The sequence below is a fragment of the Brachionichthys hirsutus genome, chromosome 8, assembly GCF_040956055.1.
Source record: "Brachionichthys hirsutus isolate HB-005 chromosome 8, CSIRO-AGI_Bhir_v1, whole genome shotgun sequence".
NCBI classification, from domain to species: Eukaryota; Metazoa; Chordata; class Actinopteri; order Lophiiformes; family Brachionichthyidae; genus Brachionichthys; species Brachionichthys hirsutus.
The window spans coordinates 3,393,979-3,515,033 of NC_090904.1; the positions used below are offsets into that span (position 1 = coordinate 3,393,979).

The 121,055-nt window shown below is 42.5% G+C and overlaps 10 protein-coding genes across 10 annotated transcripts in view; 4 read left to right on the forward strand and 6 right to left on the reverse strand.

The window, feature by feature from the left end:
• LOC137898445 (proto-oncogene tyrosine-protein kinase Src) overlaps positions 1–1,045 on the forward strand; it is an 11,683-nt gene extending 10,638 nt beyond the window's left edge. Inside the window, exons 9-12 of the mRNA XM_068742481.1 lie at positions 1–18; positions 103–256; positions 358–489; positions 837–1,045. The exon at positions 1–18 is cut by the window's left edge and continues 59 nt beyond it. Of these exons, the coding sequence (XP_068598582.1) occupies positions 1–18; positions 103–256; positions 358–489; positions 837–1,045 (513 nt within the window). The remainder of the gene's footprint in view (positions 19–102; positions 257–357; positions 490–836) is intronic.
• A 26,202-nt stretch (positions 1,046–27,247) lies between these two features.
• apcdd1l (adenomatosis polyposis coli down-regulated 1-like) lies at positions 27,248–36,638 on the forward strand. Its single transcript, XM_068742884.1, has 4 exons — positions 27,248–27,332; positions 33,854–34,028; positions 35,010–35,529; positions 35,865–36,638. Exons 1-4 carry the CDS (start codon positions 27,248–27,250, stop codon positions 36,636–36,638), a joined length of 1,554 nt encoding a protein of 517 aa, XP_068598985.1.
• Positions 36,639–44,530: 7,892 nt separating this feature from the next.
• vapb (VAMP (vesicle-associated membrane protein)-associated protein B and C) lies at positions 44,531–55,713 on the reverse strand. Its single transcript, XM_068742450.1, has 6 exons — positions 55,656–55,713; positions 51,431–51,583; positions 48,384–48,487; positions 47,298–47,378; positions 46,026–46,202; positions 44,531–45,146 (listed from the first exon to the last, which is right to left on the reverse strand). The coding sequence occupies exons 1-6, from the start codon at positions 55,711–55,713 to the stop codon at positions 44,991–44,993; spliced, it is 729 nt and encodes a 242-aa protein (XP_068598551.1). The 3' UTR covers positions 44,531–44,990.
• A 3,437-nt stretch (positions 55,714–59,150) lies between these two features.
• rab22a (RAB22A, member RAS oncogene family) lies at positions 59,151–65,405 on the reverse strand. The gene is made up of 7 exons (XM_068742211.1): positions 65,332–65,405; positions 64,621–64,700; positions 63,788–63,869; positions 60,899–60,970; positions 60,399–60,505; positions 59,793–59,902; positions 59,151–59,248 (listed from the first exon to the last, which is right to left on the reverse strand). The coding sequence occupies exons 1-7, from the start codon at positions 65,365–65,367 to the stop codon at positions 59,151–59,153; spliced, it is 585 nt and encodes a 194-aa protein (XP_068598312.1). The 5' UTR covers positions 65,368–65,405.
• Positions 65,209–80,049, forward strand: ppp4r1l (protein phosphatase 4, regulatory subunit 1-like). Its single transcript, XM_068742210.1, has 21 exons — positions 65,209–65,219; positions 65,779–65,900; positions 67,477–67,521; positions 67,960–68,089; positions 70,715–70,821; positions 71,029–71,171; positions 71,363–71,509; positions 71,628–71,735; positions 72,471–72,536; positions 72,889–73,047; positions 73,152–73,276; positions 73,841–74,319; positions 74,402–74,667; positions 74,782–74,868; positions 74,993–75,178; positions 76,619–76,780; positions 76,880–76,980; positions 77,142–77,262; positions 78,067–78,201; positions 78,740–78,881; positions 79,488–80,049. Exons 2-21 carry the CDS (start codon positions 65,894–65,896, stop codon positions 79,631–79,633), a joined length of 2,862 nt encoding a protein of 953 aa, XP_068598311.1. The 5' UTR covers positions 65,209–65,219; positions 65,779–65,893; the 3' UTR covers positions 79,634–80,049.
• A 2,324-nt stretch (positions 80,050–82,373) lies between these two features.
• On the reverse strand, positions 82,374–83,488 carry bcdin3d (BCDIN3 domain containing). The gene is made up of 2 exons (XM_068742928.1): positions 83,285–83,488; positions 82,374–83,071 (listed from the first exon to the last, which is right to left on the reverse strand). The coding sequence occupies exons 1-2, from the start codon at positions 83,483–83,485 to the stop codon at positions 82,445–82,447; spliced, it is 828 nt and encodes a 275-aa protein (XP_068599029.1). The 5' UTR covers positions 83,486–83,488; the 3' UTR covers positions 82,374–82,444.
• Positions 83,489–83,750: 262 nt separating this feature from the next.
• Positions 83,751–84,839, forward strand: cox14 (cytochrome c oxidase assembly factor COX14). The gene is made up of 2 exons (XM_068742350.1): positions 83,751–83,882; positions 84,460–84,839. Exon 2 carries the CDS (start codon positions 84,470–84,472, stop codon positions 84,644–84,646), a length of 177 nt encoding a protein of 58 aa, XP_068598451.1. The 5' UTR covers positions 83,751–83,882; positions 84,460–84,469; the 3' UTR covers positions 84,647–84,839.
• A 572-nt stretch (positions 84,840–85,411) lies between these two features.
• Positions 85,412–99,119, reverse strand: cers5 (ceramide synthase 5). The gene is made up of 10 exons (XM_068742351.1): positions 98,947–99,119; positions 92,259–92,364; positions 91,558–91,688; positions 91,232–91,289; positions 91,082–91,132; positions 90,581–90,673; positions 88,853–88,981; positions 88,593–88,699; positions 87,187–87,343; positions 85,412–85,555 (listed from the first exon to the last, which is right to left on the reverse strand). The coding sequence occupies exons 1-10, from the start codon at positions 99,117–99,119 to the stop codon at positions 85,412–85,414; spliced, it is 1,149 nt and encodes a 382-aa protein (XP_068598452.1).
• Positions 99,120–101,197: 2,078 nt separating this feature from the next.
• On the reverse strand, positions 101,198–104,842 carry LOC137898190 (glycerol-3-phosphate dehydrogenase [NAD(+)], cytoplasmic-like). The gene is made up of 8 exons (XM_068742198.1): positions 104,690–104,842; positions 103,656–103,833; positions 103,426–103,566; positions 103,061–103,199; positions 102,723–102,835; positions 102,405–102,641; positions 102,216–102,322; positions 101,198–101,608 (listed from the first exon to the last, which is right to left on the reverse strand). Exons 1-8 carry the CDS (start codon positions 104,731–104,733, stop codon positions 101,512–101,514), a joined length of 1,056 nt encoding a protein of 351 aa, XP_068598299.1. The 5' UTR covers positions 104,734–104,842; the 3' UTR covers positions 101,198–101,511.
• Positions 104,843–105,893: 1,051 nt separating this feature from the next.
• On the reverse strand, positions 105,894–117,489 carry smarcd1 (SWI/SNF related, matrix associated, actin dependent regulator of chromatin, subfamily d, member 1). Its single transcript, XM_068742333.1, has 13 exons — positions 117,304–117,489; positions 113,857–114,032; positions 113,081–113,123; positions 112,556–112,678; positions 111,294–111,416; positions 111,054–111,170; positions 110,291–110,392; positions 109,975–110,136; positions 109,442–109,539; positions 109,232–109,367; positions 108,778–108,900; positions 107,738–107,839; positions 105,894–107,203 (listed from the first exon to the last, which is right to left on the reverse strand). Exons 1-13 carry the CDS (start codon positions 117,487–117,489, stop codon positions 107,150–107,152), a joined length of 1,545 nt encoding a protein of 514 aa, XP_068598434.1. The 3' UTR covers positions 105,894–107,149.
• Positions 117,490–121,055: the final 3,566 nt, after the last annotated feature.

The following is a 121,055-nucleotide window of genomic DNA, read 5'->3' on the forward strand; positions in this document are numbered from 1 at the left end:
GTAGACATGGCTGCTCAGGTAGAGTTAGTTAAAGCTCATCCATTTAAAACAAATTATTTGTATTCATTTTACAATCTGCCATCTTTGCCTCGCAACATCTAGATTGCAGCTGGCATGGCCTACGTGGAGAGGATGAACTACGTCCACAGAGACCTGCGCGCTGCCAACATCCTGGTGGGAGACAACCTGGTGTGTAAGGTGGCCGACTTCGGTTTGGCCAGACTCATCGAAGACAATGAGTACACAGCGAGACAGGGTATGAAAGCATTCGGGTTCATGTGAAACTGGACAGACGTGATGTTCAAAAGAGCTTTCTATTTTAAAACGCATCTTTAATTTCTTGTTTTTATTTTTTAGGAGCAAAGTTCCCGATCAAATGGACGGCGCCGGAGGCAGCTCTGTATGGCCGGTTCACCATCAAGTCTGACGTCTGGTCCTTTGGTGTGTTGCTCACAGAGCTGGCAACCAAAGGCAGAGTTCCCTATCCAGGTGAATAGCAACCGAGCCGTGACTCAGAATTACAGCGCATTGTGTTGTTATTGTTAATTATTGCTATTTTCAAAAATGCCAGAAATGTCAATTTGGTGCCGTCCATTTTCCTATCCAAGACTCGGCAGAACGTTTTATTGTGATTCAGGAAATATTCAGGAGTATTTTGCCATTTAATGTTTTTTTTTCTTTTTTAATGTAACAAATAATCAGAAAAATCTGTTCTGTAGATAATAGTCAGTGGTTGTTGTCGTACAGTTTGATTAAATGGAAGGCACTGATTGGCAGAACTTTTCTTTCAGTATTCCGTCTGATTTTCTGTGTGTAACTTCCTGTTTGTGCTGCAGGTATGGTTAACCGCGAGGTGCTCGACCAGGTGGAGCGTGGCTACAGGATGCCCTGCCCGGCAGAGTGCCCCAGCTCCTTGCACGACCTCATGCTCTCCTGCTGGAGGAAGGACCCAGAAGAGAGGCCTACGTTTGAGTACCTGCAGGGCTTCCTAGAGGACTACTTTACCTCCACTGAACCCCAGTATCAGCCCGGGGAGAACCTATAGAACCATGCACTAAACCGAACCTAGAACGCAAAACCATCTGCACTAACCAATCTCAGAGGGCGCGCCTGTGGGAGGAACGTTATTCTTCTGTGAAAGAACGACTGGAACAGAAACCTGCAGGAACTTGGAGAACAATCTTTCACTGCTAACAGAAGGTTCTCCTGTGGACGTGGAAGTTCAATTCTGTGAAGACGAACTCTGGCTCTGATTAAATCAAGGAATTACACGTGTGTCGATATTTTTATTTAGAGTTATGTTGGGAGGAACCGAATCGGGAGCTGCATGTGTAGTACGAGAGATAGTCATGGGAGGATACTTGATCGGATGCAAGCCTCCCTCTGTATCTCTTTGTCTGTTTGGCCTCCTCTTCTTCTCCCTCTGCCCACAGGAGAACCCGGCCGCTGAGGCTCAGCTGCCAAAGGAAAGCTCGTTTTCCTGACTTTTCAGGTTGTCTTTCTCCAGTTCTCTCAAGTGCTGCTTCTTCAGAGTGTGTCCAAATAACTGGGCTCTGGAACTCGCATCTTTATTTCTATTTACTCAGACAGTATATACGTCCTGTGGTTTAAGGTTCTGTTGATTTGTTCCTGATTGATTCTTTTTTTTTCCTCCTATTATTTATAGACGAAGTTGTTAACACATTAATTTTGTGGCAGTTGCAAATCTACTCAAAAGGCCGATGATGGAAGGTGAAATGGGTTTCTCTGTTTAACCGTTCTCTTTTCTAGCTGTATTTCTTCCCGTGGTTTAAAAATCATTTTGATGCAGGTTATATTTATTTGCTTGTCGTTTGATTCATTTAGTCACGATTTTAACTGGACAATAGCATTTAAACAGTTAATCCTAGTTGCACTAAAGAGCAGTTTAGCACCTTTCATTTCCTCCGCGCCTTGAACGGGGTAGGGGGGGTGGGGGCCGATACGGCTGCAAACCAATCATATGTAAACTCTGATATTTGATTGTTTGGCAATCTGTTAATGAGCATGTAACATTATACGGTACTACAAAGTGGCTTACATCGCGTACTTAGTTCTTACACAGGAAACTTGTCCAATTAAGTCCCAATAAACCCTGTAAATCGACGGTATAGATAATCCTGTTGCTGTTTGTTTGAAATTATTTTATTTGCTTATATTCTGCCATAAAAATATGCAACCAGGCGACCCCAACGAAAGTGATCAGGTAACCTTAATAAAACTGTGTTCACGACTTTGCTATGAGTTGATTTGAAACCTGTCGGCATGCTTTTGTGCTTTTAAACATTGGCTGCATTTGTATGTATCCTGTACTGTACATTGATACTTAAGGTTTGAGTGGGGGGGGGGGGGGGCTTCTGAACATTTGTGCCATTAACCTGTAATTAAGTTTCTAATCGTGCCAACTCCTGGCAGTCCTCGCTGTCTTACTGTACATACTGTCGCTGGCTGTTGCCGGTTCTAGTGTCACGCAAGCCACTCTCTATTGGCAGGTAGTCATTTCACTGTGGTTCGGTTGATGATGTAGCTGATGCAGCAACTGTAGATAGATGGCTATAAATTGTTGCCCACATGTCCTATGAAACTCAGCTCTTATGTCTGAGCGGCTGATAAGATGATATTACGATCCACTCCCACTAACGCCACAGCATCCAGTGATGGTGGGTGAGCCCAAAACTACAAAGAAAGACTGGGAGATCAAGTTGAGCTACTGTCTGGGAAAATAAGGTCAAAGATGTAAATATCTGAAACGAATGACTGACTATCATTGTACTTTGTTTTGGGTTCATTATATTTTTACTTGGGGTTGAAGAAAGGTTTTTCTTTTGGATGCTGGACTTAATGGATCATACTGAGAAGTGACTCTTTTTTTCTGAGAACATCTCAGTGATTTCCTGTTTTACGCTGGGAAACCCCCCAGTTTGTTCTGACGCACTGACTTACTTGTACGGCGCGATGACAATGTGGAAGTCAGCGGGCTCATGACAAATATGAGTAATCTTCTGTTCCATTTCAAAGGCCCGTCTCATTTTATGTTTTATGAATCTATGCAGTTTTGGTCTGACATTCCTGCATCTTAATGGACATTTTATTTAGTCTAACACGATTAAAAAAAAACAGGATCTGAGCATTTTTTAAGGACTTCTTTTGTCCTTTTTTTTTCTTTGTTTCCACCAGGATTAAAATGGGTATTGTGCCACTTTGTTGATCTTTAAATGTGCAATAAATTATATTTGAAATGTGTTTTTAATGAAGAGTGTATGCTTCCCTTCCACCTGGAAGCCAAGCCAGGTTTCATTCATCCAAAGTTAGTGGTGATGTGAAGATCACCAGTCTTGAATCTGTGGGACATGAAATGAGGTATATTGAGTATTGTATTGACTAAAGGAAAGGAAAGGTGATCAATTCACCTTGAGGTGTAAGCCAAGAAATCATTCAGAGCTAATGAATTGTAACGTCAACAGAGGAAGCATTCGGACTAGATTGAGTGGAATCTCCAGGACATTTGGGTAGATTGAAGATTATTGTATCAATTAATATAACCACAAAGTCTTTCTCTTTTTTTCATAATTTAATGTCAAAGAACTCAACGTTTTTAATTCTGTTTGGCCAAAACTTTCAAAGAGCTTTAATTTTTACAAACTTGATATGAATATATCACATTGTGGCGTAATCACATGTGACTTTGACATTCTCTCCCTCCTCTCGAACAGTTTTGACTGAGGATTGTCCCATATTGGCAAAGATAATATTTTTCTGTCCTATGATATTACAATTGTAATTCCTCAGGAAAATGTGATTGTAAAATTTTAGCGGCATTGGAAACCCCATTTATGAATTCAGAAATCAGTTAACAATACACATCAAGTCTGATTCACTTTTACTTTTCATGGTTGGTGCTTTTCTAGTTCAGCAATGTTTCCCACATAAAGTTCAGAATAGTCTTTAAATATATATTTTTATTAATCTATGAAGTTGGTGAGGTACAACTGTTCATATTGTCTGATTTTGTAATTGCAAACAATTGATAAATGGTGTATTTACAGTGTGTGTGTGTGTGTGTGCGTGCTGTTTTTAACTGAAATGAAAGTCAGAATGATTAGGACTTCACATCCTGTTTTATTTATGTCTTACAGAAGCATCACCAAACCTTTTTGCATTCAGAGTTGCTTTTTTTCCAGCCTGCAATCAGATGAGCCTTGTCAGTAAGCATAGCTCCTATAAAACAAGAGCAAATATACAGTATAGTGTCCGTATTTATCTCGATGCATATTCTAAACCTGCTGACCTTGGCCTCGCTGCTGCAGCTGACACGGTTTGTCCACACGGAGGCAGTAGTATCGAGGGCAGTCAGACCAGAAACAGCACACAGAGTATCCTCCCACCCTTCTGCAGATAAGCAGCACTAAGCTGTGGTCGTTGCTTATAGATAGTGTGGCGGATGGCTGCTTGGGATACATTCCCTTGTGCCACCATGCTGTAGTTTATGCCTTACATATGGACTGACTGCGTAAAATTCCTTGGAAATGGAAATGTGCCTGTCTTACAACTAATTCAGGGATGGCATCGAACCAATAGCCAGCTGGGTATTCCCCGCTAATTATCAGCTATGATTTACTGTGGTTTTCAGCTCTACTGTGATTAAGAGCAAAAATGCATTAGTAGGTCTAGTGCTTTATTTCTGACACAGCGTGCAGCTGGAAGCAAATTGCAGTCACTCCTTTGTACATTAAATTGAATGTCAAACCGTGCTATTTTTTTTATATTTTTTTATTCTGGTTTATTTGAATATGGACAAATACAAAACATAGACACATGTAGCATAGGTATCCGATGTTTGCATTATAGCGCTTATAGCTAAAGCTAATTCGCAGCACTTGTCCATAGATGGGCTTTCAACACAGACATTCATATAAAAACATGGAAAGGAAGGAAAATTTTTAAAAAGCAGTCTATGCATGTTCTTATCACATTTACCGGCAGCTTGCAACCAACTCATCACACAAGACCAGATGAAACAGCTTAGTGCAATAAATGTTAAGATTTTCCTTTCCACATTCAATACAGAATGCTACATTTACAGACCACTGCAGTCTCAAGATTATTCAACGTCCTAAGGAAGATCCCTCTTCAGAGAACAAAATTGTTTTTAATTTTGTTAAAGCTTTTTCTGTAAGGTTAGCACAAAGATCCTTATGTATGTTTTGAGATGTAAAACGTCCAGGTCTACAGATCAGCATCGTGTCTGCAGGAAACATCGGCTTGGGGATTCTCTGGAGTCCTGCAGCATGTAGAGGGTAAGGGATTCTATTACCGGTAAGTGTTGGGAAATCCTTGGAGGAAACATCTCACTATCTCTGAGGAAACGTGTAGCTTGGTCATCACTGGACATTTCAAAAAGGGACAAAGATGTCTGCCAAGGCTTGGCTTCATTAAGTCTTGTATCATCCATCGGTCCCCTCACTAGAATCTCTGATGGGATTTTAAGAAGGTGGCTGCAATGCATAAATACGGAATATCATAGAGGCCTTTCCTCATGAGAATGGTTCTCAGGAACAATGCCATGAGCCTCACATTTGCAGCAGGTCACAGCCAATGTCCTCCTCCAGCTACTGCAGAGGCTCGAGTCCTTTTTAGATTACAGCAAAAGTAACATTTAATGTTATGTTTGGGAATATAAGGGTAAAATATGCTGTACTGAGCCGTTAAACTGTTCATCTTGTCTGATTTTGTAATTGCAAGCAGTTGATAAATGGTGCATTTAGAAAGCGCGCGTGTGTGTGTGTGTTCTTCCTTAAGCCCCAGTGTGAGTCATGTATCTCAGCTATCCAGACAGTGTCAGAGCTCCATCTGTGAAAACAGCAAACACACTGATGTACACTCTGAGTGACTGCTATTGATACCAGACGAGAGAAGACCGCAGACACACACACACACACACACACACACAAAGGCTACAGTTCCTGTTTATTTTCATCTCCTCACACTGACATATGGATGGCAACCCTTAAGACAAGTGTTTTTTCTTTTCTCCTCTAATGGTCCAGGGTTGCTCTGTTTTAAATGATCCTCTTTGAACATCATCTATAGCAGTAAAAGCCAATCGGATGCCTCATGGACACCCCCCTGGGCAGGTGTTCTGGGCATGTCCCGCCGGGAGGAGGCCTCGGGGAAGACCTAGGACACGATGGAGAGTCTATGTCTCTCGGCTGGCCTTGAAACTCCTCTGGATCCCCTCTCCGGAAGCGCTGGAGGAGGTGGCTGGGGACAGGGAAGTCTGGAAATCCCTGCTGAGACTGTTACCGTGATCCAGCCCCGGATAAGTGGCGGAATATGGATGGATGGATGGATGGATATTAGCTAATTTTACCTTTGGAATATTTTGATTTATAAGATGATCAGATAATTGTAATTGAGTATTTGTACTGAAACCTGACTCTAACCCAGGAGAAAGACATCTCACTGACTTTGAGATGGATGCAGCGGAATGTTTGGATTCGTGAGTATTTAACTGTTGCATCCATTTTCCTTTCATTTGTCTTTCTACTCCTGTTCCATCCTCCTCCTCCTCCTCCTTCTAAATTCATCACCTTTACCTCGGCTTCCTACTTGTCATTCTCTTCCCTCTTGTCCGTCTTATCTCTGCAGACTAAAATCATCTGTTTGAAGGTTACTCTGGGGAGGCGGAAGCTAACCCCCATGTTCTCCCTCCGCTCAGTTCAAAGAAAAGATCACTCAGCAATGCGTAGACAAGTAATCCATTCAGTTTCCTCTGCGCTCCACTGCTCACTGATGCCTCTGGCAGACCGAGGGACACGCCACGTTCAGCTGGAGAATAGAAGCAAGCCATGCTTTTTGATATTAGAGGACGCACAGGTGTGCAGACGCTGCTGATCTTTAATCAGTCTCCCTTTGTTGTCGACGGTTGTGTAGTGTTGACAGAGCTGTTTGGAGCCTATACCTGCATAAATGCCTTGCAAATTGCCTGCCAAGTTGCTACGGGTTACTGACCCCCCCCCCCCCCCCCCCCCCCCCCCTGTGGCATGAGGTTGCTTGGGGCTGTTACTGCTGTGTTGTCAGCCTCCCCAGCAGGAGAAGCTCCATCCGAGGCTCAGTTGTGACTTGCCGGTGAGTTGGACAGTTTTGAAACGCATGAAAACTTCTGCACACATCTCCAAGAGACCTGAAAATATGCGCCGTGATGTGATGCGGCAGAGATGATCTAATCTCTCCGTGTGGATTCAAAGGCGTTTTTCAGAGTTTTTGAATCCTAGATTAACAAAAAAAAATCTAATGTCATAATCTCTTCTCAGGGTTGCCAAGCAAATTTGCCTGTTTATTTCATGTCGTGATTGTGATATCACGGTATGCTGGATTTGAAGAACAAGAACACGATGCATCATCCTCTGATCTATGGCAAAGTTGGTCAGCTGACCCTTCTGTAAGAATACCGTAAGATTTGTCGCCAGAGAATGAATCCAGTTTACTTTGGCAAAGGTTCCATTCACTTTACTGCGAAGTTGACGTCTGTGCTGTCGACCGACTACGAGATGGATGACTCTGAAATTTGGAACAGATTTTTGCAGCCGTTCCATGATAAATTGTAATCATGAATCATCGCTTCCGACCTTTTCCTTCAAACATCAGTCAGTTACAAAGATTTCATTTGTGTCATACTTTGATTTATGACAAAACAACTGCAAAACCATCAGCATTCCATCAGTCTGAACAATTTGCATGCTAAACATGCTAAAATAGCACATGGTAAACATTACATGTGTTAGACATCATTATGGGGGGGGCATGATATGATGTCAATGTGAGCCATTAGTTGATGCATCAAGAGGAGACCAGTGTGGCTGCTGAATCGTTGTCTCTTTATTTAAACACTAATTCATCACATTAATGAAAACGGTTAAAATAACTTGAACAAAAGGCAAATTAGCACCTTACAAATAAAGCTAGCATGCAGCACTATGTATTAAGGCATATTTGAATATTTTAAATATTTGTGTTTTGATAGAAAAGCAGAATTCTATCTAGAAAAAGTTACGGCGCTAACGTGCAAAGTGAACTCAGCAGACAATCATTGTTAAGCATGTGCCTGACTGGGTAATTGATGATTCCATGTTAACATGTTGATGCCTCCAGCTGAAGGCATCTCTGAATCTACATCCAGCCTCATCGTTTGCACATTTTTAATCTTGTGTCCAGATTTATTTCTTTCCACTCTGTCTGCAGTCTTTCCCATAAATTCTCCCTCCTTTTGTTACCTCTTGCTAGCCGTTATTAATATTGGTCATTCCTTTTCTCACTCCTTTCCCCCTTCATTTATAACTGTGCACACACACACACACACACACACACACTCCACTTCTGCTTGTCTCCTCTATCTTTTTTACCATGTCCTCCCTCTTTTTCCCTTGATTCTAACATCTCGCTGCTACATTCATGTTTTGAGCGTCTCTGAGACCGTCCACTGCTCGAACGCTCCTTCCACTGTTATCCATCAAACTCTATTGGCCCATTCATCACGTATTGGTTCATTCATCAACCGGCCAGCAGCTCCACAGCTGCAGCCCAGGAATGCACAGGCTCACAGTTTGGGCCCTAATGTTGCATGGCAGTTGAGGTTATGCAGTAAGTTTCTTGAGACATTTTCCCAGAGGCAAGACTCCTTTGATGGCCTCTATTAAAAAGTACTCAATATTTGGTAGTGGGGTCAATTTTTTTACATGGTAAAGTTAATCCAGAACATGCCTCCTGTTTAAGTGGCATAAAGAGACTGGTGAGGTAGGACAGTATGACCAATAATAATAATATATATATCTGTTTTATTCAAGTTGTGATTCCAGCTTCTAACCTGGAGACAGGAAAATATGGATACATCCATTCATGAAATATTACTGTGTTATTCATTTATTCATTCATTGGCTGGAGCCAATCCCGGTTTTTCAATTTACAAGCGTAATGCACCTCGCCTCTCACCCGTTGACTGCTGGGCTAGGCTTCAGCACAACCCGTGAAATGGACAAAGCGGTTCAGAAGATGAATGAATGAATGAATAAATGAATGAATGAGTCGTGTTCTGTTGTTGGACTTCCACAGGGGTGACTGGGCACCCCCTTAGAGACAGGGTGAAGAGCTCAGTCACCAGGGAAGAACTCGGAGTAGAGCCGCTGCTCCTCCACACCAAGAGGGGCCAGCTAAGTGGCTGGGGCATCTATTTTGGATGCCTCCTGGACGCCTCCCATGGGGAGGTGTTCCGGACATGTCCCGCCGGAAAGAGGACTCAGGAAAGACCCAGGACACGCTGGAGAGACGATGTCTCTCGGCTGGCCTGAGAAAGCCTCGGGATCCCCCCCGGAAGAGCTGGAGGAGGTGGCTGGGGAGAAATCCCTGCTGAGATGATTGCCTCCGCGACCCGGCCCCGGATAATGGAAGATGGATGGATGGATCTTCACTGTCCCTTACTTTTGTGGTTGGGCTCCAGAGCCCAAGCTGTGGGAGGAGGTGAAGCCGACAATATCTAGACGGTACCTCTCAACCTCCCTCACAAGCTCCAACCTGAAGGCAGCTTCATGTGCTGTATGGATAGGATGTAAATGCTCCCTGTATATCTCCAGCAGGAAATGATGAAGGTGTGAACATTTATACAGATCTATTAACACTGCTGCTCTCAGAGGAGGTCACTGACAAACTTGTTCATTTGCCAGTCGCTGTCCTTTCCTCAGTTTATCCTGTTTAACCCTCCGCTCCACTGAGACTGTGAATGAAAGATGAATGGAGAAACACACACACAAACACATAAAGTGAATATACAGTATATTAAGGCAGCTGAAAACTATCGAACCCCTCCGTGGCCTCATTCTGATGACTTTTTGTTTTTAGCCTCCATTTAAACTGGTGGCTGATTGTTCTTTCTGAAGTTTGCCAAAATTCTTCAACTCCCGAGGTTTTTAAAACCTTTCATTACCAATGAAATCTTCGTAAAATATTTGGATGTGAAGCAGAAAACATTAAAATTCTTTCTCGGTTTTTCATTACATGATGGATTTGCTATTTCCAAATGAGCCCGCAGGCGTCAGATCTATGTGTTTGATCTTAGAGGAGCAGAAACGAGGAGGCTATTTTCTGTTACGCTGAAAAGTAGAAGTAGCGTCTATATACTGTATGCTGTCATACGCATTGATTTTCTTGCTGTTGTGCCAAAAGGTGTAATACTAAATAAGAATTCCTATAATTCATGATTATATTAAGAATATAAGAGGAACACTTGTTAATAGAAACTGATCCTGAAGGGTTTGAGAGCTCAACAGATTTCATGAACAGTTTTTTCTAAAAACCCGTACCTCTTTGCCGTCAAAGTCGCGACAAGCAACAATGTTGAATTGATTAAGCCATATCTGCAAAATTGGTGCCTCGTGTAGTTAGACCAGAAAGTAGTGCTTGGAGTAAGATAGCAAGAGACCAAATCCCTTACCCTGACACCACGGGCACGTTGATCGATAACTTCATGCTTCATATCACGTGTCTTTTCTTGTCACTGACATCCTTACCACTCGCAGATGCAGCCAAAATCACGTCAACGATGGAAACACAACAGGGGAGACGTGCAGGAGACGAGGCGGAATGGGGTGAAAACCTGAAATGAACGACCAAAGCGTGCTCGGCCATTTAGCGCCAGCATCTGGAAGTTGCTCTTATTTCAAATTTATGCTTGTGTCTCAAAGCAAAAATATTTCTCGCAGGTTTGCTCGTGTCTCGGAACACTCGTATGTCGAGGTATTACTGTATTCCACAAGGCTCGGAGATCAAGCTATCAGGGAGACTGTCAGAGAGAGAGAGAGCAGCCAGAACGACTTAGCATTAGCATGCAGGCAATGACAGTACCAACAATTCTCATGTTCATCGTTGCCATCATGACCTCTGCCATGACAACGCTTTCTGTTTCCTTTCCCCCCCCCCCGCTTGTTTGTCTATTTGTCAGCAGAATTACGGAACGGATCTTGATCGGGGAAACAAAATCTGAAGATGGGTCTTCCTCTGATCATCTTCATATCTGTGGGCGATGAGACAGTTTGATTTGGTTGAATGTTCACAATAAGGTGACATATCAGTGTCAAGACTTCCGTTTGACCATTTTGACAGAAAACAGAGTGTGTCTGTGCTCGCTGCTGCTCGTGTTACTTTGTAATGGCTGGATTTGCCGGCGTGTCTCTTCCCATACGTCATCGGCTCCCGTGACCACACAGCCTCCAGTGGTACGGACGGGGCAACACCGAGAGTCTGGTGCCAATGGTAACAAGGGCCTCCTTCAGTGCCATGTGCTCGTCTGCAGCTCTGCACCTGTTGCTATGTGTGTATGTGTCTGCGTTGAAAGCATGAAACCAAAAAAGGCATGTGGTGCTTGAACGCATTCCTTCTGACCCCACTCATGAATCACTCTGCCCCAACTCTGCAGCCACCGGCACCCCTCCAGGACAGGGCGGGCAAACAAGGAAAAGTGTAGGAGGCTGGAGTGTAGTAGCACCGTATTTGTACATTCTATGTATATCTGTATGTATTCTATCTGCTTATGTGGGTGAAATGTTGCTGTTTTCAAGCATGCATGTATGCCGGCTGCAGATGCTGCACCACAGGCTGATAAAAGCAGCTAGTATGTGATATTATATACCGGTACATTATACTGTATGTATAAAACTATTAATAGCTGCTTTCTTTTTTAAATATTTTAACAAAATCCTCTAGGGGGGTGTCTGTGATATACTTTCTTCCATATTCAGCATCAGGATAACACATAATCCATTATTATTTTTGTTTGGGGTTGACACTGAAGGCTTGGCACTACCGGCAGGGGGTCAGAAACTAATCGCCTTCTCTACATTGTTGGCACGACGTTTAATTCTTTGTGGAAGGATGCAGCTCCACCCACTGTGTCACAGTGGGTTAAAGATGTATTATTTCATCTCAAACTAGAGAAGATCAGATTTGTTTTGAGGGGTTCTGAAAAATAATTTTATAAAGTATGGAAGCCAATTCTAATATTTTTTGACCAACCTTCTACACAGGTCCAGGAGTGACCGTTTGTTTGATCCAGCATATTTGTGCTGACTGAAGTACAATAGGTCTTATTTTGTATTGAAATTTACTATGTTGTTTGATTGACAGTGAACAGGGGTGGGTTTGGGTGGGATTTATTTATTTATTTACTTTAATTTTTATTTATTTATTTGTTTTCTTTATTTTTATTTTTTGTATTATGTTTGTATTTCTGTTTGTTATTCTCTGTGTGAAATTAATAATAAATATATTAAACACGAACAAAATCCTCTCATAACATATTTTGTGTTGGTTTGCTCCACTTCTAATCTAAATTTAATATTACATTTGGAAACTTTGGGACCAAGTGTCTGAGTGCACAGCATGACTTAATTATAACTGGTTAAGATACAGACTGCCTGGAAAATAACAGCATCACACTTTCAGGGTGACGTTTATTTTATTGATGGATGAGATTTATAAATCGAAGGCTTATTAATTCATCCAAGTCTGCGGGTCAGAGCGGAAACCTTGACACTAGCTGTCTTCCATTCGCTCGCACTCTCCCACCGGAGGCCCAGCCTGCCCTGGGAAACAATGTCAAATTCCACAGGCTGAGCTACCTGGCAGGCTATTATTGGACCACATGCCTGATGGAGTCGCAGGAGCAAGGGGTCGAGAGGAGACAAATATCAGCTGTGAAGCTGATATGTAATGTGCTGGGGACAGGGGGGGTACATGAAGCTCCAGTGTGGCCATTTTCCCCCTGTGATGCTGTGCAGACCTGTCAGTTGTTGTCCAACCGCTGTTAACTGGTTAACGTTGGCTAAGACCTATAGCTCATAGGCTAGGTTCTTAATACAGTGTTGCTACAGTACGGAAATATATGCAGTAGTAAATAACAAATAATGAGAATATTGTCCATCTTAATTTTATATGGTTGTTAGCTTCAATTATAGGTAGATTGTTGAAAAGACTGGCGCTAAAATTCTTTCATCTCAGCGCTTAAAGTAAAGCTCGCTTGGAACGCATGATTGAAATGTAAAACATTTAAGGTCGTAAAGATGATTAACTTGGGCTTTAGGCTTATTTATTTTATTCACTTTTATTAACTGTCAGTCTAAATGGAAATAGAACAGTAAAGAACATTTGTGTGATTTTACTGATTCACAGGCTGGGCCTGTTTATGTAGAGAAAAATAGTTGCTTTATGCCTTAAATTGCACTTTTTTCTCTCTCTTTTTGTTAAAATGATTGATAATAATTCAGCATACAGATTTTAAAGCCGCAATGTATAATAGAAGAGGTTTCTTTTTGTTGGTCTGACATGTTCTTTTTGTTGGTCTGATAAGCAATTTCAGCAATATTTTCGCTGGCCATTTTTTAAAATTTTCTGTGCTTCACATGTCAAGAAAAACAAGAATCTGAGATGCTGTTTAGGACAGCGAGAAGACATTCTGCTGCCAGAAGAGCGTGAGATCACCACTGAATCAGCAGAGTTATCAGCCATAAATAATCACACACTTCAGACAGTCACTGTTGTGTTTGGAGACGAATGTAAAGATCCGATGTTCTCACTTCCACAGGGCAGCAGCTTCTCACAGATAATCTCCTTGATTTGTTCCCACCTCTGGTCTTTCATGCCCCCCAGAAGAGTCAAATGGTTTGTTGGGAGCGGTGGAAAAGCTGCGACTGCCAAATCCAGCAGATGCTCGACTGATGCAGGCACTTTGTTTCAGCTGAGTCGGGGTGTTAAACAGAGGGATCTGTGATTTATTCTCCTCCTCCTCCTCGTCTACTCCTCTCATTTTATTACCTCACATTCTCTTTAACGTCCTTTTTTTCACCCCCCCCCACCCACCATCATACTCTCCTCTCCAGTCTTTCATTAAGCAGCATGCATACTTCCTCATATTATGTGTGGTGTGAAATCCATTAATCAAACAGCTGCCTGTCATTATATTTGTGGGATGAGATATGCCGTGTGTGTGAGTGTAGAGGAGTTATCAGTGAATTGAGAACTTGTGTTATTTTGGGTTCGGTCTCGGGGGGGGGGGAATTTTTGTTGAGGTAGACAAAAAGTTTTGCCGTGCCTGGAGCGAGGAAATGGAAATCATTATCTGTGATTGGAGGGTTTGGCCGGCAGAGAAAAGCCTTGCCTGTCTCTGCGGCTGGACTACCCACTGGCGCTCATTTGGTTCGCAGCGCTGGCCTTGGTTTCATCGGCTGTCGGTGGCTGTTGCTCTGGAGCCCTGGTCTGGTTCTTCTGCGGGTGGTGTTGGTGGGGCCCCCCTGCGGGGATGGAGGGGGGGGGTGTCATTCTCGGGGTGCTGTTGCAGGTGGGGGTGATCGGGGGGGGGGGGGGGGGGCTCGTGGTGGACCGGTACCCCGAACGACTGGAAGCAAAGAATCTTGCTCCAGGAAACCAAATGACAGTCGTCTAGACGTCTCATTGATAAGAAGCTATGTGCAGTGGTGGCGGAAGTGTTCCACGCTTTGCCGAGGGAACCAAATGAGTATGGACATGTCCGTATGGAGAGATATTATCACTTCACCTGGCCCAAGGGATAGGACATGGTTGAGGGACAATATCTCTCAATACATCCCCAGAAGAGCTATTGGAAGTGGATGTGGTTTTCATCCCGGGCGTGGATCCGTGGACCAGCTCTTTACTCTGGTGCTGGTTGGGGAATGGGAGTTTGTCCATCCAGTCCCACATGTGTTTTGTGGACTTGGGGAATGCTTGTCATTGTCTGTTTGATAGGATTTCTGCACCCGACCGGCTTTCTGGGTAGGGTTTTCTTTGGAGGTTTTTGTAACAAGTATTCTGCTGGCAACTCATCGTCTAGGTGCAGCGGACCTGACCTGAAGTACACTCTCCTTACACAACAATTTGCGTTTATTTGAATACGCAATGTCTCCTTATATTCAGTCTCATACATCTGCTTCGTCAAATCTGCCATGTTGAAATGTAATAAATTCCATCCCTCATTTAACTCCAAGGGCATTTCGGCCATTAAAGGGTTCACTTTTGCGCAGTTACGAAATGTACTCATTTTAAATGTCCGGCAAATTTTTTTCTCATCGAGCACCTGGACTTTAATGGAGAAATCCTTATTCAGATTCTTAATAATCAGCGTAAGAATCGGAAGATGGATGTTCATTTTTTCTGTTGGTTTTGCTGGAAACATTATAAAAGTTCTGGCAGTGATCCCCTCAATGCTCAACACCCTTACTTTTAGTTTGTCATCCCAATTATCGCTGTTAATGCAGCCATCATACTCAGTCTTGCCCCATTTGGCAAGCATGTTGCTGCCAACACCATAGAAAATTGACTGAACAACTGGTTTGTGTGTCGACATGGTTACCAACTTGCATGTACGTTTCATATTTATCTATTTTCATTCCTTTGATCTTTTTGTTCTTTCATCTTCTCGATGGGCGATGGTGGCACAGTGGTTGAGAGGGTTGTCCTATGATTGAGAGGTTGGTGGTTCAATCCCCAGCTCAGGCACATGTGTGCACTGTCGTTGTGTCCTTAGGCAAGACACTTCACCCACATCGCCCGGGCGCATGTGCAACGCTGCGACCAGCAGCAGACTACGGTTGAAGTGTAACTGCTGTAAACCAATTCCACCCCTGGGTGCAAATAAAGTCACCTTACCTTTCTCTTTGAACTTATTTGTCCTTAAATTCAATTTCCCTGTCTGTGTGAGAAATGGAGTGACTTTGAAGTTTTTTGGTTTGCCTCACCCAGGCAATGTACCATGTCGACTCTTTCCATAGGCACAGACACCCCAACAACCAATGTTTATGAAATATGACACAGTCATCTCACCACCAAATTTTATCCGGATCGGATCCAGAATGGAGTCAGTAACAAATATTTCATTTTAACATTGAAAACCGCATTTATGGATTAAAAAATCAGTTAAAAATAAACATCATCTCTGATTCACTTTTGCTTTTACTGGTTAGTGTATAAAAATACCAAGAACAATGCATAACCTTTTGATGATGATACATATCACCATATGGGACAGTCCAATTAGGAGGGGAATGAGTTGCTCTCTAGTTATTTATTTCTACAGCAATAGGCCATTTGGTTGTAAATCAAGCAGGAATACATTAGACAGAAAGACAAAAAAAAGTCTCAATCAATAAGCTCTCACCTCTGCACAAACTGGCAAAAGATTACAGCAACTATCATGATGTTGCAGCTGCCTGAACAGGAGCTGTGTTTGTGTAATTATGTGTGGAAAGAGTAAGAAGTGGTGTGATTGAGGGACAGTGTTAGAACCTAAGCCACCTGTATATTATCGAGGGCAATCAAGCTCTTTGCCCTGTATCTGCCCTCTTTGCCTCACATAGCTATTTCTCCTCCTGGTTCATCCGGTGTAAAACTCTGCTAGAGTCTTACGCCGGATGCCATTCCTGCCGCAAACCCTCTGCATTTATCCGTACTTGAGACCACTACCCAATGCAATCAACATAGCTGGAGTTTCAAAAAACCAACCTGTTTTTGTCATTTACTCCTCTAGACACTTCCAAGGGGGGGACTCAGTACATTTGGATGCAATTCAATTCGTGCATGGGACTGAAAATGTAAATAATGGCTGGGGCGGGCTCCACCTCTACTTTCCAGGATGGTATTCTTTTACAGAGAAATCATAAAGGGTTGCTGAAATCATAAATCTGCATCATTCACCAGCTCTATAAAGACTCCACAGATGGGAATTGTGGTCGTTCAAAGGCATCATCACAAAACCATAAAGTCTTGATATTGATGTAGGACATGAACTGGCAGAATGACTGGAACACTTAAGTGCAAGACAGGATTTCTGGATAAAGACTCTATCTTATTAACTTGCAGGGGAATTGCGGTACAAGCTTTTGGGAGATGATGGGATAAGCCAATAATTGATTATCCTGCTCAATACTAAACATATAGCTATTATAATGTCATTTTAGTTTCAATAAAAAAAAGCATAATCTGATTTATATGATCAAAAATCATGATTTTTCTTTGTGTCTTAAATCACTTTAAAATGACAATCACTAATTCAGATTTGGATTTTTTTGGTATTAGTGGCAGGACATTTTCATCTGACAGCATGGACAGTGATTAAAACTCCACCCACAGGGGTCCTTTGAATTAACAGCGTTAAAATGTGAATCTTTACGTATTAATTGTTTGTTCATCTTTACAGTTAGGGCTAACATTTTCTTACAAGAGTGTACCTTTGTCATGGAAAAAGATTTTCCAGAGCTTTTTTTTTTTTTTTTCCATGACTGGAACACAGTTTTAGAAATAAGGACTAAACTCCAGCCTTTTCACTCCTGCTTTACAAACACGACTTTATCAGTGTTCCCATCCAAACAGGTCCTTTCTATTCCAAGTTCCTCGTGACATCTTCAGGCCCCGCCTCATAATCTGACACTACTTCCTCTTTTCAAGACCTAAAGCAGGAAGGAAATCTATCGTTTCCAGATCACTGGAGGAAGGAGAGCGATGGGGGGGGGCAGGAATAGCGAGACCTTCTTTGATCCCCTGTGAAGATCCCCCCCTCCTCCCTCTGCCCGCTTTCTTCTGGGATGTTCTGCCCTACCAAGCACCTGTCTGCTTGTATCTTCAGGAAAACTCCTCCTGCAAGCTGCTTATCACCTGCCTTGTCTGAAGGAAATGCTTTGCTGACTCAAACACCAAATAACTTGCTGGTGGGAGTCAAAGCAGATAAAAAATCTGCAAAGTCAATTAAACAAGAAATATCAGTGGGATGTGGATCGAAGAGTCTGAAGCAGATAGTGATACGTCTCCCGGCATATCGCAGGTAATTTACTTTTGACTTTATTGATTCCGAGACTAATAAAATAAGCATTTTGTTTCTCTCACTGACTTTTGGGATAAGTGCAAATACACACTTCACTTGGTGGAATTTTTCAGAATGTAGATTATGCACTAACGTGTGAGGTGACAGGGCATCATATTCTCCCATAAAAAGAGTGTCAAAATTAAGTGAATACCACCAAAAAAAAATTAAATAAAACATTTATACTGCTACTAATGATGTATTTAAAATGCAACCTTCAATAAAAATAAGACACAGCTCCATATCAGAACAGCTCTTCTTCAGGTTCTACACATTTTTACACTTTCAAAGCAAAGGATTGCAAAGAATTATTTTATTTAAAACATGTACTTATCACCCGAAACACTGGCTGAGAATGAAACAAAACAGTCCAGTTGGAAAAAAGCAAATGTATGATCTACCAGATGATGAAACCCACATAGCGCTGCTGAGAGATAAACCTCTCTGGGTCCGTTCCTTCGAGTGATATCTTTTTTTATAATAATAATAATATCCTTGGATGCGCTGGCAATGAAAATTATTCCTACGTGCAGTAGATGCTGCTACTTACTTCACTAGTTCCAATTCCTCATCCATTTTTTGATTTAAAAAAATCTTTTCACTGAACACTGATGGTTCTGAGGACAGAAATGGCCACCTGAAGCGTCCAATCAGACCACCGTCGTAGGCAGTAAAACTGCTGCCGGACTATCTGTGGTTGGGATCAGCTCTCGCCTCGGCCTCTTCACTTCTTTCTCGCTCTCATACTGGGAGCAGAAGCCCCGGCAGAGACCTTCAGTGGAATGCAATGAGTCACGAGACCTGCTGCTGCTGCTGCGTCCCTCCCTCCTCCTCTGTCTCCTTTCTTACTTTCATGCACAGACTCTGGAAAGCAGCTATAAACTGGAGGATATGAGACACAATGGCGGCTGACCCAGGTCACTAGAAATACCCGAGGTGTTTTTTGATTTATTGCACATGGTATAATGGTATTGCTGTAAAACTGAAAAATCTGCCAGGCAGGATAAATCAAGAAAGCCTCACTTAGAATAAATCAAAACACATGTTCCACACAGGAACGGGACCATTTTTACGATTTCAAATGCGATGCTCAATATTACATAATGACCCAATGGTGCACCTTTGCAGGATGTTGACGTTAAGGGAATGTGATGATAACGTGATACGTCGCTCATGAATCAGGAGCGACGGCACGGGGTGGTGCCAGGGTCTCAAGTTAGGCTGCGAGAGGGCTCGCTTTGCCTGTGGATTTAATCCAACATAATTTTTGCATGTCAGGATCCTTTTTGCAGCCCTGGATGGAATCTCTTTTGTCGGCTGAGGTTTGGGTAAAACAATACGTGAGCAGATTTGGTAAGGCAACTGATACAGATCCAAATGGCAGATGACAGGGGCAAAAGAACTTTACACTAATGTGTGTGCAAGGGTGTGTGTCAAAAGAGAGTGTGTTTGTTCAAGGTAGGTGTGTGCGTGTGTGAATGCAGAGATCCATCATCTGGCTCATATTACAAAGCAGTGAGGATCCTCGGTCAATTCCGGCTGACGGATGGAGAGAAGACCGAAGCTGGCAGCGATGGCGATAACAGGGATGGCCTCTGCTGACATCTGCCAGCCTCAGATACTCACCCTCTCACCCCATTAGCTCCGTTTGGTTTGCCAAGCCAACCAGATGTGACTTCTGACCACATCTGCTACAGCTGTCACCGCTCACCCTCAGCTGGGGTGTGGCGCAACCAAAATCTAAATGCACTTTATTTCAATGAGCTTGTTTTAAAATAAGGCTGCTAAGCTACCAATAGATGGGGATGATAATTATCCCTCGCCAAAGTGATAACCGTCTCTTACACGCGTACACGTTTTTTCACTTTCCCTGTCACACTAGCTCTAACATAGCGGCAGCGAACCATATGGTATATCGCCATAAATTGTTGTAATTTAATTACTTTTGCCGAAATGGTTTCTATAAATTGTATCTTGGACACCCTTCGTCAAAGTGTTTGCTCATAATTTTGCTTGATTTTTCCAGTCTGGGGGGACGATAACATCACAAAGTGTGTGTGTGTGTGTGTGTGTGTGCACAGCAGCATAAATCAAGAAAACCTCACATAGCATAAATTGAAACACATGTTCGATGTGAAAAGGGACTCATTTAAATATTAGACTAACAGGAAACACTTTGCATAAGTGACAGAAGGCTGCATACGTGTGAATGTATCTAAGCTCGCGAGCTATAATGACTCACAATGAAGAGTAACTTTAGAATCTATTGTGTCACACCCAGCTGTGAAGAAAAACTGCGTAAAACATGACGTTAAGTCATATTATTCATCTCTGAAGAAGTGAAGAGGGCAGCGGAGCAAGAGCAGAGTAAAGCCACTAGATTTTGATGATGATCATCATCATCTGGATCCAAACTTTTTAAAGAACTGTTTCCCATCAGAGGATGGGGGCAGTTAGAAGATCTTTTTTTTACTCCTAAATTCTCAGATAATGTCTAAAATTCTTGGGTTGGACTGGATTTCTGTAATATTCTAAATCCATAATATTTAGACGCGTGAGTCCCACAGAAAATTCACTACTGTGAGATAACAGTAATAATTACAATACTTGTTTTAAATAAAAAAATGAAATTGTAGCTGAGTGCTATTTATTCACGTAGATCCTGAAGAAAACTACATTACTACAATATTGGTTGTAATATTAACATGACAGCGATGCGGTTCTAAATTCAAGGAGCAGATTTTAATGGCATCGCACTGTAAGGGGACAGTTTCTGTTATGTGTAGTGACATCATGGATGAAATGAGCTGCTTGATGGAGGTTTGCCTGTCTGCGCTGGAGATCATAAAGCAGCACCCTCCAGAACGCGTTATATTATATATACAGAGGATTGCTTTTCATAGATCTTCAAACGCACCATGCTGGCATGTGAACACATCTAAAGCTCGACGTGGCCCGTCCATGCGGCTCTGATGCTAATTGAGGAGGGATTTTACATTTTCAAATTAGGGCAAAATGAACAACTCATTCTGTTGCATGCATTTTCAAAAGTAGCATTTTGTCCACGTGTGAAACCATTTCGAGACTCTTTCATACTCATTTCACATATCGAAATGGAAACCTTGCCGCACTGACCTTGGAAGTGAAGCCGTTTGTGCCAACCTGCAAGCCTATGAATAAATAGCTTGTGGTCTTTTATTATCTGTTAGCGATCAGTGCTGAATTTCCCTAACAGTAAATATCTGCCAGAGACACGCCCGACACAGTCCGTGTCATACCCTCCCCATCACAGCAGCCAGCGTTCTGTTCCGAATCGGACTTTGCTTCACGTGTGTCGCATTGTGTGAATGCCAATGTTAGGAAACGGCCCTTGTTTGTTACTGAAGTGTGATTTAAGGGCAGCTGGAAATATTGTAGCCAATTCTGTAAAGAATCAGCGGATCAGCGAGGTTGGCTTTGATCTCAATGTCTATGTCATGACAGGTGAGAGAGTGAAACGCACGGTTCTGCTTCATATGTCCACCTCAAAGGCATCAGTAGGAAACATAGATTTAGGAACAGAACATTCCTATTGACCCCAAGTGTCAGAAATACTGTCACTGGGTGAGCATTTGTGGCTAAGCACTTGAAATTCACATTGATAGGGCTATTTGTTTTGTGTCTTTGATATAAACGACTCGTAACCAAAGCAACATCCAACTTTAAAAACAATATGATGATATGTCAAAGAAAGCCAAGTCCAGAGGTTGATGTGATTAGTTCCCCTAAAACATAATACACGTTCAGCTGGAAGGAGAATCGGATTCTGATTCATCTAATTTCATTTCATTCTAGACGGCACCAGTGATCCCTTGAAGGTTTGGCGTTGTCAGCCAAACTAAAAAGCATACAAATGCTGGCAATAGTGTCTCGAGAGGAAAATTGATACATGCTGTAAAAGGAACATGGATCTGTGAATCAATTGAATCTCTAAATCAAAACAGACAGCTAACAACACTGGCAAGCCGTGAAGTGGAAACCAGCTTTCACGTAACCTGGATCTTCTCGGCACATTTTAAGCCATCACTAATTGGTCAGATATGGGGAGGCGCTGACTCTGCAAAAGATGTCAGATGGAGCCAGGGACAAGTGTACACGGCTTATCAAGCTTCTGGAAGCGGAGCTAGGCTCAGAGGCGCTCCAGAGGGAGGAACTGGTTTGGTAAAGCAAACGACTTCTGGAGGGCCGTAGCCGTTCCAAATGGAGATCGAAGGCATCGAAGAAGGGACAGAGCGTATAAAGGCGCACGCTGTAGGACGATGATGCCGGGGCGACGGTGGCGCAGGTGGTTGAGCAGGTTGTCCCGTGACTGAGCAGTCGGCGGTTCAAATCCCCACTTCACCCATATTACATATTACGTGTGAATGTGGTGAGCGAGTGAATGTCAGTGGTCAGGAGGGCCGATGGTGCAAATTGGCAGCCTGTCAGTCTGCAGTAGCTTCACCATCACTGTGTATGGAGTGAATGAATGATGTGTAAAGTGTCTTACATAAAACCAATGCATTATTATTAGTAACTTAAAGGGTCTGATAGTGCTTTACAACACAAGCCGGCCTTCCCACATTCACACAAACCCAGAACCCTGATAGTCAGCAGATACAGTCATTTACGCTCGTGCACGCTAAAGAACGAATGACAGTGGTGTGTGTGTGTGTGTGTGTGTGTGTGTGTGTGTGGTCTCCCAACTTGCAGCGGCTCTGCCAGAAATGATGCAATTTTTTCCTTTTGCTTGCACTGCAGGGGGCTACAACTTCAGAATCAACCCATCTGTTCGTCGAGGAAACATTGAAGCATCACAATTCCTTCCATTCGTTTTAGGTGACAAATGGAGCAAACCCCAGCACCACTGCGCTCGGGCTGCCTTTCTTCAGCAGAGTCTGGACTTACGCTTGTCGCAGATAAGCGGTCCCAGGATGTGAATGTGTGAAGATTAATGTGCAGAGTCTGTGGCCGAGAGTTAGGTGTACTAAGCATCTCCTATTTCTTAAATCAAGAAAGAGGAAGAACAGAACAGAATATAAAATATAGCAAAATGAAATAAGAGGGTAAAACGGAGCAGAACCTAATTTATGGAACCGGAAGAGCGCTGCAGACTCCGGTTCTCTCTGTTTTCAGGGTATTTCACAGACGTATTTGAGACTCTGGTATTTTGGTCCAGTGCAAATTTGGTAGCTTCAGAAAACAGACAACAGACTTATTATAAGCATAAAATGTTAGCCACCCTACCCTGGGGCTAACGCAGGGCTAACAGCAAGTCCGAGGAGCGGCCCGGGATCGTGGCACCGAGGCCACACTGTGGATTTCAGATGCTCATCTGCAGAGGAGCGGAGTCATGTGATTTATCATCACATAGACTTTATTGCATCAATCTCCACATAGAGAGGATTCGAACCCGGTACCTGCTTGCTGTGAGGCATCCACGCTACCCACCACGCCACCGTGCCTCCCTCCAGGTTGCTTTGAATCATCAGATTTACATTTGGTCCTAAATCGGAGACATATCCACCTCACGGCCAACTGTCCTGCCTGCGGTTCTGAACGCCACCGTATTAAGAAGCGGCAACGCGTCAGCCCTGCTGCAGGGCTGTTCTGTCGTCTTATTTATGCTGCTGGGGGGGGGGATCTTTCTACGTTATCAGTTACATTTATCTGATGCCTTCCAGAGGGCAAAGATTTTCCGATAGTTGCCTGGAGAGTTTGAAAATAAACCCTTTGTTTACCCCAAATTCTTTGCAAATTTGTTCTTACCTCCTCTTCTATTTCGCTCTTGTTGGTGGCGCAACAACTTTCAGCCCTGCCGGGGGCGCTGTTAGCCCACCGAGAGACCAGAATCTGCCTCGATCCAACTAGCCAGAACACAAATGGAACTCTGGTTGTACAGTCCATGCATATATGTGATTATTGAGGTGTGTAACTGCGAGTCGGTGTGTGTGTGTGTGTGTGTGTGATGATTTGTAGGATGTGCGCCCAAGCAAACACACGCTGTGCACATCGCCCACCGTAGTCGATGCAGGTCATGTTCAGTGGAGGAGTATTAGTTACAGGATTGAGAAATTATTTGATTATAAAATAACGTTGACTGTGTGTTCTTAGGCAACTTGTGTGTGTGTAGGTGTGTGTATGTGTGTGTTTGCATTCCTGGGAGGACCCCGAGTGGTTCAAAGCTGCTCACACCCCAGGCAGTGTCATCTGAGGAGGAGTCAGTTGTTGGATCAGCGGAGCCTGTCCTCCCTCCTCGGGGCTCTCTGTGGGGTCTGTCACAGCAAGTTAACACAGATCAGCAATCAGATTAGGCTATCCTGGAATAATATCTGAGAACGATCAGGGTGAAGACTGGACCATTCCGAGAGCGAGACAATGGAAGCGTGTTGTTTTTTTTCTTTCTTCTGATTTTCAGCACTAAACAACTACAAAGTGAGAATCACAAAGATGCAGACAATCAGACTGCGAATGATGTTATCTAACCAGTGGTTTGAAAAAGGCTCCCTTAAAAAACATTTTAAACTAAACATAATGCCATATTTATGATCATGGTGAGTATTAGTATGTGTACTGTAAAGAGGAATCTGTTTACTCTATTGACATGTAATTAAGTTGATTATCGTTTGGAGCGCTGCATGTTCACAACTGCAGGTCACGTTAAACTGACCTTCAAGGAAGACATCGGTCTGGAAACTGATTTTGTATTCATTTACTATTAATATACTTCTTTTTTTTCCACATCAATAAAACATAAGGTCCCTTTTTGCTCCATCTCCACACTTAAAGGGATCCATCCACCCGGACATGTTCGAACCGCCGATGCCGACACCTGCATGTGCGTTACAGCAACGTTGATGCAACCACAAGGGGGCAGTGACAGGAACTATGAAGAATGGAAGGAGCTGTGATTAAAAAGTAGAAGAGGAGGTGACAATTGACTTGAGGATGGAAAGTCTTTTTACCCATTTTTATGTCAACCCATTTTGTTGTGCCGCGTTTGAATCGTAGGACTGTCCTCGGTCATTCCCAGTGGAATCGCTTCATCCCATCCAACTCATCCATGCAAAACTGTTTATAAGTATGAATGCAGTGCATGTATAGAATACCCAATTTATCTCCAACGTGGAGCACAAATGGGCTTTTATTGTTAGTTGAATTCATTCTCACATCATCTGACTGCACGCTTCTTTGACCGCTCAGACGTCCTTTCAAACATCTTGCAGTGCTTCCCACCAATTATCCTGGAGGGTGCAGCGTGTTATCACAGATGGGAAACGACATCAATAAATTGCTGCAGAGGCAGTTCTTCTTTCGCGCCCTCCATTTAGCGCTTGAAGACCTTGAGAACGTGGCACGAAGACTGTGCGAAACCGAAGGGGTGTTTTGAGTCCGCGCAGGTTTTGTTTGAGCTGACAATTGGCAAAGAGGTATTAATGTAAGCAAGACGACGCATCCCAGATCTGCCACGTAAAACACAGCAGCGCTGGTAAAAGAAAATTACTCCAGCCCAATTTCACTGGCCACTGGGTTGCATGCGTAATGGTCGGGAGTGTAGGCAGGCCTGATGGCGTGCCAGGGCTCTGGGCAGCCCACCCACCGGAGATGTGCTGCCAAGTCTTGCTTGGCAGGCACTTTGAAAGCCGTTTTTACCTCAGCAGCGGTCAACAGCGTCAACGGCTCCGTCCGACCACATATGTACGCATGCAGAGCCTATGAATCAGAGCGACTGGAGCAGTTCTGTGTTTGTGTCTAATGGGGTGTGATGTGTGTTTGCACAAAGACTGTATGTGCAGCTGCTACAGGTTTGACTTCAGATGTTTGGTTTCATTTTTTTTTTTTTGGGGGGGGGGGGGGGTTACAGCTGACATTCTCTTAATTTAATGGGATGGTTCACCCAAATGACCCAAAATGAAACACAGCTTCCCCACTCGCCTCTGCTTGTCAAATGTGCAAACTATGCAAGATGTCTGCCCATGAGATCGCTGCTTCTGCACCAATAAAACTGAGGTGAACCGAATTTTATTTCGTTAATGACGGCATTCGAAAAAATTAAAAGAAAAAACTCAACACCAGCATCTCCTCCCAACACAGTGTTCCTCTTCCTCTCAATAAGTCGCAGACCTCGGCGTTAACATTATTCAGTGGGTCTGTTTCTCAGGTGGAACATAGGCCCATTGAAAACTCCCCACAGCAAGGTTTACCAAGAGAAACAGACACATTTAGATATTTATTACGGTTAAAGCGGAGGATCCCAAAATGCCCAAAGAATAAATATGCTTTAGACTGCATTTTGGAGGAAATGTGTGGACTTGGTAAAACACACGACTCCTGGTTTTGAATATGTTCCCCTGGAGAAATGGAACCAGATGCTCATTTTCCCAACCTTTACACAATTTAAAGGTTAAATTAAAGTTTAATAAACTGTACTGGACAGGTGAGAGTTCACATGATGGATAATAGAGGTACCAAACTGGCAACAGAGCTCCCAGTGGGACAGCAAAGTGTCCTCCTAACGGGTGAAGTAGTACAAAGCTGTTAAAACAACGTATTCGCTGAATTTAATCGCTTACTTAAATTTCCTTTGTGGTTGGAGGTGGAACGGAAAACATAGTTTGCTGTAATTTGAGTTGTTGTCTGACGTTCTATCAGACAGAACATTCAGAATCTGACAGGATTAGCGCTGATTCACCACTGCCCTTTTGCACCTTGCTCTAAAAGCTCTCCGGAGCCTTCACTATAGGAAGTTTGAAGCGCAAACCCCCTCCACACACGCACACACACACACTCTCTCTATCTCTGCCCTCCCTCCATCTCTCTCTCTCTCTTACTCCCTCCTCTCAACTCAAAAACTACAAGAGCCTGACAGAAGTGCGCGAACACAAAACCCACATGCTTGAACACACTCGCTGCACATGCATCGAGTGGAACAGATCCACCGAGCTGCACAGTAGTGAGGTGTGTGTGATTCAGAGAGAGAAAGAGAGAGAGTATTTACTGTTCCTCTGGCCAACTGAAAGAGAGCACTCGTGTAGAGAGGTTTCTTGAAGTGTGGCTCCAACTGAGGATTTTTTTTTTTTTAGCAGACCATGGAAGCCAAGAGGTGGAGGTGAAAGAAGAAGAAAAAATCCCCTGTTGGCCGAATCGGACAACAGAGTTTCATGTGGAGGATTACTGGACTCTTCATATATGCGCTCGGGTCATGGTGATATCCTGCATGATCTTCTGTTGTTGACAGGAGCCTCGCTGTGTCTCGGATTTCCCGGGGATCAAACTTTGTTGTCGGAGCAGAGTGCGTGAATGAAGTGTGAGGAAGCAGGGAACATGTCATACAGACATTGCAGTCACCTGTTGAGGGGAGTCAAGCTGCTGTGGCTGTGGCAAGGTGAGTCCACGACTCCACGCTCTGTGTCCAGGATGTTGCTGTGTTTCTCTAAAGCTGTCCACTCAGGTTTAAAAAAAAAAATCAAGTATAGAGCTGGATTTGCAACGCTCCCATGGCAGTCTTTTGCACGCTTTAAACTAATAGGCACTTCTTTTTCCTAATTCTGTTCAAAATTTTTGATCAATTGTGATAATTGTTTAAAGCATGAAGAGAGTGGAACAGATGTTTTTGTAATCAGATATGTCACTAAATCCAAAGTCAAAGTTGCATTTTACTAACAAGATCTTAAAACGTGGTAATCAATGTATTCGGGTTCAAGTTTTTCCTTTCCAACTTTTGAATGTTGAAAGATCGCAGCGGCGTTCCTCTTGCAATGCAAAGACGAAAGCTGCCTCACGTGAGACATCAGCTGAACAATGGATTTAGCTTAAAGGACAAATGGCAGGACACGAAAAAAAAGACGAGAATCAGGCCATCCCATAAATAACAAGGAAGCTATGACGACATTTTTTTTCACATTCAATGTTCAAAATGTGGCTTAAAAACAAAATCTCATGAATAGCTGGTCTGTGTTCCCGTTCATCTCCTGCGTGTCTCCGGAGCCTTGGCCGGTGGAGGAGTCTAGCCGGTGCCCCCAAACAATGGTTCCCTAGGAGCAGGGATTTGTGGCCCTGGAACTAATGTCACCATTATGTTAATGCTTGGAATAACAGGAGGCAGACATTACTGACCTCACCTCAGGCTGCGTGGAGCCGATCGTCCTGCAGCCGCGGCCTCAATCGGGGGAAGAAAACAGCATTTTGGATATCAGTCCTCATTAGGGAAAGAAAAAGAGACATCTACCCCCCCAACTGAAAGTTTAAATTTATTGATCATGCTTTGAAACTAAAATTCAAAGTTACAAACACACTCTGGAGCGTTTCCTCATTTTGACGTGACCCTGCATTTCCAGTATTTCCTAAGTGGAACTGAATTGTACTGAGCTGGATGGAAATGTTTTTACCTCCTAAATTCTATCCCATATGTAAAAAAGAAAAAGAAAAACATAATCATATTTGTTTACCTCAAAGTTTGGATGCAAATCATTCACAGTCCCGTTCCAAATTGAAAGCGCGTGAAACTATCCAGAGTTTTTGGATTAAGGTGAAGCTGATGCAATATCCGCTTGAAAACATCAATGGACCATCAACTCCCCCCTTTCCTATATATCTATATCTCTAGTGCTTGTCTGTCTCCCAAAAACAGATGGCACAATGGACATTGGGCGCTATTTACAATCAAAAACCCCATTTCACTGGCTAACAGCAGAAAACCCAACGTTGGACTCTGTGCATCCGCTGCTATCTTCCAATGCAGGAGGTGTTTGCTGGACAGCTGGAGTGAGACGATGAGCACTAGCCGTAGCTGGAGCTGGTAGCTATACGTCCGCTGGGCAAGCCCCATAGATCCCCTGTCTAAATAAACATGGCCGCTGGATCAGCTAGATTAAACAGTGATGAAAAAACAACAGTAGCCGTCCATGCGCCGCCCGGAGGGGACAGAGTTCTACTCTCAATCAGGGGAAGACCGTTGTGAGATACGAGAATCAAAGCACCAAAAAATGTGAAGGGGGGAATCGAGGTTAGAATAACACAACACACCTCAAGTTCTCTGAAAATCTCCTAAACCAACGTGACCTTGTCCTGACTTTGGTATTAAGAGTGGCTGGATGGGGAAGAGACAGAAAGTCTGTCAGTCTCTGAGAACGTCAGGCAGCACACGCTTCAAACGGCGTCCGCTGGGGGCGGGGGGATTATTATTCGTATTTAGTTTTTTTATTATTTGTTTTTGCAACGACCAATTCAATAACTGCGTTTCAGCCACAGAACCTGCATAACTTTCAGATGTTTTAAGAAGATAAGGTTTGACCTGTTTGCTGTCCTGAGGCTTCTCGACACAACAGCGACCGGCTGGAATGCAAGGTCCACCCATCGCCTGATCCGAGACTCTGACCTCGGGCTCAGAGGGAATCAGCCTGCGATGAGCGATTCTTATCAATATGTTGTAAACAATATAAACCTCATTCAGGTCGATTCATCTCAAACGCTGATGTCACGTCGTTCAAATGCAGCTTTACCCACAAAACGCTTTCCGTGTCGCCTGCATTACTTTGGCTTCTTTCCAAAGTATACATTCTAATGCCAGACAGCATGCTGTGCATTAATTACTATTCATTGATTGATCAGTTTGATTGGGGCATCCGCTGTCACTGTCACAATATGAAAGGGCTTTTATGAAGAGAAAATTACTGAAAATGACTATTTCACAACCTGAAAACTGCACATTTGCATTAAGAATCCTGAAATATTTAGCCTTAATGTAAATAATAAAAAAAATATTGTATCTGCGAGAAATCTAAACCAAACAACATATACAAAAGGTTTTCTTCATCGGTTTCAGGCAACAATGCAAACTTTATTATTGAAAATTACACAATCAAACATTTAAAAAAATACACTCTATGGTGCACAATGGTGACAATTCAGATGTGCAAATTGTGATGAGGGATTACAATCAGTTAGTTATTTAACATTTTAATGGCTCACAAGCCAAAAAAGAAGCCGGGAATCCCTGTCTCGTAATGTCTCTGTGGGACCTGGAGGACAACTCAGCAGCTCAGCGGACGCGAGGAAGCAGCTGCAGTAAATAACAAGCAGCAGGCAACACAGCATGCATGAGGAATAAGAAGGAAGTCTGAGCTACTGTCACGTTACAGACCGAGCAACGCACACACATCACTCATCTTGTCATTCCGACCCATGAAGACACCCGACTTTAACTTCCACCCAACCCCCTGATCCACGTCTTTCACCTCATCAACCATGGGCAGAAAGAACGGGGGGGAATTACAGAGAGAAAGAATAAATGTAGAATATATCCAGGGAGAAATCGGCCATGCAGATCAGGGGAGTAGGGAGGCAATAACCAGTGCAGGGGGAGGTGGGCCTGGAGGACACTGGGACTTCAGGGACAGTTTCATGACTTTGTCCTTCAGAGAATGTGGAATTACGGCGCTTTAGGGAAATTTGAAATGACAGAGGATGCGATGAAAAAGTAGAAAAACACCAGAGAAAGTCGTTAAAATAATGAAACGGGGACATTTCAGCAGCAACAGAGTCTCTGCTGGGACATAATAGTTTCATAGTTTAATGATTCTCCGTTAAAAGCCCCAGTAGAGGGCTACGAAGCAGACTGCCCCCTCTAATGAATGAGACACAGGTCTGACTTAAACGATTCCCCCTGCAAGCCCTGAATCAAAAGAGCCTGGATCTTGCTCTTGTTTTTTTTAGGATGGCTCCAAATAAAGAAGCACATAAAACTATATTTTGACTTTGGGTCTGTGAATAAGACATGAGAGCAGAGAGGCGGTCGACCGCTGCCAAACCGTAATCACAAATGCAAATAAACAAACAGAGTGCAGCCTGGAGGTCTTCTTCTTTTTTATAAATGGCATCCCTTCTGCAGTCCACTGTAAATCAATGTGTGCAGTGTGTTTCTGTGAATATGTGTGCACACGCGCGCATGTGTGTGTGTGTGTGTGTGTGTGTAAACAGGATCGCAGCTCAAAGCCAGGTAGATACTTTGGTCAGTCATCGGTCGGCTGAAGGGAAGGCCGGCTGCAGCGTTGGTGGTGATGACAGACTGACCGTCCAGACCACACGCGTGTCACGGACCGCCGTGCTGACCCCTTGTGGGACAATCTCATAACTGCATGAAGACAAACACGTTTTGTCTGATTTTAAATGCAGCAGGGCAGAAAGGTGAGCCATGATGGAAAGATGACTTTAAACCCCCCATCAGGCAACTTCTGTGCCTATTTTGATCATGTAAGTCAACCTGACACTAAGAACTGGTTGAAAACTGTGGAAATCCAAGAATAGAGTCAGAAGTTCTTCGAAGATCTGCGTTCGCTTTAGATAAAGTTTTGCACACACAGAAAAAACCTGTGCGTATTTTGTCTCTCATCTCTATAGATGTTTTATAGATCAGTATGAAGAGGAATGATTACAGTGAGAGGAAAAAATGTGGTTTGAAAGATACAAAGTTCCCTAAATAAATATCTGTTGTTTTCGGCTTACAATGCATGCTGACCTTTGACCCCTAAGAACTCATAGCTGTGAATGAAGCATTTTGAACTGTGCACCAGAATATAACAAGGAGGTGCAAAGTGCATTATGGGGATGTTTGAGGGTCAAGTGTGAAAAAATAAACCAGTGCAGTGTAAAACTAATGCTGTTTGGCTGCATTTATAGGAGGTGACATAAGATGCCCCCCTCCCTCATCTCCTCCAGATCACAATGATGGTTGGATCCTATCATATGCATTCACAGCATTGCCTTGCTTGTGATTAGAATAACCTCTTTTGTCAAATAATAATTTTGGAGACAAAAAAGACCCAAGATGAGCAAATTCGTTTTAGTCAGCTCGGCTTTTATGAGTGGTCTTTTAGTAAATGTAACCATATGCCTCACTGGAAGGGGATCCAAGAGGAGGGAGAGGAGTAGAATGACAAGTGACCTCAAAAAAACATGATAGAAATGGTTTGGCAAGAACAGAGACTAACGCAGCGGCCCAAATGACTTCACATTGAATACCGTGACCTCCGGCCAGTCATTGCAATGTGTGTGAGTAACCACTTAGGCAACACGTCTGCACACGGCAAGACAGATCTGTAACACAAAACAGACCAATTGAATTGCTTGTAAGGAGCAGTGGAAATTAATTAAACCTGATTAGAGTTTCTACTCCAAATACTCCAGCGGGAGCGTAGCTGGATCCAACGGACTGGCTTCCCTCGCCAGCTGCAGCAACATGGAGCGTAAACATCGGATCACAGCTCGGGGAAAACGTCAAAAAAAAAAGGTTTCAGTGTCTGTGACAGGAAAGGAGGAGCATTAACGACATCAACAGAAATGTGTCTTGAGCTCAAATCTGGTTTTGTGGTTTGCGGCTACAGAGTTCAAACAATCCAAACTCTACACGTGTGTGTGTGTGTGTGTGTGCGTGTGTGTCAGCATATGAGAGGCACTCCAACAGAGAGGGGGAATCAAAAGCGTCCTCTTGTGACACTAAAACGTAATAAACGCAGATTAGTCATTCAGTATTTTGGGGCCATTTACAAGAAGAAAACAAAGTCCACCAGGACATTCACATCTCATGCTTTCCATCCAAATTTCCCATTTCCCTTCAGCGCCATCTAATCCGTCATCAGGGAACAAACTGGTCTGTGGCTCAACACTTCAAGGTGATGGGCTCCCATTAAATAGGGAGCCTGAGGAATGTTAAAGAGGTAACTGAAGGTGTTTACGAACACAGAGGATAATAATAAGGACTATAAGAAGAGAGAGTGAGGAAATGGAGGAAAAGCCCAGTTAGATGTGCTGACCTGCAGCAGGACAGTGTCTTGGATCATTAGGTTCAATATGAGCTATGGCCTGGTATGAGGCTACAGCCTAAAAACCTCCCGCCTTCCAGCTTCTCTAAACGCTGACTGTTTAATTTCCTTCAATTAAATAGCTGGATTCTTTACAAAAGCCATCTGACGTTAAGAACACACGTGAGACGATGTCCGTGAGAATAAAACACGACGATGAGCCAGAGAAAACGCAGGAGGCCGAGGTGTCCGCGGGAACCCGTTCCCCTTTGCTTTTTGACATTTGTTGAATGTGAAGCCGTAATTTTGTCAGGAACGAGCCCAGTTGGCTTCCTCACTTCCGCGATAGTGTAATCAGAACCTCCCCACCCCCGTGTTAACAACACAAACATGTTTCATATACGTTGCAGAAAGTTCAGTCATGACCGGTGACAGGCAGACAGATTGTAGACATGCTTGTGTCAGATTAATAAACGTGATGCACTAAATGATGCTTCCATTCAGATCCATTTAACCACTGGTTATTTGGCAGAACTCAAACAGGTCAGTCATTGTAAGTGTTTTTGAATAGCACTATCAACACACACGTGTGTGTGTGTGTGTGTGTGTGTGTGTGTGTGCGTGTGTGTGTGGCTGGGCTCCGGTCCACTGTTTGCTTTATCTTGATGATAGAAATCCAACTAAAGGCCACATTCTTGCAAAGGTGCTGATGTTGGGCGCAAATGCACAATCGTAATCACGTGCACCTCCTGTGTAAGCAAAGCAAACATATGTGTTGCAGCTGCAGGATGATTGGAGGAACAAGCCAACTGTTTGCGCTGTGGCCAATGTCCTGATTTACAGCTCTGTGAGTTTTCTCTAGCAACATCCACCAAATAATGTCCTTGAGCGGCCCACCAGAATTTATGCTTGTCTTTGTAACAAAAGAAGATCTGAGGACGACGCCCATAATCTTCTCTTGGATTAATAGATTTAGCGTTGCCATTTTCTACACCCACCCAAAAAAAAAATCAGCCTGGACATCCAAAAAGAAAAGAAAAAAAAACATAATGGAGCCTTCTGATTGGTCAACTGTGATTACCTAATGGTTGTTTCCCTTGTTCTGTAGTGGTGTTTGTGGCGGGAGCTGGGAGTAAACTATGGGAGGTGCCATTCACCTCCTCCTCTAACCTCAGTGAGAGTCTGCAGTGGGACCGGGACTGCCAGTACCGCCCCCCCCAAGAGAACAGAGCGATCACAGCAGACATTCCAGCAAGGCTGGACGGCACGTGGGTGTCGACCAGGTGAATTTGTCGCTCTTAAAGAAATGACAATAATTAAACAAATTTTTTGAAACTGAAGTATTTACACTACCAAACTCTAAAATGTTGAAAGAGACGTCATGAACTTTCACTGAGGCCTCGGATGGATGCGGGAGATTTAAATCTGTGAATCGACTGCACTGTGAAATGAGGACAAGATAATTAAATACGCTTCTTACACTCAGAAGAAATGACACTGTTCTGAATCTAGACAGAATAAATGAACAAAAACATGTAAATGGTTTTTTTTCTCCATCTGTTTAAGTATTTTCATTTTCCCTTTCACGTCATTAGAGCCATGCATGCAAACAGCGCTGATGTCGATTTCCCCGCCCCAGGAGGTGCCACTCGTAGCGGCAGTTCCAAATGAAGTGCATTTATTTATTGAGAACTCTGTTCTGGATCGTTTCGACCAACTTTTAGCCTCTGGTTTTTAAGTTCCGGGAAAAACAGGCAGCTGTTTTCAATGAGAAATTCAAAAGCCGCCATGAATCAGCACCAGGCAACAGCCAGAGAACGAGTTAGCAACTTCTCTGTGAACATGGTTAAGAGCTAGTTTATTCCCTTTAAGATTGGGTAGAGACCAAAAATAGAGCTCAAAGGAGATTGAATTTTGGAGCTAAAAATCTGTCAGGGCGGGGGGGATGCAGTGTTTCCTCTCTTTCTCCTCTAATTTGAGCAACGTCATCCTTCATTTGCTCCGGTTGGATGTATGAAAAGACAGACGTTTGCTAATACGTTCACGCCAGGCTATTTATGCTGCCCCCCGTTGGTCACTTGTTGCAAAGTCAATTATTGTAGAGAAAAAAGCATTTCAATACTTTGACAGGGAAATGATCAGAGCTCTGAAGCGTTCAGTAAGGACTCGACAATGCTTTTATAGGCAGATCTCAGTTCTCCGCATAATAATGCCGAGCGATACCTGCCACAACTAATCACGAATTTTGCGCCTCTTTTTTTCAGATGTGAAGTTCGGCCTTGCCCAGAGTTCCTCACCCGCTCCTACACCTTTCACGCCAGTCGTCACTTCCAGGCCCTGCAGCACTTCTATGCAGACAGTGGCTGTGGAGAACCGGACTACTCGCTTGTTATCAGGGGGAGGCTTCGGCTGCACCAGGCTTCCTGGATCACCCGTGGAGCTACGGAAGCCGAGCACCACCTGAACAAGGTGGCCATCGTGGTCCACAGCCTGGCAGCCAAGCAGAGGCTTTGCTCCAGGCTGCCCGATGCCTGCGTGGGCGTACGCCTGGGTCGGCTGGCGCTGGGGAAGCCGCATGAGCTCTATAACACCAGGGCAGGGAGGGGATGTCTGGCGGAAATGGGCTTTTCCCTGATGGAGATGGGACTGATGCGGGTGGAGACGCAGCACCACGTCCATGGAGGGAAGGTCCAGGAACTGTTCTTAGGGGACATTCACACCGACTGGACACAGAGGACTCATTACAGGCCTACAGGATACCAACAGCCACTGCAAAGCGCCATGGTGGGATACTGGGCACGTCTCCAAAGACAATATGGAAGAGTTTTAATAGGTCGATTGTTCCAAGGCTGCAGAGAGTTATGCATTTAATAGTTACTGAATTTGAAATCTAACACGCTTTTACCAGAAGAAATAATTATTCTTTTAAATTAGTCACTTGCATGATTTTCTTAGACTTAGATCAGATAATTTTGGCTTATGGACTGCTACCTGAATTAGATAGAATAAAATAAGACATAATATTTTAAGATATGAAGGAATGAATGCAAAATAAAATGTTTAGCACCTATTAAATGACACAGAATGTACATTGTCTCACATCTCCCTTATCTTTGCAGCATCACATCCACCCCTGCCCCGTCTGTGCCCTGGTGTACCGTTCCTCCGAGCAGCGCCCCCCAGTGTTGCCCCGCAGCCCTGCGCCTCCTCTGTCTCTGGCTGGTCGCTGGGTCAGCCAGCGCTGTGAAACCCGTCCCAACGTCCTCTTCCTCACCAGAGACTTCACCTTTGATCCTGACCAGCAGGCGTGGGAGGGCATATATCAGCACTACGCAGACCCTGCCTGCTCTCAGCCCACGTTCACTCTGAGAGCCTTGGGCCACTACGCTCAGGGAAACCCTTCCGCCAAGATCTCGGGGGCCACTGAGCTTGTGTTCAAGGTCACAAAAGTGAGGGTCACAGCAGGGGACAGGCCCACAGCGAAGTTGTTGAATGCAACAAGGCCTGGGAAGTGTGGTCGTGCTGGAGGTTGGGAAGTGGGGGTGGAACAGGACTTGACCGCCACAGATGGGTGCACCTTGCTGGGCATCAAGCTGCCACATAAGGAATATGAGCTCTTCAAGGTTGAGCTGGACCACAGGAAGCACCTGTTGCTGTTCACTGGCAGCAGGCCGACTGATGGGTCCAGTCCAGACCGCCCACAGAAGAGGCCCACTTCCTTTCAGGCTCCCATGGTGCTTTGCAGTGGAGTGGAGACACAGCCGCAACAGCGCCACGGCTCAGGTTTTAACAGCAATCACGTTCAGCTAGCAGCCAGTGGGACAGAGAGACTGGCTCATCTGGTTTTACTGGTGCTGGGGTCTGTGCTGTGCAGCCGGGTCCGTGTCTTTTAGGGATTGTTCAAAATCAAGTCTGTTACACAGCTGGAGTCATTGATCGACATTGTTCTCTGGCAGCTTTCTTCGCTTTTCCTCCATATAACGATGACCACATGTGTGATGGTCACGAAAAATCACGAGACACTCCACAGAGCTGATTATATATATATATATATATATATATATATATTTCAGCCATTGCCTGTAGCCATTTCTACCTAAAACTAATCTGTATATAAACCAGCAATATATGCAAAGTACCATCATTACAATATGTAAGAATTATATTCTTTTAAACTGTGTTCCTTTTGTGTAACAATCAGATTTTTTTCGCTTTACAGATGAATTCCTTTCTGCATATTTTTGGGCAAATGCAGTTTTATTAAATACTGTTGAGACAGAACTAGATCACAGTGTTAAAATGTGGATCATGTATTGCCACGTTAAAGACAAGTCCATGGACATTCCAAGGGACATCAAGTGAAAGTGTATTTTCACCCGAGCTGCAGTGTAACTAATGCACTTTGTACAGAACGTTGTTTCAACATACTGGAGAGAAATTCAGCTGGAAGTGGACGAGCAGTAATCAGCTGCCATCTTCATCGGTCCAATTCTGCTGTGGTTTGAAATGTTTTTGTTTTTTTTAATCCCTATGCTCCTTTAAACAGTCAGTCCAAGAAAATCAAATGAATATTTATTTTAACCCTTTATATAATGCTTTTTTCAAGAGGAACATTATGGTCAAATATTGTAGTTTGGTTTGACTCATGAGAGGTGATTCTTTTTCGACGTGTATTAAAAATGGCTTTTCATAACACCCTGTGTTCAGTCTGTAAAACAAATCTATGTATCTAAGCAGGGCAACACTGAAAGCTCCGTGAGTGAGCGTCTTACTGTATAGAGCCAGCTGGGTTTAGTCCTCCCTCTGGTCTTCATATATCGGTTAAGCGTCCTACCGTTTGATTACTAACCGTCATGTGGCTCAAAAATTGTACAAGACGTTCCAGTGCATGACTGAAAACACAGAAGCATATCAGATCGGACGCTCAAGTCTTTCATGAGAGCTGTCGGCCAACAAAATAGATTTGTCGGCCCCTCCGACAAATGAACCCGAGAGGAGCAGCAGCAGCAAGGAGACGACAGAGGAGAACACATATGTCTCCCGAGTCTCAGTGTTGTGACTGAAGCAAGTGGAGCGTCGCACTCCTATGGCGAGATAGCCTCATTTGTAAAGCTGTGACTCCTGCTTGAAGAATGACTGCTGGCAAATGAAACTTTCCTCAAGAGGAGGGGGAAATGGTGGAAAAATTGCAGCGGCGTCACAATTTATACAACCAGAATATTTCAGACGCTAGGCCTGAGTGTAAATGAGTATATTATTATATGAGTATTCTCCACTTCACCCTGTCCTCCCCAACACCAGCCACTCTCATGTCCTCCCTCACTACGTCCATGTATCTTCTCCTGGGTCGACCTCTAGCCCTGTTCCCTGGCAGTTCCATCCTCAGCATCCTTCTACCGATATAGTCCCCGTCTCTCCTCTGGACATGTCCAAACCATTGAAGTCTGGCTTCTCTGACCTTGTCTTCAAAACGTCTAACCTTCACTGTCCCTCTTATTGTCTCATTTCTAATCCTCTCCAACCTGTTCACTACCAAGGAGAACCTCAGCATCTTCATCTCCTCCACCTCTAGCTCTGCCTCCTGTCATTTCATCAGAGCCACTGTCTCTAAGCCGTCCATCATGGCTGTCCTCACCGCCATCTTGTAATGTAGACCATATTGAGTGTATAACATAATGTTATTATTTCATTATATTTACATAACGGGCCTGCTAACAACAGTAGCTTATCAACACTTTTAGTGATCACAGCAACATTAGGATTTATTAGCTCGAGGGTAGAGGTTGTGTTTTCACCCATTCAGTTTGTTGGTCAGTTGTTAAAAATGATTACGCAGTAAGAACCATCCAAAGTGTCATGTCTTCCACTCCGTTAGGGATCCAGGAGTAGTGTATGTTGTTTTGGATGCTATGGAGAGGATGATAAACATTCAGCGTTGACTAAAAAAATAAAAATCGTCTTTCTGTGGAAAACAGTGAAAGGGTTAAAAGGCCCAGCTACTTGGGATGGATGGATGAGAAAAAGGTTGGTGAAGTTATAATATTTATTATGTGAGAATGACCCTCCAGAGTCGCTGAAAACATTTCCATGGAAACCACACAACATTTTCAGTATTATTCCTGTTTGTACAAAAACTCGTGAAGCTATTTCAACGAGGCCTCGCGGAGGGCTGGGTCATGGTGCGGGAAGCCAAACAGATATTTGTTGTGTTCTGCAGAAAAAACACTCCAGCCTGAACTTGTGTTTGTGTCCACCCAGCAAAATGAAATCCAGTGTCCAGCTGATTAATGTTCTGCTATGTTGTTATCCTTGATCCTAACTTTGCAATATTGGGTGGAAACAAAGTTCTCACAGTCGGGTGACCAAAGCAAAAACAAAACAATGAGCAGAAAGACAGCATGAGGCAAAATGTCTCTGTCCTGGTACAAAAGCATAGATTACAGGTACTTAAAGAAACAAAAAACAAAATTAAACACAACAACCAATCCGGGGCTTTAAAATTAGCTTTAAAAAATCAATAAATGGGGGGGGGGGGGGGTGGGGCGAAAAGAAAGAAGTCGAGAGAGAGGGAGACCCGGTCCTTTCCAGAGCCTACATGCTGTTCCTATTAACTCCTGAGAGAACGGTGATGGCAGCTACAAGCCCCATGAGGTCATCCCTCAGGCTTGGATGGAGAATATAGGTCTGTAGCCCCCCCCCCCCCCCACCACCACCAGCCAAAGCACAGAGAGCACAGATTTAGATGAAGAATAAGTGGGAGTGGATAGCTGGCATTTACCAGCGTGCAGAATCATTAAATGCACCTGATGAGTCCCGGTTCTCTACCAGAGAACCTTCAGTGATCCACGCAAGTCGTGTTAGAAATTGCCGGGTAGTAGTAATGATGACTGAGGAGGGCTGAGGAGGGCCGGGGTGGGGGGGTTCTGTTGTATGAATGCCATGAAGCAGAGAGAAAGAGAGAGAGTGAGAGAGACAAATTGTTGGCAGACAGGCTTATTGAATATAGCAACTGAACAGAAACATAACAGAAAGGAAGATTAAGCACGGGACGAATTTATTTAGAAAAGAAAGTATGACAAGATTATGGATGGATTTGTGTGTTTACAGCAACACACACACACAGACACATATATACACAACACACACAGACAGGTTGTGTGTGTTGTGACCTACTGGTTTAACAACGACTCGGAGTTGCAACGTTTAAATGTAAAAGTATGGGTTTATTGACGAGGAATCGCTGTTATGATGAGCGGGATTGTGAGAGAGTAGGTACATATGTCCAGTATAAATGAACTGTACGTATGCAAATACACAAAAAAACAATGTAACCACGCAAAATGTCGGCCACGTTGTCAAGGGTTTAACGATGAAGTGATTTAGCGACGGGTCTTAACGTAACTCCGTCGTTAAGTGAGAACCACACACAGACACACACGCACACACACACACACACACGCACACACAAAGACATGTAGAGAATGAGGAAGGAAACACACCTGCCGGGTTTCACGTTGTATGGTTCCCTACTCAGCCTTGAACAGTTTTGCGTGTATACGTACTACTAAGTAGTAGAGTGAATAAAGCAGTATGCTGTACTATGAGTACACTGATCGAATACTAAAAAGAAAGCCAGAAGTGAAGCGTGGCACAATTGGCGCTGCTCAAACTCATTAATTGCCAGAAGAAGAAGAAGGAAAAAAGCATTTACGACTAATCAAGACTGAGAAAATTCCAGCTCAGGAAGTGGCGTTTATGGTCGAGAACACCAGCATCACACTGTGGAAAGCCACTCACTACACCAGTACATATACATGGTAGCATACAGTATTTGCATATACAAACAGAAGCATGAGGTTTAGGACACAGCAAGAGAAAAAACAAAGAGAGAAGCAGTGGTCACAGCTTGTGTGCTAATAGACACGTCAAAATGGTATAAATGTTTTATTTTACTCAGGAAGTAAAGACATGCATTTTGAATTATGACCTGAATTGTTCAACTGATTAAACAGCTGAAAATCCTTCAGATTAGAAGTTCCATTCCACACTATGCTTGTCCTACAAGAAAATAAACGAAGACCATCTGAAGGGCCTGAATTCAGAAAAACCAAAAGACTTTGACTACCCTAAAATACAACTATAAACGAGCCAACATCTTCAGGCAGAATGTTCCAATGGACTATTCAAAAAAAGAAGAGAGAAACAAAACAAGCCAAAAGGAGTTTCCTTTCACTTTAACCAAGTTTCCAAACCACATTCAGTTTGGATGGTTCAGTCTGACAAATGTTCTGGTAAAAGAAAGACTCGGTGCTGCTTTTGGACAGCGACTCAGTAAAAAAAATACAGCAGAGGTCACATCTCCTGCTTCCCCAATAAAAACCTTGCATATACAGTTAATGCACACATATGACATCATTGGAGTACTACGGGTAACTTCCAACCATTTCGTTCATTCAGGTTTCAGTCTTCTGAGGAAAAACAAAACAAAACATGATTTCTATGGGAATATATGAGCTACAGCTACCCCATAAAAGATAACATCAGTCAGAAGTTGGCTGGATCAGTTGAAACAAATGACTTTCTATTGAAAGATTTGTCCTCTTGGCTTTGGGACAAATGAAAAATGCCGCAGCATTAGGCATAGACTTCACTTTTCTACTTGAGCTCTTGGCAAAAAACAAAGAAAAAGGCCTCATGGTCATATAGCTGAACCAACTATTGAACAGATCCCGGCTGTCCAACGACACCTAGTTTTCTTTTCTTAATATTAACTCCGCATCTATCACCTCCCCTGTCAGCAGAAGAAAAGGTATAAAAATGCTTAATCACATGCATTAAAAATCCTGCAAAAGTATAAATACAGAAGCATAAACAATTTTGCAAAATAATTCTGCTTTGATTGAAATAGCCTTATAACATTTATTTCTCTACGTATAAAACAAAATAAAGATATAAAATAACTCAAAACATATTTTAGATTCTTTAAAATAGCTGCCCTTTGCTTTGATTGATGCATTTCACCCTCTTGACAATAATAAAAGCTAACAATTAGTATTTTACGTTGAATAAATCTGGTGGAGTAAAAAGTATAATACGTCTCTCTTTAAAATGTGAAGTATAAAGTACAAGATGTAAATACTCATGAAGTGCACTTGAGTACAGTAATGAAATCTCTTTTGCATGTAAAAACATCTCAGATGGACAGGCACATGAATTGTTCAGTATTGGCAACCTATTTCATGCATCTGCTGCCTTTGAAACTCATTTTGACTGAAAGAGTTATTTGTCACTGCTGGCAGTTTGTTCAATCAGGTCATGTTACCGTTCTTAGGTTATACTCACATTCAAGTTGGAGACGGCTTCTTGCTTCACAGATCTGCCACAGGTCAATGCTTCCAGACTGCACTCCATCGCTGCCAGTTGTCCTGCCTCCAGCCGCTCTGACAGGCTGCAAATCCTTTTTTCAACACCCCAAAACTCCAACACAGACCTCTCTTTTTTTTTTGCATGAGATTGGCCATGTAACATGCCAAGCAAACATGCTATGCACAGTATTTCGTTTCACTTTGCGCAACTTTGAGAAGGGAAAATAAATCAAGGGCACATATAAACATTCCAAATATGTAAAACATGCAGATGAAGCAGGAGGTGGATTGTTTTCTCAGTGCACCTATAACAGCGGTGTAAAGCAATACTCGCCGGCTCGCCAAAAGTAATTACAGCACAGTGTTAACACCAAGAAGTATGCTTGGCTTATGCATAATTAAATATTGTATTCATTTTACAATGTTAAAGCCAGACGTCAAGCTTGTTGCAGACTCCAATGAGGCCCAGATTCACTGGGACAGGGCAGGCGTGAGGCGAGCTGGTCAAAGATCAATCGACACGTTTGGATATGACCCAGTGCGGCGGTCAGATCAATATCTGATGTCAGTTTTGATAGCACGCACACGCACACATAAATGCACACCTTGTTGTAGGAAAGGAAATAACTTCACACGATGGAGTAAGAGTTTTATTCATTTAATTTATTAAGATGCTACATAGTCCAACCAGATTGGGTTATTTTTATACACCAGAGACTACTTGACTAGGAATATTTATCTTCTTATTGGATAGACTTATTTATTTATATACATACAAAACAGTTTCCCGACTTCTTACATCAATAATGGTCGGAGACTCCAGAACAGGTCAGAGTGTAGTGTGTTTGACATCCGGGCCTGGGCATGTACTCACTGTTGGTTTCATCAGACAGATGGGTAAGATCTTCATATCATCACAACAGTATCGTGGTACCGGTTTTCCTTTTCTACAGTGTTCTGATTAGCATGAGAATTACTTAAATACAAGTACATGTGACCCAGGCCTAAAACCCGAGGCGGGTCGGCGCTGCCCTCCCTCTAAACAAGCAAGTCGTCCTCAACCCGACAGCTTCCCAGAGATACAGCTGGAACAAAGCCTCGTGTCGGATTTAAACCTCTCCTCCAGCAATCAGAAGCATTTCTCAGAATACACAACATTAAAAAATGGTGATATTTTGTTTTACTTCAGAGAAAGGGGATCAAATGCTGACCGAATGCTCCTTTTTCATCAAGTACAATGACATTCTCCACTGCTGCTTTTTTTCTTCTTGCAATTTTGAAGATGAAAGAATTTGAGAGCATTTATTCATTTCTGACAAAAACGACTGTCTGTTGAACAAAACAATTTAGATATGTGGTCCCCCCCTCAAAACTATTTATAAGCTAGGCGGTGTGCCTTTTCCTCATTCTCCCTGTGTTCTAGGAAGATTAAAGTAATCTCAGTGCATTAAAATTGAACACAAGTTTAACTGCGGTGAATTTATAACAAACAAACACACACACACACACCAAAAACTGAACGCAGGCTTACAGTGACGTGAAAAGAAAGTAGAGAGATCAAAACCACCAACAGTGGAGAGCAGGAAGCTGAAATGGTCAGTAAATCTCTGACATACGTTTGTTCCAAACAACACGGGAGGTCAACGAACGTACAACTCGGCAGGAAAATAGGAGAAAACAAAAAAGCTCTCTTTGATTCAAGGTGTGTCTGATGTTGTCAAGGAGAACCAGATCCAGCCACTCAGGCCTGCACCTTCTAACCGTGTGTGGTTCCTCACTACATGCAGGCCTGCATACATCCTGTCCTGTACATCGACCTCCATCTTGGCCTGAGGATAACTTGTTCAAGCAGGTCACAAGGCAAGACTTTCATTTGGAGAACATTTAACGCACTGGTCAAATCGTACAAATTTGGAGCTCATCTCTGGTATCTGCAATACTCTTAAATGTTTTAATCCCTAGCAGCAAAAAAAGGAAAAAAATAAATTACTTGAATCATACCTATGCAACAAAAAGAAAAAGAGAGAAAGATAATAAATCCGAAAATATAGTTGTGCAAACCTACAGTCAAATGACACCATTATAAAAGCATTGAATTAGATTCAGAAGTCCAGATGCAACACTCTGTGTGAAAGCATGCAATCAACCCCCCCCCCCTTCTGGCAAACTGGGATGTGGTGAGCGCTGAGTGACGGGCGCTGAGATGGGAGGGTGAAAATAAAAACGACCGAAAAGAAAATATCTCTGGAATAGTGTTTGAGGCTCGGATCAAGGGCGCTCGACAATAAAAGGCAATCCGATTTTATAAAGCCAGTGAAGAGAGAAGTCAGTTCGACAGCCCTGTTTAACCCCGACAGTGTGGACAGTGGGGGTTGGGGGGGGGTGGGGGGGGGGGGGGGGTGGGGGGGCAAACTGGAAGGAACTCCTGGATATGCTGTACAGAGGGGAGGATAGATTGTACATGGGATCTGGCCGCAGTCGTTCAGAAAAAGAATCATTAAAATGACATTCGTAAGATTGTAAATCGACTCAGTCACACCGACACTACCTCGCCAGCGTTAGAAAATCCATTGGGCTGGATTACTAGCATTAAAGCACGTTTCCATTACGCCTCAACCACAGAACCCGTCGTCTGGACGCACAAAACTTTGGGGAGAGAGCCAGAATGAGGATGTGATGATGATGCAACAGTGGCTGTTGTTCGCGATCCCCACTTCTTCCCATTCTTCACTTTTGAGTTTTTCTACATAAATAAGACTGAACCAAAACTGATAACACCCACGGACCCAGCAAATGTGGCGTTTCTGATGCGAAATCCCAGAACCTGTCTGTATTCATCCCCCTGAAAGCATGCTGCAACCAACCGAACGGCACCGCTATCTACAAGACCAACTTCCCCACGACGACGCCCACGATGAAGAAGAGCACGATAAGCGCCATTGAGCGTGCGCTCAACCCCTCTTCTTTCTTCATGCCAACTGAGGTGTGATGAGATGACATCATGTTACTCTTCCTCATCCGTTGACCATCATCCTCCTAAAATGAGAGGTGGGAGGAGAGGGGGGTGAGAGTGTGAAACGGTGCGATATGATGAAAGACAGAAGGTGTGTGGTCAGAGGAAGGAGAGACGGTTAATTCCTTAATCAGGCAATAAGATAAGACAGCATTTATTTACAAGCTCAAAGAAATAGGATCTGCTTAAATCCCCATTGGACCTCAAAAGGCGCCAGGCTTTTACACACTTCATTTCCCAGCAGCGGGTGGGGGTGGGGGGGGCTCTCTGTTAGTTTAATCTCAGCCGCAGGAGCAGCCAACAGTCGTTCTGCCCCTGGCAATAATTTAAAGAAGAGGTCGTGTTTGAAGGGAGGACAACTCTTTCTCGGCCTTCTGTGGCATGTGTTTCACATTTCCAACCCAATTTTAATCCCAGCTTCAACGGTCCTTTTGATTCATGTCTGAGTCACCGATTTGCAGAACCGCCTTTGAGTTTGAAGCCATCATTACGGATATGAGCCGTCATTCCGTCTCTGTGCAGTAAAGGGTGGTGGACAACCCAATTTCATTTGTGTGAATTCAATTTCCACTTCGTTTGCTTATCTTAAGTGGCTGCAGAGTCAATATTTGCAGCAGAAATGTCTCAAGTCTTCTACGGACTTATTGATCAAAATAAAGGCGTTTTTCTTTGCTCATGCCGTGGCTGAATGTTTTCCCCCTTTGATTTAAGACCAAATACGCTGCGGATTATGTCCTGTGGTACAATAGGATTACCATGGAAACAAACAATCAAACTGTAAAAAAAAATAAAAAAGTCTCTAACTTCAGGTTTATCTGTATCCATGGTTTTGGTACGGTTTTGTCCTCCTTACTACTAAGAAGCCCCATCAGAAGGAACAATAATTCATTCATGCAACTCACCCTTATCTGTTTGTTTTCTTCCCGTAGCCTTTGAGCCTCCGTCTGGAGCCTCTTACACTCCTCCATGACCTTCTTTACCTCCCCATCATCAAGGGTGCCGCTCAGTAACTTGGGAGGCAGCGTGGAGGAGTCGGACTTCAGTAAGCTGGACGTCATCATCTTGGTCTCTATGTCGTGCTGTGTGTGGGTTACAGTGTGATACGTTGTGAGACAACAACAACAGGACCGCATCCTCAGAGTCTATTTTGAGAAGTATTTTAAACTCAATTTCTATAACAGAGATTAGTAATTACTATTGTACTTTTGCACCTTTACTGTTTTTTGTACTGTGCGGAGCCGCCTTAATTCCATTGCATCACCGTGTGTAATGACAATAAAATGCTATTCTATTCTATTCTAACCAGAATCATTAGGATTTGTTGAACAGGGGGGCGGGTGTACGGTTGTTTGTCATCATTCAGCCTATTTATTTAGCATATCTAAATATGTAGGAGGGAAGAAATATTTCGTTCTACGGTAACTCCATGGCAATCCTGACTAATGTCTCAGCTCACGCATTCAGGTGCATGTAATGCTTCTACAGACTTCCATGCACAGTTTATGCATGTACCTGCACACACTGCAGGAACACAGACCCTACATCTCTCTGTCTGCGATAGAGTTCACCCTGTGGTAACTTTCATAATTGGATCAAGCTGGTTTCTATCAGCGTTACCTCAAACAGACTAAATGGGAACTGAGAACGACTTTCCCCTCACGCTCATGAATCCAGCAGACCTGGTTCAAATCGCAGTGAGATAGCGTCTCTACAGCCGCGTTGGTGCCGAGAAGAATCACAACAATAATCAACTGCTTGGAACGTGAACACAGCGGCCGACGTGGCTGAAGCCTTGGAGTGAAGCTAAGGCAAGCAGAGAGAGGTGGAGGTGGAGAAAAGGGATGAACAAGATGAACGATAAAAAAAAAAAGACTGCACAAAGAAGGGCAGTGAGAATGAGAGAATGAAATGGAGAAGAGTCAGGATCGTAATAGAGTGCAAACGGGAGATGTGGAAACTGATACCAAGACACATATGATAGTCAAACAAATGTAATGTAAACAATTTGTTTTCATTTGTTGTACTTGATACAAACTAATAATTACAATTGTAATCCCACTGAAGCCTGAGATGTAGAAAATAAGGCAGACAGATTGTTCCCTTCATGTGTTTGATTTCAGCGAAACCTGACAAACTACGACGAGCAGAGAAGAGGAACGACGTCACATGCTTACCGATTTTTCGTTTTCCACTGGCATCTCAAAAACACACCTCAGCTTGGAGTCCATCAGCTCCTCTGGTTTAGCCTCCTTCCACTGCAAATACAGACAAAGATGAACACATTAACACGCCGTGAAGAAATCTGTATGTGTCTTCACGTACATATGATGATGATGATGACGATACAATTGAGGAATTCAAAGGCACTCGAATGTCAATGAATGCAATACTGTATGTATTTGATGAAGAGCATGCTGTTCTACACTCAGAGGGATGCATATCTAACTGAAATCCTGGTTTCCTTCAACATCATCCTCCAACATTCCTCCTCAGGATCCGATACAAAAGAAAGAAATACTGAAAAAATAACAAAAGAAACAAAAGACATAACAAAACGCAGCACATAGTTTGAAAAAGGAGTCTGAAGAAGTGGAATACTTAAAAATAATTCCTACCCGTTTGTAACTATTATTCAGTTTATAGCAAAATATTCAACATAAATACTCGTATTAATAAACCATAAAATACTATCATATATAAAGAGAAATATATATACTCCTCATCATCCACAGTTAACACCCTTCCTCCTCCGTATACAATTTTTTTACCCCCTTTGCTTGTTAATTTTCTGTTTTATTTGTTGATTTTATCTCTTGTTTTTATACTATTGTGCACTTCGAGGTTTGCTTTCAAATATAAAGTGCCTTCAACATAAAATGTATTATGATGACGTTGCTCACATTTGTCCGAGGGTCTGCTCAGGGAGTTTGTGTGTTTGCTCAAACACATGAAAAATTAGAGGGAACATTGCACGTAGTTACATATGAATATAACTGTAGGCATGTAAATGGCTGTTATGACTGACCTGATGTATAACTGCATTAAATGTTACATCATCTTCAGCGGTTATTGAACCTTTCTTCCAGAATGGGAGTTTGACCATTTAACTCTTTACTTGCAGTTAATCGCACAATTTTCTGACCCATTACAGGCGGAGTGTTTGTTATCCAAGTGGCTGAGTTACAACCGTCTGCAAGCAACTTTTGTCTTAAATACTTCACAGCTAAGATCAGTCTGAGAATTGTAAAATTATCACTCACCACTCCATCCATGTCAGTTGTGTCAGGAGGTGCTAACAGGGACTGGACCATGAACTTGTGTTTGCTCTTCTCATTGGGATCATAGTCAAAAGGCTGCAGCATAACTGAAAAACAAAAAGACAGTATCAATATCCACGTTAAAAACGCAAGGTAAAGATGTCAATATGCAAGAATAAAGGAAGGGTTTAAATAAATTTTAAATAAAAAAAAAGGTGACTATGACAGGACTGCAAACCAGCCTGAACACTAAATAAATACTATTATCTATAACGTACACATTCAGAATTATTAAAAGACAAAATATGTCAGATCAGATCTGACATATTTTTCTAATATTTTTTCTTTGTAATCCACGAATGCTTCTCCTAACGCTACTAATACCAGCAATTCACTCATAATAGATGCAGACCATTAATATGTTATATTTTGCCCACGTCGGTCTTTTATCTTGCCAGCTGGATTACAAGCTAAAAAATTGGTTTTGTTGGATTTTCTTTTGCTTTTACTTGGCAATTTAGTTTAAATTGACTTATTCTGAAGCTGACAGGAACACAAAATGATTTGCGGGTACACTCCACTGGTCCAAACTGGTGAAAAAACAAAAGCGTTTATAGAATGTCAAATAGGCCTTCCTTCTCCTTACTAGCAACGTTCCATCCCTCTCCTTACTTCAACTCTGTGTCCATTGCTTGGATTAAAAAGGGAGGAAAGTGAGTATCGAATCCCATTATATTTGTCAAATAGCCACCTAGGACTTCCACGTCTTCGAAGCTCAGGGTTCTGCTGCTCAGAAAAAGTGTCGATTTATTTCCGTTTGGGTCTCCATGACAGCGAAACACTGATTTCAATATACCCCACAGGGTAATCTCTAACAGCTTCCAACTTGTCTTTGTTTATTCACTAACAACGTGCAGGTGTGAGGTTGGAGTCCTAGTTTAACTCATCACTACATCAATGCTCAGTCAGCGGTGGGATGTCATTGCAATGACTGAGAAGGGATAATAAAGTTGGAGCAATGGTTCACAATGATCACATTCTTATGTCAGTCTTTCAGAGCAGATGGGATGAAAACAGCTATTGATTGACCTTTCTCTCCCTTGACTTCAGTTTTCAGATGAGGGTGCATCTCAAAAGGCATGTTGTGACATCAACACCAACGGCATCTACGGTGTTTGTGCGAGTTGGCTTTGGTTTCACGAAAAGCAAATGTCCTCCTGATTTCAGAGGCGGTGTAGCCATCTCAAGGTTCCAAATACGGCACATGGCAATTCTCCCTCGAGAGAAAAGCCTCGGTGATGTAGCGCGCCGTTACAGCAATCAGGGCGGTTTAATATCACAAACCAGAAACAGACGGCATGAACAGATTGAGAACGTCCGGTTTGAGTCAGTCCCAATTTGCACCGCCATCTACCTCAGGTCCAAGGGGACACCATCAGAGAGTGGAGGCAGGAAAGTATGCATGTTCTCTGAGTGACATTGAATAACATAGAAAAGGTCCAAGCCAAGGCCTTTGACAGGAAAAGGCATTCCCCCTGACCCCTGCAGTGGGAGAAGTGATTTGCATCATCTTTGATCTACCATATTTGAAAAGCTGCTTGAAGAAATGCGAGGCATTGCCTCTGCTAATGGCATAATTTATCAGTGTTACATCATGTTGGGAAATCATTTATGAAACTCACAGAGGCTAATTGCTGTCAACACGGTCAAGCAGGCTGTTAATCACCTGCCTGTCTGTTGATGATAAATGGAGCCATTAGAGGAGCGAAACATTCCCTTCCTGTCACTAATTAATTGTGTCCTGTGAGACAAGATGCTTGTTCACATGCTAACTAACTGTTTATCCTAAAGCGCTTAGAGTTCAACCCATGGTTCCCCCACACACAGATTGTAATTATTACAGGGCTTGCATAAGATTCTCTACTGTAGGACATACATTACATACATACTATATAAATACATAACTTACTGAACTCATTATTGCTTTTGACAATATAAATCTATGTTCTTTTGAATTTAACAATTTAAACAAAAAAAAGTCTTCAGTTTTGTGTGAAAGCAAAAAGTCCCCAAAATAGTCACACGCAGCAGCTGTGTGACTATTTCAATGTCAAATTGTCAATCTAAAAATAACTTGCAACAGCTTACAGGACCAACGCTGCTAAAAATCAAACATTCTACCAAAAGAAAAATGCAGCATGTGTAACATTTTCACAAGTCAACGGGTAATAGCAAGAATTAACATGGCGCAGGTCATTGTTCTCACACTTATTGCAGTCACTTGTACATTAGTGGCAGGTTTTTTCAATGAACAAAATAGCTAACCCTTATAAATTGCATCACCATTCAAACACTTAGGAGAGAGATATCTTGTGCACATTAGCAGAAACATTTAATGAATATAGACAAAGAATAGAAATAAGGATAAATTATTTTCCTGTGATAACAGCAAAATAAAAGTTGAGTGTCATGACGATCCCAAGTATGTCTCTTATATTCCCAGAAGATCATCAATATTTGTGGATAAAGCAATTTTTGAAACATTCATACCACACTTTTTCCACTGGATGCTGCCCCGTAAGACCGAAGAAACTCAGCAACATTCTTGTGGCCACGGTTACTCTGAACGTATACAGTTACGTCTCGGTTGAGCATCAACTGCACTGTGACAAACTGGATTGCCACGAGCTACGTGTCCTACCATGCTCGGACGGCAGCCAAAATATCTACTTAAAAACATTTTGCCCTGAATAAATCAAATGGATTGTGACAAAAAAGAAAACCATATATTTGGTTATATAAAAAAATAAAAACAAAACAAGTATACATGACAGATAACCAACAAACAAAAACCAAAAAAATAAGTTTTAGGCAAATAGTCTGATCAAATGACTTGATAAAAGATTTCATGTGATGTGTTTAAAACTGTCAAATCATGTTCTTGGTGATTGACTAATCATTTCTTGGTAAAAACGATATTATTTTTTTCTTAAAAAGACTTGAAGACAACTTTAAGGACCCATATCAACTCCCACTTCCTTCTGAATTACCTGAAACGTTGATTGAGGTGCCGGCAACAATGATTCCACTGTTTGGCCGCACACAGTACCGGCGTGGCGCCGTCGTCTTCACCTTGAAACCTACATTCCTGTCTGTAGGGTTAGCGAGCTTGAGATTCTTGGTGACCACGTCTGAGAATGGACCTGGGGAAAAGAAAGACAAGACAGAAGCTATCCTTTCACAAAATACACTTTTATCAAATGTATTGTAAGAAACACTACAAGATTACAATCTTTCAATTTGACAGATGCGCAAAAACAGGACAGTCTAACACTGTCGAGGCAAAAGTACACAATAGTGTAAAATAGTACAAAAAGATTAAGCTTACATGCACTCCACACTAAGTGAGGAATCCCACTAAAGAGCTAAACTAAGATCTCAAATATTTTCACTGAGAAAGCCAATTTGCAAACATTTCTAATCTTTCATTTGAAAAAGTACATTTCATTTTCTGTTTTTCCTCCCACATGCATTAAATGTTGGCACTTTAACTGTGATTCCTTTCCCAACCCAGGTTTACACACACACACACACACACCGTTGTCTTAACCTCTGTAATTGCATTGACAGCAGTTCCTTTCAGTTGCAGCCTAAATATTTCTGCTGGTCACAAAATGATATGGTTGATGTGGAATAACCAAACCACTGACCAACAGATCACAATCCTGAAATGATTTTGTGGGAAGACTGAATTCCCTGCAGCTCTGCTCTTCGATCACTGCCAAACAACGGCATCTCATCACGCCATTACCAGAATACATTTTTAAAATTTGTCAATAATAATGAAAAATAAACTGAAAATGATCAAGTTAGCCACCTAGCTTAACTGCTGCCCTGTAGTTGCTACTTCAATAAGAAGGTTTATAGTTTGATTGAATGAACCAATCCAAAGAGTCCAGACTGAGAGCCCATTACACTTTACTTAAAGACATAGATATCTGAAAAGTTTAAGTACATTTACTGCACCCATATTCAACAGAGCAGAAAGAAGAACTTAACTATTTGATCCATCCTAAGAAGACGAATGAAGTGAGTGAATTTCCACTTTCGTGTAGTGTTTTCTTTTCATTTTAGTGGTAATGACATTAACAGAAAAATAAAATCTGAAAATGAGAGCCCTAGCAAAAATACAGTAAGAAATGTATAACCACATGCAAACCAAATTTGGCATTGACTTTGGAGAAAGTCCAGATTCTAATGAGTCTTCTTTGATATTATTAAAATATTGTATGGGGTGCATACTCACTGGCATCCCCAGTTTAGCTCCAATAAATGTAATTTTATTTATTACATATGTGCGCCCTCATAAACCCACAGTGTTACGTGTCATTAACTTACGTTTGTTGGTTTTGGCAATAGTCTGTCTGCTTGGCAGGAATCTCCACAAGCTGTATAATGAAACGTATCCAGAATAGCTAACTGGTGGCTGTTAGTCACTCCTGTGTTTCCAGTACATCTACTCAAAGCATTGCTAATTCATATTCAAGTAAAGGGCAGTGGAGAATGAATGTATGACTTCCCAAACTTAGCAAATACAGTGCCAATACCACATGCCTTGGATCAGTCAGACTAACGGAAACTAAGTTTCATTTTGGACCTTTATGGTATAATTAAAAACCATATAAAACAAACATTATTCATAAATTGCTCTATTGCTATAACAAGGGTCCAATTTTTGCAACCAATGTTTTTGTGTCACTTTGCCTCTGCATAAATCATACATAGCAAATGACCTGCCAGTATTTCAATGGACATATGTTGCTTGATATGGTTCTGAAAGACTGAATCAAGCTGCTGAGCCACTGAAGAGTCACAAGACAATAAAGCATGACTCCTTTATGTTTGACAGAGATCCTACTGTTTGTTGAACAATTTCCAGTATCCAAATAACATTTTAACTTGTGATTGTTGGCTACAAATAAAAATCCCAAAACTCACCGGGGCCAACTTTTGTTTATTTAAATAAGTACAATTTTAGAAAATAAAAACCGACAAATTAGGTTACAACAGCAGATATAAAGAGCAAACCTTTGCAGTTGAGAGGGGCATAAAAACATGGAGCTATTTCAGAATTAGCACATACCCAGGCTCAAGATAAAGTTTCAGCTCACCAAACACCCAGAGCAACTGACACGTCTCTTCCCCTTTGAGCAAAGACAGAAAAGAAATTCAGACCCTCACTTGGCTTGCTTTCTAAAGGCTATTATTGAAAAAGACTCGCACCAGTGACCAGCCGTCACCTGATCGACTACCTCCTGACAGTTTCTCCAGATAGTATCCAACTCTTGAAAACCACAAACGTCAGTTAAAAACCATTATGAAGAGATCATGTTTGATTCATGCTGAGATTTTATGATAAAAATCAGAAGCGGTGACTTTTGTTAATATTAACCCTGACAAAGTCCAGTCGCCAACATTTCAGTATTTGGCCCACATTTGGTGTGAGATGAAGACTTAAAAGTTGCTACCAACAGGCCTGCACTCTAAGTTTCCCACCGCATATTACTTGCTATTACTTGTCTGACTATAGGCATGTGATTTGTGTTGAGTTAAATGGGAGAGCACAAAGTTCCTTTTGTTTAGTGAATACTCAAGGATCCACACATCTGACTAGACATATATTTATACAGTATGTCTATCTTCTGCCTGCTTGGCATGTGTGGACCACACCTCAATTCTAAATCTCTGTGTAAGCTACATAAAACAACAGACATTCATAGCAACAGTATAGCTGCTTCAGCTGAAGGATAAAGCTGGTGATATATTTTTTGCCTCTTGCCAATAAAGCCCCAGAAAAACCCAAACCGGCAAAATATTAATCATATTGACAGGTACTGCCTGTGCAGCCGAAGCCTGACATATCTTATTCCCCTAAAACAATTACTATAAACTAGACAGCACTCAGAGAATGCAAACCTATGCCAAGGTAGCTCAGGTTCCCCATAATGTCACTGCACATAAAAACAATAGCACCATGACACGTGGACCCGGTAACGCAACTGTGCTTGGCCATAAAAAAAAAACCATGGCCGTAGAAATTGCAATCACATTGATTGTATTATTTGTTCGGTAATTACTAAATAAAAATGAGATCCTACTAATTCCTGGATGACTAAAATCAAGGATCCAGATAATTATCTTTGGCTCATACCCGCCTCAAAAAGTGTAATCAAAATATGTTTGTATGTTTTTAAGCTAACCCTATGAAAATACATGCAGAAAAACAAACAAAGACTTCACCGCCTTGGCGGAGAAGCCGCATGTACTAACATCTTTTCATTAAAGATCAGAAATGTTTGCGAACACAAACATTTCTGATCTACATACCGGTATTATGACATCTTGTATTACTACTGCTTATATAATATACAGCCTCACTGCATCAGAGTTTACTTCACTACTATCAGCAACACACAAGCTGTGCAAGAATAAAAGACAAAACATATTAATGTACGGAATATACTTAGCCTATAAAATAAAAGTAAACTGTAAGTGAAGTAAATAACAAATAAATTCATATTTAGCCTTGTCATTTGCGCAATGCATGCTCAGCAACACTCCAAACTGACTATTTACATTTAATATAGTAACTTGTCACGTTTGTCAAACATAAAAAGTAGTTTGGTGAAAAATAAAATGAATAACTTCAATCAATTGAACAATCCTATTAGAGCAGTGATTTAGAACCTAATCAAGAAGGAAATATATGAATTTCACAATAACCACTTAACGATAGTTCAATAATAAATAGTATTTATTTATGCAACATCATTAGGGCCAATCAGACAGCGACCTACAGTAAACTAGCTCGACCTGCTAAGGATGTAGCAGTTTACGTGTAATGAAAGCCAGCGAATTACAAACTCAATAACGTTGTCACAAATGTATTACAAGTGTTATTTTCCACGGTGCATGAGGTTCGTGTATTGTGCATGTAAGCTGCTTTAAAAGTAGTTGTTGCGGCACAATTGTGTGGAAGGGCCCGGCTACTTTAGCAGTCGGAGGCTACTCTAGCTAGCTAACCAGCTCATTAGCAGACCTATCGTCCTTTCAAGTCTTATTCCTTTCAAGTTGGAATATTATTGTCGTATGCGTGTATGTGTGTATGTGTCCCCCCCAATGTTTTGCTACTGAAACACGGTCTTGCCCCCAGTTTAACCCTGCTGTGAGAGCCAGCTTCCCCCCTACCGTCCAAGCCGGGCCCTCCCCTCTTACCTCTGAATTTCAGTTCGTGTTGAGGCTCCAAGAGCAGAACCTGTTCCGGCCTGGCCATGTCCCAACAGCTGGAGCGGAGTTATCGCACTGCAACCCGTTTCTGTCGGTAAACCCCGTGTTGGTTTATCAATGAATTGGCTGTGGATATCCTGTCAGCCCGGTCAATGGTGCTACTCGAGCTACTAGCGGCTGTTGTGATGCAGCAGGAAGGGACTGAGAGACAGCCCGGTGACGTCACCGCCTCTGCATACCGCGGAGGGGTAATGCCAGCCAGAGTCCACCCAGATGGAGGGAGCTTTGAGAAACCTCTGCCTGAAGTATAACAGTAATTAAGATTACTTTTAAACCTGCCGGGAGTTCCACAGCGAACACGTGTTTTCCCCCTCTCGGCATTATGCAGAGTGCAGTGAAAAGCCCTCTGCCTGCCACACATGCATCTCAAATATCACATATAACCAGTTGTCTTATTGCCAACTGAGCAACACAAGCAATCACTCACATGTTTGTTACTGTATCCCCCAAGGAATTACATAAGGAAAGAGAAACACACACAATACCCTTTTGTCATTCTTTTATTTAGAAACAATTTGACAATTCCCATTTTATACATTTGGAAATAGACTGCAAACAAGTGTCTTCAGGCATTTTTATACAATCAACATGAAATATAATAAAAAAGCCAGATAGGTTTACTACAATTCTGATGAAATTAATGCAAACGGGATACAAATATATTATTAAGGTCACACGACTAGCTAGAATAGAATATAGTTATTGATTTGTGTGCAAGTTGGTGTTATATATCTACACTGAAAAGTATACATAATATAGGTTAATAACATTCCCAGGGCCAGCCCAAGGTGATCAGTATTCTTCAATGAAAAACTGAAATACAATTTCTACCAAAGTCATCTGTTGTTAAAGATGGACAAAAAAATGCAGTTCATTATTAACACATTGCAATTTGATTAATGTTTTAAACCACTATATTACATCTAGAATGAAGTTTAATTATGAAGTAGTAACATGGCTTTGATGTTATTTGGCATCATATATTGTTTTTAGCAGTACGAGCTGAAAAATGTGAAATCACATCAAGATATCTTCCCAAGATTATTATTTCAATGAGATAATAAACTGCAGTTTTAGCTAGAATTAAGCGCCAATTAGTACACAAAGTCAAACTGCTGCTTTCAAAGCCCAGAGTGAGTCCCTTTTTGATACAGCTGTAGGCTATATTAGATAGCAGCCAGAGTTAGTATTAGCATAGGGTGAATTATCAAAGACAGCAGCGGAAATCTACATCCATCCCAAGCGGACGTTTTAACCCTTTGGTTTTCAATGGATTTGGTTTGGCCTTACTTGCAACTAAGCACGAGCAAAATTATCATTAAAACAACATCATCTCTTTGCAACAGTAGTGCGGAATTTTTGTTGTTGTAGTTTTGCATACACGTGTGCTCTACTCCGTGAAAATATCATGCAGTTAAAGTGATGCAAGTTTGACATGGCATGATTTGATTTGTTAAATTAGGTCACATTTTAACATTGCTGTAACAACTATTGCACTCCAAAGGAAAATCCCAAAGAAATTGGTGGCACTGTTTAGCACACAACAAATCAATAATACATTTCAGATGCTTCAAGTTAAATACAGTGGCCTTACACTGACAGAAAAATCACACAACTCCAATTTATCAACGTAGTGTAATTAAGTCTGAGTTCTGGGGCCTAAAGGACTGCTGAGGACAGGCATGGAATTACACAGAATTAATACATCAGTAGGTTCTCATGAGCTCACCTGCCAGTGAAGTCCAATTAGGCTGATGTAAGAGGGAATTGAAACTACGACAACATGTTGTAAGAAGCAGAGTGCTACAGATTCTCATAGATGCCAAGGGATACAGAGCCCTGGTGTTGTGCAGGGAAGCGAATCTGAAACAATAAATGCCTGGATTTGAGAGGAAAGGGAAAAAAGATGACCAGAATTCAGACCCTGGAACAAAGCACACAGTAACCGAGAGCAAAAAGGTTAATCTTTTGGGCAGCATGTCAACAGAGTGCCACATATAATTCTGCAGATATTCACATTCTACAAAGGGGAAATTTATGCACTAACGTATAAGTTTTGACTGAATGAGTTCTAGTTTCCAGATTGCCTTAATCACAGGCCAGGTAGTAAAACAACACTGCGTGTGTGAGCTGGTGCTGATTATGCAAAAAATAAAATAAAATAAAAAATAGGAGTTGAAAAGACAAAGAATTGAAAAAAAATATCCCACATGCAATCATTTTGTAAAAAAAAAAATCACATAATTTAGGACAATTAACAGAAATAATGCTTAAGGAACATTGTGAGACAGCTGACAGCGTGCAATATTTTCCAAATTCCCTTAATATCGTTTCATTGTAAGTGAGTTCATCATGCGAGCAGCTTTGATGTTATCATATAATAATGAACTTCATGGAAGCCTTTTCAGTACCCTAGCAAGGCAAAGGGAGAATAATTATAATAATAAACCATTGTCATGCGGCAGGTATCATTTTGTTACGTTTTTTTTTACAGAATGTCCACCGGTTTCCAGAGGGACTCTAATCTGCTACTGCTCCGAGCTACAGATTTACCACACAGACATGAGGATGGCGTCGACATTCGTATTTCACCACTGGTCGGAACATGAAGGAAAAAAGAAATAAATATCAAACTGTTTCAATGGACATCGTCTTCCCTATATTATAACTTGTGCCTTTTTAACCATGTGATTACAGTTCACATCGACATGTGTTTTCTATTTATATTTTGTGGACAAAAAAAACATGATGAATATAGTGATCACACTGCAAAATGTAATTTTAGTTCACGCAAACCTACTTGCTAGACTAGGAATCAGCAGATCTTGCCGTGTCGAAAAGCAAAAATAAAGATTCATCAAAATCATTTAAATTCATCATCACGCATTAACAGTATTGATAGATTCCTCAGAAGGTTGAGAATGTTCTCGAAGAGATCTTCCACACGATTAAAAATGCAATAACTTAAATGGTAAGAAAATACATTTCATTCTATATCTGAAAGATGATAGATTTGTACAACTTTACAAATACAAATAATGTCTGCACCAATTAGCCTGTCAGTGTAAAGCTCCTCTAGAGCCACACTATAATACACCAAGCAGAGTTTACGCCAATGGTGGAAGCCGGTAAGATCACGTGTACGAGTGTCCTTCATTTACCCATCTGTTTATTAATGCAGGCATTTTTGCCAATATCAATTTAGTTGAAGTATCTCTCCTGCAAGAATTTTTCAGACATATAATTTATGATTCGCTGCTGTTGAGTGCTGGAAAAATGCATTTACTATGGCCATCAATTTGTCAATGCTGCACCACCCTTGTGTCGGTGAATGAAGAGCGTGAGGCGGCTGTAAGCTGAAGAAGGTGGTGACACAGAGCATCAGCAAAAGCTCCGATTATGAGGGGTAAGTTACTGAAATCATCAGCAGCAGGTCCTGCGTGACTCTGACGCACGCCGTCCCAGTTTGAAACCTTTCCCTGAAGTTGCTCCTGCTGCATCAGCAACAGGGATGCGGTTACCTAATGAGAAACACACACATAAAGATTCCCAATGTTAAGGCTGCATGCTCGCCCTCAAACCCCCACAAACCACCCATGCACGTTCTTACTGTGTGATCATACTGCATTGTTTTGTATTCTAGCGATCTAGTCATCTCACTGCTGTGCCCAAGTTCCCTGCAACACACTGATTGAATTGAGCGAGGGTTAAACTGAAAGATTATGAAAGTCAGTCTTCAAGATATTTTAAAAACTATTTTTCAAAGTGTGCTGTTGATGTTTACTGTTGCCCCACACAAGCAAAACAAAAAGTGGCTTTATTTTGTTTCCTTCTTTTTGCAAACTCGAAATAAAGTCTCTCTCTTCTTTTTTTTCAGTGACCACAAACAACAACCCCTTATCTCTTCAAATGTGTGTTTTGTGTTTTGAAATGTTTGGTTTTAAATATAATCGATGTGCTTTAAAACACAAAGGGAGGCAACACAATTATCTCAGTTTGTCCCAGTTTATCGGCACCTGGAGATTTCCGGGCCAGGGGCGGTAAATGCTAGAGAAGCGCACTCACTTATCTCTATAAACACCTCGTTGATGTTAATGGCATTCTTGGCACTGGTTTCAGTGAAGATGGCGTGGATGGAGTCAGCGTAGTCCTTGGCATCCTTCTCTGGCACTTCCCTTATAAACATAAGAGGCATGTTAAATGATCATGCTACAACATGCAAATAGATTCTCTGATTTCAGGCATTAACTGATAACCATCAGTTCCCAAATGGATTCCTGCAGCTTGTATATAAAGGATTTCCCAGTTTCACAGACAACCAAACGCATGCACTGTATGTGTCTGAGCGTTTAACACGCTAACCTAAACTTAACCAATTTAGAGGACTTAAATAATGATAAAGTTGAATGACAAATAGCCAGAGATGCGACAGTATAACTGCTTTATATTCTACAAACAGACACGCAACACTAATCAGCGTGAGAACCAAAATTCCACACCATTGCATTGCATTTTAAAGGCAAATATATTATTACGATGCTTAAAATGTCTTATTTTTATACAAGATTAAGTTCCATCCAAACCAGAAACACATCATTTAATGTTCTCTAAATTCAGATCATCACATACTGCCACTCAAGCACTGCTGTATGATCTGAACTAGAGGTTCACCTGGCATCTGACAGGTCACATTTGTTTCCAGCGATGGCCACGACTATATTAGGAGGGCCGTGCTGGCGCAGCTCCTTCACCCAGTTCTTCAGAGTTTGGAAAGATTCCTGAAAATACAGGTAAACGCTTCAGTGAATGAACCAGTAATAGACAAGTATCATCAGAGCATCTCCCCTGAAAGCTTCAAGGATTGGCTTGACATTTGATGAAATGTGCTTCTTTGTTTTAGAGTAGAGTTGACTGGTGTCTTTTACGGTAAACACAAACCTGCAGCAGGCAGGCAGATTTTATTACATCCAGATATAAACAGGTGGCCGGTAATGGCTGCCGGCTTAAAGTTGCATTTACCATCCAGACATGACAGCCTCGTTCCAAGTTTCTTAAAATAATTGAAATATTACATTTATGAAATGGAAATATAAAAGGGACATGGGGGAAAAAAAATTAATTATACAATAAGTTCTTAGTGGATTAGCAGTTGACATACTCCTCAATAATACCTCTTTGGTGATGTCATAAACAATGATGGCTGCGGCCGAGCCTCTGTAGTACATCGGCGCTAGAGCACGGAACTGTGGAAAGACAGAAAGCAAGCAATAATGAGTGCAGGAAAATGTTTGACAACAAAGAGGCCTGCATGTCTGAAGCCCCTGGAACAGCCTTCATCTCAACCCAAACTAGATTCTATGATATACTGGCATCATTAATTCAACCTGCCAGGTGCCTAGGAAGCCCCCTAGTGGTCACCATGGCTTTGATTTCGCTCGAGGGCCCACGGTTCCCCCTTGATCCTGCTCACATTTCCTGTCACCTCGTCAAGTCATCCTATCAAAAACAAAGGCTTAAAAAAAAAACATCTTCAAAACAACCCTATGACTATGACTCTGTGTAAAATGAAAGCTTTTGATCAGAGTAAAGTATTTTAAAGCTCTGCTACGGGGACGACCTATCCTTAACTTTCCTTCCTATCCCTCATGTTTGGATTAGAATAGGGGATAAATGTGTGAATGTTTACTTTCACTACCAGCAGAGACAAATGAAGTCTTCTAGGCTTTCCTTGGAGTGTGACTTTTTATCCTCTACAAAAGGCACAGACTGTGGAGATTTATTAGGCTCAATAATGTTGAGTGTAACAGACACAAAACAGAGAATAAAAAGCGAGCACAAAAGGAAAGAAAGAAAGCACACACACACACACACACACACTTTGACTAGACCAAAAGGCCCACTCAGCCAAGTGGCTTCATTTAAAGGGCACGTTTTTCCACAAAGACCTCACACATGTGGTAGCCATCAGGAGAAAGATGAGCAGAAATGTGTCAAAAGCTTTTAAGAGTTTTCATATTTATGGCAGATTGTGCGTTTGATCTCAAGCCAATAGGTAATAGGTCCCGAGCCATATATAATCAAAGCAATGTGTGCGTTTTCTAAACCCATAGCAGTCCGAGAGGCTGGCGGTCCTTCAGTTTTACCAGGTTTCGGCATTTTTTTCCCTGGTACAATAATTTCTAAAGCTCATTGAAATCCGGCTCCAACAATTACCGGTAGCCTGCAAGTCATTACATTTTTAAAAATATATTGTTTATAGCAATGTGGAGTGGCATGACTGAAATATATCAGCGGCTATTGGACAGACTTCCTGGAAATGTGGAACCCACAGTGAATCCATCGTGTTAAGAGGATGACATTTTGGTGATCAGCTAACTTTTGTCTCACCATGTGTTTCACATTTTCCTGACAATCATTGGATACTTTTCATGAAGCTTGGTTCGTGTCCCCTTCACTTTTAATTAGAACAGCTTTGCAAGCCCTTATTTTTCCATTAACCTTAACAAAAAATAAAAAAAACAATGTGTCACATATGAATCCAGTATATAAAAGAAGTAACCCATGTCTAAAAAAAAGTATTTCATTTGGAACTGACCTGCCTTCCCGCCAATTTTATTTTCCCCTTTACAACACCGTGGAATAAACTATCTGTCTTGGAGTGACACCGCTACCTCAGGAAAGCACACATTCCACATAATTACAGTTGTTACTGGCCCTTTAGTCTGCCAACAGGAATCCAACTCGGGATGTTTGGCAGAGGCACTGTCTGTTTCATTGGCTGGTGTTGGTCCGCACCACTACCAGTCCTGTGTGGTCTATCCGTGCCGTAACCCACAGAATAATCAGAACAAGGCCAGATGTCTGGCCACACCGCAGTTAAAAAAAAAAAAAACAGCTCTGGTGATGCCCAGGCAAGTGCAGATTAATTGGAGAAACCGCAAGCTGTGTATACAATGAAAGGAACCTTCCTATTCAACGAGGACGCGAGATTCCTCTCACTTATTTTGAGAATTAACAGTCAAATCGGGAGGTTCTGATTGGGAGGCTGACAGCTGGGCTCTCCTTCTCTCCGTCTGCTTTGGATGAAAACACAGATGCATTTAATACCTATAAAAGGAATGTTGCCACTTTTTGGCCACATGGGAGTGAAACCAAGGATTTTTGTGACATGAAATGGGCGACAAAATAGAATGGAAGACAAGAGAATAATAATAGCGAGACTGCTGCCAAGAATACAGAACAAAATTAACAAATGGGGAAAGGGGGGGGGGGGTCATGGGGTTACAGTGACTTTCTTCAGGACACAGTAACAGCAGGTGCCTATGGGCTATTGTCCCAATACAGGCGGCGAAAATCATGACACCTCAAGAGAACAAAAAACAAACATCGTGAAAATCTAACATCTCTGAGGAGTGCAGCAGGGATTACAAAAGAGATGGTCATACGGAATGAGCGAAGTGCAGTGGAACGCTAAAGATATGCTAGATGCTAGCGGCGAGCAAGCGGAGAAAGTAGTTCCTTGTGCTACAACAGTCTCAAGGGGTAAATAGGGTGCTTGCAGTGCAACAATGACATAAATAAAGCTTTATTTCTTTCTCCTTTCATATAGCATCTGTAATTATCTTCATTTTAAATATTTGTGCAGTAAATACAAAATTATACCATCATCATTTAAACTTGGAAAAGGGGGGGGGGGGGGACTCCCGAAACAAGAGAAGTCTGCCTCAACAAAAGGTAAAGACTGCCCTCTATCGGCGGTAAAGAGTAACTACAATATTCACCTTCCCCGAGGCTGATTCAGGGAGTGTCGCCACATGAGCTCTCTCACTTCCTCCAAAACCAGGAGTGGAATAAAAACTTTTGTGATTGAGCGCAAGAAAATATTTACTCATAGTACCAAAACTGTGTGCGGTTGTGGTTTGGCGGAAACAAAGCCACACATCAAGTTTACTACCCATCAAGATTCAAGATTCAGATTTAAGATTCAAGATACTTTATCATTATGCGAACATAATAAAATCGGACTGTTGTGTAACATATGAAATATAAATGTTACCAACCCGTTCCTGTCCTGCTGTGTCCCAGATCAGGAACTTGTGCAGCTCGTTTTGGTATTGCACTGTCTTGGTCATGAAGGATGCCCTGGTGATGAAAAAGGATCCACGGTTGATATGCTGAATCATATTAAAACATTTATTCTGTTGTGGAAATTTCAACTAAATTTTAAGAGTCTAAGAATGTGAGGAAAACCACACTCACACTTCATGTTTGATCATCAGAAGGTCTAAAAAAAAATAAAAAATAGAAAAGCACTCAGATAGCGCAGACCTCTGCCGAGCAGCTTATTCCCCTCCTAATTAGATTTACACCGTCCACATGGTGAGGTCATCACCAAAAGGTTTTAAACTGTTCTTGGTACACCAACCATGAAAAGTAAAAGTGATTCAGAGTTGATGTGTATTTTTAACTGATTTTTGAATCTGTAAATGGGGTTTTCAATGTTAAAACGTTATATTCTTCCTGACTCCATTCTGGATCCGATCCAGATGAAATTTGGTGGCGAGATAGAGACCCCCACCCTACATAACTGTGACACAATTCCATAAACATCGGTCCCAGGGCAGCATAGAGAGACAACCAGTCGCACTCATCATAGTCAGTGCATGTTTCTGGAGGAAACCGGAGAACCACACAGAGAGCATGCAAATTGCATACATGCATTTACTGACGGATCAAACTGACAATACGTCAAAAGTGATGACAGATGCCTGACACGAGCTTCAAAGCAAGGTTTTAGAATTGTCTAATTTATTGTGAAATAATGTCATGGAACAACTGTTTCCATTTGTGAAGTTGGATGTAGCTGAAAGTGTAGACAGCAGCTCAAACCTACCCAATTGTTGGATTGATGTTTGGGTCAAAGCTGTCCTCCACAAATCTCCAAACAATACTCGACTTCCCGACACCCGTCTCCTGCAGAGACAAAATAAGAATTAGATTAGAGTCATGGATATATATGGATCAATTAAGCAAGGTGTTGCTTGATTGAAACAATATTGATAATTCAGTAGCAGATTTCTGTACGTGTACATTTTTTTACAAGGTGTCCAAAAGGGTGCAAAAATGAATCAGGGGATTATAAATAACATAAAAAGAGAAGTTCTTGCAAAAGAAAATCGTGCCACAAGCTGCAACATTGAACTCAAGAAAAGAAAGTGCCCCGAGGAGTGCACAAGGGTTAACTTCAAAAAGGATTAGAAAGATTACTGATGATCAGCGACTCTCGTCTCCATTAGCAGGTGGTGACGGGCGTTAGGAGCGACAACAAACACCACCGATGATGCATCAGCATGTGAACGTGCGTGAATGTCCCGGTGACTGGCAGGAAGCTAATAACGCGCCGGTAAAAACAAACAGGCAGTAACTGTGTCTGACAGTGACATGCGCGCATCATCACTGACGCGATCTGCGATATCAACGCATTAAATGGAGGTAAACAGAGTCGCCCGTCGGTGCGGCGCAGCCGTGTGAACGTACAGTACGATGCCAACAGGCCCAGCGGGACAATAAGCATACGAGTTAAATACAGTTTATGTCAACTTACCCCTAAGAGACAAACTTTTAATTCTCTCAGCGCCATATCGATTCCTCTCTTTTAAAATGAGTTGATGGCAACCACCATTGGGCAGTTTTCTCCCCCGGCAGCCTCTCTCGTCTCGAATGCTCCGTTTGCGTTTATTAGCGGTTTAATTTCATCGTGATCGCAAGCAGCCAAGTTAACATCTCAAGTATGGCTGTAAATCTCTCTGTTAATCCGCCGTGGTTGCATAGTGTCACTGTTGTAAACAGCTAGCTAGCTAGCTAACTGGGAAGACGCCGAACTATTCGGTCTCCATCTTGAACTACGAGCGCGGTCACGTGACTATCTGGGTTCTTTTTGTTTGAAGTGCACAAAGCCCACGGGCTGCGTTTGTGCTCTTTTATTTCCAGTTTGTGCTCTCAATGAGGAACAGTTGTCGGTCCGAGCTCGTTGTTATTGTACAATTCACAGGCGAACAGCAGCACCAGGAAGTTCTTTCAGGAAGTGCGTTGCTGTTTTGAGTGACAGCCGTGCGTTGGTGACAGCCCACACGGGACGACGGCAGCCCGCAGAGCCGATACTCAAGATGGCAGGTAAAAGCACTTTTTAGACAGTGGGTTCTTCAATACTGTAACTCTGTATTTGTTCTGATATTGTTTTATTTTGGACACCAGACTTCGCATTAATAATCTAGCGTCTTAGACTTCGCTGTATTTTTTTATAATCGTAGAAGAAGTAGCAGCTAAAGCAAGTCAAGTCAAGCGCAAGCCGCGTTAGCAAACTTAGCATTACTAGCCAGTTAGCTTGTTGATGAAATATGTGACTTTGAGCCAATATGTTTTTCAAAGTACAGCTCTGAATGTTTTTTTCTTCATGGCCCCACCGCTTCTACAGTTAAACATCATCTTATATTTGCAGCCTTGTTTATTATCGAGGTGTTGTTATAACAGGCTAGCGAGTTGACCTAGCTAATGTTAGCCTAGTTGCTAAACTCATTTTCAGCCATAAGCTGACCAAATCCTTCTGTATACCACTGCAAAAGGGAGGCGTTGTTCTTTACTAACGTGCTTTTGCATGCGTTATTTCAAGCGTTGTCCAGATATTTCCTTTCCGCATTAAGCAACACACTAAAGTTATCTGTTGTGTTTTTATGTTGGGGTTAGGAACATATCCTTTGCTTGCCCAGGTGTAAACATTGGTATCACCACATGCTTCTCTGTGTGGGATCTCTCTCTGGCAGCTCTTCTTTTGACAATCCTGTTTTGAATTATTGTTCTACGTCTAGGACTCGGTCGTTATTGAAACATAAATCAATAGAAAATCCCCTTGTTGTGTGGATCATGTTGCATTGAGATAACTAGTTGAATGTAGATAACAAATTCTCTCTTGATCTTTAGCCATGAAACTGAAAGCTAAGGTAAAACAAAGCCTAGTATAGATACATAGTGTAGGAAAACAAGAAAAAGTAGCTTTATTAAATCAGAGATGACCTTATTCAACTCAGATATATAACATGAACAATATTAACAGGACACTTCCATTGTTGATGTTTAGAGCATGAATGCGTGTTCAAGGTGACATTGTGACAAAAATAGCCTGAAATAAGGTTATTTTTTAATGTACAAAACATTATAAATTGCATCTGAGTGAATGGAATCAGGTGATGAGTGAAGTGTCTGTCTAGAAATGTACCTGCACGCTAAATTCAGAAATTGATTACATTTTTATTAGTGATGTTTCGAACCGATTCCTTATTTCTGCTGACACTTTTGTTCAAATTCATCCATTATTTTTTGCAAGAGCATCCCAACAGTCAGACAAACAAACAAAACCAGTCCCAGTAGATCATTGACAGAGGATTTAAAAGTGTGTACAGTACACGTAAATTCATTTTAAAAAGCCTGGCGCCTTTCTGAGAGGAACCTGAGGTATCTGAATCTGCTGAAATGTTCAATTGTTATCTTGCCTCATAGAGGAGCCAATTCTCAGTTTTACAGAGTAATAGTTCAGAGAAGCAATGGTAATATATTCTCAGACTTACTAAGATCTTATTTCCTTAATATTTTTATCATGTGTACCTGCCAAACATTTTTGTTTAGGGAGTGGTGGATTGTGTGGTACAGTGTGTTGTTGATATCTTTGCGATCCAGTATTTCCTTCTCTTTACAGGTCTATCTTTATACTTTGAAGATGGCCATGATGATGTGGATGACTGTGAGTACACTATTTGTTAACAGAACCACAATAAACAAACACTTGGAATCATTTCTTGAATATATTCTATGTGGATACCATTATTTCATCAGTGAAGGTATAATAAGTGTAATCTTTAAGGACAACCTTATTCACACGTGAAATTCAATGCTCTCAAAAGTATTTCAGGGTTTTACGCTATGCTATTATTAGCTGCTCTACAGACAAACACACACACCCTGTTATGTGTGATAGGACGTTGAAGGATTATTTGCATCCAACTGCAGAGCTAGTGTGTGTTTTATACTTGAACATTTCTGCTGTATTCAGAATTATTCGATTCACTCTTAAGATTGAGTAACTTTTCATTCAGATGTTTTTTGTAGGTAATCCCTGTGGTATTACAGTGGCGGTACCAGGGATTTAATCTATAGAATGAATTTCATTTCCATCCCACAGATGGATTTGATGACTATGGCTCAGAGTGTGATGGCATCCGCATCACAGCCTTCCTCGACGCAGGACAAGACAACCTAACTCCTCTTGGGAGGCTAGAAAAGTACGCCTTCAGTGAGAATGTCTTCAACAGGTAAATGGAGCCCTACATTTATGCTGTTAACACTCTGCATATAAATAACACAAAAGCAGGAAAATATCAGACAAAGGATTGCCCAGGAAATGTTCTTGGCTTTTAAGGATAAAACTTTATAGCATGATACAAAAACAGTTGTGTGTACTGTAGAGTGGAAAACATGGTTTTATCTCAATTAAGGCTTAGTCTTGACCTGCGAGAGTATTCTTGAAAACAGCGGTTTGGATATGCTTATTGTGCCCACGTAAACGGAGGTTTTTGGCCCTTGGCAATGAATACTTTTTAAAAACCACTTCTTTGATGGAGACTTTTAAAAATGCAGTTGTTCATATACAATGGAACCTTGGTTCTTGAACAGCATTTGAACCAATATCACAGTCGGGGGGCTTTCTTGTGTTGTCATGGTGTACGTGGGTAACTCTTTTGTTTACATGGTAACCATCTGTTCATGAGATATTCTATGCAAATGCAGATGTATCCAAAGTTTGCTTTGTGGACTCTTCACACACAATTGTTATTATTCCATCGCACTGAGGAAGAGAGACGTCAGAATGCGCTATCGAGATCAGTATTGCTGCATAATCCTAAAGTCCACAGTCGGTACAGAAACCAAAGCCAGAGATCTGGTTGGTGGGGCAACTTGGAGAACAAAGTGTTTATTGCTAAAGAATGGTGAGAGAACGTTGGCATGTCGAGGCCATCGTTGGCGTCTCTGTGTGAGCTGCTTCTCCCCCACATTGAAGAATAGACAACTCAAAAGAAGATGCACACACACATAAGCAGCTGGCAGTGTCTGTAATTCACCACATTTTTTCAGCAACAACTGTGGCTACCAGTTAGGCGTACAAACACACGCTTAATGCATGTTTGCAGACCAGCAAAGGCATCTCGTGCCTAATTCTCTATGAAGGGTGTAAACAAAATCACAGCACAACAGCTGGTACAACATACTCGACCACTTCCAGCCTGGTTTGATCACTGAAATAGCAGATACACACACACACACACACACACACACACACACAGCATGTCTCCAGCTTGTAGATCTGCTACAAGCAGAATGTTGTCAAATGTTTTGTAGATCTGCTTTTGTACTTTTGAATATTCTTTTCTTTTTAACCTCTAATTAAAAAGAAAAAAAAAAAAGCAGGATGAACAGTTGAACTTGTTTCAGTCTTAAAAGCTCTGTGGCTCAAATTACACACTGAAAAATCTCGCCGTCTGCTGCTGTGGCATCCTCTGCACATCGTTTCAACTGCCTTTTTTTAACATCTTCATGTGGACAGAGATATTTATCATGAACATACTCGTATCAATGTAAACCCATTTATGTGTGGAATCAGCGTAAGCCAGACGATTATTCGTTATTCTTTGGTGCCGATGCTTCCAGAGCATCAATGACTGCTTGTGTCTTCAGTGTGCCCTTTTGTTTACAGCAAACCTCCATTGTTTGCTTCATAGAAGCGTCCTTCTGTTGATTTGTGGAAAAAACATTATCCCTTCTCTTTGGGCTTCAATTTATGGAAGAATTTATAATGTAAAGGACATCTGGGAAATGACATGGCTGTCGCTTCTTGTAGATAAGATTGAGCCACATATTCATGTGATTTATGTCATTTTAAAAGAGTTAAAAAGTAACTGTAAAGCGAGTTTTTGTGCGATATCAGGTCATTTTTAACCCTGACACGGTGGTTTAGTGGTTAGCGCTGTCGCCTCACAGCATGTAAGTACCAGGTTTGAATCCTATCTGTGCGGCATTTGTATATTCTCCCTTTGTCTGTGTGGATTTTCTCCTGCATCCTCCCACCTCCAAAAACATGCCATTTAGGTGAATTGGCTACCCCAAGTTATCCGTAGTGTGTGTGTGTGTGTGTGTGTGTGTCTCATGGCTTAATGTTACACAAAGATGTGTTGTTTTTATTTGTTGTTCTCTGCTTCATATGAGTACATTATGTTTAAAAGTCCTTAAATTGTGTGACGCAGCCCACGCTAGAAAATGTAGACACGAGATGAACGTCTGCGATCTCAATTCTTCTCTCGGCGTGTGTTTTTCATTGTCATTGGGAGGACTGTCTGCATTCCTGCGCATTTACTAATCTCATACCTGCCTTAAATCGAGTGCAGGAATGCCAAAGGGATTACTGTCGTGTCATGAGTTTGTGGCGTCTGTCTGAATAAAGCATTACGTAACACTGGTCATATTCCAAACTGAAAACAGATTTAGGTTGGTATGTTTTATCAGGATGTGCGTTTTTATGTTGTGATACTTTCTGGGTAATACATATTGAAAACCCCTGAATGTGTTGTGAACCCATTAGAATAAGGGTTTTGATTAGTTGTATGTAAACAATTATTCCTGTTTAGTTTTCCTGATACAAATGAATGTAGTTTCTGCCTTCAGACATTTCATGCTCGACTTTACAGGGTCCACGGCCTCTTGTCGTTATAAAAGACGGATCGGTGATAGCCCTGTCAGTGTTTAAAGTGATTCTGTACCTTTGTTTATGTCTGTGAAAGCACTTTGTGAATTTTATTTCTTGAAAGGTGCTATATAAATAAAGCTTATTATTATTTGTGTTCAGTAAAGACACGCATCTAACTTAAAACTCCATTGCTTTCCAGACAGATTGTGGCTCGAGGCCTGCTTGATGTGCTTCGAGAGTTCAGCGACAATGAGAATGATTTTATTAGTGTCATGGAGACTGTTGCCAGAATGTCAGAAGATGGAGGTAGATTCTTTTTTTTATTTAATTGTCATGTCTTAAGATAATTCTGTACTTTTTAAAGAGGAAAAACTCCTCTTTACTCAAATCATACTTTCCTTCAATCCCATAAATATCTTTAAGGGATTTATCTTAACTTAAGCACCCAACACTTGCAGATCCAAATTGCACACAATGTTTTAACACTTTGTTTTCATTTCATTGTGTGTTCAGAGCCCACGGTGCGAGCTGAGCTGATGGAGCAGGTCCCCAACATTGCCATGTTCTTACATGAGAGTCGGCCCAACTTCCCAGCTGCTTTCTCAAGATACTTAGTGCCCATTGTAGTGCGATATCTCACTGATCCAAATAACCAGGTAGGCTTCCAATGCACCAACGAGCAGATTTCTCAAGTAAAAACAACCATTACTGCTGCTCAAGAAGAGTAAGCAGTCTTTTATTTTCTCAGGATTTCTTATTTTACCAAATAAGAATTGTAGAAAAATATCTTCACTGAGCAAATTCAGCTCTCGCGTTATGGTTGTGAACATCCTCTCACCTTTTCCAGGTGCGGAAGACGAGCCAGGCAGCGCTGCTCGTTCTATTGGAGCAGGGCCTCATTTCTAAAGCTGATATGGAAACCAAAGTTTGTCCTGTTTTGCTTGAACTCACAGAACCCAGCAGTGATGATGACTACAAAATTGAGGCAGTTGCTGTAAGAAACTAACTTTTTTTTTTTTTTTAAGTAAGACGTTTAGTCAGGTTCCAGTATCTTGCAAGACACAAAACAGTTTCCTCATAACATTGTCCTTATTGTATATGTTGTGAGACAGATCATGTGTAAAGTCGTCACCATGTTGGGCAAAGACACGGTGGAGCATCTGCTGCTGCCGCGCTACTGTGACCTGTGCAGCGATGCCAGACTCTTTCAAGTTCGCAAGGTAATTGCTTCCTAATGGTTTAACTGCCACCAAATGTCTAAATGCTAAGTTTTCTTTGTTTTTATACATGTACAGGATGCTTTCTGCCAGATTGCATACAGCTGAACGAACAATTGTGACCGAGCGTTCCCTCAGGATAAATTGATAAAACTGCGAGTCGTCCCTAATTGTGTTTTGTGCATCACATTAGGCCATACTGCACTGTTTGTTTCCTGTGAGGAATGTTAATTCTTTTGTGTGGCTACTGCCACAGGGTGCTAAGGAGTAGCCAAGGCAGGGGGATATTGTAAAATTCTCTTTTTGACGGTAAGACTTTATGCATTTTGTATAATTCTGTTCTGCTATAAAACTTTGAAGTTCTTCTGTTAATTCTTTTTTCATTTGCTGCTCTATCCCAAGGTCCAAAAAGATAAACGCACTAATTAATAAGAATTATTATTAGATGCTTTAGTTGAATGTAAGGTCGTAGCTACAACCTACATCCCAAAGATGTACGTTTACATTTTATATTAATCTGAAACAAGTTAAAATCTGATCTATTACTGTTAAATAGTTTAGTGTAGCGTTTCCATAATATTTTTAGTATTATATCCGTTGTTTAAGACACGGTACATGTAAGGAGTGTACATGTACATGTGTACACGACCCATTGTCTATTGGTTTGAAACAACATTTATGTGGCGGCAAAACCTTTCCTTGTCTTTATTTATTGTGTTCTTTTATTGTTTATTGCAGGTCTGTGCAGCCAATTTTGGAGAGTTTTGTTCAATTGTGGGTCAGGAGGCCACAGAAAAACTACTGGTGAGATACTTATTTAGTTTGAGACTCACTGTTCTCTGACAGAAAACCATATTTTTCTAACTTCAAATTTAGTCTTGAATTTCCTGACTGAAGGTCAAGGTTAAAATTTATTTAGAAAGCACGTTTAAATACCCAAAGTGCAATTTAAAAATCCCTAAAAAAGTAAAAAGTAATATATCAGTACATAAAACATTACAGTTTTAATACTGAAGACTTGGCTCAGCCGTGTTTGATTGCAGTGTCGTGATATTGCTGTACATTAGCTTTCCATTATTAGGCCAGTTTCTTGCTTGCTTCCTGCTGTTGAACGTCATCGTACGGAGTTACATTGATTGTTCTGTCTTTAATGCAGATGCCCAAGTTCTTTGACTTGTGCTCGGACAGTCTGTGGGGCATCAGGAAAGCCTGTGCAGAGTGCTTCATGATGGTTTCCAACTCCACCTCTCCAGAAGTGCGACGCACAAATTTGTCCCCGTTGTTCATCAGCCTCATCAGTGACCAGTCTCGTTGGGTAGGGTGCTCACTCGTCATATATTTGTATCTTCCTGTGTTCTGTGAGGATTATAGAGCCGTGGATGTATCGTATAGTATATTCTCCTCACCCCGCTCTTTTAGGTGCGTCAGGCTGCCTTTCAGTCTCTAGGGCGGTTCATCTCCACCTTCGCCAATCCCTCCACTGCAGGCTTTCACTTCAGGGAGGATGGTGCCCTACTAGAAGTTCCCAGGTGTACTTTGGACAAGTAGGAATGCCTGACTTTAACCGACACTAGAAGAGCTAAGCGTGTATTTTACAGCTGATGGTTTACTGTGATAAATCATGTGGTTCTTATTAGTTTGTTCAAACACTGCTGGACTGATTATTGCGAGAGGCACAGAAAACAACGTGCATTAAGTTCAGCTTGAGTCGACCTGACCTAGGAGAAAGGCTGTGTGCACATTTTTGCGCTTCGCGTGCGTGTTTTTCCGCTTTAGCTCTTAGTCTTGTATCCAAAGAAAGGCAGCAGTAATACTACTAGAAAATAAAAGGGGAAAGTAGTGAGAACAACTGTTGATTTAAGAAGGGAATGATTGGCTAATATGAAAATGGCGTCTGTGTCTGGCGCGTAGGAACGGATTACCGGTAATCTAGTTTCCATTATTCCTTATGGAAAATATAGCTTTGGCTTTTGAACAAATCGGTTTTCGAACAGTGTTACGGAACGAATTATGTTCCACTGTATTGGTACTTGTTTGTGTTGAATTTTTTTAAATCCTGATTATTCCATCGCCTATTTATCCTTCTACTTTTTTTTCCCACATTTCAGCAACCTCTCCCTCAACTCTTTGAACTGCTCGGACATTAGCGGCTGCCACACAGGAAGAACCGTGACTCACACGCCTCCAAATCAGGACGGCCGTGCCACGCCCTCTCCGGAGCACGCATTGTCGGCTGACACGGAGGAAATGCACTTTGATGACAGCCACATCGCTGCTCCCAGAGCGACGTTCAGCAGCTTCTCTCAAGCAGTCTCTTGTAGCAAAGCCAGCCCCACAAACACCAACAACGCTAAGAACACAAAAGAATCGGAGCACGCGGATGAGAACTTTAATTCTTTCCACTATTGGAGATCTCCTTTGCCAGACATCAGTGGGGAACTGGAGACACTCAATTGTCAGACATCTGTGGAGGAGGAGGAGCAACCTGACAATACTTGTAAGTCCATCCCCAGCAAAGCAACCAGTGAGCAGATCCAGATGGTCTTAGACCGTTTGCAGCCCCACCTGGATGACCCTGATGTGCAAGGTAGGCCTACAAAACCACAACATGCATGACGAACTATAGATTGTGGCCACTTGCATTAAGTTGTGTGTGAATTTACCCCCAGTTCAAGTCCAGGTTCTGTCGGCAGCTTTGAAGGCGGCCCAGCTCGACAGCCTGCCTGAAGTCCAGCCCGAGGAGCAGCCTGAGAGCGAGTCTGTCGAGATTCAGTCAGAAACCGATGCGAGTCCTACAACCGAGGACCAAACGGTGGAAACTCCTCCAGACTTTGAGTCGAATCCCATCCAGGAGCAAGGAGATGAAGAGACGCAGACGGAGCCTGTGGAGGAAGAACCGTACCGGGAAGAATCTCCCATTGGTTCTCCTGTTCTGGTAGGAAATGATTCAGATCTGGTTGTGTAGCTTCAGCTGCTTTAGGGTACGTGGATGAACCGATCGGATGGACTTTAGCTTATTCACTAGTTGTGTATGTGAATTTGTCTTCAGGCGTCTGAGTTGATTGAGAGATTGGAGGAGGAGGCAAAGGAAGGTTGTGCTCACAGCCTATTACTGGAGGATATGCCGAAGATCCAGGTCAGTCAAAACGTCATGCAAGTATTAATCAGAGATCAATGACAATGAATGGCTCAAACTGAACTTTCATCAGATGAATCGAGCTTCTCCTTGTACAATGATGTTCCTTTTCAATCGTCTCCAGAATGTCATCCCCCAGCAGCTGTTGGATCAGTACCTCTCTATGACAGACCCAGCCCGGGCCCAGACGGTGGACACAGAGATAGCCAAACACTGTGCCTTCAGCCTGCCGGGGGTGGCGCTCACTCTGGGGCGACAGAACTGGCACTGCCTCAAGGACACGTACGAAACCCTCGCGACAGACGTGCAGGTAGGCAGGAAAATCATTTTTGAGCCTTCCTTTGGAGCCTATGGGCGAAAAGTGGGGTACACTCTGGATGAGACGCCAGCTCATCACAGGACACTCGTAACATTTCACTTCACAAATTCACGGCCAGCACACCAGAAGGGATTTAAGAGGAATGTGGACTGAGTTCACTCTGCTTGTTCTGCCTGCTCTGGCTTTCACATGGACATGGACATGGACATCCCTCGATATATCTCGGCTTTTCTTGCCGAACATATGTAGTCGTTTATCTGCTAGATCACGGGATTCTGCGGTATGTTTAAATTTCCATTATTTTCATTATTTTATTGATAAAATATAAAATAATAAGCATTTTCTAGCCTGGGAAAAAGTAAAAAGCCAATCAGAGCATGTTGTTCTGTATCTGACTTCTAATTTATAATATTCTTGATTAGATGTCTGTTAATGTTTTGTGTTTTTCTGGTGGCGATTTATAAATTAACAACAAAAACCCGAACTAGTGCTTAACAGATTTACTGAATGACATTTCCTCTCGTCGGCTCCTAAATCAGTGAAACGCCATCTGTAGCTGGGCTCCTCTTTAGCTACTCGCTGGGCAACAGTCATCAGTGTTTTCTTGTCCATCACACTTGTTGTGTAAATGTGACAAAGACGTGGGGAACATTGTGTCATTTCACAGGACAACACTCGTTCATGCTGTTACTCATGACGTCACCACAGCGCTGAATGTCACTGCACTGCATTCGTACCAGTCTCTGGACGAGTTCAGATAAACTGCGCGTTGCCGAGGCGCATTCTGAATTCATTATTTTCCTGCATCTGCCCGAGATATGAGGGTGGATTATTCTTACCAAGACACTAAATGATTGCCGATGTAAGCATCAATGGCTTTTGGCCGATGTGTTGCAAAGTCTTCATTGCTATACTCGGTAGCTACGCAGCACTGTTTGGTTGTTGTTTCATCTGCCAACCTTCGAGCCCTGCCACCAATGGCGTGTTCTGAGAAAGTACAGCACATTTAACAAACATTAAATGTCAAGCAGACATTTTTTTGTTTTGTAGTTAAACAGCACTTCAAAAAAATAAGGTTATAAAAGTCAATTAACTATGTTTATTAACATAGTGTACATGTCATTATGTTAAAATACACACAGTTATCCCACGGGTTGGAATTCGCATTTCTTATTTTTAATCAATCAAATCAATCAATTAATCCCATTTGTGTTGCTATGGTGATCTTATAAGGGCCACCGTGCTTATTTTAACGTCTATGTTGTAGATAATAGTATTTATTTAGTGTTCGGATTGCCCTGCAGTCCTGTCATAATCAGATTTTTTGAAAGCGTAAACTGTTCAGAACTTGTAAGTTTGTACTTGAGACGATTTTAGAAACCAGGGTGAAATGAAGAAGCGCTCTTTTCTCTTCTACCTTTATGCTCTCAGTGGAAGGTGCGGCGTACGCTGGCCTTCTCCATCCATGAGCTGGCGGTTATCCTAGGAGACCAGTTGACAGCAGCTGACCTGGTGCCCATCTTCAACGGTTTCCTCAAAGACCTGGACGAGGTGCGAATAGGAGTGCTCAAACACCTCTATGACTTCCTCAAGGTGAGGCCGTAGACGCATGCGTATCTGATTCCAGTGCAAGAACAACCTTAAGGGTCGTATTAGATTTAAATGCGCTGGTTCTTGTGTATTTTGCTGCAGCTTCTGCATGCAGACAAGAGGAGAGAATATCTGTACCAGCTGCAGGAGTTCATGGTGACGGACAACAGTCGCAACTGGAGATTCAGATATGAGCTTGCAGAGTACGTCTCCTGTTACGCTTCTGTTCCGGAAAGAATCACCTTGATGCTTTGTCAGACTTCATCGGGGACTTCTGCTGCTGTAACAAAAGGAAGAAATCTTACATGACTGTCAGAGCTGATCTTAAGCGTCCTTTCTGCCCCCCCCCCCCTCCCCCCTCCAGGCAGTTGATCTTGATCATAGAGTTGTACAGCCACTACGATGTGTACGACTACCTCAGACAAATAGCTCTCACACTCTGTTCTGACAAGGTCTCGGAGGTCAGATGGATCTCGTACAAACTGGTGAGTTTGAAAATGTTTAGTGATATTTTTTCTTGCGGAGGAAATCAAATGTCATTTCAAATTCAAATCATTTTTTATTTGTATAGCGCCTGATAACAAGAGAAAGTTATCTCAGGACACATTACAGATGTAGCGGGGACAGACAGAACCCAACTTGACCCACTAGAGCAAGCTCTTGGGCGACGGAGGTGTTTTCTAATACCAAAGTATCGCTGTTTCCATTCATCTCTGAGTTCCAGAGATTACTGATGGGCTGCTACCTGTATGAGGCTATGGGTTCGGTCTATATAAACCCCTCCCCTTCTTCTGCCCATTCTCTCTTCTCTTCGCTTTCCTCAGCTCCCTGGCACCAGAGCAGCAGATCAGCTGATCCTCCCATTGCTTCCTTTTGTTATGAATAAATAACCTTTTCTTTGTCGTTGCTGCAATTCAGTCTGGGTTTTGTTCCTCCACAAGGAAAACGTCCCTTGAACAGGCAGAAACCTTGAACAGAACCTATGACTCTTAGTGGGCGGCCATCTGTCTGGACCGGTCGGGTTGAGAAAGCGAGAGAGAGACAATGACAGAGAGGGAGAGGCGGAGACAAGGACAGTTAATTACTTCAGCAAATATTGATGAAGATTCTATTTTGTCTTTACGTTTTATCTCCCTTATTTTTCTCTTATTCTGTTAGCTTTGTTGGTCCAACAACTTCTGAGCATTGTCATGAAGTAACTGCTTCCAACACTGCTGAGCGATTTGCTGCAGGTTTAGACTGAAAACCCGTCTTTGAATTGTGTCATTGACTCCTGCCTTCCTTTTCAGATTGTTGAGATCCTCCAAAAACTATATACATGTGGGTCTGATGATCTGGGCTTGAACTTCATCAATGAGCTCACTGTCAGGTTCTGCCACTGCCCCAAGTGGGTCGGCCGGCAGGCCTTCGCCTTCATCTGCCAGGTGAGTAGTTCTCATCTCCACAGTGCAGTGCGGCTTTCTGATGATCAGCTGATTCACTGTCTCTTTTTTTTATTCTTCTAGCTGTTTTTATTTATTCTCCTTTATATCTAAACACACACCTTCAACGTCTGGATTAAAATAAATACAGGGGGTCGTCGATTTTACGGCCACACTGGTCTGTTGTTGTTTTTTCTCTGCTTACGAGGTGTTTTTGCGAGCGAACAAATCGACTGTACGACAGTTTCTGCAGTCTCACCCACGATGTCTACCGAGAGGAAAATGTCTCTTTCTACTGCGATATTTTCCGTATCGCGACGCAGCGTAATATACTTACCGTAATTTAACATGGGGCGACTTACGGCTGAGTCGGCATATGACAAAACCCTCAGAGCCCCATTGTCATTGTAAGTCGGCGACTCCCCTGTAATAACCAAAAGTACATGTTCCTTGTTACTGGGCAGTATTCCTAAATGGACTCTGACCGGTTTACCTCGAAGTTCTTCATCCTTGTGTTTTGTCTGACTGTCTCCGACTGTAGGCTGTGGTGGAGGAGGACTGCATGCCCATGGACCAGTTTAGCCAGCACCTCCTGCCCAGTCTGCTCAGCCTGTCGTCGGACCCGGTGGCCAATGTCCGCGTACTGGTGGCCAAGGCTGTACGGCAGAGCATCATGGAGAAAGGTAAAGGGCAAACCAATGAACTGATTCATGTTGTGCTTTTTTGGGGAAAAGGCAGTGAAGTTTTTATTGCTAGTAAATACCTTGATGAGACCTAAACTTTCCTAACTGATGAATAAATGTTCATTGGTTCTTCTTGAAGATGTAAATTCTTCTAACGGGTCAAAAACGCTCTATTAGCCCCGTTTCAAGTGCAGGAATTTTTGTCATTTGAAAAACCTTGGAATGTTTCCTCCAAAATTACGCATGGGAAGATAATTTCCCTCAACCCAAACTTCCCCTGAAAAAGTATTGTGTGGGTTTTTTTTTTCTCATCCTTCAGTGGCTCGTAAAGTCTGTTCTACATTTAAAAAGTTCTCTTTTTCGGGGTTCACAATTGTCTTTGCTAAAATTCTTGTTTAATTTAGAAAGTAGTAGCGCGTGAGGAGCAGCAAAGACATGCGAAGATGTTGCTGGAAAAATGTCAAATAATTTACTGAAACTGTTGGATATTGAGGCTTTTAGAAACTGTTACTCAGACTGAATTTATTTTGGATATATTTGCGTCTTCCTTTTCATACCAGTAACTGTTGCCTTGAACAATCCGTTCGGTGTTGCGCGTGTTTTCAGCGTTCTTCAAGGACCCCGGCTGTGCCTACTCTGATGAGCTGGAAGAGACCGTGATGGCTTTGCAGTCCGATAAGGACCGCGACGTCCGCTTCTTCGCCGGCCTGGACCCCAAAAAAGGCTTGATGGAGACGGCTCCCCTGATTTAGCCTTTAGCATGCCTGTCTTACCTACCTGTCTGTCTGAGTGGCACGCAGTCAGCGTAACCTGTAACACCAGCACCCGACCAGATCCTCAACCACTCGCCTGCTGGACAGACCTGCACAGACGACCACTTAAGAATGGTATCCGTTGTTGGGATAACCGTGATGAACTTAGGAGCTCGCTCAAACAACGCAGCGCGGCCTCTGGTCGGGCACGACGTAGCGCACGTTGCATTCTCAACGCAGGATGCATTCTTCTCAGAGATCTTCACAAATGAGCAGGACTCAGAGTTTCGCTTGCACCACTTTGTGGATGCTGCTGCATTTACGCCTGAACTTGACCCCCCCTCCACACTAACCCTGACACAATTCTCCCCCAATCAAGGACTTGTAAAAACTACAATGGGCTCCTTCTCTCCAAAGCTTGTAAAAAGTTTGATATTAAATTGTTGAATTTCTTATTGTGAGTTTCTTAAGGAACAAGTGGAGCGAGGTCTGCCTGACTTTGTGCACTAACTCAGGGGACTCATCGGAACCTTAACAGCATTATTCGCTTCTGGACCCTTCCAGTGGTCTGAGCAACCATGTAGCTCTGCTCGCGTCTGTCTCCTCGTTTCCTTCTGAATGCCTCCGTCTCCTCAGGCATGTCCTCTGGGTTCCACCCTTCCACCTTCCCTGGTCTTCAGGGACCAATGAAACCACTACTGCTGCACAGAAGGAACGGTGATTCCGCCACTCGGCCCAACTCTCGGTTTTGACCATTGAGCAGCTAACGTTGGTTGGCTTTCCTGTACTCGTAGTATTAGTCGTTGCGTTAAATAAAACCAGCTTCTGAGCCACAATAAATGAACGCAAAATATACTTGGACCATTCAAAATGTAGCCGTTACGGCATCAGCTGTTACTCCGTCCGACCGTGATGCGCACTGCGTGCGTCTACTGGCCCCCGTTAGCTTAATTGGAACTCAACAGGACAATCAGGAAGTAGGTCATGGAATATATCGCACAAACAATTCAGCGTTCAGGTGATAGGAAGTTACTAACCTGCTTCGCATGTCGCCTCCTCAGACGGTTAACCTAGACTGCAAAAAGTGATCAAATACAAAGGGAAGCCTGTTTAATTAAAATCTGCTTCTTTTTTATTGCACTGTTTTAACCATTTTAACCTATAATATTGATAAATACTTGCCAGATTTTGAAACTTCCATTTCTCCTGGAATAAGGGGGGGGGGGGGGGGGGCATTGTCAGAAGGACCAGGCAGACTGTTATACTTGTAGGAGTAAAACCCCGACCTTGACGTGTTTGAAAGAACCCTTCCCCTCGTCTTTGCTCGCCAAAAATGTGACGCAACGCGTCTCCCACACGACGGCAGATTAACAAAAATACCTCCGGACATGACTGGCCAGCGCGTCGTACGCAGAGGGACATCCGCGGATCAATCCGGTTTTGTTTGAATACCGTTGCTGGGATTGCTTTTCATTCATTCTGTGGTTTTTGAATTCAACAACTCAAGGGCTCGCAGTGAATGACAGGGTGACAAATTGTAGAAAGAGTACGAAAGCAAGCATGTACTTGGACTATGCATGCCCCCCCCTGCCCCCCGCCCCCACCTGGTGTACAGTCTATTCCATTTCCTTAAGGTGACCTCCTGATAATGAACTATGTGACCGGTAGCATCCAGTGGCTCTGACTGACCAGCAGGATAAGAGGAATGGCTGTTACGAAACTGAGACGGCCGAGCATTATTTCCGTCTCGGTGGAAAGATTTTAAGTATGAGGTCACTCAAAACTCGTTTGTACAGCTTAAACCTGTGGAACATAGTTAGTGTGAACGGAGCCGAGGCCAGTGTGTGTGTGTGTGTGTGTGTGTGTGTGTGTGTGTGTCGGGATCAGCCACCAAGTCACTTTTTATTTGGTCCACTGGAGCTTGTTGTTTTTCCGTCTGCTGTAAATGGTAACCCCCCCCCCCCCCCCGTTTGCTCTTGAACGTAGACCTAACTTGAAGACTTGAGCTGATTGTGGTGTGTGCTGTGCGATCAACCCTTCCTTCCCTCGGGAGGAGAGCTCACTGCGGTAATGGCGGTGTCTGTCCGTCTCGTCTGTCTGTCTGCAACTTGTGCCCATCTCATTTTTTTTTTTTATGTAGTAGAACAGTTAATATATACATTTTATGAAAATTATTTTTCTTTTCAATTATGCACCACTGTTCAAAGATTTTATATCCTAACTTTACAAAATTTGCAACCTTTGTACTATTCAACGGTTTCTTTTAAAAAAGATGTTTTATGTAATGTAATTTTTAGTATTCTGTAATTAAAATGACAAATCTTTTGCTTTCATTTTGTGTAGTTGTTGACCTTTAGTCAGCTTTGACACAGAGGGAATTAGTCGTATTCTAATCTATTGCATATTGTGTGTAACCAGTTGTGTAGGTACGTCATCGCTTGTACACAATTTAAATGCTACACAAAATATGATTTCATGCTTTTAGTCCTTAGTTCAAGAGCAGCTATTATTATTGACCCCAAATACTTTGGGGCCTATTAGTTGACATTAATCAATATGGTAATTACATGAGTCAATAAGTTGAACTCTGACACTAGGCTTCATCTCAAAATTCCCTCCATTCCATAAACAATGTGGAAAAACGACTAACCTGTCGCCGCATCTTCAGTTTAATTTTTTGTCTCAGTAAAAACACTCAAATTCAATTCACGATGGTCGCAAAGAACATTTTAATCATCGGTTTCGGTCACGCGGATTGAAAAGTGACTTAACAGACACTGTAATGGCCCCCGCTCGCTAATGACCACCTTCTCAGCTGTCCTTTCCTCCCAGTGCCCTTTGACCTCCCTGCTGCTCCCGAGCATCTGAAGACAACTCCTCGGTTTCACGTCTCCTTTTGAAGAGCAGCAGCTTGCGGCCCCACAACGTGCTGCCAAAGCTCTGGATGAGCTCCATGCCACAGTGTCTCTCCAGGTGCTTCTTGGCATGTCCCGCAACGTCTCCGCGGATCTTCAGGGCCTTGAAGTGGTCAAAGTCTGAGCGGCCCAGCTTCCTGAGGCGTCTGGCCGCGGCGCGGTAACACTTCCAGGGCTGCGCCTCCAGCAGGAGGTGCTGGCTGATGGAAGCCAAGCGAGAGAGCAGCCGCAGCAGACCCGAGTCCCCGTGGTTCAGGTGGACCCACATGGTGACCGCCAGGCACAGGCACAGGTGGAAGTAAGAGCAGCCGTGCTGCTTGAGGTAATCCTTCAACTGGTCGGCGTCTTCCATGATGTCCAGGCGGACGAACGCGATGCTGCCCGGCAGAGGGTTCGCCTGCTGAGCTCGCTGAATGAGAAGGTCGTCCAGGTCGCAGCCGAGGAGGTGAACTCCGGATTCAGCCGACTCCTCTTCGCACGCAGGCTCCTGCACCACGTGCTTGTAGAATGCTATGCTCAGTTCCTGCCATTCACAAGGAGAGAAGAAAATGTTCACTGAAAAACAAAAAGTTCATTTACGTGTAAAGATAATATTCAAACATAACTTGTTTTTTTAAATAATTAAATTCATAAAACACTTGATCATCATATGCGGCATGGAGATAACTGTTAGCAAAGGCCACTATATATATATTTATATTTATATTAAAGCGTGCGCCTTCGCTCAGAATCTCACCCCTGAATTGCACCCCACGTCCAGGATCTCTGTGGCCCGACGGTCGCTGCAGCTTAAATCCTGAAGGAGTGTGGTTGGGATCAGGCTCAAACGGTTCTCAGGAGGATTGAATGTATAATAGTTTATGAAGTTCCCAAAAGTAGCCGCTCCCGGATCGTTAAAGTCACCGGCGGCGCCGCTACCGAGCGAACATGTTGCCATCTTTCAGTGTGCAGCTCCAAAATACGTCCGGACTGAAACGTGTCACAGCAGAACGAATATGCTGGCGATTTTTTTTTTTTATTAAAATAATATATTCTGTATTTTATAGACCCAGCCAGTCAAACTTAAAGTCGCATCGTATGATCGTAACGCCTTTGTTTTAATTAAATGATCATTAATTATGTAACACTGCAAAACGCCGTTCGTTTAACTTACTCCAGATCAATAGGTGGCGTGCTGCGACTTCGAAGTTTTGTCAGACGAACTGAAATGTCTCCCCTGGCTTCCCGTACTTCACTAAAGCGAGCGACCAAGAAGACAGACCTAGCTTGCATGCTAGCTGTACATGCTGGTGTGCTGACATTGAGGAGAACTTCGATAAGCTTTAAGATCAAAGGTAAGAAAAGACAATTGAAACTGATCCGACAGAAGATATTTGCCAATGCCATAAAATAGCGTGTTTCCTCCAACGTGTGTGTGTGCGCGCACAGAGCTAGCTGTAAACTATTAAAGAGGAAAACTGGAGTCGAGGTTAATATGCACACAGGTAGTGTGTGTATGTGTATGTGTGTGTGTGTGTGTGTGTGTGTGTGTGTGGCGGGGGGTGTGTGTGGGTGTGTGTGTGTGGCTAAGGCTGACCAGAGACCAGCTAAATGAACGACGGGGCCCATATCTGTGGATGCCTGCAGTGAAGTTGTCATTATTTATGAGCACCGGTGCAGAGATTAGTTTGAGTGGAGGCAGAACGATAAGTTACTAGTTACTAGTTACTGCACACGTGATGATCTAATCTGAGCCTTATTAACAAACCAGTGCTGGTTAGTTTCTGGTATGTTGCATGTGAATCCGTGAAACAGTTCGGGGTCCCTCCGGATGTCTGATCTCAGTCCGGGGTCCCTCCGGATGTCTGATCTCAGTCCGGGGCCCTTCCAGATGTCTGATCTCAGTGTCTTTCTTGTTCTCGACTCCTTCAGGGTCCCCGTCATGGTGTCTGGGAAGCGCTTAGCTGACCTGGGCTACAAGGGCTTTACCACCTCCATGGTGCTGCTGACGGCTTACGGGGGCTACCTGTGTGTGGTGCGAGGCTACCGCTACATGCAGAAACAGAAAGAGCTGAAACTGGCAGCAGAAAACCAGGATCCTGGAATCATCAAAGAGTGACGGCAGATGGACTTGACTATTCGCTTTGCAACGATGTGGATATTTGCCATCGCAAAGTCGAGTTTGTTCTTCTCGGGGTGGCTGTGTCATTGTAAAAACTTCAACTCGATCAGCAATATCCCATTTGCATGATCAGCCTGTGTATTGTTCTGCAGTAAAGATATTTGTACTATAATAAATTAAATGCCTTTGAACCGCTTGGGTCAACGTTTTATGCAGGACTGCAACAGGAACAGCTGTGGTTCAACAACAACGTACATCTTTACATTAAAATAGTCCTCACACCTGGCTTCATCTACAGGCAGTGACAAACATTTGGTCTCAGAAGTAGCACAACAAAACACGTCTGGGTGTGTAAAAGGTAAATCACAGGTGCTGTTTAAAGTGCTGCACTTCTGGTCTGATTCGGCGCAGGCGTCTGGAAGAACCTCGGGTTTTTAAAAAAAAAAAAGGCATTTACATCTTTTACACCCGCTATGACACGACTGACTAGAAATGCAACACTCGCCGCAGGTCGTCTCCCAAAACAGTAAAACAGTTTCCTCTCCTCCGTAATCAAGTGTGAATGAATTCTTTAAAACAGCCAAGTTCATCTGACCAATAAAACTGGGAGAGAACATTTAAAGCAAATACATCCCATCAAAAGAACTAAGGCTACGATCGCTTGCTGGTTTGGATTTCCGTGCTCTTGTCTTTTAGAAGTCTCTTCCAAGCAGACGTCAGTATCTGTGTCCATCAAGTGTCCCGGCTAAGGGGCGGGTCATGTCACCAACTGCTGTGGTTGAACAACCGGGCTTTAGCAACAGTGTAATGGCCGTTGGTGCCATTTTCTCCTTGAGGCCCCTCCGTGGACAGCGGGGGGCCCTCGTCTGAGCTGCTCTCAATGTCGCTGCGGACATCTTTGCTCACCTAGAGGGCAGAAGGTGGACACGACAGCGATAAGCCTCAGCGCAAACCAGAGACGTTAGACTAAATGATACGCAACAAAAAATGTTAGAAGCATTACTGTAAATGACTGGCCGCCAATGCAGGTCAATTATTAAAAGTTTTACGAGCTTCAACATTTTCCTTCGACATTAAAGGATAAGTTCACTTTTCTTTTTGTATCTTTCCTCTGAAGAAGTCTTCATACGCAAAATCATGAGAGACTGGGTTTGAGCTTGACCCAGAGAGACGTTCTCTACGTAGAACTGGTTCGTGGTTCTGCGGGTTCCAACCTGGAGGTCAGGCTGATCACAAAGGTTTGCCCGTGGAGGCAATAAACAAATCCTGTACTACAATCGGTCATTTTTCTAATGTTAATCCTGACCATGAAATTCTGGAGATGTCAGGATGCCCGTCCGTCCATCTGGAGCATTTCATACAAACTGCATGATGAGTAGTGGTGCCTTTTAGTATTTTTTTCTATTTGTCCATGGAAATAATTGTATTTATTTATCTTTTCCGTAGCATCCATGCAAAAACACGGATGACAATTTGGACCTCGGCTCGTTGAACTACCTGTAGGTTAAGGGTCTCTGCTTCTCAGACTGTAGATGCGACGTATGGAAAGACAAATCATAGTAACGTTGCGTAATATTTTACATCATCAGCATATGAAGATAAATATTCAGTGTTCATTAATGCCACAGGGTGGTGGTGCGGGACAACGTTGTTATCATGAGAAGCAGCCCAACATATTCATTAGCTATCCATGACGCTACGACTTATCGTTGTCGGCACGAGGAAGTTGAAGGTTTGACCTACTTCATCAAATGTGCAATTAAAGCCGCTGCAGAAATGGACAGAGTGGATAAAGATGTGTGAAAGGAGGAGGGGGGGGGGGGGGGGGTCAGCTGAAACTTACAGGCAGAAACAGAGAGGATAAAGGCCTCGAGAGCACAAATCAAATGAGGAGAAGCAAGGGAGCAGCGGAGGAGGGCTCAGTGTACAAACACAGACAGAAAGACAGCGTCTCTCTCATTCCAGAGGGAGAGGAAACAAACAGCGTCTGCAGAGAGAACGAGAGCGAGTCAGGGACAACAGTGCAGCAAATGTACCGCCACAAATCACCGCTCAGTCATGCAGGAGAGAGAAAACAAAGTCTTCACGGACACAGACACTCAGGAATGGGACGCATATCTAATATTCATTTGCTAAAAGCACCTTTAATGAAGTCTGTAAAGCCTCGTCATGTCCTTAAAAGATCGCTATTTATGTTCACGTTTAGGACCTCGTTGTTTCATTTCATCATAGCTGACTCGACGCTGAAACATGCTCAGGTCAGAAAATCAACGCTACCCTCTCTCCTGGCTTTATCTTTTTAGATTCACAGTTGTTTTTTTAAAGTCGTGACGTGAACTCGCTCGGCAGGTCAAACAAAAATAATGACTCATTATCTTTAAAGAGTCAAGAAAACAATCATCTGGTTTAAACGCCCCCTATAGTTCGTGAGAGGACACACATCTCATCATGTTTGACCGCATGTTAGCGCCCCATCAGAACAGTCGAGATGAATTTCCTCTCCATTGGTTGTTAAATACTTCTCCTCAGTGACCTACCCTCCCACGCAGAGCCGCTTTAACAGCGATGCGGGCGATGAGGCAGCACCAGATGACGTGCAGCGCCTGCAGGACCAGCAGCAAGAAGTTGAAGAGCCACCAGGACGGGTACGGCCCGACGATGGCCCAGCTCTCAAACAGAGTGGAGTTCAGCACCCTGGAAAACACAAAGCGGCGTGAAGGCGTAGTCAATGCCGTAGTCAAGGCGGGGAAGATGCATGGAACGCAGTGAGGGAGGACGTGAGAGTGGCTGCTGTTGGGACGGGACAAGCCCAAAGTACAGTAGTAGTAATAGTAGTAAGAGTAAAGTACAGTAGTAGTAATAGTAGTAAGAGTAAAGTACAGTAGTAGTAATAGTAGTAAGAGTAAAGTACAGTAGTAGTAATAGTAGTAAGAGTAAAGTACAGTAGTAGTAATAGTAGTAAGAGTAAAGTACAGTAGTAGTAATAGTAGTAAGAGTAAAGTACAGTAGGAGTAATAGTAAGAGGAAAGCACAGTAGTAGTAATAGTAGTAAGAGGAAAGTACAGTAGTAGTAATAGTAAAAGGAAAGTACAGTAGTAGTAATAGTAGTAAGAGGAAAGTACAGTCGTAGTAATAGTAAAAGGAAAGTACAGTAGTAGTAATAGTAGTAAGAGTAAAGTACAGTAGTAGTAATAGTAGTAAGAGTAAAGTACAGTAGGAGTAATAGTAAGAGGAAAGCACAGTAGTAGTAATAGTAGTAAGAGGAAAGTACAGTCGTAGTAATAGTAAAAGGAAAGTACAGTAGTAGTAATAGTAGTAAGAGGAAAGTACAGTCGTAGTAATAGTAGTAAAAGGAAAGTACAGTAGTAGTAATAGTAGTAACAGGAAGTCAAGCTGTACTTCTTCACCGTTTGATTTGTACTGGATGGCAGCTGAATTAATGAGATCACATTTTTCTTGAAATCCAGGTGAGTGACAGGAAGGAAGCCGCCAGCAGCCCCACCCCCGCCCCCCCTCCCCCCCCCCTCCCACAGAGGTGTGGATTTCATTCCTGGTAACTGCATCTGCAACACTAGCTTGATCACTCATCCACACCAAGACACTGAATCAGGCTGCTCTGGTTACTAATGCCGATGGTCGCTTCCCCATTGTCTCCGTCTCTCGAGGTCGAGCTTCCAGGTCCCTGTGAAGGAGCCGTCGCTACCCCCAACAGCCCCCGCCAGGCCTGGAAGCCAGCCCGCCGCAGCGCCAAGGGCAACACCGATGAGTCAGCCAGTGGGACGCAGGAGACCTGCTGGAAATCGCCTCGGAGTGCTTTCGATTCGGAGCACGCCGTTTTCCCCACCAGGTTTCATGTTGCAAACGCTCAGGCTTTAATATCATTAGAAAACGATGACAGTAGATAATGCTCATCCTGAGCTTGCAGGTGTTTATGGGAACTCACCATATTGGATATATAAGGAGCCGCGTGATGAAGAATGCCACACTAAACACAATGAAGAGGAAGTCACACAGGCGCTGGTACTTGGCGTAGTTGGCCAGCTTGGCTGCCTGTTGGGGGGGGAAACAAGTAGTTTCAGTTTCAAGTAGAGCAGAATCCTTTGAGCTCTATTCACCAATCAACAATAACAAAAAATCACACATTTTACTCAGCAGGCTTAAAGAAATGAACAACAATAAATCGAAGGTCTGTCCTCGACTGACCTCGAGCAGGAAGTCCGAGGCGTCGTGGACACACATCACCAGGCTGCCCACCCTCGCCATGTTGTTGACGTAGGAAAAACTGATGAGGCCAACCGTAGCCAGGTGATGGACGAACATGATAAAGAAGTCCTGAAATTAAACAGGGATGGGCGTGGTCAGCATGAGATACACACTATTATGGAAATATAATGAATAAATAAATTATGGAAGCGTAGATCCCAGTGCAACAAACAAACCAAAAACGGTAAACGGTGGATGCAGGTGAAGACAAAATAATAGATAAAAGGTTGCCAGTAATTGTCTTGGTAAAATACGGAAATGGTAGAAATACTGAATTTTGTATAAAAACAAAAACAAAATCTGCATGTAAAAGATGCAGATATTGTCAGTATACTCGTAAAGAATATAAGTGAATAGGTTATTGAAACATTTACCATATGGTATTGATCAATTTAAACTCGGCCATTTCCTGAAAATATGAAAAGAGCTAAATTAATTCCACATAAAAAAAAGAAGAAAATCGAGATAAACATGCTTACACCAAAATTCTTGCTTCTGCATTAAAAAAAAAAATGTATAAGACAGATGCAATATTTCAAGTAGTGGTCAGGTTTAAGGTTTAATGATCTGCAGCAGGAACGGTGAGAAACACTGTAGAATCTCACCATAAAACATGTGTGCTGATTCGATTTTACTATTATCAATAATTGCAAGCTATTATATAATAGTTAGTGAGTCTGACTCTCATAAAACGTGACCCACTGGCAATGAAAACCGAACCTTCGGAGTCACATCAATACACGTTTTGCAGATATTTAAGAAACACAGAATTTCAATAACGATGGTTTTCTTCACATCCAAGAATGTGAAGATTTTCTACAGGCTTGCGCTCCAACCTTCAGCTAATTAATTTGGTTCAAAGTATTTCTATTACACATTAAGTCATCCACAGTCATCACTTTTTTTAATACCCTCCCAAACCATGAATATTCCTAACCCGTTGCACAATAAAAATATAAATAATAATAATAATTTTTTTTTGAAAAATATTAGTCACAGACTAGTATCAATATGACTATTCTGGAATAAGTGCAGGATCTACCTCTTTTATGTCATTCAAAACAGGTTGGCAGGTACTGAAAAAAATGAATTGGCATGAATTGGCCTCCTACATAATATCACATTTTTTCCATTGTTAAATGATGTAAAAGATTGAATTGAATGTCTCTTGAATGTCTTTGGTAAGCCAACTTAAAAAAAGGCAGAAAATAAGGACACAAACAGCGGTGGAAGCCTTTTTCCGCTTGGCGGAGGCAATGAAATAATCAGCTGATCAGGAACCTACGCTGTCAAATAAGAAAATCATGTCATGAGGAAAAGCACAACGCTCTTGGTGTTCGGCTGGACAAAAGCAAACACTGGCGCACTGTCGGGGCAGAATAATACTTTGTTATTCTAAATATAATGAGGCCTGCTCCATCACATGACAGCGGGGGGGGGGGACACACACAAAGCATTCCCAGAAAGGAAAGCTTCCGACCCCGCTTTCGAGAATACATGTGACCAGCCAAGATCAACACAACTGCAAGACGTTGGAACAAACAAACACCTTAAATTGTTCCCGCATTGCATGCGTAGAAACCTTTCACACGTTCTCTGCCACTGAAAAACGAGGAACCGCAGGCGCATGAATGCAGGGCGCGGCAGCCGAGCAGGGACAGAGCTCACCTTTCTCTTAATGTCTGTGAATTGGGTGAACATGAGCGACGAGTAGAAAGACAGCTCTGCCATGTAGTAGTGGTAAAGCCCCGGGGTCAAGAGCTGAGGAGAGACAATCGGGGGGGGGGGGGGGCATTTATTTATTTAATTAAAGGAAATGCTAGAGAGAATAAAAGCTACAAAGCACTTCAGCAATAAGGTAGAAAAATTGAGACGACAGACACTTTGCATGATTAACAGGAGAATTCAGGAATGCTGGGATATCTAGATGATATAGTTTGTGTTGGAATGCATTTGTTAAATGTTTTTTTTTTAAAGGCAGTAAAGCAAAGCGAAAATAATGCTTCTACTTCTATTTACAGTTTTTTTAAGCTAAATATTTCCACGAATAACACAGCTCAACAGTTTATCAGGTCACAAAAGCATATGATCAAATACACAGCAGCGCAATAAGCCTTCATTTTTGAAGTCAATTACAAGTTATGCTGATGTAATAGAACCACACCGTACCTGATAGGGGTAACCGTACCAGCAATGCCGCGTGTCCCACGTCCACGGAGACTAAAAGGAAAACGTCAGTTGGATAATCAACTAACCAGCAATGCTTCATGTATGGAAATACACCCAGTCAGTGAAACAACGCTCTGAAGGAATGCTCACCTGCCACAGAAAACACAACCCATAGATAAATATGCACAAATAAAATGTAAACCTCCACCTGGAAAACAGGATGCAAAAGTAAGAAGAAACGTCACTCCAGTAACAATTAGCAATATCCACCTCACCGTCAACTTTATGGCAACGTCACATGATCATTTCAGTTTAAATCTGAGCCCGATCAATTAAGGGGACTAAACAGTGAAAATGTCCTCAGTCAGTTCACACAATACCAGAAATACAGGAACGCGTATAGAGGAAACGCCACCACTGTGTGCTCAGACATGCAGAGAGGTCAAAGGCCAACACAACAGGCACGATGAACCTACATGCTCTCGCAGAACTTGGTGTGTGTGCTGGGTTTATCTTGGTTCCTGCGCTGTCTGAACCATCGCTGGACCTTTCGCATGTCCCAGTCCAGCTGCTTGGACAGGCCGTCCAGGTGGCGAGAGTCTGGACTCTGTGCAAAGGGAGAGGAACAAGTTCATCCGGCATCCATCCCATCCATGTGGCAGACATCTAGGGACAGACACGTTAGCCAGTCTGACCTACAAGGAAGAAATATGGGTCCGAAGACAGCGAGTGCTAAGGATGACAAGAAAAGACGCGTGATGATGACGATGGAGATGAAGCATGAAATTATCGATACTGTATATCTTTACTTGTATCATTGTGTGTGTGTGTGTGTGTCTATATAGCAATTAAAAATGTTTTTTCCATCGTTATTAGCGTTGATTTGTTTGTTTTTAAACGGCCGGAACGGATTCAATTGTTTCCAGTTATTCTATATGGGAAACATTTATTTGACATCCGAGCGATCTGAGGTACGAGCTCGGTCGTGGAACGAATCCTACTCGTATATGCTAAGGTAATACTGCAATTAGAAGTTGCAGATTTCTGAGAAGTGTGCACATCAGACTCCGACACAGGAAGATGCATGCGAAACTGTAAGAGTTTGTGAGACATGATCAGATCAATGAGCCGCCGCAGCGCGTATATTATAGGAGGAGGAGGCGGCCAGGGAGCGAACCTTTGTGATGGATGCATACACTTTCTCCAGCACTGCGTTGGGCTGAGCTCTCCGTCCAACTCCCGGCTGGATGTGGAGACTTTGGGCACAAGTACTGGCAACAAACCTGCATCAGAGATGAGAGGTGCTGTGACCTGATGTTAGCATGCTCCACTAGCTGTTTGCTTTGTTATTAGTGCCTTTTTTTAAAATTATGATACATTTTAAAATTGATGAATCTAACTTGATATTTTAATTTTAGCCTTTTTATAAATCTCCCGTCTATTAATTTGGTCAATTTGTGTAAAACCCACAGTGCACGAGTCGCTAGAGACATTATGGGGGCTTCTGCTGTGGGCGGGGCCCTGTTTCGTTTCTCTTTTGTACAAGCAGGAACATGAATCCGATTCACATTCCTTCCAGTGATATCACATTATTCAGCTGATGTACAGGTGCAGGTAACAAACACGAACACAGAGTTCAGACCCTCCAAGTGTTGTATGAGGAAGCAAAGACATTATTATGATTGATAGATCCGAAGGACGCACGCGCTGCGTCTGACTGTAAGAAATATGACACCAGCCACGCTAGCGTGAGGGTCACGTTGACATCTGCTAAATGACTCCATCGTTGTGTGTTGTTCTATAACATCTTGCTTCGCCCTCGTGTGACCCCTGGACAATTGTGTCCCTTTCAGAAATTCAAAACTCCTTCAAATCGCCCTCCTCACGGGTGTTGAATTTTTTTTTTTTTTTGGTGAGGTGATGTCAAAATCTCAGCTTTCAGCATGAAAACCAATTATTTGACCGTGTAATCCGTGTCAAACCTAACCGTGACCCCAAAAAGTGTCCAACGAAAGGTCACAGAAGGCTGGTTTTTGGGCTAAATTTGAAAAATCACAACTTCCAGCATAAAAATCCATAATTACCTGCGCCGAGGCGCACCGGAGGTTATGTGATTGCTTGCGTTTTTGAAGAACACACAGGAACGACAGACGGCTAATGCGTTGCATCACGCAGGCTAGCGGCTCATCAAAGAAGGAAATAGAGCAAAAACACGATGAACTGGCATTTCCTGAAGCCCCAAGGGATTCTGGGATGCATGATGGGAACATTATGACCTTGTGTGACCTCTGCCTGCAGTTGTGTTGCTGAACTGTCACATTCAGGCCGGAGCAAAGCTTTTATCGGAGATTTGCTCAAGTAAAACTGAGAAAGTCGTGTTCTGGCTAACAACTTAGAGCGCTGGTTTCAAGTAGCAGGACTATTCTGTTCAGTAGCCAGGGGGGCACAGTCATTTATACCATTGTATGTAGTTTTATTATGTATTTACTCTCTTAATTTTTAGTGACAGGCAAACAAATTGGCAAAGAAAAAACTGTTAAGTTGATGTTTAGTTTATGGCTTGACAGCAGGTTGCGTTTCGTGACATCAGCCTGATGCAAATGAACACAAACACACCTCGCTACAATCACAGCAGAGGCAAATAATGCTCATTCATACTACAAACCACTGGGCAACAGCTTATGTCAAAAGAAATTGAACCATCACACCGACAACTTTCTATTGACCTACATAATAAAAATGGTTTTACAATCTTGTAAATTTGGCTGTTGTAAAGATGTACACACACTTTTGAAGAAAGGCATTCCCCACATCCAGGAACCTGAACATGGCAAAATACGTAGAGCCGCTCCACTCGAGATACGGGAACACCAGATGACCGACTTCCTGTGTCTAGAGACGGCAAACCTTTCTGGACACAACCAGCTCGATCATAAATTTGATCCTGTAAAGATGCTCAAGTTTAGTCTGATGATTTTGAGTCTGACACGCTACCTACAAACAGTGATATTTAAATAATCACATGCATGGGTAAATATATTGAGCCCATATTTATTATTTATCTATTAAAGGCTATTTTAAAATGTGATCTCTTTTTAAAGAGCTATTGCGCCAAGGTATCATTGAATAGGGAGTGAAGAAGCCGTAGAGATGAATCCCGTTTCTTCTGGATTAGGCCTGTTGAGTCCCTGCACTTTCAAAACCTCCAGGCCACCCTGACTATAAGAGTAATGTTTACATTACTCTTATAGTCAGGTGAAAGCAAAAGGACAAAGCGAAGCAAAAGTTCTCCAGATCATTTCATTATCGTGACAGACCTGAAATTAGGACATCAAATGTTCTGTACTACCTCGACCGCAGTGACGTGCGGTGAGGTTTGTCAGAGTCAGATTCACAAAGGTTATGTTTCTCATATCATCTTTCTTTACACACACATACTTGACGTTCATGTTAAACCAAGCAAGAATGTTAAATTCACAGCAGCTGAGAGAGAGAGAGAGAGAGAGAGCCTATTTGTTCTGGACTCCGTGTTCTTAATTGGCCATTGCGATTCCACAGAGATTTTATTTTATTAAACGATTAAATACATTTACAGATCAGACAAATTGTACAACAAATAATATTTATTTTATCATCATTTATTTGTTTCACTTCTCATGATGGCAGGTGAGGCACTGCCTGCCCCCTGCCTCCCCTGACCGCCTCACTGCTCCACAGTCGGGAGACCGGTTCTCAAAGCCCCTGAAGACAAGGCTTGCTGCTCACCTTTTGCATGAAGCAAATCTGTTTTTGTTGACTATCACTTGTCGCTGAGTGAATTTGAATGGCAGCCTCCGTATTTTCAGGCTCTTGTAGAGAAACTTCAGCAATGATGGCGATGATCTTCTCACCACATCCACTTTAATTGTTACGTTCTTCCTGTGCTCTCTCTTTATAAATACTTAGTAGCCTGACAGTGGAGCAACACATGTGACTGCAATCTGACGACTTTGCACATATATACAAGTATGTGGGCGGAACACAGTCTTTTCCTTCAGGTAAAATCACCTTAAAACTAAGAATTGCATGCTGCTAGAAGATTAGCAGAAAATGCCCATCATGGCCTCCAGCCTCCTCCTGAGACACTAGTTTTTACCACACTAGTCAGCTGTGAATAATCACAGCCGGCAGTCAGCGCTCGTGAAAAATGGCTGCACGAATACGAGCCGTGATGGTTTGTGTGTCCATCTGACTGAATAAACTCAGTTCAGCCTGAAAGATCATTATATTTGATGAAACTTTGAGGGTGAAATACTTTTAACGGACTGACAAGAACTCTTTTCCATCAATTTGGTGATGAAGGAATTACCGTGTTGTTCATGACTTGCATCTATTTAATGAAAATGTAAAGTAAACTGATTTCCTCAGTAAGCCAGAAAACACAAGCCACATTTGCAGGTATCTCACAGTTCAGACCTCAAGCAGGAGATGAGGTTTGACTTCCAGGACTTCATGACGTTTTAACAGACGACCCCTGATCTGGATCCTCCAGAAACCTTTCCAATTTAAAACAAGCATGAGGATGAACACGCAGAAAGAAACAACGCAAGCCTGAGCCTGCAGTGCCAAAAACGAGACCCGATTCATTTATATTAAACGTCAAAACATCTCTGTTACCCCTCAGATCCCGACCAGTCACACGTATACAGAGCTGGTTACCAGGAGACGGGCTCAGTATGGTCTGTGCATAAAGACGCTCGCAGCGTTGACCCCCGTGAGGTAAGAGCAGCAAGTTACAAGAAACCTTTGACGGTGGGAAAAGGTCCAGTCTCAGGCTGAGCCGCAGACAGGGACCGATTCATAGCTCAGGACTGGATGTAAATGTGAGCGAGGAGAATGTTTAATCAATTGTGTATACTTCAGTATCAAAAAATATTGCTTGACAAGTCTGGCCACACATAATCTCATGCACATCCCAGTTTGTTGTTTCAACATCAATCATCACATGACAAGGATTAGACGGGCCGAGGCTCGTTCACCCAGAACAGCCAGGCTGCTCTAATCTATAAAGTCAGTGCCAACAGCTGTGAAATGATCGGAATCAAACAAGAAGCTGGTCTAGAAAAGAAGCAGCTGCAGCAGAAGCCTTCACCACGCTGGGCAGAATGAGGAACTGCCTGCAGGTGGAGAGAAATCCTGCAGATAACGCTCTTGATTTCTATCTTTTTTTGACAATGCAATTTTCTTTTTCTTTTTTTGACAGTTGCAGGATGTGAAATATGTAATGTTGAAAAACATTATTACGAAAAGGGTCGTAGCGTCACTCAGGCCTCCATCCTGTATTCGTCCGGACCAGAGGAAGCGAATAATCTAATCTAATCTATAAGGTTCAGCTAATAAGAAAAATACCATAGGAAAAAAGCGTGAGACAAAAAGTAAGAAAGATACACAAACAGGTTACCTGTCAGCTTAAAAACCACTAAGAAAGAAGTTGAAATATTTGGGCTTGAAGGGATAGAAGAGTTGAAATGCAAATCTTGAAAGAGTTTTAGTGTAAGTAGTAAAAGTAAGAGCGGTAAAATGTCTGAAAAGGCTGTTGGAGGTTTTTAGTCCTTATTGATAAAAGATAAAAGCCCATGACTTAAAGTACGTATGTAAGACTGCAAATAAAGGTTTACAGAATTATATATACACACATAATCACACTGTATATAAAGACAATCTAAATTGATAAATTATTAATTTGGTTTACAAAACTTCAAAATACTGGATGCAGCTTGAGATGATATATTAAAATTAAACCAAATAATGAAAACTCAAAACTCAGTCACAATTCGAAAGCAGACAAATTGTTATTTTTTGCTTTAAAACGACTAAACTTACTGATTTAATAGCTATTAAGTCACAGAATTCAGGTGGATTTTCGAGTAGACAACCAACAAACATGTTTACAATTCTGTTATACATATACTGATTTGCTAGAATTTTGATTCCTGCCTAGCTTCCTGTCCAAGGCTTCTCCACAGACGAGATATTCGAGTGTCCAAATGGACTTTCATGCTACGTGAATACAGAATGGTTCCCACCCCGCTCCATGCAAGGAGGAAGCAAAGAATATAGCTTGAATAACACCAAGAATCAAAACCAGTTTGTAGCAGGAAGTGTCTCAGAGGACGCCCCTATCAAAACGTTGGAGGTTTTTCCTGGCTACTAAATGCTCCCTGATGAGGACGAGTCTCTCCTCCTCCAGGAGAGCGTAGGGTTAAATGGGAGGAGGCAATCTGCTGTGGCACCTGAGTCAGGTGGGTCAGTACTAGGACACCTCCAGTATCTGATTGCTCCTCCTTTACAGACGAAGCCGAGTCAGTAGGAGCAATCAGATACGTTTGGAGCCGGCGCTGTAGGTGTTCGGTGTGCGTGTGCGTGTGTGCGTGTGCGTGCATGTGTGTGTGTGTGTGTGTGCAGGTCATGGCTGAGGCAACACGCCGCCAGCCTTCCACCCGACCCAATTCAGATTTACCCGAGTATTTAAAACTACTTGGGTTTCCTTGGGATGCACGGTTAAAAAGCAAACATCTTTGTGCCGTTTACATTTTGTCTGATCAGAAATATCCGCTTTCAGTGAATGTAGATTCTTTTATGGCTAATCTAATCAGTACACATCAGTAAGTGTGCACGTTTCAAAGATACTTCAAATATCTTCTGTACAGAATGTATGGAGGAAACACCCTGTTCATTATGTTTTATTTTTTCGTACATTATAGCCTTTGAATGTGACATTTTCACTATTACTTAATGTTGGAAACTTTCAAATATTACTTCCACCTAGGAGGTTACTACCGCCACCAAGAGTTGGAGGACCTTGTGTGGCTGGTCCTGTTTGTGAGTACGCCTTAAAACCTTTGGAAAAGATTTTAATAAAAAAATAAAAACAATGGAAACAATTTTGACAAAGCTTCGTGGAGGTGTGAGGCACGAGTCAGGAAATAATCTGTCCAGCTCAGGATAAAGAGGCATCCGCGCACTCACAGCGTAATACACCAAGTATTAAACAGTTACTACTACTACTACTACTATTGTACTTTGGCTTGTCCCGTGAGGGGTCGCCAGAATTAGTATTTAAGAACATTTAGTGTGCTCCATTTCTTGTGAGGTCTTAAAATAATAAAACACAATATTTTTTTGCCTCTTAATATTCTCTTGCGTGCCGACATAAATGCTCCCGCGTGCCAGCCGTGACACGCGTGCCTTAGGTTGCCCCCCCCCCCCCCCCCCCATTTCTGCAGGATGAAGCAGAAACTGAATGGTGTTACAGGAACAGAAAGGGAGGAGAGGGAACCTCGCCACCGAGGCTTTCGTCAGGAGGAAGTGAGGTTTAATCTAATCAAAAGTGGAAAAAAAACCCGACAGAATAGAACAGGCCTGAATGGTGATGATGATGTAATACCGATGGGAAGTGTTCAATTAACTTACTGAACCCGATTCAAACCCAATGCTGCATGCTTCAATGATCATTACCAAATATCCGAAAGGAACTGAAATGAGATTTTAATGTAAGGCTGAGTGTAAATTCTGCCAAATGAGTAAAAAAAAAAAAACAACAACCTGGACCTCCATTGTAGGTTTGTTATGAACCTGGAAACCAGAAGGGGTCACGGAAGGTCAAATTAAACCTCGATGCATCCCTGCCTGAACATATTTTACAAAGCTTTGCATGAGAACATGATCATGAGGCTGATCCAGTTAAATGAATCTCGGGTCAATAAATGTGTTAAAACATTTGGCTTCTGATCAGCCTTTAAACAAAACTCAAACTGTCTGCACAAAAAAAAAAAAAAAGGAATTTAACATCAACAAAAGGGAAACACGAGTTACACAGTACGAACCTTTCAAAGAGTATCCTGACGAAGAAAATCCCCAAAGCCAGCGGCATGGCGGTCAACAAGTGGCCGGCTTTGGGGTACTCCACCCCGGGAGCCGGGTCTGTCAGGTCCGCCCAGGTCACGTTGTATGGCAGCCAAAACCTCTCGTTCCAAAACCAGGCTGAAAGCGCAGCCATGTTTGCGTGCTTCCTGCCCCGGGCGGATGTTTGTGCGGTTCCCGTGCGAGTAGAAGATGTGAGAAACTTGGTGGACTGAAGGGACCTCCAGCTTCTGGCGGATGAAAGATGACTTGCCGCACTCAACTTTACTGTGAAGAGTAACGGAGTACAACACGAGCTTCCGGTCAAGATTTTCAAAATAAGAATACTCAGCGAATACTTGTAGATACTTTCCTTTCATCCTCGCTGACTCTCTCCTGTTACATTACGCTGGGTACTTCCCTCCGCCCGTTCCAGCCGACCTTCACGCGATTCTCCCCTTCCGTTCCACCTTCTCCTTCACTGCTGACCCTACTCGAAGTCTTCTTCTTAACATATATTGCTTTAAACCTCACTGGGGCCTTCTCATTTACACACACATGCACCCTGTTTGACTCCTGCTTATTCCTCTCATTTCTAGAGCAGACCTCCACTTCTCTAAATTATCCTCTACCTGCTTCCCTGCAGATCACAATGTCATCTGCACAAATGATAAGGATGATTAAATGGTGAAATGAATATTTGTGTTTATGTTTTTTGTCAATGTATTTACATAGTAGAGATTTATGGTTGTATTTTTTTTAGACCGATTTGTAGTAACAGTCGGGGGTTCCCTTTAATTAAGCAAAACAAAATACTATAATTCAGAACTGGAGACTGATTATCTGCTTGTATTCAACAAAACAAGAAAAAAAAAAAATCTGACGTAGCCCAGGCCATTTTAACTAGCATGTTGACTGACAGGTCAGGAATGCTTGCGTTTTGTTTGCGAAGTTTTCAGCCTGTTTTCAGTTTTTAACTCTAAAGGAAGTAGCTTCTTTTATTTTGAAGTGCCACGTTAGCCACGTTAGCTGCTGCCCATGGATGAAGACTGGAATTAAGGAAGTGAGGCAAGCCCCGCCCTCCTCATTGAATCGATCCGATGCCAGACATCCGTGCCGTGTTTTTGTTTGTTTGTTGTCGTTTTGTTAACATCAGACCTTCGTCAGATATTTATTTTGTCGGTGTCTTATTACATCATATTAAAGCGTGGAAGAGTGCGCATCATACACAGAATAATCCAGCAGGTATCACATATCTAACGGGGCGGGCAGATAAAGTTGTGATGGGCTCGTGTGATTGATGTGATGATGCACCCTAGTGGTCGGGAGCTGCAACTACAACCTATCAGGGGACAGGAAACATTTTTACCTTCAGTTTATGGGTTGTTGTTCTTTCTGTAAGGCCCACCACACAACTGCTTAATAAAAGGTGATTTGAAGGAGTTCAAAGGCTGAAGCATGACGTTTTTCCTGTTGGAGCATTTCAAAACAGAGGCGTCCCTTAATCTATGCTGTCCAGCAGCTGCAGTGGTGTCTGCTGTCTAATTATAGATGGACATTTGCTCATCTCACAGAGTAGTAGACTAAAATAACTATGCAGAGGGACACAATTTAAAAAGTGTCAAATTATGTAACTTTGTGGTCCATGATCAAATAGAAATTAAACAATGCGAGATCATAAAGCATAGAGAGGGCGTTTAGTGTGTAATCAGTTAGAATACTGCCAAGGGGTGTATAATACTACTACAATACTACTGTCTTGGCTGAGTCCCCCACAGGGTACACACTGGGAGTATTGATAGGATAAAGATGGCCGTGAATGAACACAGATTGCTTTACCGATACAGAGGGCAGCACTAAATATCATTTCCAACGATGTTTGTGATTGAACCAATAGATACAAAAAATAGTCAGGGCATCTAAAAAAATAAAATAGATAATACATTTAAATATAAGGACAAGCAAATGGAATTAGCTCAAATACCACCGGTAAAAAGTCCACAATGAACAAAACAGCCATCGGCCAACCTTTGAGGGCTGAGGCAGGACATGACCTAAGACAGGTTGAAGCACACTCTAGAAAATGGTAAAGGTGAAGAGTTGAGAGTGGCAGCCTGACTGAGCTCAGCTCGGATTACAGGGAGGCTGGAGGGTGCGCATGATTGTATCCAGCAGGAAGACACCAGCTAGTTGGGGGGGGGGGGGGATTAAGAATGAACACAAGCACACATTCAATGAGCTCAATAATTTATTTCAAAATAAGTCCAGAAAGAACAGAGCAGCGGGCGAGCATATGTTAAGGAACTTTAGACCAATAATCGACTTGAATATGTATGTCCTGGTGTGTGTGTGGATTCCATACGGCCTTACAAATCTGTCACTGTTTTAAGACTTTTACACACGTGTGTTCATGTATGTTTCTAAATGGTGAGAAAGGAGTGATCCTTTCTGTTCTCTCTGTGACGCAGCAGAGCGAGCTCAATCCAGCGGCTTTGAGATTCAGATGCTGACAACAGTCCTTTCTCGGCTGCCGCCCATTTATCGGTCCTTTACATGTGCTCTGGGTGGTTCTGCAAGCAACTGATGAACTCTGCAACCGGGTGGCCGTTAAAGCAGATCTGGTGGACAGCAGTAAAAAGAGGAAACCTGGAGAAGTGAAGGAAAGATGCAAGGATGAGGGGAAGAAAGATTCGGTGAAGTGTTTGGGAACCGGGATTATTGACTTCCTTGCTTAGAAGAGACGAGAGCATTTGCACGTCCTCTGGGATGAGACGGGCTGGTAGCACTGTTCTCATTAAACTTATTACACAAAATACACCAATTCTTTGAATTATTCAAATACCATAGTCACAAACGTACAGTTAGATTTCATTGGTAGAGACACCAGTGATAGATATCCTGATTCATTGCCAATATTTATATATTCAGCAATGATAGACAAACCAAAGTTATGATCACCTCTGACAAGGAGCTTATGTTTTTGATGAAAAACTTCTTGATGGGGAAAAAAAATCTGAAGATGGATATCAGTCTAACTTAGATCCCATAAAAATTTGAGAGCGATCCGGCTACCCGTCTAAATAAACGTTTTTTTTTTTTTTTAATCTGAATTTTCCCTTTTACTCATAATGGAGGCTTTTTCTAAAAATCATATTGTAAAAAAAGAAAAGAAGAAAAAAAAAAAATTAAATCTTTACATTGGAAACCCCGTTTATTAAGTTAACCATGTCACTCAAATATAAAAGAAACTTACTTATTCAACATGTCTTTCTGTTTCAAGACCTGATGCACCTCAGCTGCCGTTGCTGGACCTTGAAGCTTCTGACCATTCAGCAGCTCGTCCTCTAATTGCTCTATAGTCTTGACAGAGGGACAGAGATATTTGGCGTTTCTGCGTTTGAACATCACATTTTTCATAGGATATGGGTGAGGCTCTTCATACTCTGCCCGTCTTGACAAAAGCTTCCCCGATCTTGCGGTTGCGTCCACCGTAGCAGGTGGTGATGAGGTCAGCGATGCCACAGCTCTCCAGGAACGTGGCGGAGGAGACGGGGCAGTTCGTGCAGGAGAGCCTGGCAAAGGCGATCATCTCCATCAGGCCGAGACGAATCACCGCCGCCTTGGTGTTGTCGCCAAAACCCAGGCCATCGCAGAAACCTGCTCCCACTGCGACAATATTCTGGAGCAATAAAGGAGAGATGCTGCCGTTAGCAGTTTCAAGGTAAAAAATAAACAAGTTTGACGAAGGACAACAGCAAACCTTGAGAGCTCCACAGAGCTCCACAACAGCAGACTCCTCGACCACAGTCACACGGAAGTTGGTGGTCTGCATCAGCTCCTTCAGCATGGGCCCGTGAGCCTTGTTTGTGCACCCTGCGTCCAAAAACAACTTCAGAATCCATAGAACACATTATACGAACCAAATAAAGTTAAAGGTTTCGAATCATCAAATTGTTCTGTCAAATTCTAAAAAAAACAAAAAACACTTTCTTTCAGGATATTTTGTGTTAATACAAGACCAATAGTAATCATTTATTTGTATTTTACAGACATCTAAGTGGAGGATCAAACTCTTCAGGATGTGGTTGTCCTCCCTACCGATGGTTGTCTCGCAGAACTTCTCATCTGCAACTTCATTGGCGATGTTGGCTCCCATGAGCACCGTCATATCGATGCCCAGTCTACCTCGAATGACTTCAGAGATCAGCTGCAGGCCATCCGGCCCCACATCCACACCCTGGAGCCCGCAGTGACCACAAAACACACAGTAATCCATTTATCACATGAACGCACTTCCCTCACCGTGAAACCTACCAAAACAAAAATAACTGCTTTTATATTTCAGTGCTGTATTTTAAATTCTTTTTTCTTTTCTTTTCTTCTCTGTAGTTCTCTTCTTTATGCGAGCATTGTTTAAAGGAGCCGGAGAACAACAATCGCCGCTTCACATTTTAAAAATGTACCTTGATGAGAGACATGCCTACAGCGTCCTTTTTGACGTGATCCTTGATGGTGTCACAGACCCGTCCGATGAACTGGTGAGGAACCACGAAGATCAGGATGTCGGCTCCTTTCACAGACTCGGCCAAGTCCGGAACCGCCAACTGTTGAGTAGAGAGGAAATAAGGTGACGCGACAATCCGTGTCAGCGGCGCGCGGCTGCCATTGGTCGCCAGTGTCTTGTCCTGCTCACCACATTGGGGGGCAGCTTGTGACCGGGCAGATATTTCACATTTTGGTGTTCTGTGTTGATGACTTCAGTGAGTTTACGGCCCTCCACCATCTCTTCAAACACCCACATGTTCACCGTGGTCTCAAACGTGTCGTACTTGGCTGCATTGCCACCCACTATCTTGGCGATGGCAGAGCCCCTGTGGACACGAAGACGAAGACTTGGTACAAGAGACATCCTACCGTCAAGACATTTGTTAGACGACAAAGGTTAGATACACAAAAATATTACAAGGCTACTTAATGTTCGTAATTCTATCTCTAAGACAATAACTTATTAATGGTTGGCTTTTTTTAATGTCCTGATGGCGATGCGTGGAACATTGTTTCAGCATGAGCACAATCTGATTAAAAGATCCACTTTACATAGAGTTAAGGGCAATCTATATTTAAGACCACTTATTAATAATAATCAGGATTAGTTCCATTTATTACCACACGTGAAACATCTGACGCAACTATTCTGGAATGTAAAATAAGATTTTTTTTCTATTCAAATAACTTTAATCAGTGTTCACTTTATGCTCTCCTGTTTACTTCACTGCATTTATTTGATTTACTTCCTGTCGGGAAACCCATAAAACATAATGAAATGTTAATTGGGATATGCAGGCGTGTGCAACTTAAGACCACTCTCTGTGCATGCAACGGCATCACAACACCGCCTATGCCTTGATCAATGCATAACACTAATCAGAATAACATGCGTCGACACTCGTCGTCTTGCTTCCTTCACCGCTGACCTTTCTAAAGGTCACACAGCCTGTCAGCGACGCCACATAAGGGCCGACGGCGCACAGAAGTGCAAGACAAATAAATGCATGAAAGAAGAATAGATTAGTGTGTGTGCATGTGTGAAGTGTGTCCCCGGCAGCATTCATAACACACTGTCTGTGTGTGAAATCTGGTCCAGAGAACACACACACACACACACACACACACAGACATATCCAAGGCCCCACAACAACCCATTGAGGACAGAAATCCTTCACTCACCAGTTACCAGAGCCGACCACACAGACTTTCTTCGGCCCTGCCATCCTGTGTTCGACGTCGCAGACAGAGCGGCTGAAGCTGGGCAGAAGTATTTATACCAGACACACAGCTGAGACCTGACACTCCCCGTCCCGGTCTGCTCTGCCACCTCTCAGGGACTCACTTACTCTCTCTCGCTCTCTAAATACTGAACTTGAGTTTTGCCCTACGATACATGAGACGGCGATTAAACTGCTGGTTGAAAACTGACCAGTGACATTTCTTTTGCAATACATTTATTCATCTTTAGGGAGCGTGTGCAACATTAATTGTTGCACGATGGCACTGTAAAAAAAAAAAAAAAAATCATAGTCTGTGATCCCTCATTGACAATGGCAATAAACCGATTCTGATTCATTTGACCATTAATCTATTTTCTTATCCACCTTGGAGGTCACGGGTCTGCTGGAGTCTATCCCAGCCGGCTATGGTCGATAAGTGGGGTTCACCCCGGATGAGCCGGCATCTCATCCGGGGTGTCACATGAGAGAGAAACACACAAACTCATGGGAAACACTGGGGAACATACAAACTCCTAAACGTGTCAGGGAACTATTATCTATTTAAAACCATTAAATCATTGGGTATTTTGTCACGTCGTCCATTCTGGGCCACCCTAGGGGGAATTTATTTAAAATCATGCGGCCACATAACTTCCTTCATTTCATCTGAATGTCCCTCCAGCAAAGAAATTCCTGAGTTTACCTTCCCATTTTTGGGAAGGTAATGGGACATATTTAATAGAACTACCGGTAAACACACATAGCGCTAGTCATTTCTGTTTTTAACATCAGTAATCCTAATACTTGTTTGTGCTTCTTGGCATCTGAACTCACGGTAGTGCCCAAAATCCAAAGTACACACGGGACAAGTCCCATTCCTACTTCTAACATGGTGTTTGTATTAAAAGCTACACATCTGCCTATTTCTTTATGCATATATGAGAGTGAATCCCAGCAGCTTGTTTCTGATTGGAGGGATTATAAGTGTTACATCTTCACCTACATGATCAACGATCTGGGTACTTAGAGCCATATTTGTTGATGTTCCAAGACACATTGGATCAGGCTCAAGATCAAGAGATCACTCAAATTCAAAACTAATAACTAGATAAAAATACAAATTTTAATGTTTATTGACATCCAATGCAATCCACAAAGTTTTTCATTAAATGAAGGTACACTAGAAAAAAGAAAGCAAACCGGTACATTTTACATTTTCCTTTATTATAACATAAGAACATACAGAAAAATAAGTTTGGTCCATGAAAAACTCTACAGATTCAAATGATGCCACACCCCAGAATTTCCCGCCATTTGCTCCGAATCACAAACCCACTCAAACCCTCATTAGTGTATTCTTGAAATGAAATGCCTTATGCCAAATTTTCAGCACGCCTCATTACCTTCAACGGGGAAACAATCCAGGATACAAAGACTCTGCAGCTGCTTAAAGTGTTCACGTCTCCCCAGCGCAGAATTACTAAAACACTGAGTATTGAACCTTTCTCAGGTCGCAGGTGAGGAATTCTGTTTGTCCGGCAGAGCAGAGGCTTCAAATAAAAACTGCCCTCTTCGTGTTATGAAGTGAACCACTTCGCTCAGACAGCAAGCACTGACTAACATAAATACTGGTTCCACTATCTGGGCCGAGAGGACATCATGGAACATCATTTTTACTTCACATCCATCTTCAGTTTGTTTCTGCTCTGTATTTACAAAACTATATAGACTAGAGGTACTCAAACTAGCTACTTCCTTGATAATCTGTACTAGCTAACAAGACAAGTACTGATATAACACATACTGTTAAACCAAAGATCATTGGTAAAAATAATAATAAAAAATCATATTTACGTGTCACCCTTAAAAGGATTTATCTTTTATTTATCTTTTAAAGGTCTCTCATACAATAAGCTGGGGTACAAACCACCAAAACAAAGTGACACACACACAGTCACGATGCAGCCAAGCAGCCCGATGGTACAAACACAATCAGGATCAAGGCTCATAGGCAAGCGTACTTTTTCAATTAGGTTTAAGATTCAGGGGCAAAATACATCAAAAGTCGCCAAGTACAATCTGCTCTCTGCTTTTCATGTGTGCCAAATCTTTACTTTTGTGTGGGCACAATGTATGAAAATGAAAGGAATGCTTTCAGGTGAGGCTTAGACATGCAGCAGAAAATAATGTGTTCTCGGAGCGCTGGTGTGAGGATAAAAAAAAAAATATATAAGGCTACAGAAAAACAGGAAGCAGCAACCAACAAACTGCAGGAGCAGATAATCTACAATCTATGCCTCTAAACTCATCAGAAAACTCACTTTGATCATCACACACACACACACACACACACACACACTCACTCGCACATTAGTCGTCTCCATCAGCACATCTCTTTATTGGTTGTGGGTAAATTTCCTTAGGTGTTCCTGATGCTGATTGCCTGCTCCAGCTCCTGCCGCCTCTGCTGCACCTGGAGGAGGTTTCCCCAAAGACAAGATTTAATGACCAGTAGATAAAAACCATGACAACGATCATTAGAGGCCTAATGCTACTATTTTGACAAACTATTTAAAAGTGTCTCTGAATTAATCCAGAAACCTTCTCTGGCTGATCACATTCTCAAATGTGTGACGTTTTCTTTCTGGTTTGAAGTACTAAGTAGGTATGATAGAGATATATAAATACACAAGAGCTACTGACAAACGGAAAGGAAAATACTTGTCAACAAATAATTTATAGAAAAATAAAACCCATAACAAAATAATGAGCACATTATTCACGATGTGATTCACAGCCCCAGAAAGGACATTATGTGATAATGTCGGATATGAAAATATTTTTATATCTAACTTTCTAAAAATCTATCATCAAGAAAGGAACACAATGTATGACTGAAGAAGACATCACGTGAATCAAAGATGAAACCAATCCTCACTGACGTGATTATAAAAGTCATCACAAATGATCCTCCGAGTAGGAGAATAAGACACGAGAAGCTGGTTACCTTGGAGGAGAAGTAGCGACCGGCCGCTTCCTGAGCCCACGGCTGGTAGTAAAACTCTGCTCTGCGCTCCTCTTCTGGGTTTCCCACCACGTCCGTCATGGTCTGCAAGGTGAGGATGACACAATTAGCTCTTACCGATCCCACAGCTGAACTGGGATCCTGTGTGGAGGAATGACGTGAAGACCCCGAGTCGAGAGCAGCCATGACAAACACTCGTTTTATTTTGTAGGGCTGTTGCTGAGGAGGCAGCCAGCTCAAATTAACTCCATTTCAGAAACGGCTGAATAAACACTGGAGGTGGTCGACAGCTAGTCTGCCCATGGCGAGCACGTCCTCAAGCAGACGTGTTAAATGCTTGATGCTCGACCCTGGCCTCCTGCAGGACCACCTGAGTGAGCAGGGTGAGCTTTGTGGTGTTCGCCAGGGTCCGCCGAAACAGAACCTCAAAGGTATTTCAACAAAAGGTAGAAATATTCTTGTGAAACGTTAGATTTACCTCCTTATTCCTGACGAGATTAATGCATGTTTATTTACAGTATGTTACCGCAGATCTTTATAAAACCTCTACACAACGTCTCTGTAGTGTCTGTATTCAGATGGTCTTTACAGCATGTCTAGTCTATTTTATTAAAATTCTGCCTCACAGGGATTTACAACTCCGCAAGGCTTCGGATTCAAGTTATCAATGATTGATTTCTCTCTTAACCGCTGAACATTTGGATAAAATGGTGAGCGTTTCCTTTCCGAAACACTGAAGACACGGATCTGTCCCTGATGTTTAACACATTGGACATTCAACATTTGCTCTAATTCAATAACAGACAAAACATTTAGAGACAACTAAATAAGTAGAAAACCGCCAGACTGCAAAACATGAAACATCAGAAAACAGCTTCCTTCAGTAAAAGCCGTTTCAGTTATTTCTGTCAGCATTTGGGCCGCTGAAATCAGAGATGGGAGCACATTCCCTTTTGTATCACTACAAACTACATGAATCCACACATGGATCTCAGAGGAGAGTCACTGAGGCGAGGGCTTACCTTGAGGTCTCTGCACTGGGACTGCAGCCAGTCGTTGATAAAGCCCTGAGGATCTCTGGCAAAACTCAACATGAACTCTCTCTGGGTCTTCAGCTGATTGATCGTCTCGATCGTTTCATGTATCTGAAGAGGAACAAGAAGAGAAGGGTCATCAATTAAAGACAATTAATGGAGTATTTAAATGTCACTGTCAAGTGAAATATCAATCAAAATAGTGAGAATATTAGCATCTGATCCCAGAACAGAGTCCACACAGGATGAGGGACTCGGCTTGATGCATCTATGCCTTATCAACATGATTACAAGCACACCAGGCGGTGGCTGCTGGGATGAGGTGAGAAAGACCCGTCTGAGCCGTGTGAAACTGGACGCAGCGGGTCCACAACGTGAGAATAAAACCTACCGTGTGGGTTCAGGACCAACGGACGCTGCATTGAAACGGAATGCGTCGTACCTTATTGTCCAGTCCTGCTATTTCCTGCTGACTGGCTGTGGAGAGCAGGAAGGAGTTCATCTGAGTCTTCAGGCTGTCGTCGACTTCCACATCAATGTCGTAGCAGGCAGTCTTCTTCTGGTCATTCGGGTCCACACTAGAAGAATGCAGTAGCTCGTTTGAGTCGGGATTCATTACGCCGCAATCCGATCAATGCTCCAATGAGGATACCTGATCACATGATTGATGATGATGGGCTCCGGCGGCATCAAGAGGGCGTGCAACCGCTGCGGGATCTCAGAGAACTTCATTCTTTGAGTCTCGAAAATCTGCAAAATGAAACCAACCAAAGAGCCTTTCATTCTGTCACTCAAGTTTAACGACTGAATTTATAAATACGAATAATCCTCGTTCTGTCCTCGTCCTGTTTTGTGACCCGTCTCTCTACAATAAAACAGAATTATATGCGATGAAAAGAAAACCAGTGGGTCTATTCCATCTTGATTACTTTTCAGAACAGTCTTGTATTTACAATAAACTACAATCTGCCGAGAAAATGTATTTCAGCCTTGTTGCATTTCACGGCCAACTTCCCCCGATCCCGTTTATCTTGGCACGGGGGAAGAAAATGAACTGGGAAATCTATCAGTGACCCAGGAAGAATGGAAATCGCCATATAAGGATCACTTCATCTTCATGGAGCACTTTTGTATTTCAAGGAAACTAATGTCAGGTGCATTAGGTTACAAACAGGCTCCACCCACCTGCTGCAGGTATTTGTCACAGTTGATGAACTCGCGCTCATGAGGGTCTTGAAGCTTGTGGGTCTTGACATACTGCCAGAGGGCCTGAATGATGACCGGTCTGGTCTGGGTGTGGATGCCCAGCATCCGAGCCAGGCGGGGGTCCAGCTTGAACTGAGGGGGCTGGGTTGAAGCGACGTCAAAAATGGCGTTAGATTTCAGCATACCCATCGCCAACCTCTCCTCTACATGAACTCTTTGCAGGAAACCCCGAAAGCTACGTCACCGACCCGGCGAAGCAGAGGAAAACAGCGGCGGGTAAACTCCAGACATTCACCTGGTAGTCAAGCATGAGCAGGACGGTGCAGCGGACACCAACATCACCAGGCCTCTTCACCTGGAAGCCATCGGTCTCCTGAGTGGTGGCCGTCCTGTGCCACTGCAACGACACAAAAGGACATCTGAACAAGCCTGAAACTCCCCGGAGCTCAAAGTTCCACTTAAAATACAAATTGCTTCAAACAAACGCCTCCAAAATCTAAGAATGCACTTACAGGAGGACAGGAACTCGTTCTTGTGTCCCTCTCTTCACATTGTTCACGGCAGAGGATTCGAACAAGAGCAGCATTTTAACGAAGAACTCCTGCTCTCAGTTTGTAAGGAGAGAGTTTCAGTTGCTGCAGCAACTGATCACCGATGAAATAAATGCAATGCAAGTGCCGAGCCGGTCGCCTCATATACATCTACTGGATATATTTAACACTGAAAACACTATTGCGCGCCTTTTCAAAACAAAGTACAAATACAATCAAAGCAGAATCTATTAGTTGATTTAATCAGTTTATTTTGCAACGTGGATAAACTGAGTCACACTTTGATACTTGATTGAGTCATGAGCTAAATGGCCGAGCGCTGCGAGCGCGCCTCAGTCGTTCAGTTGAGGTATTCACCACCTTCCGTACTCGTCTCGCGTTTCCATTATTTACGTGATTCTGGCTGTATCTGTGAGTGTTCCTTATAAGTGATGGGTCCAAAGAAAGCCAGTGGTAATGATGGCAGTGACAAGAAAAGAAGCATGAAATTATCAATCAAGTTCTTACTTCCACAAGGTGATTATCTGGTCCATACAGGTCCTTGTCCAACTCGATGACCAGAGACTTGAAGAAAGAGGAGAACTTGCGCTTCTGTTTGGTGGCTTCGTATTTGGACACGGCCGTCTGCAAGGCAAATGTTACAGATGAAAACGGGAGTTAAGCCACATGTAACAGTATACAGAAAAACAGTTAGACTCTACTGTTCCACTGCTGAATTTAACCAGAATATTTCAGAGTAAAGCCTACATCTTCCAACAGACGCCCTTCAACACGCAGCTCCCATGATGCAACGGTTCCTTCTCCATCCTCAGCATCCGGCTTTGCAGGGTTGAAAGTATTTGATATGAAGATCCTCAATTTTCTTTTTTGCTGCCAATAATTAGACAAAATGAATTTTTAATCATCAGTCACAAAACAGTGACATTATGATTTTATCAACAGACTTTTAAACCAATCATTTGCTGTTTCTATAAAAATAAATCACTGCAGTGTGGAAGCCCGGCTGAGAGATTCAATGGTGAAGTGATAAAACACCAGTGCTCCATAATAAAGGACATTTAGGCACCGTATCCAGTAATACATCCATGCAAATATTGTATTTGTGGATCAGAAGTGTCTCCAGTGAAACTTTTTAGAATGAAATCTGTCAATTATTTGAATGTCTCCAGTAGGTGGCAGTATTAGCCAGGAGACCAAGCTAAGAACTCGGCTTCTGTGTGTGCGTATGCCTGTGGGCCGGCTGGGGGGGGGGGGTTTAAAAATCAAGAAAGTGCGACAAACACAATCCAAATATTAGAAACAAGTAAAGCACTTGAAGTGCAACCAAAAATCTTGATCTTATCTGCAATCTACAATCATCTGTGGGTCAGGTCTCGGTGCTTTTTAAGAATTGAATGGCTGATGGCTCTGAGCTACATCTCTAACTACAGGTGCTGCTTAAGGCCACACAGTATGAACAAGAAAAGAAAAAGGCACCGACCTATCACAAATTCTGCATTAATAACGCCCGTTATTATGGTCTGCTTCTTTTGAAAGAATTAACCTTCTTTCCTTTAGTATTGAGATAAAAACCAGAAGGTTCCTTAAAAGTTGAAGGTGTTCTGTATAATACTTCACTGCAGACCCAGCAACAAACTTTGAATTTTAAGACATTAATTTGATATTGTACTATGACAACAGTACAAAAGCCCATGGATTCGTGTTGAATCTACTAACTGTACCAAGAAGCCTTAGTAATAAATTAAATGACTTGAAAATAGAGATGAGCAATCAATCAAAATGTTATCAGGACCATTAGTATTATGGACAAATATCAAGCCACAAACGTCAGATGTTACAAAATAATTGGTGATCTAGAGATGCCTCAGCGTACAAGTCCTAAACTCGACATGTACGGAAATGTGCTTTTTGGTACATCGAAAAAGAATCCATCTTATATTTTATTCAGCTACTTCCACTTTAGCTTCCAGCCTCTATCACTGAGAGGATTTCTAGGGAGGAAAACTTACCTTAATGGGCCTCTTGAGGGCCTCCTGAATATCCAGCCTCTTGCGCACGATGGTCTGGTCTAGCTTTCTCTCGAAAGCCAGCAGATCCATGTAAGCCTGAGATTCCGGGACCAGCTCCCTGATCTGGGAAAACAACAGGAGCACAATCAGCGACATGCTGTCACCATCAGCACCACTATAGAACATATTACGACACACAGCAAAGAAGATAGGTGTAATAAAAACCATGACGGCGAACAGATGCAGCAAGTCAAACTTTGCTTCACTAATAAACTTGAAGCTTTAGCCCACGGCTACATTTCGTGCACATCTGTGCCGCAGTGTGCATGAGAATGAGCAGCATTATGCCTAAATCGATCACCTAGTTGAGTTTGTGCGCCACAATCTTTCAAGTTACTGCCGTCTCATGTGAAGTACTGAGAAATATCCCTTTAAAAACCAACACCGGAGTAAAACCAGGCGAACGGCAGATATACTGCAGGTCCTCCAAAAATATGAAGCGCTTATAGACCGATTGATACTCACCCTCTGAGGTAGAATCTTATCAGCCATCTTCTTCTTCTTTGTGCTAAAAAATAAGTAAAACAAGAGCAGCCTGAGTGTGAGCCAGAGCAGAGCAGAGCAGAGCGTCACCGATAGAATCCCAATAGTTCCGTCCCCGATTCGATGGCTAGTGGGAAAATAATATGGCAGCTTTCTCACGCTCATCAACTTGTATTCTCCGTTCTTCCTTTCATTTACAAAGCCTAACTCAAACCTCAGCAGTACGGCTTTTTGGTATTCTGCAAGCTATTCTCTCAAATACACTAGAAATTCTTTGGCCATTCAGTGTGAGAAAAACTGACGGTGTGGTCGGCACTAGGAATGAAAGCTACTGACCAAACCCAAAATATTTCATGTCCAGGTCTTACAAAAAGAAAAGGAAAAAAAAGAGAAAAGCGGCAAAAAACTGGAAGCAGAGTGTTCGACATTTCTGGTCTTCAGATATTGAAATGAAAAATTGATTGGCTTCCTGATTAAATATCTGTTGTTTCAATAGTGGATTAATGGCTGCCGCTCTAAAACACAACAACGCACTGTTCCAGGGTCTGGTTCCTGTTACAACAACAGATCAATCACAATTGTACCTGCTTTTAGTTCCCACTGCACCAAACTGAAGCTTTACATTTAAGGCAATAGGGGCTCATTCACAGTTCAATCAAGGAACAGTTGTTCTTTATAAAATAACATTCTCAAATAAAGAATGGTCACAAAATGTACGAGTCTCCTTAATGTGCAGCCACAGGAACGGGAGGACTTACTGCTGGTTGCGATTCTGCTGCTGCACCTGCTGAATCTGCTGGGGGGCCGGCCTCTTTCGAGAGGGGTCCATCACTCCAGGCATCACAGGGCGAGACACTGGGCTGCCGCCGTATCCAGGGGGGCCCATGGCCGGCCCCTGCGGTGTCATGCGGCTGGATGGAGGCATGCCCGGTCTCTGCACACAAAATATACAAAAAGTTAATTTGCCAGACGATCAGTTTCGTTTTCTATTCATGTTGTTTCAAATCCTTGAGTGCAGAATGTTGCAACCGCCTACTCAGATCCTGCAGAAGTGAATCAAGATCAATCGTGAGTTTATTGAGGAATCCGGTTGACAGGTAATCCATTCTATTGTTTGTTACTGCACAGACACACTTGCACGATTTGTCAACCCTGTACAGAAGCACCGACCAACATAAAAGATCACGATGATTTCGCGGGGAACACGGCAGCAAAGCATTAGTAGCCCGTCCGCTGATGCACCGGAGTATCTCTACATTGAACTTTTGTTTCTCCCCCCCCCCACAGATTAGTACTTTTTTATATGTACGTGAATATTTTCCAGGTCTTACAAGATGTAGCATCAAACAAGTGAACAGAGAAACACTCACAGCCCCGACTCACCAAGCCGTGCGCCAAGAATTCAAAAAGGCGACTTCGTGTATCAAACTGCATGAATGCAGGCAAAAACAACAGATGAAAGACAAATCGCTGCCTGACGCTTCTCCTCCCGCACTCAGTCCAACAAATGCAATGAAGAGTAAACGCGATTTCTCTTCAGCTTATGGTGGAGGGAGGAAAGGAGAGACGGATACGCGCTTGTCAGCAATGCAAGCAAGATGAATGCGCTCTGCCTTTTCCATACAGTGCAGCGTGGGCAGTAAGGTACCGCATGGCGATTATTAAACGCTCTCTAAATCGGGCTAACCTTGGTTTGCTGTGCAAACAATTTGAGTTTTTGCAGTATTCGGAGCATGTAAATGTGTCGTGAAAAGCTGCTTGCGTGAGTGAAAGCAGTCAAGGACAGTGGAGAAAAGGGATACAACATCTTTTCACTGAACTATGCCGCGTGCTTCCAGTAGCTAGGCAGCAAACACTGCAACAGACGTGACCAATGACTTTCCACATCTACCGAGATTTGAAACACAGCAGCGTCCTTCCAAGCAATAATAGAAACTGAAGTGATTTAGAAACATTCACATTGTATAGTGACAATTATTTTTTTTATCAACTACCAAACATGAACTCAGCACACCCTTTTTCCATCTTTAATTTTGAATATTTACTGCAGTTCTAGACATACCTGCTTGGAATAGACTTGTGGTATGTCCGTTTGCATATTTCTTGTTGTAATGTTAGTGACAGTATTTCCATATCTGTGAGCAGCGATAGCGACCTGCAGCTAAAGAGCAGCAGAGTCTAGACTTTTTTTTTAGCATTTGACCTCAGACATAATGTGACTTTATGTTCCCACTGAAGATGGCAGCTAAAACTGTTATCTTTGGGGCAAACAAAATGGAAACAATTACATTTAAACCATGTTCTCATGGATAAAACACCATAAAGCCAAACAGAAACTATAAAGTCACATTCCTGATATATCTTGCTGTTACATTTCCAATTTACAGAGGTTACGGATGAAGTGCAATGTTTGATCACCGTTTAAAAGACATTTTATGTGCAATGTATTTTAGAAAACAGCGGCAGTGCAGAACCTATTGGTCATAAATGCCCCTTTTGAACTCAAAAGCAAATGAAAAACATGGTCTGAAACACATTTTGCTGTTAAAGGAGCTAACAGGGCTTTCCAGTGCCGTGCGTTCTTTCAATCTTGAAGAAACATTCCAGCGTTTCCCTGTCAGTGCTCACACTAAGCAGTTTCATTGCTGTGATGAGACATCAGTTCAGGCTCTGTTGAAAAAAAACAGTATGGGGACCCAAACTCCTTTTTATTATATTGTTATTCACCCTCCTGCATATCAGAAATGATGGTAACTTGAATATTTAATGTTCTGTTCTACTGCCCAGAGTAAATAGTAATAGTTAATACAGCTGCAAGATACACATAACTTCTGTTTTTCAACAGTGAACAAATTTCTGGTACTACTACTGTACTTTCTTCTTGCCCTCTGAGGGGTCACCACAGCAAATCAACCTCCTTCACTTCACCCTGTCCTTTGCATCGTCCTCCCTCACTACGTCCATTTATCTTCTCCTGGGTCGTCCTCTGGCCCTGTTCCCTGGCAGTTCCATCCTCAGCATCCTTCTACCGATATAGTCCCGGTCTCTCCTCTGGACACGTCCAAACCATCAAAGTCTGTCCTCTCTGACCTCATCTCCAAAACGTCTAACCTTCACTGTCCCTCTTCTTGCCTCATTTCTAATCATATCCAACCTGGTCACTCCTAAGGAGAACCTCAGCATCTTCAACTCCGCCACCTCTAGCTCCGCCTCCTGTCCTTTCCTCTGAGCCACTGTCTCTAAGCCGTCCATCATGGCTGTCCTCACCGCTTTCCTTTCCCATCATCCTCACTGACACCGTATTCCATTTATTTAGGTTGGAATGTCAGCTTGAATGCTCCCCCATCACTTTGACCTCTCAGCTTTAACAGTATGTTATTTTCAAATATGCAAGAAGATCCAAGTCCTGTAATACATTTGAAAAAAAAAAAAAAAACTACTTTCAAAATCTGTTCATTCATGACACCTCTATACAGATAAAGCTAGTCTTTTAGCTACATACAACTATTTCCCCAACTAAAGTACTTTCGTGGCAAATAAAAGACAAATCAGTGAAAACTCAGAGAGCTACATGTGATTTATCCTCTGAGGCTAAAGCAAGCTTACCCAATATAGACGCTGGTGGCAGAGGAATGACCAAACAGATAACTTCAACACCATCGAAGGTGCAGTGGTACCTTGTTTTTGAACGAGACGTAAATCTGTAGCTTCGTGCAGCCTTTTCATTCTTAAGCAGGGAATGGTAACGCTTCAATTGTAACGGTAACTTTTTTAATCCAACCACAACTTTCAAAAGTTGAGACTGCCTGGGGTCAAGAAACAACAACAACGTGTTTCAATAATTTACTAGGGGGAATTTGAGCAAAGCACAGTTACGAGCTACTGCTGCTAGCAGGCTAAGCTAATTGGATGATGCGACCAACTTGCTAACCTTATCGTCGGCGGGCGGGAGTGTTAGCAAATTCAAACAAACAAACAAACTCTGATAGTGTTGGCAAAAGCGACCAGTTGAAACGTTCCTGGCGGCAAAGGCCCATTCAGCGTGGACGGCGGCACGGACGAACCGCGGCCGAATCCTGCGACGGTAGTTAACATTAGCCGCTAATGACAAAGCAGCCTTTAGATGCTTTGTTCTAGCGGACTGGCTAACGCGACGCGACAGCAGCAGCAGCAGCAGCAGCAGCAAAGATGGAGCGATAGCTCACCGGGTATCCAGGCCCCGGCATTGGGGAGCGATACATGTGGTTCTGCGCAGCCGATGACGGTCCCATTCTTCCAGAGGGCGTCCCGGGGCCCATGCCTGGTCCTGCGCCCGGTACCGGCGGTCCAGGTCCCATTGCTCCACCACTGCCTCCCGTCGGTGCCGTCGGGAACCCCCCTCTGGCCGCCATCTCCTTTCAGAATGTCGCTGCCGGTGGAACAGAACTACTCTCGCGAGAGCGAGATCAGGGCTTTGGATGACGTTTAGGGGCCCCCAGCGGCTCCTACTGTATGCTGAAGGTATTGCAACAAAACTGTTTTCAAAAACTTTCGAGACTTGCATTTCTGCGAAGCCCTGAAAAAGTCCCCTGTAAAAAAATGACAAGATTGATGGATTTGACCTTGATCATGCTGAGTGTGCAGGGCGAAAGTTTTGGAAAGACGTTTTGATCTGTGTAAATCAAACCAATGGCTTTGTATGACTAGGCCTCTATGGGATCCCGGATATATACCGTATTAAATAAATGTATTGATTGATTCTTCCAGTGTGGAATAAGTCAGGTTTTTAACTCAGGCAGAAATAGACACAAACACAAGAAAACATTTTAAACTCAGGTGAGTTGCTACAATGCTATCCCCAGGAAATTCCATGAGTTTCCCAAAGCAATAATAGAGAATTTATTTTAGGATACCGGTAACTCTTTTTAGGATAAACAATAAATCCGTGTCTCTTTCTTTTTAAACATTCGGAGCTATTTCATAGATTCATAGTTCATAATGGATGACTGAATGCCACACATTTATGTCATTTAAAAGGTAAAAATATTTTGGGATGTTTGAAATTAATTTTTTAATCCATTGTTGTTGCAGTCATGAATTTGCATCGAATACCATTTCTGACAATTTGCTGATCTAATCAACACATCATAATGATGTGAAACAAATGTGCATCACCCTATGAGAGAGAGAGAGAGAGAGAGAGAGAGAGAGAGAGATGCGCTATCAGGATGTTTAGAAGTGGCGCGAATGGGATCCTGTCAGTCAGTCAATCAAACAGTTTGTTTTAAATCTATGATGTCATCGCACTTCACCCCAGATCAGTATGGAGCTACAACAGAAAGCATCCCATCTGCTTGATTTGGTTTGTTGTATTGTTCTTTAAACCTGTAGAGGGTTTTGCTTCCTGTGACAGCAGATGATTAGGTTTGGCTATGACAGGCCTTTTGAGAGCCTGGATATGAAATCAATGAATTAAAGGACAAATCAAACAGCCACAAGCCTGAAATCCAATACAGTGTCTTTCAGTTCTAAGAAACTTGACTACACTGTAATTATTAATCTTCTTAATGAACAGAATGTAAAGCGGGGGCCCAGAGGAGCCAAGCTATCGCCTTATCTATGAAAAACGACTGAGCATCCTAATTGCATAGAGAGATCTGACAGGATAAAGTTATAGCAGGAAAATGAGTGCTGGAAGGGGGAGCATGGAGGGAGAAAAGAGAATCACCAGAGGGCAACGCCGGAAGAAACATTCAATCCTCCTGTTTACGTAAATATAATATCACAGTTCAGAAATACTGCAACTCAAAATATAAAAATACACTCGAGTAGAAAGACAAACATAAACTTCAAAGTATCTGCAAACTACCAAATTATCTTCAATTTTTTTTAATTCGAGATCCGTCCAACAAACAAACAAATAAATGCCATCAAAAACATAACCTCCTTGGCGGAGGGTTGAGCGCCCTCGTCTCTGTTGCACTTCAAGTTAGTTTGCTGTAACCTTTTGACAAACAGAACGACAGACCGATAAACGCCGGCAAAAACATAACCTCCTCGGAGATAACAATTTACTCCCTGAGAATATGGGAAATCTTATCCAGAATTTAGTGTAAGATTCAGACTGGCTGAATTCTCATTGGCCTGGAGCCTTTTTATGATGCACAATCCATTTTCTAGAGGGAGTGTCACTTCATAGAAAGCTTTGCCGTTTTCTGACCCTCCCCTGCAATCATCTGGGTCGACTGTCGATATGAAAAAGACACAAATGGAAAAAGGAAATATATGGCATCATGTTTTATTTTTTTTGATTACCGGTAATCTGTCTTATTGGCAGACACAACAGAAAATAATAAAACTGTCAGGAGGGGAAAGCCGTGTGGCAGACATTCAAAAGAGGGGAAATCTTCATCAGATGTTTGAGCCCGATCCCAGGAGGTTTCAATTTTTCATTTTGTTTTTATATTACTGTGTTCCCAGCTGAGGTTTCTCCTCGGAATCATTAAAAACTCAAGCAGTCATTTGATGAACAAATTTGATGTTTGGATTCCCATTAAAGGTTTTCTATCTATTTATTTATTTTTACCTCTACTAAAGCAAAAATAAAGTAATTGCTCTGGATTAACCGTAGACGTTTGCAGGTGACCAAGCAAAGAACATGATTTTGAGGCAGACCATGTCAAAGGGTATCTGACTGGGCGCTAATATTCACGGGGTCATGCATTACCAGCCCAATTTTCCAATATGTGTGGCAGATCGCAGCACGAGATGCACAGTAGAATATGAGCGAGAACGTCCATAATGTTCAAAACTGACAACATCGATAAAACTGCAGGACATTTCCGCCCCGACTCTTTTGTCATACATCAGCTGAAACTGATTACACGTGAAGAAATCCGAGCTCCAAAACTGAAATGTTGTGTCTCATAGCTCTTAGCTGTAGAGCAAATAAATATATAGAATAGATCATATCTAATAGAATCCAACCATACAATTAAAGCTGCTTTATTTCCAAGAAAATCTTGTATGACACAAAACATACGGTAAGGGAAATTTCAGATCGCAAAAATGCCTCGGACAAAGAGCCGAATGCTTAATGTCTTTATCTGAGACCTACTCGTGGCCCGACAATGAATGTTTAAAAAGAAAAATATAATATCCGGAATTGAAAAGTACACTGATTTGCTTCTCTTTATCTATTCAACCAAACAGACAACGAGGGGAAATTTGCTGTGAAGAAAGAAAGCTCAGAATAACCAAATGTTTTGTGCATTTATTTATGATCCGATAACTAAATACACGAGTTTATTACCTTGAGGATGGAGACAGGATTAATCAGGCAATACTGAGCTTGTTCAATATGAAAGAAAAGAAAAAATGAAAGAAACCCAACTGAATAAAACAACTAAATAAACAGGCTAGTATGCCAATATATCAAGAAGAATACGTCGTCTACATCACCTCTACATACTGGCGCTATTGTGCTTTGATAAGACGTTTGCAACTAGAGCACAGACACGGAAGGAATTTGCAGCCTCACAAAACTCCCGAGGATTTCAGCAATCGTCCATCCCGAAGAAACAATTCATCTCACCTCCTCCTGCCGCCGCGATAAGGCTAAATGAAGCTGAGTGACGACTCATTGGCCACATGAAAAAGAAAGAAAGAATAAACAGCTTCACGAGGAACGGAATCCATCGACTTAATCAACACACATATTTGTACCTGATGTTGGCAACGGTGAGCGTTCATACACAAATGCACTAAATAGCGACACAGATATTAAAAAAAAGAAATATTTATATGGGATGTATCGCTTATAAAGATGAACTGATTAAGACATGCATTGGATGAATATAAGCATGCATTTGCAGGAGAACTGAAATCAGCTTTCAAAATGGTACATGATGCATCTCTATTGCGACCAACGCCGTCGCAACTCCCTGGAAAATTCCCTGCACGCCCGACGATGCTCAAA

What these genes read in the sequence shown, in the direction of transcription:
- apcdd1l (XM_068742884.1), top strand. Translation starts at nt 27,248, where the DNA reads ATGAAGTGTGAGGAAGCAGGGAACATGTCATACAGACATTGCAGTCAC. An exon ending in GCTGCTGTGGCTGTGGCAAG is followed by an intron (nt 27,333 to 33,853) that starts GTGAGTCCACGA and finishes CTTGTTCTGTAG; the next exon opens with TGGTGTTTGTGGCGGGAGCT. An exon ending in AGCCACTGCAAAGCGCCATG is followed by an intron (nt 35,530 to 35,864) that starts GTGGGATACTGG and finishes TTATCTTTGCAG; the next exon opens with CATCACATCCACCCCTGCCC.
- vapb (XM_068742450.1), bottom strand. Translation starts at nt 55,713, where the DNA reads ATGGCCAGGCCGGAACAGGTTCTGCTCTTGGAGCCTCAACACGAACTG. An exon ending in CAACTGACATGGATGGAGTG is followed by an intron (nt 47,379 to 48,383) that starts GTGAGTGATAAT and finishes CTGTATTTGCAG; the next exon opens with TGGAAGGAGGCTAAACCAGA. An exon ending in CAGTGGAAAACGAAAAATCG is followed by an intron (nt 46,203 to 47,297) that starts GTAAGCATGTGA and finishes ACCCACACACAG; the next exon opens with CACGACATAGAGACCAAGAT.
- rab22a (XM_068742211.1), bottom strand. Translation starts at nt 65,367, where the DNA reads ATGGCGCTGAGAGAATTAAAAGTTTGTCTCTTAGGG. An exon ending in ACACAGCAGGACAGGAACGG is followed by an intron (nt 60,971 to 63,787) that starts GTTGGTAACATT and finishes GTCTTTCCACAG; the next exon opens with TTCCGTGCTCTAGCGCCGAT. An exon ending in TGTGACCTGTCAGATGCCAG is followed by an intron (nt 59,903 to 60,398) that starts GTGAACCTCTAG and finishes TATGTTTATAAG; the next exon opens with GGAAGTGCCAGAGAAGGATG.
- ppp4r1l (XM_068742210.1), top strand. An exon ending in TCACTGATCCAAATAACCAG is followed by an intron (nt 71,172 to 71,362) that starts GTAGGCTTCCAA and finishes CACCTTTTCCAG; the next exon opens with GTGCGGAAGACGAGCCAGGC. An exon ending in AGGATATGCCGAAGATCCAG is followed by an intron (nt 74,869 to 74,992) that starts GTCAGTCAAAAC and finishes AATCGTCTCCAG; the next exon opens with AATGTCATCCCCCAGCAGCT.
- bcdin3d (XM_068742928.1), bottom strand. Translation starts at nt 83,485, where the DNA reads ATGGCAACATGTTCGCTCGGTAGCGGCGCCGCCGGTGACTTTAACGAT. An exon ending in ACGTGGGGTGCAATTCAGGG is followed by an intron (nt 83,072 to 83,284) that starts GTGAGATTCTGA and finishes TGTGAATGGCAG; the next exon opens with GAACTGAGCATAGCATTCTA.
- cox14 (XM_068742350.1), top strand. Translation starts at nt 84,470, where the DNA reads ATGGTGTCTGGGAAGCGCTTAGCTGACCTGGGCTACAAGGGCTTTACC.
- cers5 (XM_068742351.1), bottom strand. Translation starts at nt 99,119, where the DNA reads ATGGCTGCGCTTTCAGCCTGGTTTTGGAACGAGAGGTTTTGGCTGCCA. An exon ending in GTCAGGATACTCTTTGAAAG is followed by an intron (nt 92,365 to 98,946) that starts GTTCGTACTGTG and finishes TCTCTGATGCAG; the next exon opens with GTTTGTTGCCAGTACTTGTG. An exon ending in CCTCGGACTTCCTGCTCGAG is followed by an intron (nt 88,700 to 88,852) that starts GTCAGTCGAGGA and finishes CCCCCCCAACAG; the next exon opens with GCAGCCAAGCTGGCCAACTA.
- LOC137898190 (XM_068742198.1), bottom strand. Translation starts at nt 104,733, where the DNA reads ATGGCAGGGCCGAAGAAAGTCTGTGTGGTCGGCTCTGGTAACTG. An exon ending in AGCTCTGTGGAGCTCTCAAG is followed by an intron (nt 102,642 to 102,722) that starts GTTTGCTGTTGT and finishes TTATTGCTCCAG; the next exon opens with AATATTGTCGCAGTGGGAGC. An exon ending in CTTTTGTCAAGACGGGCAGA is followed by an intron (nt 102,323 to 102,404) that starts GTATGAAGAGCC and finishes CCCTCTGTCAAG; the next exon opens with ACTATAGAGCAATTAGAGGA.
- smarcd1 (XM_068742333.1), bottom strand. Translation starts at nt 117,489, where the DNA reads ATGGCGGCCAGAGGGGGGTTCCCGACGGCACCGACGGGAGGCAGTGGT. An exon ending in CAGCAGAATCGCAACCAGCA is followed by an intron (nt 113,124 to 113,856) that starts GTAAGTCCTCCC and finishes CTTATTTTTTAG; the next exon opens with CACAAAGAAGAAGAAGATGG. An exon ending in CCCAGTGCAGAGACCTCAAG is followed by an intron (nt 107,840 to 108,777) that starts GTAAGCCCTCGC and finishes CTCACCTTGCAG; the next exon opens with ACCATGACGGACGTGGTGGG.